Source organism: Pongo pygmaeus, chromosome 2, assembly GCF_028885625.2.
Source record: "Pongo pygmaeus isolate AG05252 chromosome 2, NHGRI_mPonPyg2-v2.0_pri, whole genome shotgun sequence".
NCBI classification, from domain to species: Eukaryota; Metazoa; Chordata; class Mammalia; order Primates; family Hominidae; genus Pongo; species Pongo pygmaeus.
This window is the reverse complement of record NC_085930.1, coordinates 69174985-69318734: the sequence shown is the minus strand read 5'-3', so window position 1 is coordinate 69318734 and position 143750 is coordinate 69174985. Positions and strand designations below refer to the sequence as shown.

Genomic DNA, 143750 nt, shown 5'->3' with positions numbered 1-143750 from the left:
CAAATGTGCAATAAATACAACAATGCGTGTGCAATACAGCAAACACATGTACAGTTGCTGCTAAGATGTGAGCCCTAAAGGAAGGACACGGGATCTCACCTGAATAAAGGGCAAGGGAAACCTCCCCAGGGAAAGGATATGAGAGCTGAGACGAGCTGAAGGATGAATAGAGGAGCACCGGCAGGGAAGCTACGTCTCTCCTATAAGCAGCCACTACACTGCAGGAGGACCGGATCACCAGCCCTCAGGAGAGGCCTGGGACCAGCAGCCAAGCACTGACCCATCAAAGAGCTCAATTCAGGGAGAACAAGGACTGTTTCAGGTACTCAGCACCTCCTCATGCTGAGCTCTGCATGCCTGATCTCTTTTCATCTCTTCAACCCATCCTGCAAAGCAAGTGCTACCATCCCCATCTCACAGATGAGGAAACTGAGGCTTAGACAGAGTAAATGAATTGCTCAACATCTCAGAACTCAAAATGATGAGGACCAGAATTTGAACCCGAGTATGCCTGATTCCCAAACCCATACTCTTTCCACAACCCCAGATCACTCTATGCAAACAAAAAGCAGAGAAAATGGAAATCTGAATGTAAACCAACAGGATCCGAGCTGCTGTATCTAGCAGGTGCCTTCCTGCTGAGAAACATAACCCCACTTGGGCTGTTTGCCCTGACTGAAAAAACAGTTCTTTCATCATTCTCCATTTAAAGGTCTGCCTGTGAACTAGAAATTTAAGTCGACCATGTTACAACAAGGTGATCACATGCTGAGGGCCAGGGAATTGGGAACCACGAGAATGACAGGGGCCTGGAAGGAAGGGGAAGAAAACCAGACGGGAGAGAGAAGTCCTTCCTGCTTTCAAGGCAGTGACCCTCCCAACTGGAAAACACACACACACACACCCCATATACACACACACCACACAAACTCACACACTTATACCCATGCACACACACGTTTCAGGACCACATGCCTCCCCTGAGCCCTGCAGGAAGGAAGCCCAAGGTCAGTCCAAATTTGTATTTGTAATAACCAGACCACAGAGGCATAGCAGCCCTACAACCCCAACAAGTACGGGGAAGGGAGATGCAAGGCTCAGCAGGGAAAGGACCCAGCCCCAATTGCTCCTCTTTGGCATAAGATGTCATTTGGGATAAAGCACACAGAAAACGCCAGTCCACTTTTTGTGCCTCTCTAGTGTACAGGCGATGTTTCTGCCTGCAGAGCTTCCAGTCCCCTTTCAGATTTGGCCCAGGCTGACAGACCTTACCTTGGGGGAGGGTGTGGTCATGTGACCTAGGTTGAGCAATGCGGTCACTGCATTCCCTGGCCAGTGACTGGGCGTGTGACCTAGACCAAGCCACTGAGAGCCTTCCCTGAGAATTTCTGTGGAAGTTAATCAGCAAGTAAGCTCATAGCATTTTCTTTCCTGGATTCACTGAGTTCATAGGATGAAATGCTAAAGCTGTTAGTAGCTGTCTCACTACCAAGGCAGGGAAAGCCTGCCTGAGAACAAAAACAAAAGAGAGAAATGCTTATAGGACAAGGAGAAGATAGGAGGCAGGGGAGAGCCTGTTGGAATAAAATGATTCAAATCCCTGAGTCCTGCTATACCTGAAACTGGTAAACTTGATTAAGGTGAAAGAATTCATCGATGACCTTTTTCCTGTTTAAATCCATTTGAGTTTCTGTCATTTGTAAACACCACCACCAACTTAAGTCTTATGCCTTCTCATTCGGTACAGCTGCCCGACTCTCATGTTGAGTCTTTCACTTTCTTCTGTTTACATATAATGCTTCCTATTATCCTGTAGACTTAGAAAAGAGAGCTCAGATCTCTGCAAAACCCTCACTGAGCCCAGCAGGGTTCTGGCCACCTAGCAGAGACCCAGTGATTGTTCCTGACTGGTGAAGATTAGAGCTCAGGTTCCCCTTTGACAGAGCAATAAAGAAAAGGCAAACCACATGGGTCTAACATTATTCTAAAACAAAACTGAATCAGGCTCAGAGCCACAGTCTATGGTGGCCAGTTTCAGGATTAGAAGTGTCCTTATGTTCTATTCTCTACTCTTAATGACTTCAACTGAATCTAGGGCTATACACTAACAGCCAAATCAGCCCTACGATAACAAAGAGAGGCAGAAATAGCAAATTAAGTCACATCCTGGCTTCAGTGAATGTCATAAAAACAGATGACACGGCAAGGGAAAACATGCAGCAGTCATCAAATGGCCAGCAGACCCGCTCTCCGTCAGAAGTAAGGATGCTGTGGCTCGTGGCTCACTGCTGCTTTCTTTCACTTGCTGCCTAATAGGAACAGTGGTCCTTTGGGCCCATGTTATTGCAGCTAGCATTTTCTTTTTGGGTTCACAAGCCAACGGTGCGTCTGGGCTATTGAGCCTCAGCCTTAACATACACAATGCTTCCTTTTTATCCTAAAATAAAATTCATAGGCTGGGCATGGTGGCTCACACCTGTAATCCTAGTACTTTGAGAGGCTGAGTCAGGAGGATCACTTGAGCCCAGGGGTTCAAAATCAGCTAGGCAACATGGTGAAACCCCATCTCTGCCAAAAAAGTACAAAAATTTGCCAGACACAGTGGCATGCGCCTGTAGTCCCGGCTATTCGGGATGCTGAAGTAGGAGGACTGCTTGAGCCCAAGACGTGGAGCCTGCAGTGAGCTGTGAGGGAGCCACTGCACTCCAGCCTGGATGACAGAGGCAGACTCTGTCTCCAAAAAAAAAAAAAAAAAAAAAAACATATATATATATATCCCACTTACATAACAGAGGTTTTTAAAAAAGCAATTTAATGCCCAGATTATAAATATATATATAGGAGCAATAAAATATAGTGGAGTAATTGGAAGAAGATCATTTTTACATACATGTGTTTCAATTTGTAAATGCTCAAGCACAACCACGTGGGGAACCACAATGCAGTCATCAATTTTGCCCACTTAGAACACACATTTGGACTTAAGAAAAGTAAGATGATCCGAAGTCATTTCAAACAAGACATATAGGAAAAAACAAAAAACACAGGTGAGCACTAAATAAGAATAAGCATTACATTAAGTACTATCTGATAGGACTTTTGTGTATAACTGACATTCTGCAGGAAGGTCAGTGGGTTATGTGCAAGTCGGGTGAGATGCAGAACAGCGTTGCTGGACATGTGGCCCTTCCTGACTCTGTGCACCTAGTGCCAGTGGTGTTGCTTCCAATCATTGCAACAACCAAAAGCTGTCCCCCCAGTTTGTATCATGCGCCTGACAGGCAGACGCCTCCCCTTTCAGGACCACACAGGTAGGCCATGGGGGGTGGGAGGGCATGGCCTCCCTTGTTAAACCAGAGCAGGGGCCTCCCAGACTTCAGCGCAACGGAGGAAGATGAAGTGAGGTCTTCCTTGGGGAATGCTTCCTCTTTCCCCTGCCACCACCAGGTTCTGTCCCTGCGACCAGCTGCTGCCCGTGCCGCAGTGCACCCTGATCCAAGGGGACACCTCATCCAGCCCTTGGCCTCCCTGACATACTGAGCTATGGAGTGAGCAGGAGCTGAAATCTGAGCCTGGAAGGTTTGCTGGGCCCTGGCTTCTCCAAGCCTCCAGGTTCATCTCCCTTTGCTTCTCTGTCCAGTTCCCCTTGGGCTTCTGTGTGGTCCCAAGGGAGCTAGAACCCCCCTAACCCCTGTTGTTCCTGCACGAGGCTAGCCACCACGCCGTTAGCCAGGACCCGCCCGTGTGTGGGGTTCATGTGGTTCAGGCAAACTTGGGAAACAGCCACATGCAAACAGGATGCAGGAAAATCAGGGTTCGGCAGTAGCAGGTGAGGATGAGAGTGCTCATTTCCATATCATTCATCAGTGATGCCCTGGGGGATGGCCTCAGTCTCCCCAGCCTCCCCCAACTAGGCCTGTTAAGTCCACATCCCAGTGAGGAGATTTGGGGATCAAGAGAGGGCACCAATGGCCCTCTGAGGGGCTGCTGCCTGAGGCCACTCCTTGCTGTAGCAATCCCATTCTGGGTGTGGGGCAGGCATCCTGAGATGACGGAGGGTCTCTGGTTACCCACAACCAGATGCACAGAGATCTGCCTAGCCCAGCACCACCTCTCCAAAGCTGACTCGGCATTAGGACTGCAGGGCATCCCCTCCGGCACCACCCCCCACCCAGCCTTACACCACCAGGTGGGAGCTCCTGCCTGTGATGGGTGCACAGAGCATCAAGTTCATATCTTATTCAGTGAGCAGGCTCTAAGGTCAGCCTGTGATGTAAAAAACTGTATCTATTCGAAAACACTCTCTAAATTCCTTACATAGACACCACACTAGAGATTGGCAAGCAGACTCTAGGTCCATCCAACACAGCTGGTTTGTTCTCCAGCTGTGAAACAGATCTCTATTTCTTCAGTTGGGATGTGCAAGAGGGGCACACACTCTCAGAGCTGCCATCTTGTGAGGAAGCTCTTGCTGCATGGAGAGGCCACGTATATGTGCTCCACCTGACAGCTTCCCTACTGGGGTCCTAACCACCAGCCACCATCAACCACCAAATATCTGAGTGAACCAGCTTTCAGATGATTTCAGGCCCCACCCTTGAGCAGCCCCAGGCTTCAAATCTTCCAGGTGAGGCCCCAGACATGACAGAGCAGAGATAAATCATCCACACTGTGGCTGTGTCTGAATTCCTGATCCACAGCATGGGCAGTAACATATTGCACTTTATGCCTAAGTGCACTATTTATTGTGCATTAGGGCCAGATATTTGTGTGTATCCTTGAACATTTCAGTAACACTCAGATTGTCAAGAGGCTCCCACTAGAAGAAGCACACCAGAACCAAGACCGACAAAGGGAAAAAGCAAAATCAAATCACACGCATCATCGGGGCATTAACTTGGAGACCAGAGGCAAAGACCTTGCCATTTAAATTATTTTTCTCATTTGTTCTACAGGAATGTGTGTAGCTGAATTATTGTAGGCTAAACATATGAGTGATAGATTCCACCAGAGGAGCTGCATAAGCAGTTGGAACTTGATAGATGATAAGCTGGTTTTTCTGGAAGGACATGCCAGGGTTTGTATGTGATTGTCCAATGCAGCCAACAGTGAACACACTCAGAGAGTGTCGGTCATCCTCCTTGGCAAACGTGAATGGCAGGCTCTGGGGACAGCTATGCTATGTCACACGATGGTACAGCCACAGCAATACCTCTCAGGATAGTCCACTGCATACACCTGGTGGTCAGTGCCATAGATATAGTAGACATAAGTCTTTCCTTGGTACCAATAGTGAACTTCTGTGAGGGGGATCAGCTCAATGGTCTGGCGCTAAGGAAACAAATAGCCAAGGAAAATGTCAGTGTTCTGTTCAAGTCACTCACCTGCTCAAGAACTTCAGTAGCTCCCTACTGAGTGTGGTATGAAGGACCTGCTCTGGAGTTGACATTCAATATGGTTTGGCTCTGTGTCCCCACCCAAGTCTCACCTTGAATTATAATAATCTTCTTGTGTCATGAGAGGACCTAGTGGGAGGTAACTGAATCGTGGGGGTGGGTTTTTCCCATACCATTCTCATGATAGTGAATAAGTCTCACGAGATCTGATGCTTTTATAAAAGGCAGTTCTCCTGCACATGCTCTCTGCTTGCTTTGCCTGCTGCCATGTAAGATGTGCCTTTGCCCTTCCTCTGCCTCCCGCCATGATTGTGAGGGCTCCCCAGCCATGTGGAACTGTGAGTCCACTAAAACTCTTTCCTGTATAAATTACCCAGTCTCAGACATGTCTTTATTAGCAGCATGAGAACAGACTAACACAGCATTCTAAACCCTGCTACAATCTGTCTTCAATCTGCCTTTCTAGATGTATCTCCTACTGTGCCTCTTCACACACCCTAAGCTCTGGCCAAAACTGACTTCTCATCTTTAGCTACTATTTGATTCTAGGTTTCACCAAGTGGGCACAGGCATCCCCAGGGGAGTTCCAGGGTGTATGGAAAGTCATCAGACAAGTAGGACAACTTCCAGAAGCATTAATTTTTAGATGGAGTGCTGGGGGAAATTGGAGGATAAAGTCAGTTTAAACATATGTATATTAAAACAACCACAGAGGTATTAGGAAGTGGTTTACAACATTTGAATCAAATTTTAGGATAAAACATTGACGCTGAAGACATTTGAAAGTTTAGTTGGCTGTGCCAGGCTGTTTTCAGGATGGGGACCTCATTCCCTCCCACAGGGTGGTGCTAAGTCCTTCATTCTCCAACCCCTTCTCTGAGCAGTTACTCAATAACTTTCTGCAATGATGAGGCCCTGAACGGAAAACAGCAGCTCCACCTTGGGAGCAAACATTAGGCTCCCATCTCCATTGGCTTCTGGTGCTGTTTTGTTATTGGCAACTACACTACATAGTTGACATAAGAATGTTGCTCCTAATCATCTAAGCCAAGCTTTCTTGTGGACTTACTGTGGGCCAGGGTCTGTGCAAAAACCCCTAAGTTCTTCTGCACAACATGTTCCCATGTCCCAGACTCAGATGTGGGGACCCAAACCCAGGGACAGGTGGCATGATTGGCCCAGGGTCAGGCCCTCTTTACTTGCAGGGAATTTTTCCTGTTGGGAAAAGAGCCCCAAGTCCTCTTGCTGTAGTTGATGGCTTGAAGACCCTAGGGAAGAGGTAAACCAGGCTGAGTGGGGGGCTGAGGCTGAAGCCATCTGGCTGCTTCAACTTCTCTCTCCATTTCAGAAAAACTGCCCTGGCCATCCCTGGAGATCTGGGCAGTGGGGGTGTAGTTTGAGAGGCAGGCGCCTGTTCTGTCAGAGGAGAGGCCAGGGGGCAGCATGACATTGCAGAAGGAAGAGGGGAATCAGAGTCAGGGCACGAAATTTCCACACAGCTTTCTGTGTGATCTTGTGCTCCGGTTCTCTAGACCTCAGTTTCCTCATCTGTGCAATGGGAATAAAAACTCTTATTTCACAGAGTTGTTGAGACAACCAAATAAGACCCCAGTGACTGAGTTTTCTTCATATGCCAGAAACTGGAATCCAAATGACAATTTTGGAAATAAAAGTTGGAAGATGCCTCTTGAAATTTCAGTGCAAAGGACCCCAAATAGGGACTAAAGGGCACAAGGAGATGGGAGTCAATGTCAGTGCTCAGAAGGCCTGGACACTGAAGTCAGGACCACTCTTGTTTCCAGATTTTTCTATTAAGACCCAACGGAGAGCATGGCAATACCACCCCCCCAACCCCCGCAACCCCCCTGCCTCTATCTGCTTCTGGCTCAAAAAGTCTCCAAGTTTGAGGCCACAAATTGCTCAAGACATCAATTGCCATCAAGTGGTCATCATGTAATTGGCTGTTTATCTGTCTGTACAGCTCAGCCCCTGCAATAAGGAGATTCCAGGTCTCAGAGTCATGGCCATGGCCGGGAGATGGAATTTAGCCAGCTAAGTCCTCATGGCTGGATTTTGGCTCTAACTTCTCCATCTTGAGTAAAATATTAGCACGAATCTTTGTCTATAGCTCTAGGACCAAAGGCAGAATTAGAAAAAAGATTCAGAGAAGTGACCTCCACTCCCATTATACTCCTTTTTAAAGAAAAATGTGTATTTGCCCCCTGGTTTACCCTTCCTGGCTCCAGGAATGGCTGTATTGGCAGAGGCAGGGCCTCAGGAAACCTGAGTTCTAGTCCTGGACCTGCCACCAACATACTGTGTGACTTAGGACAGGTAACTTCCCCTCCTTGGGCCTCAGTTTCCCCAGCTGCCAAAATATTGAAAAATTACAAGTTTTCATCTAAAAATCTAGACTTCAGACAGTCTGGAAACACTGGGTCTTGTGCCTACAGAAAGCTGAGTGTTGACAGGCCCCTTTGAATGATGCCCTGTCACCCTCCTTACTGCCTGGCCCTGGTAGGCATGTAAGTTTGCAGTGTCTGAACTGCATGATTTCTCAGTCCCCTTCCAGCTCCAAGATGGTCCGTATTCATGTAGATAAAATGCATCTTCTCTCTCCTACAAATCAGGGAGATGTGCAGAGAGAGAGAGAGAGAATGGGAAATGCTCATTGCAGAGGACAGAAAGGGACATTTTGAGCACCAGGTGCCAAACACATTAAGAGGGTTTTGCTGCAAAACCCTCTGAGGTGCTTTAGTGTCTTTTTTCACAGGTGAGAGACTGGCTTTGAAGGAGGGAAGTGGCTGGCCCAGGATCATGTTGGGATGCAGGAAATGCAGGATCTCAGCCCAGTCTGCAAGGTTCCTGTCCCAGCTGCTGAGTCCCACTTCATGCAGCTCCAGCAAAGCACATTACCAGGCCAAACTCCCACCTTAGGGTCCCCTGGCTGGCTGCAGCAGCAGCAGAAGGGGCTGCTCAGGGCTGCTCCTGAGGATGTAGCAGCCACCACCGCCACCTTGTGGCCATCAGGATACAGCGGCCAAAACCCCAGAGGCTGGGAGAAGACAGGGCTGGGGCCTGGGAAGGGCCAGGGGCCTCAGGGGCAAGACACTGGGCTCCAGCCCGGCCTGTGACGTTGAATCTCCACCTTTTTCTTCCCCTATCTGAACACCAGGGAGTCAGAATCAAAAATCCCATGACACCACATTCGTGCTTGAAACCCTGCAATCGCTTCTGGGAATAAATGCAAACTTCTGTGACCCACGGTCCTTCCTGCCTCTGCATCTTGCTTGCCCTGCTCCATGCCCTGGGGCCTTAGGTCAGGCCCTAGCCCTTCCCACGCTCCTCCCCCTGGGACCTCCCTCACCGCCACATCCTCATCCTTCCACTCTGACATTCTCAGGAAAGAGGGCTCAGCAGCCCAGGAAGAGACTTCAGAGACAGATGGCCCCTCAGCCCTGGCTCACCTGCTGCAGGACGCGGGCACGGGAGGCCAAGGCAGCGCTGTGCTCTGCAATGCCCCTCTGAGAGGCCAGAGAGATGTCTCGCAGGGGGAAGTCCACAATGGGGTACACCTGGGGGAAAGAGCGAGAGCGAGACACAGACCACCTGGCTGCCGCACCTGGAGACTTGGAAGTCACTGGGGCTGACTAGAGCCAGAGCCAGAGCCAGATAGAGAAGGGGGCTGAGCGAAGGACCCACGTTGCGGTCTCAGGACTTTCAAAAACAGGAAAACAGGGGGCCTGCAGTCAGAGAGAGAACGCTATCACCTGCAGCCCACTGGATCCCCCAGCTGCATGCCTCCTGTGTGCCGGGCACCGCGCTAGGTGCAGGACAAGGCAGTGACCATGGCACATGGCAAGTGTGGTCCCCATCAGTGTGGACTCCTGGGGTCTGTACACGTGTAGCAGGAAATGAACTCAGATCCATTTCTCATTTACACAGTCAAACCGCCCACTAAGGGTCAGGCACTGTCTGTGAGCTGCGGATACAAAATGAACCACAAATAAGCCCAGGTGCTTGCACTCAACCTACAGAAAGTCCGGGCACTGGGGCATCTCCTCGGTCCCCAAAGCCCCCAAATCCCCTTCTGCCAGGCTTGAAAGCCTTCCACATATTAAGGGCAAGCATAGCCCTCCCCTGGGACTCCCTGTTCTGCCCCTTATTGTGGAACTGTGGCTCCTCCCTCCACCCTCCTCCTAAGTGTCCACCTGGGCCCAGTGCTGCTATGGACGCTGAGGGTGAGACAGTGGTCAGAGCTCAGCACCAGGCAGGGTCAGCTCACAGAGCCGCCAGCAGCCTGTGACGCCTAGGAATGGTCCTCAGTCTCAGCTGAGCCCAAGGGGAGACCCCTAACTCAAATGGAAGAGCGGGGTGCAGGGCTTCTGGTGGGGGGATGCCTGAGGTGAGCTTTTAAAAAGCCAAATTACTGGAGCAAAGAAATGAGGCTGACACCCCTCCCTATAGTATGAGGACCCCACTCAGAAGTCCCATTGAAGCCAATCTCTCTGCCAAGGCCAACAGCAGAGTGAGAAAACCTTTTCTGCTAACTACCAAATAGTAAATATTTCAGGCTTTCAGACTATGTAGTCTGTCATTATCCAGCTCTGTCTCACCATCAGGAAAGCGGCCATAGACAACCTGTCAGAAAATGGGTGGGGCTGTGTTCCAATAAAGCTTTATTGACAAAGGCAGGCAGTGGGCTGGGTATGCCAACCCCTGGCCCACAGGACCCTCTCCTCTGGCTGAAGGCACCTCTCACTTCTGAGCTTCTAGCTCTGCCCTGCTCACTGCCCTCTGCCAGTCCTCAAGGCCTCTGCCCCACTGTCCCCTTGCTCCCACGCCACAAGGTCCACTCCCCAACTGCCCTGCATCCAGGTCTGTGCCCAAGGTCACTTCCACAAAGAGGCTTTCCCACCTCCAGCTGGAATGACACTGCCACCCCTCCCTGCCCCTTACCCTGCTTGAGTGTTTCTCAGTGCCCCTTCACCATCTGACATTGCTATAAAAGTGTCCATCATAGTCCCCTCACCAGACTGTAAGCTCTATGAGGGCAGGGTCCTTGTTTTATTTGCCGTGGTCTACCCAGGGCCAAGAATAGTGCCTGATATAGGAAGAGGGTCTCAAGATTTGTGGAAGGAAGGAGGGGATGAGGAAGAAAGGGAAGGAGGGGATGAGGAAGGAAGGAAGAAAGGAGGGAGGGAAAGAGAAAAAGAGTATTAGGAAGGAAGACTGGCATGGTGGGTGGGAAAGGACAGAGGGCTGAGTATGTAAAAGTCAAAAGGAAACTGACAGCCCCCAGGCTCCCCACAGCCTCATCCATGTCTGGGGAGCTCTGCTCCTATCCCACCTGTCCTTCCAAGGAATGCAGCCTGCACACACAGCCAGCAGCCCCAGGCCCACGAGAGTGGAGGAGGAACCCAGCTTCCTTTGTTCCCATCTACAATGCCCACTTACCACCGAGTTTTCATCCTTAAAGAGGTTTTCTCCTTTGGCTTTAGCAAGGAGCTCCCTGGGGCAATTGAGCCGGTGCTCAGACACAAACTCAAACAAGCTGTTCTTCCTGGAGGGAAGGAGGATGAGGGATGAAAGCACACAGTGTGGCAGGTTAAAAGCACGGCCTTTGCAATCAGACAGACCTGGGGTTGAGGGCTTGAATTGCTACTGGAGGGACCTTGCAACAGTTCTGTAGCCTCTCTGAGCCTCAGTCTCCTCATCTGTAAAATGAAGCTAGTAAGGATGGTGACAGTTCAGCTCCATTGTCTCATTTCATCTTTGCCTACAAAGCGCTTAGCAAGGTGCCTGACACAGGAGAAACCTTTAATGCATGGAAGCCCTGACTGACTTAGGGACATAGCAGGATGCTATGGCTCTATTCCTACGGGAAGGGCTCAGTTGTCGAGCGGCTGCTGCACTGGAAAGTGGTGATGGCAGAATTTGAACTGAGGTCTGTCTGTTCTAAAGGCAGTTGGCATCCCACAACCTCACACTGCGTCTTCCAAGGGAATTCTTCCCCTTCTAAGTCCTGGCAGGTTCTTGCACTGTGAAAGCCCCAAACAACCACAGTTTCTCTGCAGAAACCAGTCCAGGGCTAAGTCCCTCAGCCACCCCCACATGCCACAGCATTGAGACACTGCCACATACCACATGATGACCAGCTGGATGAAGTGCAACAGCTTCTTCTCCCCCTTGCAGGTGGCGCAGGTCTTGTTCCCTCTTCCTGAGCAGGTGCTGCATCTGAGAAGGGCACAGAGTCCATACCCCCAGATCAGTTGCAGGTCCTGGTGGCTTCCAGAGGCTCCCACCTGCACCCTCTTCCTCCTGGAGGTAGACTATGGTGGGCCTGCATTGTTTGTACCTGCCCACCACCTAGTCCTCCTTCTGCTGGCAGTGCCCCAATATCTCTATGGGGATCACCCTTCCCCCACCCAGCCCACATGGCTCTAGGGCCTGCCCCACCCCTTTTGTGACCAGCTTGGGACCTGGGACTGGCCAATCATCTTATTCCGTGTTCCAGGTCTCAGTGGCTGATACAAAAATGAGCACATGACCCAGGTGAATGCAATGAGATCTGTCCCAGGATGTTTGTTGGGACTATCGGGGAAGGGACATCTTTTCTCCTGGGATTAGTAAGCTTGGAGCTACTGGTGATCTCCTCTGCCACTACAAGGAACCCGCTGCCTGAGAATGAAGCCCACACAAAGGAAAGCAGAGTGAGAGGTGGATACAGATTCCTGGTGGCGTTGTTTAAGCACCTGGATCCAGCTGGGCCTGAAGCCATCCCTGAAATATACCCCTGGACTTCATTCTTACCTAGGCCTGTAAATCGACTTTTTTTGCCAAAGCCAATTTGAACTGGATTCCTTTCACTTGCAAATGAAAGAAAAATAAGTGTCTTTTTCCCAGTCAAAGACTGTCTCTACCAACCACGATGGAAGGTGCACCAAAGCTTCTCCAACTGGCTTGTCAGAAAGATGGCCTGGGCTTTGATGAGGCAAAAGTATCATTAATCAACCCAACCTTGAGTATTTTTACTTCTCACTGTTTCCTGTTTCCCTTAAAAATTTATAAATACATTAAAGGATAGGATTTACAAAATGCAATGGCCCAGTGTTTGCAAAGCTGTGAGCAGTGATGAAATTTTGTTTATTGTTTAGTCAGTCAACTAACTTTCCTTGAGTTCTCCTCCATTCAGACCCCAAAATGAGTTATAAATAGGGGCTTGCCCAGGACCTGATCCTCAGAGAGTTAAAAATCTGGCCTTTAGGTGGTTTTTGATATTCACTTCCCAACCCGTGGGCGGGAGAGGTCTCCTTTCCTGGTAACCCCGTCCCTGTGTTTCCTCCCTGCAGTGCCTCTTTCTTCACACCCTTTCCACACATATTGCACGACGAGTTCCAGCCTTGTCCAGAAATGCCAGGCCTTGAGAAAAGCTCACCTACTCTTCAAATAACCACAGAGCACCTACTACTTGCAGAGCTCTGGGGACACAGCAGTGACGAGACAGACGGGTTCCTGTTTGCCTTCCAGATGGGCAGGCAATGACAAGCCAGAAAGCCAGAAAGCAAGAGCACTTCATCGCAGTGCTGGGAGACGCCCCTACCTCCGCCTGCCGGACCCCGCGCACAGCTGACACCTCCGGGACTGCTTGGCTTTGCGCTTGGCTCCGCAGCAGGACGGGCACCGCACCTGCTGACACACCACTGCCTCAGCCCCCGCTGGCCTCCCAGGAAGCAGGGCCAACGGCATCCCAAGACCTGGTTCAAATCCCAGCCTGGTGACCTTCCTCCCCCTGGGCCTCAGCCCCTTCATCTGTAAAATGGTGTGGGGTGGACATGGGGTACCTTTGGATCCTTCCAGTTGTAGCTTTCAAAGCCTCCACTCCCTAAGATCCCTGTTTCTTCTGAGACATCAGCCTCTCCTGCTTCTTCTCTGATCTCCACAACCCCTGAGACCTGACCCCAACCAAGTGTGGAGAGGAAGCTGGGACACAGGCGCTGGTCAGGGGCCTGGCACTGGAGACAGAGGGGCTTCTTTTGAGAAATGGCCCCCAGAAAAGGCCTAAGCTGTGCTCCCACAGTTGGCTCATGGTGGGCTCCAGAAACATTCCAGGGAAGACCACCGCTGGGACCCACAAGCAGTGCAGGAGTGAGCAGGGGATGCAAACCCAGCAGGCGAGGGGTGAAAGGGCTGGTGGAGAAGACAGTTCACGGTAGCCAGGGTCAGAGCATGAGGTCAAAGGATGAGGCTCAAATCGGACACCAAAGAACACGAGGAGTTTGGTTTTACCCCCGGGATGGTTAATAGGCCTGAAGGTTTCTGAAAAGACAACTAATGCCATGACTAATGCCACTGAGGGGCCTGTGCTGGCTTGAATAGTGGCCCTTCCAAGTTCAAGTTTACTGGAATCCCAGAGTGGGACCTCATTTAGTGATAGTCTTTGCAAATGCATTTAGTTAACATGAGGTCATATGACCAGGTAGGGCCTAAATCCAATGACGTGTAATTATTATAAGCACATGTGAAGACAAAAAGATATGCAGGGAGAAGGCTGGGTGACAAGGGAAGTGGGGACTGAAGTGACACAGTCACAAGCCAAGGAACACCAAGGATGGCCCGCAGCTGCCAGAAGCCGGGGGAGATGAAGGGGATGGCTTCCCTCTCAGTGCCTCCAGAAGAACCAGCCCAGCCCACACCTTGATTTTGGACTTCTGGCCTCCAGAACTTTGAGATAATAAGTGTCTGTTTTTGTTGTTGTTGCTGTTTTTGTTTGTTTTTTGTTTTTTTGAGATGGAGTCTTGCTCTGTCACCCAGGTTGGAGTGCAGTGGCACGTTCTTGGTTCACTACAAGCTCCGCCTCCTGGGTTCACGCCATTCTCTTGCCTCAGCCTCCCGAGTAGCTGGGACTACAGGCGCCCGCCACCACGCCCAGCTAATTTTTTGTATTTTTTTTTAGTAGAGATGGGGTTTCACCATGTTGGCCCAGATGGTCTCGATCTCTTGACCTCGTGATCTGCCCACCTTGGCCTCCCAAAGTGCTGGGATTACAGGCGTGAGCCACCGCACCCAGCCATGTCTGTTGTTTTAAGCCATCCATTGGTGGTCATGGCTTACAGCAGCCAAAGGTAACTAAGTCAAGTGTCCTGTCTACTTTGTCTCTCCAAGCCTTCCAAACTTCACCTGTTCAGCACCCACCGCCCTGTACGACAAATGGAGTCACTTGTTGGTTTCCCTGGCTGGCAGGGACTCCCTGATAAGAAGAACCCCAGGCCTTGGCCCTCTTACAGGACCTAGAGGCCAGAGCCAAGCAGGTATTCGGTGTATGTTGGTAGATGGATGAGAAAATAAGAGAAAAATTAAAATCGAACTGTCAAAGTGAAAGTGTAGAGACCACACAACCCCACTTTTTCATTTTATAGACGGGAAAATGGAGGCCCAGAAAGGGAGGATGACTTGCCTGAGATGACACAGTTACTGCAGGGAGCCCCAGGCCATCAGCCCAGCCCACTGTCCCCAGGATCCACCTGCCACCACACCCTCACTGACTCACCAATGGTTCACAGATGACTCACCGTGCCCGCCCCATGGCAGCCGCTGCACTTGTACCGCCCACGCCCGTGGCATTTGTGGCATTCCTGAAAGTGCAACGCTTTCTTGGGATCTAGTTTCCCAAGGGCCACTTTTCCCACACCCATAACATCACCATCTAAGTCGAAGGTACAGCGGCTCAGCACCAGGATAGGAAGATGGCAAAGGAAAGAAATGGCCCTTCCTATTTGACTAAAATTCCAGAAGGCTCTTGACTGCATCAGCAGATCATGTCACCATTTCCTCTGAGCCCTAGCCCAATCTGGATGCCATCAAGGGGAGACATGTTCTGGGAGCCCCATATCCTAGCTCACGCTCTACAGTTTCCTACTAGGCTGAACCACAAAGGCTGATGGCATTTGCCCATAAGGTAGCTAATGTGGTCTTTGGGAACAGAAGCCATTAAAAAGTGGACAGGATTTTTATGAAAGGCAATGAGCTAGCTACTAGTATTTAATCACTAATTTAAAATAGCCTTGCCCCGCCTAGAGAAAGGAATAGAACACTTTCTTGACCTCTCAAAGTCCTCTTTATCTTAGAACTCTATAAAAACTCATAGAGCAAAATTGCACCCTTAAATCCAGTCCAAAAGTGTCAAGCAGGCAGTAATCAGAAAAGAACACAATATGAGCTATCTCAGCCATGTTTTTGTAATCCACTGGGCTCCTCTCCCTTCAAGCCATGATTATATGTCCATAAAGCAGGATGGAAGTCAGATTCCGTTTCCTTACTGACTCTCATGGAAAATCCCAGCAGGGTTTTAAGTTTTTATTTTATATCAATTTCATTCAGCCCTCCAGCTGTTTAAGCTAAAATAAATTTTTTAAAAAGATGAAAACTACACTCAACCAATCCAGGAATGTCACTGCTCACTAAAGCTGGTGATGATTTGTAAATCAGATGATCTGTTTGCTAGCTGAACACTCCCAGATTTGCTCGGATTTTTATTTGGGACTACATTCCATATACTAAGTTTTATTAAATTATGTTGATTTATAACCAACAAATGAAGCACCGGCCTGAATTTTGGGTTTCCCTTCAGAGGATGAGTTTGAGGAAACATGCAGTGCCCGGAAAGCCTCTCAGGGAGAAGGGCAAGTATTCCAGTAATCGTGTTAATCGTGTTACCTTGACCAATGACGAGTGAGGGACCTGGAACTTCCTGGTATCTTCCTGAAACATCGGAGGAACCTGAACCTTGATGTCCCATAGCCTGGGGGAGGCGCCTCTTTGCGGCCCATCCACAGAGTGGTCTGACACAGAAAGGGGTCATTGACAAAGGGCAGCAGGGATAAACTTTCATTTATCCAGCAAACACCACGGAGCCTTCAGTTGGTGCCAGACATGAGTCTAGATCCTGGGGCTACGGGGATGGATAGTACAAGGCCCCCCTTGGAGGCAGTGACTAAGCAACCAAGATTTAGAGAGAGACAGATCTGGGTTTGACTCCTGGCTCTTTTATGTCCTAGCTGTTTGACTTTAGAGAAGTTTCTTACCCTCTCTGAGCTTCCATTGTCTCATCTCTAAAATGGGGATAATCATGGCACCTACCATACAAGATGGTAGTGAAAATTAAATGGAAGAATGTGTATAAAATTCTTAGCACCAGGGCTGGCACATACTGAGGGGCTGACAAACAAGAACTGTCGTCATTATCATCACCATCCCCTTCACCATCCCATCTTCTTCTTCCTCTTGCTCTGTTCAAGGAGACAGATAGCACACCATCACAATAAGATGTGATAGGATGTGATACATGCTTTGGACAAGAGTTGCACAAAGGGCTCTGAAAACTCAGAAGACTGGCCCATCCTGCTGGGAGGGGAGCAGCAGGAGGAGAAATCCTGAAAAGCTTCTTAAAAGAAGTGTCATATGAGCTGAGTCTTGAAGAATGGACCAGAGTGGTCTGGTAGAGAAAACAGGTAGAACATATGTCTTCCCAAATAGAGAAACTCAGGCTTCCAGTGAGGGCTCAGCAGAAGGTGGGATGGCAAGGCGAATGGGGAGCACAGGGGCCTAGAGGCTTAGGAAAAATTAGGGGTGGCATGAGGGGGTAGGTGAATGCTTAGACACACGTGCTGCTTTACAACCTGGCCCCATGTGGCAGCACCAGACTGTAGCAAAAGCAAACGCTTGGCTTTTTCAGGACCTCCTGCTTCCTGGGCAGGAAGCATTTACTAAGATAAGCACTGGAAAGTCTCTGAGATGAAAGTCCGCCCTCTCATTTTGCAGGGGTTGAGGAAGCCAAGGCTCCAAGCAGAAGACCATCTTATTTAAGATGAGTGCCTGAGCCAAGTCCTGATATTTTCCACCAGCACCCTGACTTATTTGCCCCCAGTTAAACTAATTTCAGACAATTCACTTACTAGTAAAGGGTTGAAATGTCCACTCGCTTATCCTGGATTCACTAAAGGTCTCCAGACGGTACTAAAAGGAAAAAAAAAAAACAGCATGTTCACACTCGTGCCCCTTATGAAGACAGAGCATTATGCAAAAAGATGAAGCTCTTACCCTCCCAGGGCTCAGTGGGGAAACTGAGAGGTCCACGCACAACACCCTCGGCTGCTGGAACTGGCTAACAGCAATTTCTGTTCCATGTGCCCCCATGTCTACAGGGAAGTCAGCCAGCCCCAGGAAATCTCTCCTGACAGGCTTAACCTGGAGCTAATTCAATTCATGAATTATGTATAAATTCATGAATTTATACAAAGATTCTATGAGAAAAGCTTCAAAACAGTAGCTGTCTTTGATAGATGGAGGTCCCTGGCGTCTATGGCTTTGAGATTTCCCTTATGGAGGAATTTATCTCCCTGATATCAAGATCTTCCTTCTCGATCTTCATCCATAGAGTGACAGAATGGCAAGAGGTCTTGGACATCACTTGCCCTCTCCTTTTACATGTGAGGAAATGGAGGCTCAGAGAGGTCAGCTGACTTGCCCAAGGTCACACAGCCACACAGTGGCCTCTTCTTTCAGATTCCTGCTCTAACCACTGCCTGCAAGACTTGTCTGATTTCTGTGTGATTATGTGCTCCTCAGAGGATGGCTGGATCAGCAACACTAGAAAATGTGAATGTAAAAGCTGCCCCTCTGCTCTGTCAATACAGGAGACAGAAGTGCCTGTCAGAGGTAGGACTTCCCTGCAGCAATGAATAAATAATTTCTTGTCACAGTTATGATCTGGGGGAAGCAGAGGGAGCTGAAGTCTAGTGGCAGGTAGATGAACCTTTCTCAGCCCATGCCTTGTGGAAGCATGGAGTGAGGCCATAGGCTTTGAGGCTACCAAATCTGAGTTTGAATCTCACCTCTGTTACTTCTAGTTGCATCTTCTTGGGCAAATCACTTTGCCTCTTTAAATTTCCGATTTCTCATCTGTAAACCAGTGACAGCGATGCTACCGTATAGGGCAGCCATGAGGATTTGACGAGGCGTGTGTGTAGCATGCACTCTATGATGCCTGGCATGTTCGAGCTTGTCAGTGGTGTTTGATGACACCTTTTTTTTTTTTTTTTTTGAGTTGGAGTTTCGTTCTTGTTTCCCAGGCTGGAGTGCAATGGCACCGTCTCAGCTCACCACAACCTCCGCCTCCCAGTTTCAAGCAATTGTCCTACCTCAGCCTCCCGAGTAGCTGGAAATACAGGCACCCACCACCACGCCCGGCTAATTTTTGTATTTTTAGTAGAGATGGGGTTTCACCATGTTAGTCAGGCTGGTCTAACCTGACTGACCTCAGGTGATCCTGACCTTAGGTGATCCACCCACCTCTGCCTTCCAAAGTGCTGGGATTACAGGCATGAGCCACCGCACCTGGCCTGACACTTGTTCTTTTTATTATTACTCACAGCCACAGACAAGTCAAGTTGCAGATGGGATTCAACATCACCACCGCTCACACTCAAACACACTGCTCCCAGGACTCCTTTCCCCTGGCTACATCACACAAACAGCCCTCCACTGTCCCAAAGCCCCCAGTACCCCCAACCCCTTGGCCAAGACCCCCCACTGGCCCTGGCCTCTTACTCGGCAGAGGGTCTGCTGCTTCAGCTCCCGGATGACGAGGTCTCCAGCCACTGTGCTGCTGTAGCAGCATTTAGAGTTCACAAAGCTGAGGAGGGCTTCCCGGGCCACCTCCTCCGTCATCACAGGGACTCTGCAGGGGACCGAACAGAGAGGCAGGGGCTTCTAGGAAGGGCCTCTGGACTCATGCAGGCCAGCCAGCCTCCTCAATGTGCAGGTGAGAAACTGAGGCTGCAGTAGTGGTAAAGCCCTCAGAAGGCCAACTGAGGAGGGTATCTCCTGCAAAGACGACCACGTGAACAGGTGCCCAGGGTAAGAATGGGGCAGGTTTTCCTAGAGAACAGCCAAAAACACTTTAGTTGAAATGTGGAGCTTAGGAGAAGAGCTGATAGAATCCTGCAACTGAAGAAACAAAACCTTAGAGAGGAATTGTACCATTTTATAGATAAGAAAAACAGAGGTCCAGAGAGGATGTCACACAGTTAAAAGGAGGCAGAGACAGGCTAAAAAAGGCTCCTGCCCTTGGGTACCTTGACCTTGGCCAGAGGAGCTGTTAGCAACATGATGGGAAGACCCCAGCCAGGCACTGGCCCAGGGCTGATGGCAGCACCCATGGAGACTCACCCTGAGGACCGTGGGTGGGACGACAGACAGGGACCCTAACCTCGGCCCTCTTTCTGCATGCCTCCCCCTCCTCCTGGAAGTCCCTTCCCTGAGGCCATGCCACCCCCTTACTGAAGTCTTTCTGGCCCCAACACCTCCAAGAGGAAAGAATCCTCCTTCCTCCCCTTGCATCTTCATGCATTTCTCCATGGCAGCCCTGAGAGCCATTAATCCACAATCCTGCACACTTGTGTCTCCAGCATCCATCAGCCCTGGCACACAGAGGGGCCCATCTGTCTTCAGATTCATGGATGGCAGCACAAGAGACACTGTGGGCTGGAGGGTCCAGAGATGACTCCACAGAGGAAGCAGGGTTCTTCCTAAGCATGGAAAGTGGGTGTCCATGGAGGAGAAGGGGGTTGCTTCTGGCACCAGCAGGGCCAGAAGCCCCCGGAGAAGCCTCTCATGCTGCCCAGGTGAGAGGCTGGATTGAAATGGGGGGCAGCTCCACCTTCTCTCTGCGCAAAGCTGGCTGGAAACCCTGAGCTCGGCCCTGAGTCCTCTCAAAACAAGGTGGATATGGGCCTTTCCGTGGATCTAGACCAGGGTCAGCAACTTCTGCAAAGGGCCACATAGTGATATTTGAGGTTTCATGGCCCACATAGTCTCTGTCTCAATTACTCAACTCTGGAGTAAAAGCTGCCAGAGACAATACACAGCCAGTTGAGCGTAACTGTGTTCCAATAAAACTTTACTCCAGAAATGTGTAGTGGACTGGATTTGGCCCACAGACAGAAGTTTGCAACCCTGATCTAGACTATGGTTTTCAATGCTGGCTTTGTTGCCAAACCACATGAAGAGCTTGGTAAAATGTAAATCCCTAAGCCCCATCCCTGGAGGATCTGGTGCAGTAGGTCTGGGGTGCAGACGGCCCTCTCCAGGGATCCTGATGCACTGCCAGGACTGAGATCCTCAAGGAGGGTTCCTGTGGGGCAATAGTGACATAGGAAATGCACACAGTCACAGAGTACAACCTGAAACTCACCTGTGTTCCAGGAACGAGAGCCAGGACCTTTGCTCCTGGGGCCTCCCTGGGGCCTCCAAAGGCGGGAAGAATATCTGTCCTCCTGGAGAAGGGAAGAGTCAGGGGCTGGACAGCCCAGGCCAAAGGAACAAATATTTGTGTGGTGGAAGAAGGAAAGACTGATTGAATGTGAAAAAGAACAGATGAAGAAAAAGTGATGCATTTAATGCATCTAATGCAAAAAGAATGGGGACTCCAAGACCAGCACCATCTAGGTCTTAGTGGGACCTGTCGCGGTCGTGGACTGTTCATAGACAGAAGGCCTATGCCCCATTGCTTCCTCTTTCCACCTACCCATGATGAGGGGCTTCCCAGGGCCCCCCCAGGGAAAGGGGAGCTATCTCAGCACCACCTTTTTCCCGAAACATCCCCCCAGCCAGCATGAGCCCTAGGTAGAAGCCCAAAGAACCAAGCCCCCTTGGACTTACTGCCCCCTTGAAGAAGCCAGTCATAGCTGGGCAGTCTCTCCAGGAGCTCTGTGGGGGGCGCCAGAGGACTCTCGGCCTCAAAACTGAGGTCCACCACACCTGCAGAAAGACAAGCATTCCTAAGCCTTGGGCAGGGAGGGGAGGGCTGATGAGGGCTTCACAGGAAGTTGAGAAATGAGGGCAGGTACATTATAAAAAGCTTCACATTTAAGCCAGCCTCACTCTGGCATCCTTAGGACACAGAATACATCTGCAGGGCAGGCGGTAGTAGCAGCAGTAATAATAGTGATGGGAAACATCAAGAATGCCAGCTCCTATTTGCTGGGTACCTACTCTGTGAATATGCATTATTGCATTCATGAGTCTGTAATTCACTGTGGAATTACAGATGGCCACATATTCTTTGATGCTTCCCTTCCATGGAACCTGGGAAGATATGTGACTGCCTCAACCAAGAGAATACAGTGGAAGCATTAAAAGACTGCAGCTTCTTCTGCCTCATGGAGCATTTGTCTTGGAACCCTGAGCTCTAAGTCAGGCTATTATGCTGGAGGGACCATGAGGAGACCCTAAGACTACATGGAAGGAGGTCCAGTTGAGTCCAGCCTTCCAGCTATCCCCGCCAAACCAGCAAAGCCATCCTGGACCCTCCAAGCCATATCAGCCACCTGCTGAATGCCACTGGATGACCCTAATCAACACCACGTGGAGCAGAAGAATCTCCTGCCTGAGCCCTACCCTAATTCCTGACCCACAAAATCATGAGATATAATAACTGTTGTTCTAAGGCACCGAGATGTGGGGTCATTTGTTATGCAGCTTCCTCCAGTGGACAATATTTGCTCTGGGATTCCCAGCAGACCTGACCAAGACTTTCTTGGAGCCATATGGAGTCTGAGACTCCTCCTACTTAGTCTCCTTCCTTCCCTCTCTCCCTTCACAAATGTCAGACCTGCATTGCAGTCTGAAGACATTCTCTCCTCTTTTCTCTTCACAGGTGTCTTCAAGAAACCCCTTGCACATCTAATGCCACCTTGGTGTCTGCTTCCTGGGTGACCCAAACTGGTACACTAACGCCTTCCCTCATTCTACCAATGAGGAAACTGAGGCTCAGAAAGATTGTGACTTGCCCAAGATCATACAACCAGCAAGTGGTGGGTGGGGCTGGATTCAAACCTAGACTCGTCTGACTCCAAAGTTCATGTTCTTTCCAAGTATAGACAGTCTCCAACTTAGGATATTTGGACTCATTGATTTTTCTACTTTATGATGGTGCAAAGCCGTATGCATTCATTATAAACCAAACATCATATTTTGAATTTGGGTCTTTTTCTAGGCTAGCAATGGACAATATGATACACTCTCGTGATGCCAGGCAACGGCAGTGAACCACAGCTCCCACTCCACCACTGCCTGGTGTATTAAATATCTTCTTGACTTCTGATATTTTCAACTTATGATGGGTGTATTGGGACATAACCCCACTGTAGGTGGAGTAGTATCTGTACTTTTCATGAGGCAAAACTATGAAAAAAATCATTCACTACATATCTGTTTTCAAAACCTCATCCTATCCTGTCAGGTGTGACATATATACAGGTGGCCCTGAGATGCCAAGGAGGAAAGCATAATATAAGAACTGGCCCCTGAAGCACTGGATGGTTAATGAAACACCTTCCCACACGTGTTGCCTCATCCCACACTCCCACCTGCGGGTGTGGAAGGCAGCACTTCTGACCCCACTTGACATGAGGCACATGAGGCTCAGAGAGATTACTCCAGTAAACCTAGATCACACAGCTGTGGAGTTAGAGCAGGACAGAGGTCCCAGAGGCCTCTGGAACAAGAGGTCTAGTTCCAGCCCACTGGGCCACCCCTTTAAAACTGTTCCTACAACCCCTCACACTGGGAGACAAGAATCCCTTGGCTCTGTTTGTCTAGTGGCCAAGTCAGTCACAGGAGTTGACTTCAAATGGTGCCTGTGAAATGGTCATGGAAGGGGACACTGTCTGTCTCAGTCACTGAAGCAAACTCAGATCAGACTTCCACCTGAACTGCCCCGTCTCCTAGAGCCTTTTTTTTTTTTTTTTTTTTTTTTGGTGGGAGGAACCTATTTAAAGCCTGTAATAGCTCTCTCCCTTCACAAAAGTAAAAATAATATGCCCTGTCCCTTCAAGTTTAATAAAAACAAAAACCAGACAATAGCAGGTTTTGTTCTAAATGAGACCAACCTAGGCTGACCTGGAAGTGGAGCTGTCAGCCGGTGAGGAAGGAGGAAATCTTGAAACACATGGCTGAGAATGATATAGGGAGTGAAGTGTCATTAAGACAAATGAACACTCCCCTTTGCCACCTTCCAAATTAGGAATGTCCCTGACCTCTGAGAATAAGAACTATTATCTGCATCTCTAAGGTTTTTTCTCCTTGCAGAAAACCTACAAGGAAAGTGGGTAGAAGAAGGTTTGTGATGTAGAGAGTACCTTTCTAAGCAGGAAAACCCACCTTTGTAAGCAAATGGTTCTGCCAGGAAACAGGGGAGAGATCTGAGATAGATGTGGCTGGGATGCAAGGTGACATCATCCCAAAGCTTCAAACTGATGCCTGCCAATGTGCATTGAAATCTCCAGTGTGATAATTCATCTGGAATTACTATTAATACCTTGGTTCTCAATATTGCTTTGCTTCTAATTAGTTTAGTAGCATTTGAAGCTATGTTAGCCACCAGGGACCCAAGGGTTAGAAACAATTTTCTGTAAAGAGCCATGTGGTAAATATTTTAGACTTTGCAGGCCATACAATCTCTGTCTCAGTTATTCAAGTTGGCTGTTGTAGTGTGAAGCAGCCATATGTCATACACAATTGTCAATACACAATTGAATAAGTGAGTGTGGCTTCATTCCAAGAAAACTTTATTTGTGAAAATAGGTGGTGGGTCTGATTTGGCCCTCTGAGTCATGTTTGGCCCATCCCTGACTTAGACACTCACCTGTGTGTCTACTTAGACATTCTCCTGGGAATGGGCTTGAGGGGATCAGAAAGGTAGAGGCTGAAACCTGAGCCTTTCTGAGGCAAAGGCCCATGCATGTCCACTGTAGTTTCTGTCAGCTCCATTATCAGAATTAAAGATCAAGGTCAGGGCTGAACTGTAGCCCTGAAATACATGGCCCAAGCAGTGGAGGAAGGAGGGGATGCCTTTAAGACAAATGAACACCCCCTCTCTACCACCTCCCAAATTGGGAATGTCCTTGTCCTCTGACAATAAGAAATACTATCTGCCTCTCTAAGGTTTTTTCCTCCTGGCAGAAAACCTACAAGGAAGGTAAATAGAAAAAAGTTTCATAGACGTATAGTGCCTTTGTAAGCAAGAAAACACATCTTTGTGAGCCAATGGTCCTGCTACATTTTGACTGGAGTCAGAAACCCAAAGGCAACATGGTTAGAAACATGGGTTCTGACCTGTCACCTTGGGGCCAGGCTCTCTGCATGATGTGACACCACGTAAGCCACACATCCCTGTAGAACTCAACTCCCTCCTATGCAAAACAGAGCAGTTGATATTAATACCCAAGCAATGAGACAATGTATGCATAGTCCTTACTCCTGTGCCTGGCCTATAACAAAACCCAGTCACTGCCTCGAACCTAAGAAGGGTGGGTCTTCCCCTTTCTTTGTGCTCATTTAAGCCGGGAGACAACATTGAAAATATGAAGCATAGAAAGACTGTCACAGCCCTGTCCCCTGGGATGCCCCCCCCACCCACCCAGAAGTCTTGGGTCTGCCGGGGCATCAATACTCCTCTTGACGAGAAGACAGGGAAATACCATTCAGCTGCAATGTCCTGCTGGAAACCAAACAAAAGGGGCAGGAAAAGGGGAAGAATGAGAGGTGGGAAACTCAGACTCCATTCCTCAACCAGGAGCCACCCTGACCTCTCAGAGCAGCTACAGTTCATCAGAGCTAAATTAATCTCGCCATTCTGTTATGTACAAAAATAAAGGACTCCAGACTGAACTAAGGAGGATGTGTCATTTCCTGTACAGATCTTGACGGGCTCAGCAGGGAATGTGGACGTCACGGGGCATTGTGTGACACCCAGCACGGGGCACTCAGAAGGAGCCCCAACCACATTGCTGTTCCCATGGTGTTGCAGCTGAGTTTCAGGCAGTCGTCCAGCTGGACCACCCCACCCTAACACACACATTGTGTCCCGGGGCTCCCAAAGGGTCATGGTAGGCATGATCTCCTTTGTGCTTCACGATAACCAGTTTTCCCTATTTCAGAGAAGAATGAAATGAGACTCAAAGATGTGGTTTGGGGCAACTTGCTCACACACGCATGGCAGAGATAGAAATAGCACTTAGAGCTCAGATCCTGTCTCCAAGCCCAATGACCTTTTTACTTAGCTGAACACCCTATGGCTCCATGCAAACAGCATCAAGTGAATGTTGAGAAGACTTGGCAAAGAGAGTCGCCAAGGTAGTGTTTCAGCTCACCAGCCACAAGATATTTTTCTTTTGTATAGAAAGGAATTTTCCTTGTGGAGAAAGGCATTATTAATGGGTAACCTCTTTAACTATCTTTTTTTAAAATGCCATTCCCTTGACTTCAGATGAGAAAGGAAATCAATGTCCTTTGCCCCTAATTCCACATTAATCATTTTAAAAGCACTGAAGCGTGCTCAAAGGGCTTCCCATCACCATCTTACTTGAGTTTGTTTCATACATTGTCTCCTTTGACAGGTGTGAAGGCCCCTTTTGGACAGGGGCCCCTCTCTCTTGTATAAGAAAGGAATGGCATTCAACACTTAAACAAAGAGTGGGAATACAACAGGCACACGTAAGTGTTAGGGGAACAACAAACCTACCACGATGGGCGTATTGTCGATATGAACAAATGCCTCGTGATTTGAATTATACTTGAGATGGTGCCAAAAAGATTCAGGTGGTCAAACTCAGACACATAAAGTAGAGTGATGGTTAACAGAGGCTGTGGGGAGAAGGGAATAAGGAATTATTTAATAGAGACAGAATTTCAGATTTACAAGGAGAAAGGAGTTCCAGAGAAGGATGGTCATGGCTGCACAACAATGTGAATGAACAATACTACTGAACTGTGCACTTACAAATGGCTAAGATGGCAAATTTTATGTCAGGTATATTTTATCACAAATAAAAACAACTTGAGAAAGAGAGGTGATCATAACAGAAAGAAAAGAAAGAACTTCTGTTTTGCCACAAAGAACAAACAAATAATTGGTCACACTAGTTCAAGTACTTCCTAGCAAGACCAGAAAACTTGATCATATCACCCCCTCACCTAACTCCTGCAGTGACTCACTATTACCCACAGCTAAATCCAAGCTCCTGAATTTGGCAGGCAAGGTCCCTACATTAGATGCCCTTACCCACAAGAGAGGAAGAAAGGATTCTCATCTGCCCACATGCCAAGGAAAAGCCTCCTACATGTGCAGACCAGGGTGAGAGAAGGTAAGGCAGCTAACTGTGGAAGGGGGCAACAGTAGGGAAAAAGAACAGAGAGAAAAAAGGAAGGAAAGAGACAAGGAGAACAGAAAGAAAGAAGGAAGGAGAAAGGCAAGCCTGCTGGAGAGAGAAGCATGAATAGTTGGTTTGGGGGCCATTGAAAAAATATTTGGGGGAGCAAATGTTCACCATGCCGTGAGACCAACATCAAGAGAAATGGGTGAAGAGTTGGGAGAAGATTTGCTTTAAGTTATGTAGGCCACCCTGGGTTGTCAAGCAAGAATGCAGCAAATATTGCAATTTTTGTTTTCAATTATTTGAGATTGTTATTTGTCAATATTTTTCAATTATTTGAAATGTGAAATTAATGCTTCTTAGAAAGTGTTGTCATGCCAAGACAGGGCCACACAGGGACTGGGCTTCCCAGAGGTGCCCTGTGGCTTCATGATACAGACATTTGTACTCACCCTCACACACTGTGTGCCATTTCCCCAGCCCTGGCTGGGGCTGGTCCTGCCCGTGGTACCCCTGGGCACCCCCTCCAGCCTGACTTACCTTAGACTTCCCCGTCTCCAAAGCCTGCCTGAGTGCGGCTCCCTGTCCTGTGCCCCTTAGCACTCCATTCCACTTCTCCACTGTTGTTTTGCCAAATGGCTTCTTAAGAATCCTTTGTAAAAAGTCCATGTGGGGTCTGTGTCCCCCACCAGACTTGGAGTACCCCAAAGGTAGATCAATGTTTTATTCATCATCATTTTCCCAGCAACAACCACAGCACAAAATACCTAACCCACTACGCAGTCTTTGGGGAGAAAAAAAATCACTCAATTTTTTAGGGCCTTGATTTCCTTTCCCTAAAAACAGGGCTCAGGGAGTAGGGTCACTGAGAGGAGCAAATGAGACAACGGATGAAAGGGGACTCTGGAAACTGATTCAGGAGAGCCCTGGGGATCCTGTCTAAGCTGTAACAATTTCACTAAAGCTTTTTATTTCTTACTCACTCCCCAAAGTAGATGCTGTATCTTCCTATTAGGGGCTACCAGAACCGCTATCCCCCTCCCAAAGTGTGCAGCCTGTGGGAAAGACCAGATGGGCCACTAGAGGCCAGGGCTGACCTAGCTGGGAAAGCTGCATTCCGGTGGCTGTGCCTCCATCCACGGGATGTGTGAAAAACACTGAGATCCCCCATCAGTCACCACAGCTAATGGCAGCTTGGCCCTTGCCAAGAAGTCCAGCACCCTTTCTCACCGAGATACACTGAGAGCCTGAAAGCTAGTATCAATTTTCCATCCCTAGTCGTAGAGGGTAGGGGCATTCTATGAACAAGCCTTCTGGGAGCAGAGCTGGCCTGGGTACCAAGGGAGAGTCCTAGCTGCTCAGCACTGGGTCAGGGGTGGTGACGGCGACGTGGCCTCAGACCAGGGCTCTCACTCGTGATCTCAACCCTACCCCCGTCCACAGGGACCCATGCCCAGGAGTAAAAAGGTACAACCCGTGTCTTATAGTCCTAGACCAGAAAAGCTGCCTCCTAAAATCACCAGAGGCTGTATTTATAGTCCATCTTACTTGAAGAGGCTTTTGCTCACCATTTCTGGAAGAGATTTCAGTCTGCAATCAAAGAAGTAAGTTCTATCACAAAAGACATGGTATATAGAATAAGGGAGGGGATTTTTTTCTCTTCTGCTCTGTGCTAGGACACTACACTTTAAGAAAAGAGTGATTACCTCTGGGATTGTTGAAGAAACAGGATCTGGTTAGGCTAGAAAAGAAAAGAAAAGGCTAGAAAAGAAAAGACTTACAGGGCTCTTATTTTAAACAGGGAACAGACATTCTGAGTAGACTTGCGGCCTGGAATCAAGACCAAAGAGTAGAAGCTCCAGGGAGAGAGAGAGCGATTCAATGTAAGAAAGAATTTTGGACAGTCTCAGCTATAGAAATAGAACTAGCCCATCACTGGAAGTGTTCCAGCCAAAGTGGGAGATGCTGCCCTAGTCAGGGATGCCGTCATAGACAGCCAGCACCTGAAGGTGATGGTCAAAGGCCTCCTTGAGGAGATTTGCACATGGGTGCCACATCCCAGAATGTTCCTATCCATGCACTTTTGTCCCAAAACGTATCACTGGAGAAAGGTTTCCTCCCCCTGAAGTCACTCATATTATAGACCTGAAAAGTGATGGCACAACACTTTAGTGCCTGGAACGTTAACTCTATTGGATAAAATGGGCAATCACCTCTCCCCTAAACAGGCACATTTAAATTGTGTAAGGCCTGTAGCAGGCTCCCTTTCTGACACTTGGGGGAAAAAAAATCTACCTAGTTTCTGATTTCATTAACTTTTTCTAAAAGTTTCCCTGGGTGCCCCTATACCTTGCACTGAACCCCAAGTGCTCACCTGAGTTCCATCACATCTGAGACCAGCACTCAGGACAACCCTATGAAAGACTCAGTGTTCCTAGACTTGTAATGGGCCCAAAGACTTCACCTTTCTCTCACCTTGCTCACCAAAAGGCATGAGGTCAAAACAGGAACTTCACAGGAGATAATATTTCCCATTAATAGCAGTTTACTTTTAAAGTTCTGGGGACCTGATCATTTCATAGAGTCAATATTGACTCCATGTCTACTCTGGGCTGGTGATGTATTAGGCACTTTGTAGCCAATGAATCTTTGATCAATCCTGCAAGATGACACCATCCCTTTAAAAAAAATTATGGGAAATGAAGTTCAGAAAGGTTAAGTGACTTGAGCAAAGTCACCCAGAAACTAGGAGGCAGAGCATAGGTTTGAGTCCAGATCTGACCTAGTCCATTGCTACTATGAGAAACTCTAATCCTAAATAGAAAGACTGCTAATAAACAGTGTTTTGAAGAAAAAAGATTGCATTAGAATGTTATTTGAAGCTTATTAGAACAAGGGTATGGATATACAATTTCCAATATATTAGAGGTCAGATTAAGCCCTTCTCCAATACATGCTAAAATATCTCCAGGCAGTCTTTCACTTCAATATGAAAAAAGATTCCAACAAAATTTAAATTGAGCTCTCTAAGTTTAGTATAGGTTAATTTCATATTCTACTTCAGGTCTAAAACTTAAAGCTTTAAGATATCAACATTAAAGACAAGAAAGAGTGTTATGCCTGCAAAGAAGCTCCAGTGTCATCAAGTCTGGTGACTACGAAGGTGTGTTAGTGTCATGGGTCTCTCTGGATTCAAATGAAAGCTATAGACCTCTCTCTATATCCCCCACAAAGCACGTTCAAAAAACATTTTGCCCACACCCTCATGGTCCTCAGATTGAGACCTCCTAAACCAATCTCATTTTATAGATGAGAATATTGCAGCTCAGAGAGGTTAAGTGATTTGCCCAAGATCACACAGCCAATTCAGAGCAGAGCCAGGACTTGAACCCTGGCCTCCCACTTCTCAGTCTCATGCTCTTCCCCTCCCCACTCCCCGCCACCCCCAACCACCACCCCTTGGCACTGCCTGTTTCAAATTCAGATTCAAAAGTTTCCCTTTTTAAAACATAGCACATTTCTTCCTGAAATACCATTTCCTTCATGTTTTTAAATAGCCCTGAGAATCCATTGTATTTCTGTCCTGGTAGTGACAGGATGGGTCACCTGGGCTATGTTTCATAAGCGATAATGAACGAACTGGCTGTTTGCTAGAGAAAGATCATGAGTGAAGCCTTTTCCCAACCTTTCTGTAGAGTTAACATCATCTAAGAACTGAGTCCAATTGTGATTGAAATAAGAATCCTGAAAATCTCACTTACATTTGGCTGGGAGTAGGAGATACTGTCAACTAGAGAAAAGAAGAAAAGGGAAAAAGAATATAAGGTTTGCATGGTGTCACTGTGATAGAGAGAAAAGTTCTCAACTTCGTCTTTCACCTTCCTTCTCCACTGTCCAAAGGCTCATAACGGAAGAAGAGATTGCAAGCTACAGGTAGGCTTTACACATGAGAGGAAGGAAGGAAGGGGTGCTCTCGGCAATCCAGATGCAGACCCAGGACCGCATTTAGGGCAGATGGAAGAGTTCACACAGTGCTAGCTACAGAGCTTATTAGAAAAGACTATGAATACACAACTTCCAACATATTAGAGGTCAGATTAGGTCCTCTTCAAATGCAGGCTGAAATACCTCCACACAGTCTTCTGTGCCATCTTTGAGGCTCTACTTACTGTCATCTTCATTCAGATCCCTGTCCATGTTCCAGACGTCCTGCCAAAGAGATGTCTGCCCTTCTAGTGTGCTTGGACCGATGTGCTCTGATGGACCACCCTCAGGCCCCTCCCAGAACAGCAGGCCCATTGTTACCCAGTTTGAATACAACAAAGGGAAACATCTATACCGTTCATCATAGCAGCTGCTCTGCACCCAATCCACCAGGTTCTGGGCGCTCCTCTTCCACAAGAGCCTTCTACTGACCAAGCTCTTGTGGGTGCTTCTAGTTACTCATGTCCTCACTGCACCCCTTTAAGAGGGGCACTGGTATCATGCCCATTTTTCTGAGCAGGATGATAGATTCAAACCTTCATCAGTCTGACTCTCTAGTCAGAGTGCCTGACAACTGAGCTACATCGCCCAGCTGTAGGAGGCAGACTCCTAAGTATTGTAGGGGGCATGCAGAAGAAAGGTCATAACCACAAGGCAGTTACCTCCTCAAGGGGGTTATTATATACAGATACTCAGGCTGGGCAGGGCCTCTGAGGTCTTGAGCATCACCAGCCTCATCTCCCTGGGGAAGAAACAAAGCTGGGATTGTGAGGCCACACTGCAAAGCCACACGGCACCTCATGGGCAGAGCTGGCTCCCAACCCAGCCACGTGGGCCACTACTGTCGCCACACCAGCCTCGCCCACTGTGAAACATCTTTGGATTTGTAAGAGGTCTTTTCCTAAACCTTTTCCATTGGAGTTTGACACCCCTTCAACCTCAGTCCTTGGAAGATCATCCTCCTCTGCATGAGTCTAAACACAGAACTGGTGAGCTGGTCCCTGAGGCTCTACGGGTCTCACCCCCTCCACTGCATCCTTGGCAATCACTCCTCTGCAGCTGAACCTGGAGTTCTCTGTCCAGGGCGATGAAACTGCCCTATGCCTTGACTTCGCCATCCCAGCAATGCACGTGGGATGTGCCATGATATTCCTCAATGACAACCTGGGATTGCCTTCACCAGGGGAAGCATCAGGACTATTTTGTCAGTGTCCCAAATGTCGGCCTGTCTGGGATGGCCGCACTGCACATGGAGATGGCTCCCAGCTGCTCCATAAAGAGCGTGTCTTTATTCTCTCTACTGCCTTCACCCTCGTCACTGACTGCCCATCGCCGACAGCATGCAAGTGCAATCTTCAGCAGTATTCACAATTTCTCAAACGCTTCTCAGGTGACTCAGTCCTCACAAATAGATTTTTATGGCTGGTAGGAGCACTGGATTTCTGATACTTGAGAGTCATATAAGTTTCATTACTGTGTATACACAAGGAAGACCATGATCCTGAGGAACAAATGTGGTCTTTTGATGCCTCTATACATGAAGCAATGATTTTAAGCCCTTATAGAATTGTCCCCATGGTAAATGGGGTTATCATGAATTTGTATGCCTTTCTCTGTGTGTTAGCATGTGTGTGAGCATCCATTGCTGTATCTGTTTATGTGTGTGTTTGCGTGTGTGTATGTATTTGAGCCAAAACATGATAAAAGATAGATTAATGACAGAATACTTGCAACTTAACTAAAACAATATACCACTATTACATCTGGAGTACTTTTTAAGCAGCAATATATGCTTACCTAAAACCCTCCTCAGCATTTAAAAGGAACAACCACAGAAAATTCTTTAAATGTCAAATTGAACAAAATGTTAAAGAGAATTAAGCATTACAAGGACCCGAAATCTTGAGGCTGCAAAAATGCAGACAACCCTGAGCTGTATCTTCGTAACCAGGAAGTGCTGATCAGCAGAAATGACAGTCCTTTTCTGCACACTACTTAGATCACATAATAGTAAGTTAATAAAAAGCTCTTAAAACGCATGGAAGATAAACCAACAGCTAGACCTTTCTAATCTTGCTTCGGCATCAGTACGGAAGTGCTATTTGCAACAGTGTGCTTGAGTGACTCGGGGCAAATAATGTATCCATCAACACCTAACATTTGTGGCATCAGCAGGAACAAGCAGCATTAGCTCTAGGACCCATGACAGTGTGAGGCTAGTACTGGTCCCTGCCTCTTACTATTATAGAATCAAAGGAGTTTGGGATCAGGGAAGAGAGGTACCCACTATGTGCCTGACATCTGACAGTCATTCTTCCTCCCTGCTGTTGATGGAAATGAGTGGGCTCTGAGAGCTCCTCCTGAACTGGCCCTCGTGTCCTGCATGTGCTAAGTGCTCAAGAAACATTTGTGAAATTAGCACAGCTGTCCAGGAGCTGACTCTATCCATTGATTGCTGTCTGAGAACCTTGTTTGTTCCTGGAAATAAAATCTATGTAATCTCACAGGTGGGTGTCTGTCTTGGGATATGTCATGGCTGCAGGAAGAATTAGGGTAGGGCAGAGCTTTAGAAGGGAATCAAGGAACCACATGGTCGGACTGCAATTGAACATGATAGTGAGGGAAAAGCCTAGAAGCAAGGCTCAACAACAGTCTTCAAGTATTTAAAGGGGCATGTGGGAAGGCAGCAGCAGAACAGAATCTCAGGACACCTGTCCTATCCATGCGCAGGCATGTGGAGAGCTGGTCTGGAATGGAGGTCATTTTCAGCTGAACAAAGAAAGTTTCTAGTGAGAAGAGTTTCTTACCTTTGGACTGAGCCCATCGGAAGAATATTAAAGCAGAATCTTGGTGATTAAACAAAGTGGGGTGTGAGCAATAGTAGAACATCACAGTCTATGGCTTCAGAGTCAGGGTAGACTGAGTTCAAAGTCCTAAAGTGGACACGGCAGCACTGCAGCCCCTTTCCAGAACATCCCTGAAGGACCGTGGTGAGGAGAAGCACTCCCAGGGGGCAGAATCTTGAACAGTGCCGGTCTGGTTATTTCTTTTTGTCTCAGAGAAGCCGGCTATTGCTCAGCTCCTGCTGGACGAAGGTCTCACCCCACCATCTACAGAGCCCTCACTCTCATTCATCCAGTGAATGCTCCCTGCACATCCACCAGGAACCAGGCCCTGCCTCAGGCCCTCTCAACCCAACCGAAACCAGAGCCACCCAGAACCCCCACAGGAGCCAAGACTGCCAACAAAGGAGTTCTGCCCCAAAGGGCCTGGCAGCCATGATAACATTGTTGTTGGCTTATCTGCAGGCTGGGTGGATGGAGACCAGTGGTGCCCATGGTGGGAATCAAGTATGGAGTGGAGGAGAATGGGCTTGACACAAATAAGAAACTTGTCCAAGTAGGAGGTTCTCAAAACACCATGCCCAAGCACCCTCCTCTCTCTGGGAGCCAGGGAAACTGGCACATCCCTCCAGGCCCAAGCCGTGGACTTCTAACTGCACAGACAGAAAACAGGGACTGAGATCTTCTTGATGCCCCCCAAATACCACAAAGGAAGAGAGATGTTTTCACAGATGCTTTCTCATTTAAACCTTCACAACAACTCCATAAGATAGATATTGTTCTCCTTATAGATGAGAAAACAAGGGCTTAGAGAGGTTGAGTGACTTACCCAAGGCCACACAGCTCTGGTGTGGCAGAACAGGAATGAGAGCAAGTTGGCACCAAGGCCCTGATGTAGATGACAAACAATTCTGTGCATTGTTATGTGTCATTGTAAGAAGCTGGGGGAAGGAGTGTGGCATGGTTTTCACTGACCTGGCTACTTAGTGGCTTGGCCCGTCTAAGTCTGGCTACCCAATCAGCTGAACAGAAAGCAATGGAGGAAAGCTGAGAAACTACGATGCCTGCAGGCCAGAGGCCTTCAGGAAGGTCACCCTCCACCTTTCCTTTTCCTAACCAAGCCTGAACCTTTGTCTCCTCAACAACAGCAAAGTCACACTTTAGCCGGTGTCCCCCATCCTGAAGTCTTGCCAGAAGCTTCCAATGAGTGCTCACCGAAGCACTACTCCCCTCTGTGACTCTGGTCTGCTGCTGCCGTGGGCTTCCCTCTGTCACATCCTCCAGGCCCCAGCGCCCCTTCCCTCATCCCCTTGATGTAGCTGAGGCCCCTCTTGGAAGCCTCCCAAAACACAGGTGGGGAAATGATTAAACAAAACACAAAACTTAACCTTGACCCTGGATACATTGCAGCTCCAGGATTCTACCAATCCTGATGCTCCAGGAACCCAACTCATCAACTTTCTTAACAGACTCTGGCCTGCCCCCACCGTCTAATGGTGGCCTGGTCACCTTCCCCTAGGTGCTTTAGTGAGTGCTGGGCTGCCCTCCCAGGTCCCCTCAGGATGAGAACCTCATCTCCAGTGCCCAGCCAAGCCCTTCTCTGACTCACCCTGGGCCTTCATTCGGGGCAGCTCTGAAGGGCTGCCCTACTTCTGAGCCCCTACCCTCCAACAATGGGCAAGACCTTCGCCCTGACTGCAGCGCAACTCAACTCCTCCCTCTGTGAAATCCTGCTGCCTTTGCTTCCTCACAGGACTTGATCCCAAGAATAACTTCCCCCAGCTAACTTCCCATACACAAAGTTCCTCCTCCTCAAAGTCTTCTTCCCAAGAATGCTGCCTGCAACAGGAACTTTCACCACATCTCACCACATCCAGGGCCCCAAGGCTCCCGCAGTTCATGAAGATGGCAGGAATTGCATTTCTCCTCATTCCCAGAGCAGGTCCCAGGAGCGGGCAAGGTCGGATGGTGGCTCCTCTCCCCTGATCTCTAAATATCAGAGTGTCTGGACTCATTGTGTGCCCATCCATCCGTGCTCACTCCCTTGGTGACCTCCTTCAGTGTCATGGTCATCCACGTACCCATGATTCCCAATTTCTGCCTCAGCTTTGACCTCTCCTCTGAACTCCTGACTCCTCTATCTGGCTGGGACATCTCCCCTCAGTTGTCTAACAGACACCCCAAGCTCTCTCTGTGTGTTCAGCACGGAACCTCTGGTCTCCACCCGCTTTCACTCCCCCTTTTCCTCATACCCCCATTCAATGTCAGCAAGTCATATCTGCCTGGGTCCCCTCCCAGTCTGCTTCCTTGCTCCCACTCGTGCCTGAGCCCCCTGCCCCCCCACCTGGATTGCTGCAGTCACTTCCTCATGGGCCTCCTAGCTGTTGCCCTTGCCCTGACAAAGCCCACGCTCAATTCAGAACTCAGACTGATCCCTCTACACCTGTAAGTCAGGAGACAGCCCTCCTCTGCTCAACACCCTTCCTGGCTGCAAAATCACTTGGACTAAAAGCCGAGTCCTTGCCGTGCTCTGCGAGCGACACCCTGCACCCTCCCTACCAATATGGCCTCTGCCTGCTTCCTTTCAACCCTTTCCTCCAGCCCCACCAGCCTCCTCATCGTTCCTGGGTCACACCAAGCACATTCCCACCTCAGGGCCTTTGCACTGGCTGTGCTGGTGACCTGGAATTCTCCTACAGATCTCCACACAAACTGTTCCCTCACCACCTTCAGGCCTTTGCCAAATGTCACTGTCCCAGGGAGGCTGTCCCTGGCCCCTATTTAAAATTGAACACCCTGCCGCCACCACCAAATCTCCAGTCGCAGATCCTCTTTCCTGCTTTTGTTTTTCTTCATGGCACTTGCTTCTATCCAACACATTAACTAACTTACTATGGTTTTGTTCAACACCTGTCATAATCTGGATATAGGCTACCAAGATAAAAATCCCAAAAAGCATATTTGTGTCTGTTTAGTTTCCTGCTGTATACTTAGCACTGTGAACAGGGCCTGGATAATAATAGATGCTCTATAGACATGTGATGAATGAATAAATAAATAAATATATTATTATGCAGGGACTTTATCTTCCCACTGTCCTGGACTTCTAAACAGTTTTCTCCAAAGGTAAGCTTTGTTCCAACTGTGGGGAAACTGACAGAAGAAAAAAAAAAGGCCACTAGTAATTTTTAAATACCAGTTTGTCCCTGTTTCTAGACATTTACTTCTTCAAAAACAGGGATCCAGTCTGAGTGCCGAATTACAGGAACAGCAGGAAGGAGTTCAGTTTGACCCTGTGGCTCAAAGGCTTAATGAATGATGCTTCCCTGGAAGCTGGGACTACAGGAAGCTCCATCCCCGTGGTTGGAAAACTGACCGGTGACAGCTCCTGCTCCATCCGTGGCCTTGACTCTGAAAGACATTTCCCAGGGAGCTCTTTTGTGGGTCAATGCAGATGCCCAGCCTGGGGGCTTCAGATTAAACCAACTAAAACCAGTTTCTATGGTTCCGGCTGCTGTCCTCACTGGGCTAGAAAATGGAAGTGGTTTCAAATCGTGGCTCCTGGCAGGCAAGGAGAACAGAGTGGCTCATTTCCAGCAAAAGGCAGAGATGCTAATCTCATAAGGCAGAAGGCTGCCTGCCAGCAATTGCACGCATTTTGCACGGTCCCTCCGTTTCTCCCTTCCTTCCTACTAATCTGATCCATTTATCTACAAAACCAATTTAGAATTTTAAAAGGCCAGTCTGTTTGGTCACTGAAATTTTCAAACACAAATTCAATTTGCTTTGCAAGGCACCACCAGCCTTCCCAGGTCACAGGACAACACTAACTTCCCGTCCTTGTGTTTACAGAGGGTGTTTCTGTCATAAATGCTTCGAGATCCAGCCCATTGCATCTCTCTGCTGTCTCAGCAAGGTGGCAGGCAAGTAAGGGAAGCCATCATTGCTGATGATGAGCACTTGTTGGGATCTCAGAATTCTTTTTGTTCTACTTCTTCACTGTGCAGATGGGGAAACCGAGGCCAAGAGAAAGGAAAGGACTTGTTCAGGCTCACATAGCAGTGAGTAGCGGTCCATAGCCCAGGATTTCTTCCGTGACAAATACATTTTGCATGTTGCCCTGAGGTCCCCAGAGGTGAAGTGACTCCTGGGGCCACACAGAAAATTGGGAGCAGGAGCAGAGTGAGGAATCGTGTATTCTTTTCACATGTTATTAAAGAGCTTTGATTCCTTGCAGAGACCTTGATGGGTACCAGAGCGATAAGTAACATCAGACATAGCCCCATTACAGAGTCTCCCATGAAGCCAAAAGTGGCAGAAATGATTTTTTCCTCCATCCCCTGATGTTAGGCCTCCCATCTAATGTCAACTGGAGAGACAGCCCTCAGCAAGGATGGATGTGTTCCCATGGCTCCAGCCTAATTCTCTTTTTCCCCATGCCAGCTCCTCCCCTCCTCTGCCTCTTCACCATCACACCCAGCCACACATACAGGAAACCCCTAATTATCCTCAACTGCTGTCTCTTCGCTTCCCACATACACACACCTCCTGCCAATCTCTCCTCCCTCCATCTCCGTGGCGACTGCCTCAGTCAGGCTTTCACTCACCCCTCCATCCGGGGGTCTCTGACTCCCCTCCACACCTGCTTAGCAGTGCCAGCCAGTGTGAGCTGTTCTACAGCATGTCCCGCATGCACAGTGATGACCAGGAAACGGTGGAGGTCAACCATCCATCCCCAGAAGGAAAATCAAATGATCACATGATCAGGATGGCACCCAGTGTCCAAAGTGTGACAGAACTCTCCCACCTTCCCTGTTGAGTCCCTGATCCAAGCACACAGAGCCCTCCTCAGGATCTCTCTGATCTCCCTCCCTCTGCACCTGTACCACAATCTCCCCCAGTCCCAGGGTCTCAGGTGCTCTGTGATCAGGAGTAGCCTGATAGACCAGTAACAAAAATGGCTTTACCAGCTCCAGATTTTTCCCAATAAGACATCCACAAGGCAAGCAAACCTTTGTGTCACTAATAGTAGCTGCCTTCCCTGGCATAACCTCAATGCTTATCATGTCTACCCAGACTGTCTTCTATTCCTGCTGCTCAGAGTCCCCCTCCCAAGAAGGGAGGATAAGAGAGAGGAAAGAAAGGGGAAGGGTGGAAAGCTTTTCCTGCCTACTTAGATCTGATTAAGTGTCTTGCTTCAAATCTTTTATGGCTCCTTATTACCCTAGGATAAAGTCCAAATATTCAATCGGCCTCCAAACAGCCTTTCCAGTCTTAGTCCTCACATGATTTCCCCTGATATACATATATCAAGTTTTGTGCATACAGTTTCCCCTGTTTGAAACATTCTCCTCCTACCATTTTCTCCCTGGCAAACTTCTACTCATGTTCCAAGGACCATCTCAGATGCACCCTCCTCTAGGAAGCCTTTCATGATTTCCCTGACCAGAAACAACTGTTCTCTCCTCTGTGTCTTCAGGCCACTCTCCACAGGGCTATTATTTATGAATATAAGCATGTGACTGACTCCCCCTTTCCCTCAGGCCATCTCCCTGGGAGTGGGGAGGAGACTGGGCTCCTCTTTGTCCTGGGGATTGGCCACCTAAATGGCCTGAGGCTCCGCCATTGTACCTGGCTTCCAGAGCCAGCTCCACATCCACTTGGAGAAAGAGAATCCACAACCAAAAACCCAAATGATAGCCGCAAGAATGGACACCTTTTTGGATCTAAATTAAGAATCACATGGAGATTTAGTGTCGTCCAACTCAAACCTGGTCATCCATCTGGCTGGACATGAAGAAGGTCAATGTTAATCACAGACGTCAGAGCAAGAGGCAGGGACCGCAGACGTCATCTGCTCCAAACTCTCTTTCGTTGTCCTCTTTTATTTACCTTCACTATTATTTTTTATACTTATAAAAGAAATATCCTAATCCTTAAAAAATCAAAGATTCAAAAGATTAAAAGCTAAAAACCAATGGTCACCCCACCTCCAATGTCCATATGTCAATTTACATGTAAATCTGCTTATAAGTGGCATACACTTAGAATTTTTAAAAAGCATAAAGGAAATCATGCTGTAAATATTGCTCAGCCTTTTTGTTAAAAAAAAAAACACAAAATACAATATGGATATCTTTCTGTGTCAACAGCATACACAGTTTTACCTTGTTCATTTTATTGTTGTTGCCTTAGCAAATTTTACATTTAACACACAATCTGGTTTAAATTCAGGCACTGGGCTAAATACGAATAATACAGAAATAACTAAAATATTGTTCAAAATACTTTTGTTTTTACTGATAATTTTTGAATGAGATTATTTTTCTTTGTGTACATTTTACTGAATTATAACACACATCATTTAAAAAGCACAAATCTTAAGCACACAACTGGATGCATTTTGACAAAGTAAATCTATCCATGTGACCAAAACTCAGATCAGGAACAGAACATGACCAGATTCTGAAGCCACTTCAGGCCACTGTCTGGTACTCACTCTCCACCTCCCGACCCTCCCATCCCACCCAATGGGAACCATTCCCCTGCCTGTAACACCATGGCTCAGTTTTGCCTGTTGAACTTGATACACTTGGACTCAAACAGCAGGCACTTGTATTAGTCAGTTCAGGCTGCCGTGACCACAGACCGGTGGTTTAAACAACAGAAATGTATTTTCTCGCCATTCGGATGGCTGGAATTCCAAGATCAGGGTGCCAGCATGGTTGGGTTCTGGTGAGGGCTCTCATCCTAGCTTGTAGATGGCTGCCTTCTTGCTATGCCCTCATGTGGAGAGGAGAAAGAGAGAGAGCAAGCTCTCTTCTGTCTCTTACAAAGGCACTAATTCCATCCTGGGGACCCCACCCTCACGACCTCATCTAAACCTAATTACGTCCTAAAGACCCCATCCAAATACTATCACGTTGTGGGGTAGGGCTTCAACAAATGAATTTTTAACAAAAGAATCTGGCTTCTTTCACTCAACATCATGTTTGTAGAATCACCCACGTCATCTCAGCTTCCTTTATTTCTAACACTTCGTAGTTTCCCATTGTAGGAATGTATCATGATGTATTTAACATTCTTCTCTAAATAGACACCCAAATTGTCTCCTATTTCACTGGAGTTACACTGCTGTGGTTTAAAGATAGCCTTGTACTTATGCCTACACATGTGTATGTGTTTCCATAGGGTAAATTAGTGGGAATAGAACCGTAGCACCTTACTTTACAGATAGATGCCGGAGCTCCAGGGAAAATATAAATATCTCAATGTCTCAGTGGGTGTCCTCCCCAGGGTCTCAGTGTGCGGCCACTCCAAGATCACAGTGTGTGGCATTATCCCCAAGGTCTCAGTGTGTGGCCTACCCAAAATCACAGTATGTGGTCTTCTCCCACAGATCTCAGTGTGTGGCCTCCCCAAGATCACAGTGGGTGGCCCCCCCAGATCTCAGTGTGTGGCCTCCTCCAGATCTCAGCGTGTGGCCTCCCCAAGCTCACAGTTGGTGGCCCCTCCCAGATCTCAGTGGGTGGCCTCCCCAAGATCAGAGTGGGTGGCCTCTTCCCCCGGGTCTCAGCGTGTGGCCTCCCCAAGATCACAGTGGGTGGCGTCCCAAGGTCTCAGTGGGCCATTCCTGCCCCCATTAGTCCCCACAACCTCTATCTATTTCATCCCTTTGAAAATATTGACTTGGAATTCGTTACACACACAAACTAGTCGGAATCCCAAACATGCCTCGAATCAATTTTCTGATTGACACCAATGAGCTGACAGCATGGAGAGAAAGCACCATTCCTTTGTTCAGAGCCAATCAGAAAACTGATAACATAGCCTCTCGCTCTTCTGTTTTTGTCAGAAGAATGATTGAAGATAGAGCAGAAGACTTGGGAGGCAAACACACAGGCCAGGATTTCAAAACCCGTTCTGTTCTATCTTAAGTTCAGAACGCTGGGGAATGTTTCAGATATCTCCACTTTTTTTTTCTTCTCCTCCTACCACTGTGGAACAGGGGAAATTGAACTTCAAAAGAATATTATTCTAACTAAATATAAGCCTGTGTTGCTATGAAAACAAAGTTTCTAGTTGTTGGGTGGTTTGTTCTGTTTTTTAATAATTTGTGTCCCACTTCAACAATAACCAAGGAAATAAGATTTTATGAAAGAGAGAGAGACAAAGAGAGAAAGAGAGAGACCAGGTCTGTGCAAATCTCAAACAGAACACACAACTGAAAAGCCTTCATGTTTAGGTTTGAAATTGAGAAAATTAAACCTCTGGCAATATATACTCTCCCTCTTTTCCATGTTCTGCTAAAAGCAGCTAATTTTCCCATAAACAAGTCTGGCAAGAAAAGGAACAAAGGTTTGGTCCAGGACACATTTTACTATTTATTCTTCTAACATACAGGAAATTAGACCTCCTGGAACCTTGCTGCTGCCCGCTCCTGGCCGCCTCTGCCCTGTTTTGTGTTCCCAACCTGGCACAAAACCTGCTTATGGATTGAGCATTCCAATTCTTGGACTCTCAGCTCCTCTTGACAGCACCAAGCAGTCGCTGACTGTGACCCAGGGACGGAGCAACAGCCATTCCACAAACAGTCCTCATGCCCCACCATGTGCCCTAGGCTGGGGACACCACAGGGAGTGAGGAAGACACAACCCCTGCCCATGTGGAGCCAACATGATGGAAAGGACGAAAAGGCCACATCACCTCATTCAGTCCTCACTACAACCCTGTGAGTTGAGAATTGTTATTAGCCTCAGTTTATAAATGAGAAAACTGAGGCACAGGGAGGAAGTGACTTGACCAAGCTCCTACAGGTGGGAAGTGGTAGAGCCAGGATTTGAATGTGGGTTTTTCTGGCTCCCACGATGAGTCTGCCTCCTCTTCCATGGGATTTACCACTCTGTTTCATTTTTTGGTTTGTTTGTTTGTTTGTTTGTTTGTTTGAGACGGAGTCTCACTTACTCTGTCACCCAGGCTGCGAGTGCAGTAGCACAGTCTCAGCTCACTTCAACCTCCACCTCCCAGGTTCAAGCAATTCTCCTGCCTCAGCCTCCTGAGTAGCTGGGACTACAGGCACGCACCATCACACGCGGCTAATTTTTGTATTTTTAGTAGAGAGAGGGTTTCGCCATGTTGGCCAAGCTGGTCTGGACCTCTTGACCTCAAGTGATCCTACCACCTCGGCCTCCCAAAGTGCTGGGATTACAGGCATGCGCCACTGTGCCTGGCCCACCACCCTGTTTTATAATTACCTCCTTTCTTAGCTCTCTTTCCTGATTGACTCTAGACTTCAGGAGAGCATCTCAGGCATCTTCACGTAACTGACACTGCACTTGATGAGTATTTGTTGAATAGGTGGGTGAATGAATAATCAATCCAAAGCGTGGTACAAGTCATGGAAGGTTAGGAGGCAGAGGAGTAATACAAAGTGGCATGAAGAAGCCCAAGACTCAGCCCCTACCCTCAAGCAGCTTTCAACCCAGGTGGGAAGGCACAACATGGACACGTGGAAGTTCTCTAGCACTGACAGGCCACCCTCCATGAGGTGTTCCATGCTCACAGACAGTGGGTACGACAGGAGGTCAGATGAGTCCACTCTTTTCTGGGAAGGGGGTGATCAGGAAAGGCTGCCTGGAGGAGGCGAGGCTGACACTGGGCACTGAAGGATGAAAAGAGTCAGGTACATGGAGAAGAGGAGGGAACAAAGCCTGACTACCAAAACTGTGCTCTTTCTGCTACATCCTACCAAGAGGTGAGTATAGAAGGAAGGGAAGGAGGGAGGGAGAAAGGAAGAAAAGCCTTCACTATGGTAACACATGGAGGATTCAGTTCTATAGACTCTGACACCCTGGCCTCCATCTTGCTCATCAGAGAACCAGGCATGGTGCCACCCTCGCTCTCCAGTATGTGTGCATATCTGCTGGTATCAGCAGGCAGTGGGGCTGTCGCAATCTCTTCCCAGCCTCTACGCCTTCATAGCCCTGCATGGGCAGGACCACAGGCACCCTTCTCCCCATGATGACTCCGAGGCTGGCTCCTCCCTGTTCTTCCCATGTGTGGGGGGACAGTGAGGGAGGTGAGAAGAGCATCCACTCTGCAGTGAATGGGCCTGGGGTCAAACTGCATCCTAGCTGGGTAACCCTGGGCAGGTCACTTAACCTCTCTGAGCCTCAGCTTCTACATCAGAAAACTGGGAGTGTCCCTCATGGAGATATTTATTACAGGCTAAGACGACGACGTGTGTAAGCAGTTAGCGCAGTGCCTGTGGCTAGCAGAATCTCAGTAAGTGGAAGGCATTGCTATGAGTAGCATTGCTGTTATTCATATCGAATTAGGAGGTAAAACTAAACCTTTATTGCTCCTTGCCTGACCACTTCAGAAACTCTCTCAGTGAGAGTTTCTGGTCTAGTCTCTGGCTAGAGGAGAAAGAGGGGGCGATCTGGGTCTTTCTGGAACACCTGGTTTCCTTGCCAGGGCAGCTGGTCCCCAAGGGGCAGGGCTGTTTGCTTTCCACTTGCTTGCCCGAGACAAGCCTCCATTGGCGACTGGCTTGGGCCGCCAGGCTGGGTGGGGCAGATGTGTAAACTCTGTGATGCATTCTTGGGCTCCCCAAGGTAAAAATAGTTTTGCTTTGTTCGGCTGAGTGGTTTACACACTCGTTGGCCTGGCAACCTGCCTGCTGGAAAGGCAAAGGCCAGACTATTTCTGGCTGCAAAAACAAGCCCCTGCCAGGCCCCAGCGTCAAGCTTCCAGATAGCAGTATTAATATTCTGCTATCTCATTCTTTCAGGCCACAAAAAAAAAAAAGAGAAGAAAAAAAGCCTTGTGCCTGCATGACTTCTCCTTCTATTACCCACAATCACAGCTGCCACAGCTACTGCAGACAATGCCCAGGACTCTCAAATGCCACAGCTACTGTAGACAATGCCCAGGACTCTCAAATGCCACATTCCCCCAAACAAAACAAAACAAAACAAAACAAAACAAAACACATAAAGGCTATAGTAGTCATAGTATTAACAATAACATCAACAAAGTACTTACCATACACAAAGCACTATGATAGGCATGTTACTTCCATGTTATCCTTCGTTCACAGCAGCCCTAAGAGGTACATATTACAAGGCCCATTTTCTAGAAAAGGAAACTATAGTTCAGAGAGGTAAAGTCACCTGCCCAGAGTCACACAGTGAAAAATCAGCAAGGCTTAAATTCGAGCCCAGGTCTGCCTGACTCCGAAATCCATGCTGTTTCCTGGCGCCACTTCTCCTTACACCTTACTGAAGAAAGCATGGCTGTCTCATTGTCTTTCTTTGTGGTTGCTTTTTTGTAAAAGTAACAAACCCCACTGGGGCATTTTCAGTGGTTTTCTGGTGTCATTTTTCCCACCTTAATTGCCTCCTCTCTTCTTTTCTTGACAAAATCTCCAAGCTTTACTTGTCTCCTGTCTTCCCTTTGGCCCATCAGATTCCCAGGCCTTTGTTCCCTCCGCCTCTCCATCCACATAACTTTTCCCATCCTTCAGTGCCCCACTCCAGCCTCACCTCCTCCAGGCAGCCTTCCCTGATCTCCCCCTGCCCAGAGCAGAGTGAGCTCCCTTCTTCCCGACCTCTGGTCATGCACACTGTCTGTGAACATGGGACACCTCAGCAGAGGGGGCCCTTTCAGAGTTAGAGAATTTCCACGTCCATATCATGTCTTTCCAGCTGGGTTGCAAGAATCTGCTGGAGGCCGGGAGCTGCCTGTGCTTCCGTGGGTCTGCTCACATCAGTCCCCTGACCCAAACCCTCAATGGGCATGGGATCAAGTATTCATCCATCTACCATGCATCATCCATCTGTCCATCCATCCATATATGTATTCATTCATTCAATGGGCATTTATTGTGTGCAGTGTAGGAGATATGGAGATTCATCAGATACCTGCAGTCAGAAGACAGAGAGATAGAGAAGGAGGCAATTAGAACACAGTCAATAAATGCTATGGAAAGTGGCATGGGTTCATGGGAATCTTTCCAGAGAAGAAGACATCTGAGTTGCATCTTAAAGGGAGAATGGAGTTCATTAGGTGAAACTAGGAAACCATTCTTCAGACAGGCTCCTAACACATGTCCTCTAGGGTTTGACCTAACGTTCTTCCCATCTCATCCCCATCAGACACTGTACCACTTGGGTCCCAACAGGGAAGCTAGTCTGCTCCAGTCAGATCCCAGGAGGCGTGTTAGTTTCCACAGGGACTACACAATCCCTAACAGGCGGGGTTGGGGACCACACAGGAGAGTGTGGTTACCTGGCTAGTTGTAATGGAGCCATTACCACTTGAAAAGGTGAGAGGAAGGAATTTATAGAAATCCAAAAGGAGAGAGCTGGTTAGAGACCCCCTTGAGGGCACAGTGACTTTCCATCAAAGGACAAGAGCAGCCCAAGGCAACCTTGCAGGCCAGGAGCCAAGATCAACACCCTGACCTCACTCGCCTCTCATCCACTTGAGGCAGAAACTTAAAATAAATATGCATTCATTCACTCCAAGAAAAGTAACAGGCAAGGCAAGGGTTAAAAAGAAAAGAACAAGTTTTCCTCTGTCTAGCAAGCTCACTTCAAGGACAGTTATAAGATAACACTGTTTGAGAAGCCAAGGCCAAAGGAATGGGCTCCAGACAACCCCCTGCCAGAGCAAGGTTGAAGGGAAAAAAAGGGAGAAAGACAAATTCCTTTACTGTTACTCCTCCTTTCCCTGGCTTCTTAAGTACAGCTATGTTTTACAAGTGTCTGTATTTAGCCAGTTCTTGTTTTTCTTTCAATGCAGCTACAAGGCCAACAGCTATGCAGGACCACAAGTTATGTTATGCTATAGATTATGTGACCTATCATATGATTAGCTGCTTTTGTTTTGCTTCTGTAAGTCAACCTATAAAAACTGTGCTCAGTCTTTGTTCAATGCTCAGCTTTTTGGATATGAATCCACTGAGCTGGTGAGTACCTAAAATAAACAATCCTCCTATTCTCCATATCAGTCTCTCCTCAGTTTCCTGCAACACACTCATCTCTCACTGGCACCTCCCATTGGCCAACCCAGACAGAGCAAGGGGCCAGGCTGCCAGGACAGTGAGCAGGATGTGAAGGGTAAAGGGTGACTCTGGAAGGATGGATGAAGCTGTCCAGCCCAGCTGGCCATGCATTTCTGGCTCTCATGCTCTTGGACTTACTGTCTGACTCCGAAGTCCATGCTGTTTCTTCTAGCCACTGCTCCTTACACCTTACTAAAGAAATATTTTACAGTTGTAAGTAACCAGGCACTGTCCCCTGAATCCACTCTTGGCCTTCACACGCACCTCTGTGCTTTCACTCACTCTGTTCCTTCTGCCTAGAACTCCCTTGCCCAGCTTCCTAATCCACCAAAATCTCATTCCTCTTTCAAGCCATGCCCAACAACTGCCTTTTCCTTAACTACTCTGAAAGTATTCACTGTTTAACTTGTATGTCATTCTCTCACGTATCCTTTTCCCTCTACACCCATTAGTCTTTGAGCAGTTTAAGAGTGGATGCTATGGCTGATTCATCATTAAAATCCTAAACTTCTGCCTCCTCTAAGTCATGAACCTGGAAGCTGTCAGGAACTGTGAAGGCGATGAGATTTTACCCTACCTGCAAGCCAACAAGTCAGCCTGCCTGTTTCATGGATGCTGACAGAAGACGTGAGAGACTCCTGAATCCGAGACAAAGGACTCTATTATCACAGCAACAGCAATAGCCAGACAATCAAGGTTTTTGCACCAGTGCCCTCAGCCTCAGTTTCCACAGGACCACACGAAGAGGGCCAGGTAATACTGTATATGCAGTGGGTTGCATTACAGAACACCAATGCTGAGCTTGGGGAACCTTTTGTAAGTAAGCATACTGATATGGTTTGGCTGTCGCCCCACGCAAATCTCATCTTCAATTGTAGCTCCCATAATTCCCATGTGTTGTGGGAGGGACCCAGTGGGAGATAATTGAATCATGGGGATGGTTTCCCCTCATACTGTTCTTGTGGTAGTGAATAAGTCTCATGAAATCTGATGTTTCCCCTTTTGCTTGGCTCTCATTCTCTCTTGTCTGCTTCCATGTAAAACATGCCTTCTGCCATGATTGTGAGGCTGCCCCAGCCACGTGGAACTGTGGGTCCATTAAACCTTCTTTTCTTTATAAATTACCCAGTCTCAGGTATGTCTTTATCAGCAGTGTGAAAGTGCACTAATACACATGCCCACCTTTGTTCCAATGGGAGATACTCTCTCTGTCTCCCAAGAATGTTTGTTATGCAAAGATAACACAGAACAAAAGGCAGACAGTGCCTCTGCTTGCAAGACATGCAGAAATGAGAAACGGCCATGGGGAATTGTCCTCTAACAAAACCTGTGTCCCCTAACAGAAGCCAAGTGTGAAATGCACACCTTTGGTCTCACTCTGCCCTCCTGATACCAAACATCAGTACTGAGTGTCCAGTCAGAGCCCTGACCTGGTCCCTCCTGAGGTCTCCCTCCCAGCGAATGGCAGGACCCAGAGTGGCACTACTCACCCCACCTGTGAAGGGGGCATAATGACAGGAACTAGCTCACAAGGTTGTTGAGAAGATGAACTGAGTTTTTCCTGTGAAGTACTGAGGCAAGTATACAGCGAGTGCTATGTGTGTTAGCAAAATCAAGGAAGGAATGAAAGAGGAGGAGGAACAAGGACAGATATACAGAAGTAGAAGAAGACTGAGCACCTAGACCAGAAAAGCCTGGCCCTACTCAGGAACAAGGAACAGAGTTACAGCTGTGAAACATCAGAGACCATCATTACCTACACAGCCCTGCTTTCCCCAGGCTCTAACAGGGCCACTTAGGCAGATGTAATTTCCTACCCCATTGACTCTGGTCTTCATACCAAATCTGCACTCGCAGACAGGGATGTGATGACACCCACATGGCTGAAGATGGCTCCAGGCTCCAGTGGTACTGACTTGGGATGAATTACCCACTAAAAACCTGAGATGAATGAATCATTTTGGAATTTTTCCAAATGCAAAATAAGTACCAAGGCCACATCGATGCTGCTATTCCTACTATCGCGTAGAGATTGATTTGCTCTCTTCAGCAGGCATCTCCTGGATCAAATCATTGGAAGATCACGGTGGCATTAATAAAAACAGCCACTGCCATGAGCTGAGCCTGATAATTAATGTGCCAGGCTGAGCCGGGCTTTGCATGCCTGCTCCCATTTGATCTCCACCATAAATCCAGGGACAGCTATTATCATTGTTATCCCCATTTTACAGCTCATAAAGCTAAAGTTCGTGGCACTAAGGCAACTTTCCTCAAGTACTAAGCTCAGATGTAAACTGACATCTCAGATGTTTGACCGACCCCAAAGCCCAAGCTCTACCACACTGCATTATTCTGCTACAAGGAGCCTTGGAATTCACCTGCCGTCTCACGTCTGACATACAGAGAACAGCAATGCATGGGCTGAGCCCAAGGAAGTGCCTGGAACTAAAACTCTTTACTCTGGATTCAGACCCCTGTCTCTCGCCCTTTGTTCCCTGATAGTTTCATCAGGGCTTTGTGAGAAACAAACACAAAGCGACATAAAAACACAGAGAAAATTAAGAAGGTGTGGTTGGCAGTCGGGGTCAGGTGGGGGCCACAGCAGTGGGGTGGGGTGTGTGGTGTCTGGCTGGGTATGATATCTCCAGCCCAGGCAAAGTCCAAGAATTCCAAGGTCAGTTAGAGCAGCAATGTCCACCAGGGGGTGCTAGGAATGTGTTAACTGATTAACTAAGCCTCCCCCATCCAAAGCTATTGGGACACCCTAGTCCATAGACGCTCTTACCTTAACAAGGATTTCCCAACAACTGGTTTCCATAGGTACCACAGGGGACACACAGGTAACTGTAGAAGGCACACAGATAAATTTACAGGAAAAATTCTTAGTAATGATGCATGTCCTAAGAAAATTTTGTTTTCTTCTAGCTGCACTGCACAAAGGAGGGATTTGCTTTCTGAGTAAGATAAAAATATTTTCCTTGGTTAGAAAGTGAAGGATTCTTTGGCTTGTTAACTTACACAATATAGCTTCTAAGGGAAGCACTGGGAGACCCAGGTTATTTCTCTCCTGGCCCATGTCAACAGGAGGCTTCTGCTGACCCAGGTGCCCTACCAAGGCCTCTTAACAGGTCCTGGACCCCCATGGCTGCTGCAAACCCAGAAAGCGTGCACAGACCTGTGTTTCTGTAGGGGGAGAGGAAGATGGGGAGCCCAAGTGGATTGTTTTGAAGCTCCTAGAAAACGACCCTTGATAGAAGGATACAGGGGATGTTACATCTTTCAAGAGCCTCGTGTTCTTCTCAGCAACTTCAGGTCATTGAATCCTTGTCCATTGGGATCAGGCAGCCATCTGCCACAGATCCATGGGGCAGGATTGCCATCGCCATCTTCATGAAGCATGTCCGCCTTTCCCTTGGAGCTGTGTATAGCACAGCCCCACAGCCCACACAGTCACGCTTGGAGGCCCCGATTCGGAGCATTCATTTATCCATCTGCTCTTTCAACAAAATTTCTGAGCAATTATTTTTTACCACATTTATGCCTTTAAAAAGCATTTATCCAAAAGTGTAGGGAGGCACAAAACAGCTTTGAACCAGGAAAATGCACCCCATTTTGAGAAACTCAACCATCTCGTTTCATGGATGAGGAAAAGATCTTCAGAAGCTATGTACACACTGAAGATTACAAACCTGGAGGACAGCAGAGCTGGGTCTAAGGCCCAGATCTGGCTCCTGGCTCGGTGCGCTGACATCCTCACCATGCTGCCTTCCAATGGGCCCTTGGCCCTCACAATATCTCTCATCTATGGAAAGGAATCACAATCCTTGCTCCCACTTAACAAAAAAGCAAATTAAGACGTACAGAAGACAACCTAAACAGGTCATTAAGATCAGCACCAACCCAGCTCAAACGTTTCTCAAGAAAGGCATCTCCTGATTCCTGCAAGTCATTTCCGGATTTGAATCCTCATCCAAGGCATGGAGATTTAATTCTCTCTGGCATCTGGCCCCTGCAGACCCCTCCCTTACAAATGCCTTCCTTAAGAATCACCCTTACACAAGAACAATCCCTGCTGTCTACACCCACTTCTTTTCCACCAGATTTTCTGCTTCGTGTTCAACTGCAGGAGTCCTTTTGTGTCAATGTGGTAGAATATTTATTATCAAAAAGGTGAGATGTTGACTGCAATTATTTTGGGATGGGTATATTTCAGTTGCCATGAAAGAAAGAAGAAAAAGAGAAAAGGAAGAAAAAAAAGGAAAGTGGATGAAAGAAATGAATTGGAAGAGAAGGAAGATAAAGAAGAAAAGAGGGTAGAAGGGGAAGAGAGAAGAAAGGAGAAGCAAGGAAGGAGGTAGAGAGGGAGAATGTCCAGCTAAGGAGGACCCTGGGTCATCTTTTAATTTTTCCAGATCATCCAAAGACAACCATGTTAATTAGCATAGTCTGTTGACACAGGGAGAGGTTCATTTTGCAGTCTCTGTCCCTCAGTGTTTGGACCTGAAACTCAAAATTTAATGCAACTTCCACAACATCCTTATTTGGAAGAAAAGGCAGTCTGACTCAGACTCAAGTCTTAGTTAAGAAAAAATAAGTAAATCTTGTTATCAATGAATGTCATTGCAGGGAAAGACCACAGAGGTCACTAAGGGAGCCCTCAAAACCTTCTGCAACCCAAAGTCCCCCCCGTTCATCAACCCAAAAGCCAAACACACAAAACATGCCTTTCATGTCACTTCAAATGTCTTAACAAATTAAATATCATTACTCAAAATAAAGCAAGGCTGTGGCAATGTTAGATGAAAATAGTTCATTTTCCCTAAAAATAGAATCTTTATTTTAGTCACAAGGTCTCAATCTGCTTGTCTGCCCTGGTTCCTCTTTCCTGGTCAAAGTGGCCATTAGAACATAACGAAGATCATTTTCAACATCAAAGTTGTTGCCAGCTTTTTTTAACGTTGATAAAAATGAGAAATGATGTTCAATAAATGTTTGCTTGTGTTCAGAGGATCAAGGAGATAATTTACTCCCCAAAATCTTGAAAGCCAACTTGATTAAGTTGTCTTAGACTCAAGCTTGAGCTCCCAAAACACTTCTGAGAGATCTGGCAAAGACTGAACTGTGAGAAAGGGGTTCCTTTTGGAGTTTCAAATGTGCTTTTCAGACAAAATATCAGAAAAATATGGATTTCTTACATTCACTCTGCAGACATATTAGACGAAACTGCTTTTTGCTTTTTTTCTCCTTAAGAGCAAGACCACCAAATCTAAACACTAAAAAGAAACGTTTAGCACTAATATATTTTTAGATAAATGTGGGCTATAATTTCTTGACATAAGCAATACTGAGAAACAAGATGGATATTTATTTCTTGAAGTTTCACAATCAATATATTCAAAAGTTCAAATATATCTGCTAAGTACACCAAGTATCTTAGGCTGGGCTCCTGAGATGCAGACCCTCAGGGAAGACGCAGCCACAAGGGGTTTATGAAGGAGAAACCTGTAAGGTGTGAGGGAAGAAGAACAAGGAAGGGGGAAGAGCCCAGCCAGGGGACCATTTCTGGAAGGTGCGTGTGTTGGGAAAAACTCTCCCAAACCATGTTTTTCCTCTGCTCTCATACCACCGCAACAATCATCAACACAGAAGACAACATCTGTGACCAAATGTAGGCAGGGGGCAGGGGTTTCCCCACCACCAAGCAGCGGATGCTAGCTCCATGTCCTCCAATTCAATTCCAACACAATTTACCCGAACATCACATCAGATCCCACAGGTTGAATACTCAGTCCCCAAGACCACCCCACTCTGGTCACCAGTTGCAAGTCCAGGCCTCTGGAACTCCTGACCAACCTGCTTCAAGTTGGGTTCCCAAAAGCCCCTCTTTGGGTTCGACTAACTTGCTGGAGCAGCCCAAAGAACTCAGGGAACCACATTTACCAGTTTACTGCAAAGGACACTACAGATGATACTGATGAAGAGACTTGTAGAGTGCAGAGCTTCCACGCCCTCCCATGTCACAGGGTGAATCCCAAAATTGGAGTTCAGGCTGGGAGTCCACGCACATTCTCTGCTTCACACAGAAATTCAAGAGCAAGATGACGCAGTAAAGTGAAAGCAAGTTTTTTAAGAAAGTAAAGGGATAAAGGGGTGGCTACTCCATCAGCAGGGCAGCAGCATGGGCTGCTGGACTGAATAGACTTATGGTTATTTCTTGATTATATAACAAACAAGGAGTGGATTGTTCATGAGTTTTCCAGGAAAGGGGCAGCATATTCCTGGAAATGAGGGTTCCCCCCATTTTAGACCATATAGGTAACTTCTGGACATTGCCATGCCATTCATAAACTGTCATGGTGCTGGTGGGCATGTCTTTTAGCATGCTAATGCATTATAATTAGCATATAATGAACAATGAGGACAATCAGAGGTCACTTTTGTCACCATCTTGGTTCAAAGACATCATCAACTCAAGGAGTGCTCTCCAGGGCTTAGGAACAGTTTCTTTTTCACTGCAGCATGCATAAACAAGCAGTGAGTACAATTTTCCTTTATTAGGGATGAATTAACCTTAGTCATCTTTTCAGCCTTTCACTGAAAAATCAGACAAATCAATATTCTGGAATTTATTTGTAATTTTCTCCCCAAGTGAAGTTTGGGCAGCACTCAAGTTCAGGGATTTCATGAGTCTCTTTAACAATATGAAGTTCTTGTTATTCTTTGTGATTGAAAAAAAATAAACAGTTTCACATGTTATTCATGTTATTTTCACAACCTAGGTAGATTCCTGATTCTACATTTTAGGACCATTCAGCCTCATATGCCAAAGAGAATTGTGCATACAGAGAGAGAAAGAGAGCGGGAGGGAGGGAGGGAAGGAAAAGGAGGAAGGAAAGGAAGAAGGAAGAGAGGAAAGAAGAAAGGGAAAAAGGAAGGGAGGGAGGGAGGGAAGGAGGGAGAAAGGAAGGAAGGAAGGAAATCTTTTAAAGATTTGTTTATGTACCCCGAATGAATCTCACTTGCTCCTTGGCTAGTCTCAGCATACTCTCTCATTCAAATGAAACAATAAAATAAAAAGCAGTAGACAACAATTTTAATTATTTGTACTCTGTTGTATTTTTTAAACTATAAAAGTAATACATCATGTCAAAAGGACACAGGAGCCAACCTAAAACAGCTCCCAGTGGCCAAAGTTGGAACAAAACTGAGCAACAAAATAAGTAACAAAAATATTTTTTGTAACACAAAGAATAAAATAAACAACCATAACTCAATACTAATATAAAAAGTGATTGAATAAATAACAAGTAAGGGAGAACAGAAGAATTCCAGTTAACAAATAGAGACAGAATAAGGAAAGTAGACAAATTTTATTAGAGCAGTACAGCAATAATTGCTGCAAGATTCACCAAAGAATACTATAATTAGTGGACAAAGTTTGACAAGCTATAGGATATTAAGAAGAAAAGAGATAAGAAGAAAGAACTTTCCCCAAAATATGTATTATTTACAAAAGGGGAAATAGCAACTTTGAGTGGGGAAAGCAGACACCATCCAATCACATGATCAAGGCTAACATCACCAGTGACAGATGTGCCAATAGCACGTATCCCCAGTATTTTGAGCAGAGAAGAGCACATCACCACCATGGCATTCTTCCCCAAGATCCATAACCTCAATCTATCAAAGCATGAGAAAACATGACAAACCCAAACTAAGGGACATTCTATCAAATGCCTGACCTGTACTCTTCAAGACTGTCAGGGTCATAAAAGGACAAGCACAGGTTGAGGAACTGTCACAGATTGGAGGAGAACAGGGGGACACGGGACTCACCATAATGTGGGATTTGGGGAAAGAATAAGGACATGAGTGGAAAAACTGGTGAGATCTGAACACATTCTGTAGTTTACTGAATAGTGTTGTCCTGGCATTAATTTCTTGGTTTTGATGCCCTCCCCTTACCAGGGAAAGAGGCTCCACACTCTTGAGCCCACAGTGCTTGCACCTCCACAAGACAAGAATATCCCTAGTCCCCCCAGAGTAGACAAAAGAGGAGTTGAAGACTTGGGAGAAACCCCTCCCTTGGCAGCTCATTTATGACTCAAAATGGGGATACAACTGCCCCTGAGAGAGCAGCGGTATCCTGGGATAGATGAGGATGGTCACGTGGTGGAGAGGTGTGTTTTTGTGTACCAGCCCTTCACCTCTGCCGACCTTCTCCACTGGAAAAACAATACCCCGTCCTATACCAAAAAGCCACAAGCTCTAATTGATTGGCTCCAAACTGTTATCCAGACCCACAACGCCACCTGGGCTGATTGCCACCAGTTGCTCATGTTCCTCTGTAACAGAGATGAAAGGCGGAGAGTGCCCCAAGCAGCAACTAAGTGGCTAGAGGAACATGCACCAGCTGATTATCAAAACCCCCAAGAGTATGTAAGGACCCAGTTACCTGAAACCGACCCCCAGTGGGACCCACATGAAAGGATATGCAAAGGCTAAACCGAGACAGGGAAGCACTCTCGGAAGGATTAAAGAGGGGAGCTCAGAAGGCCACAACCGTTAACAAGGTCTCTGAGGTCATTCAGGGAAAAGAAGAAAGTCCAGCACAATTCTACCAGAGACTGTGTGAGGCCTGTCGTATGTATACTCCCTTTGATCCCGATAGCCCTGAAAATCAGCACATGATTAACATGGCTTTAGTCAGTCAAAGCGCAGAAGACATGAGAAGGAAACTGCAGAAACACGCTGGGCTTGCAGGGATGAATTCATCACAATTATTAGAAATAGCTAACCAGGTGTTTGTAAACAGGGATGCAGTAAGACATAAGGAAAACCGCAAAGAGAATGAATGTCAGGCCCAGTGACAAACCAACCTGTTTGTTAGATGCAGCAATGAGAGGGGTCCCCCCAAAGAGGCAAGGGAAGGGGGGCCCTGGGAAAGAAATTCAGCTTGGCTGTCAGAGTTTGCAGCGTAACCAGTGTGCTTATTGTAAAGAAATAGGACATTGGAAGAACCAGTGCCCTCAGCTAAAAAGAAAACAAGGTGACTCAGAGCAGGAGGCCCCAGACAAGGAGGAAGGGGCCCAGCTCAACCTGGCAGAAGGGTTATTGGACTGAGGGAGCCTGGGCTCAAGTGTCCCCAAAGAGCCTCTGGTCAGAATGACAGTCAGGGGTAGAGACATTGATTTTCTTCTAGATACCGGTGCTGAACACTCGGTAGTAACCGCCGCGGTCACTCCCTTATCCAAAAAGACTATTGACATAATCGGAGCCACGGGGGTTTCAGCCAAGCAAGCTTTCTGCTTGCCTTGGACTTGTACTGTAGGAGGACATAAAGTGATTCATCAGTTTTTGTACATGCCTGACAGTCCCTTGTCCTTGTTGGGAAGGGACTTGCTTAGCACACTGAGAGCCACTATCTCTTTTACAGAGCATGGCTCTTTGCTGCTAAAGTTCCCCAGAATGGGAATCATTATGACCCTTATGGTCCTCCAAGAGGAGGAATGGAGACTTTTCATAACTGAGCCAGGCCAAGAGATAAGACCAGCTCTGGCTAAGCAGTGGCCAAGAGTATGCGCAGAAGACAACCCCCCAGGGTTGGCAGTCAACCAAGCCCCCTTACTCATAGAAGTTAAGCCTGGGGCCCAGCCGCTTAGGTGAAAACAGGACCCGGTCCCCAGAGAAGCTCTTCAAGGTATCCAGGTCCATCTCAAGCACCTAAGAACTTTTGGAATTACAGTTCCTTGTCAGTCTCCATGGAACACTCTCCTCCTGCCTGTTCCCAAGCCACGGACCAAGGACTACAGGCTGGTACAGGATTTGCGCTTGCTTAATCAAGCTACAGTGACTTTACATACAACAGTACCTAACCCGTCCACATTGTTGGGGTTGCTGCCAGCTGAGGACAGCTGGTTCACCTGCTTGGACCTGAAAGATGCTTTCTTTCCTATCAGATTAGCCCCTGAGAACCAGAAGCTGTTTGCCTTTCAGTGAGATGATCCAGAGTCAGGTGTCACTACTCAGTACACTTGGACTGGGCTTCCCCAAGGGTTCAGGAACTCCCCCACCATCTTTGGGGAGGCGTTTGCTTGAGACCTCCAGGAGTTTCCCACCAGAGACCTAGGCTGCATGTTGCTACAGTAGGTTCATGACTTTTTGCTGGGACACCCCACAGTAGTTGGGTGCGCCAAAGGAACAGATGCCCTACACCGGCACCTGGAGGACTGTGGGTATAAAGTGTCCAAGAAAAAAGCTCAGATCTGCCGACAGCAGGTACGTTACGTGGGATTTGCCATTCCACAGGGGGAACGCAGCCTGGGATCAGAAAGAAAGCAGGCCATTTGCAATCCACCAGAGGCTAAGAGCAGAAGGCAGGTGAGAGAATTCTTAGGAGCTGTGGGGTTTTGTAGACTGTGGATCCCAAACTTCGCAGTGTTAACCAAGCCTTTGTATGAGGTCACAAAGAGTGCGGGGCCCGGGAATCTTTTGAATGGGGATCCCAGCAACAGCAAGCCTTTCACAAGTTAAAGGAAAAGCTTATGTCAGCCCCAGCCCTGGGGCTACCCGATCTGACAAAGCCTTTTACATTGTATGTGTCAGAGAGAGAAAAGATGGCAGTCGGAGTTTTCACCCAAACTGTGGGGCCCTGGCCGAGGCCAGTGGCCTACCTCTCTAAACAACTAGACGGGGTTTCTAAAGGATGGACCCCATGTTTGAGGGCCTTGGCAGCAACTGCCCTGCTAGTACAAGAAGCAAATAATCTGACTCTTGGGCAAAACCTGAACATAAAGGCCCCCAATGCTGTGGTGACTTTAATGAATACTAAAGGACATCATTGGCTAACGAATGCTAGACTCACCAAGTACCAACGTTTGCTCTGTGAAAATCCCCGTATAACCATGGAAGTTTGTAACACCCTAAACCCTGCCACCTTGCTCCCAGTATCACAGAGCCCTGTCGAGCATGATTGTGTAGAAGTGCTGGACTCAGTTGACTCTAGCAGACCTGACCTCCGGGACCAGCCTTGGGCATCAGTAGACTGGGAACTATATGAGGACGGGAGACTCCAGGTAGACTTCACAGAGATGCCAAAATGTGGAGGTAACAAGTATTTACTAGTTCTTGGGTGTACCTACTCTGAGTGGGTGGAGGCTTGTCCAATACGAACTGAGAAAGCTCGTGAAGTAACCCGTGTGCTTCTTCAAGATCTGATTCCTAGATTTGAACTGCCCTTACAGATCGGCTCAGGTAACAGGCCTGCACTTGTGGCTGATTTCGTACAGAAGACAGTAAAGGTATTGGGGATCACACGGAAACTGCATGCGGCCTACCGGCCTCAGAGTTCCGGAAAGGTGGATCGGATGAATTGGACTATCAAAAATAGTATTATTGTCTTCCCCGCTGGATATTAAAAACAACACCAGAAGGCACGTCAAACCACCTGCTAATTTGACAGAATGTTATCCTCTCCCCCCCGAACCCCGTGCCCCTGGATATTAGAGACAATAACACAGGGGTAATGTACACCCACTGCTTTATTGGGAGTAATATCATCCTCTCCCTTCTTGTATATTAGGAACAATATCACACTGTGCGTGTATGCCTGTCACGAATTCAATGAAATGTCATCCTGTGCCTCCCTGGATATGATGAACAATATCACGGGGGATGTACAACTTCTGAGATATTGGGAGTGATGTCATCCTCTCCCCTCTGGAAGTTAGGGACAATATCACAGGGGTAGTGTACACCCTCTATGATGTTGGGACTAATATCATCCTCCCGCCCCCTGGATATTAAAAACCATATCACAAGGGGCGTGTACACACACTTCGATATTGGTATTAATACCATCCTCCCCCTCTTTGGATATTTGGTGCAATATTTCAGGTGGGGTATACACCACCTGCAATATTGGAAGTAATATTATTTTCTCCCCCCTTGGATATTAAAAACAATATCACAGGGGGTGTGAACAACCCCTGCGATATTTGGAGTAATATCATTGTCTCCCCTCACGAATATTAAGAACAATATCGTAGGGGGGTGGTGTACACCCACTTTGATATTTGATATCATCCTCTTCTCCCATGGATATTAGGAACAATATCAGGAAGGGATGTACAGACCCTGCGACATTTGCGGTCATATAATTGTCTCCCCTAGATATTAGGAAAAATGTAACTGGGGATGTGAACACCCCTGCGATATTGGGAGTATATCATCCTCTCCCCCCCTTGCATATGAGGAACAATATCACAGGTGGTGTATACTGTCTCTGCGATATTGGGAGTACAGTTATCCTCTCTTCCCCTGGATATTAGGGAGGGTATCAGAGGGGGAGGGTGTACATTCCCTGTGATAGTCAATGTAATCTTATCCTCTCCCTCCCAGGGTATTATGAACAATATTACAGGAGGGGTGTACACCCCCTGCGATATTGAGGGTCATATCATCCTCTTTCGCTCTGGATATTAGGAACAATATCACAGGGTTGCGTACACCCCCTGCGATATTGGGAGTAATATCATCCTCTCTCCCTGTGGATATTAGGAAGAGTATCACAGGGCTGTGTAAACCCCCTGCGGTATTGGGAGTAATACCATCCTCTCTCCCTCTGGATATTAGGAAGATTTTCACAGGGGTGTGTACACCCCTTGCGATATTGGGAGTAATATCATCTTCTCCATCCAGGAAATTACTAACAAGGTCACGGGGGGGTGCACTCCCCCTGCGATATTGGGAGTAATGTTGTCCTCCCCAAACCTGGATGTTAGCAACAAGATCACAGAGGGGGTGTACACACCCTGCGACATTGGAAGTAGTATGATCATCTCCCCACCTGGATATTGGGAAAAATATCATAGCACGGGTATACATTTCCTACGCTGTTGGGAGTAATAGCATTATTTTCCTTTCTGGATATTAGGAACAATATCACAGGCGTGCTGTACATTTACTTCGATATTAGGAGTAATATCATCCTCTCCCCTTTGGGACATTAGGAACAATATCCCAGGGGGATGTCCACACTCTGCGATATTGGGAGTAATATCATCCTCTATTTCCCTGAATATTGGGCACAATATCACAAAAGGTGTACAACCCGTGCGATATTGGGAGTAATATCATACTCTCCTTCCCTAGATATTAGAAAACAATATCATCAGGGCTGAACATCCCTGTGATAATGGGAGTAATATTTTCTCTTTCACAGGCCATTAGGAACAATATCACAGGGGGTGTTTACACATCCTGCGATATTGAAGGTTATATCATCCTCTGCCCCCCGGAATACTACCAACAATATCAAACAGGGGTGGTGTACACCCCCTGTGATATTGGGAGTCATATCATTCTCTCCACCTCCAGATATTAAGAACAATATCCCGGCAGGGTGTGGTACATACACCCCCAGTGATATTGGGAATAATGTGGTCCTCTCCTTCCCTAGATGCTAGGAACAATATCACAGGGGGGTGTACACCTTCTGTGATATTGGAAGCAGTATCATCCTCTCCTCTGCTGGATATTAGAAAAAATATCACACCTGCTGTACACCCACTATGATATTAGGAAGAATATTACAGGGTGTACATCCACTGTGACTTTAGGAGAAATAGCTCCCTAAAATGTCACAAATGATATCAGAGGGTATACAGTAATAACTCCCTAGGATATTACAAATACTATCACAGGGTATACACCCACTGTGATAACAGGAGTAATACATCCCAAGGATATTACCAGTAATATCACAAGGCTGTACACCCACTATGACATAAGGAGTGATATCTCCCTAGGATATTACGAATAACATCACAGAGTGTACACACATGGTATACACCCACTGTGGCACTAGGACTAATAACTTTCTAAGACATTACGAATAGCATCACAGAATGTAAATACATGGTGTACACCCACTGTAACATTAGGCGTCATTTCTCCCTAGGATATTACGAGTAACATCTCAGTGTGTACACACATGGTGTACACCCACTGTGACATTAAGGGTAATATCCCCCTAGGATATTACGCATAACATCACAGGGTGTTCACCCATGGTGTACACGCACTGTAATATTAGGAACAATATCTCCCTAGGATATTATGAATAATATCACAAGGTGTACAGAAACTGTGATAATAGAGGTAACATCTCTCTAGGATATTATGAATAATATCACATGGTGTACACCCACTGTGATACTGGGAGCAATATCTCTCTAGGATAGTATGAATAATGTCACAGAGTGTACACCCACTGTGATATGAGGAGAAATATCTCTCTGGGATATTACAAATTATATCACAGAGTGTACACACATGGTGTACATCCACTTTGCTATTAGGAGTAATATCTTCCTAGGACATTACAAATAACATTACAGAGTGTACACCCACTGTAATGTTAGGAATCGTATCTCCCTAGGTGATTACAAATAATATCACATAGAGTACACCCTCTGTGATATTAGGAGTAATATCTTCCTAGGGTGTTATGAATAATTTCACAGTGTGTACACACATGTGTACACTCACTGTGATGTTAGGAGTAATATCTTCCTAGTGTATAACAAATAACATCACAGGGTGTACACCCACTTTGATATTAGCTATAATATTTTTCTACTTTGTTACAAATAATATCACAGGGTGTACAAAAATGGTGTACACTCACTGTGATATCAGGAGTCGTATCTCCGTAATATATTATGAATAATATCACAGGATGTACACACACTGTATTATTAGGAGTGATATCGCTGTAGGATATTACAGTGAATATCACAGGGTGTACAGCCACTGTGATATTAGGAGCAATATCTTTCTAGGATATTACAAATAATATCACAGGGTGTATGCCCACTCTGATGTCAGGAGCAATATCTCCCTAGGATATCAAAACTAATATCACAGGGTGTACAATCTCTGCCTTCCAGGTTCTAAGGGATTCTCCTGCTTCAGCCTCCTGAGTAGCTATGGTTACCCGCCACCACACCCAGCTCATTTTTTTTTAATTTCACTAGAGATGGGGTTTCACCACGTTGGCTAGGCTGGGCTGGAACTCCTGACCTCAGGTGATCCATCAGCCTCGGCCTCCCAAAGTGTTGGGATTACAGGTGTGAGCAATCATGCTTGGACAAGAGTTATATAGTCAATTAATTTGGAAACACAGCTCCCATATTTGAGTGTGCATGTACTTTTATGAAGAAATGATGTCAGAAAACCTAAGGATGATAATAAATATGAAAAGTAAATGGCATGTTAAAAGATCTTCTGATTAAGAACTATAAGGTTTGATTTCCTTTTTAGATAATGCGGTCCTAGCTCTTGTATCGTCCTTTTAAATATTCTATATCAAAGGAATTTGTAGCACGGTGTCAGAATAAAATAGAGTGTATTCCACTGCTTCTTAATTTCTTTCAATTAGACTGAGATATTTTTCTTAAAGACAGAAGAACATTTTTATTGCATCTTATTTTCTCTGAAAAGAGTAGGCCATATTTTACTGAGATCACAGATTTGTTATATATTATGTTTTGGTCTTCCAACATTCTTCAGTGGATTTTCTCTAAAGTAGTATGTACAGAAATAGCTGAATAGCAAAAAAGTAAATCATGTAATAATTCTGAGATTTTTGGGTTTGCCACAACTGAGAAATATTGCTGATGGTGTATGGTCCTCAAGTGTGAAAATATTCCTTGTGAATTGCTTGCATCCAAAATATACACACAGCATTAAGGGCTGGTTTTTATCTTTTATTTTTCCAATCCTCTTTTCTTCTCAAGGTGTCCAAGTCACACAGAGCCACAAAATCTCACGGGTGTCTGAGAATTCCTCCTTCTGGGACTCTCAGAGGATCCAGAACTGCAGCCCATCCTCACTGGTCTGTCCCTGTCCATGTACCTGGTCATGGTGCTGAGGAACCTGCTCATCGTCCTGGCTGTCAGCTCTGACTCCCACCTCCACACCTCCATGTACTTCTTCCTCTCCAACCTGTGCTGGGCTGACATCGGTTTCACTTCGGCCATGGTTCCCAAGATGATTGTGGACATGCAGTTGCATAGCAGAGTCATCTCTCATGCGGGCTGCCTGACACAGATGTCTTTCTTGGTCCTTTTTGCATGTATAGAAGACATGCTCCTGACTGTGATGGCCTATGACTGATTTGTGGCCATCTGTCACCCCCTGCACTACCCAGTCATCGTGAATCCTCACCTCTGTGTCTTCTTAGTTTTGGTGTCCTTTTTCCTTAGCCTGTTGGATTCCCAGCTGCACAGTTGGATTGTGTTACAATTCACCTTCTTCAAGAATGTGGAAATCTCTAATTTTGTCTGTGACCCATCTCAACTTCTCAACCTTGCCTGTTCTGACAGCGTCACCAATAGCATATTCATATATTTAGATAGTACTATGTTTGGTTTTCTTCCATTTCAGGGATCCTTTCATCTTACTATAAAATTGTCCCCTCCATTCTAAGAATTTCATCGTCAGATGGGAAGTATAAAGCCTTCTCCACCTGTGGCTCTCACCTGGCAGTTGTTTGCTTATTTTATGGAACAGGCATTGGCGTGTACCTGACTTCAGCTGTGTCACCACCCCCCAGCAATGGTGTGGTGGTGTCAGTGATGTACACTGTGGTCACCCCCATGCTGAACCCTTTCATCTACAGCCTGAGAAACAGGGACATTCAAAGCGTCCTGTGGAGGCTGTGCACCACAACAGTCGAATCTCATGATCTGTTCCATCCTTTTTCTTGTGTGGGTAAGAAAGGGCAACCACATTAAATCTCTACATCTGCAAATCCTGCCCCTTAGTCACATTATTTTTGTTGCTTGATGGCTTTTATTCCTTTCCACATTTCCTATGTGAATATTGCTTTCTTCGTTATGCCTTTAACTGGAATGGGTGAGTATTCTGGGATCCTTTGTTTAGCAGAAACCTCATGACTGAATCCTCTATACCTAGGCAGCCTCCTTTAGTTTCTGAGCAATAACCCTGTCATTCAGGTGGAATCACAATGATTATTTATATACACGAAGTCCTCACTTCACTTTGGAATTCCCTGAAAACTGACTTTATGGAAACAATGTACAGCACGTCCTCCAACACCATTGGTGTGTTCAAAGTTGTCTCGTTGTAATGTTGATGAGGAATAAGTGGTTTCACTATCCATAATTTTGCTTAAAGGTGAAGATTCCAAGAGACTTTCAAAGATGTTAAGTGAGGACATACTGTACATCAAATTCATATCCTCTTCCAGAGTTCATGTGGAATTTCTTTATAAACTGCTTCTAGAGAATCTATTTAGGCAGGTTATGTGTAGAGATCCATGTCACCCGTCCTCAATCTTAGCTTTGAGTCAAATCACCTGGGGAGCTTACAAATGATGAGGCCTGGGTCTCATTACCTGAGATTCTGATTTACTTGCACCTGTGTGAGTATGTGGCTTTTTTTTTTTTAAAAGCACCAGAGGTGGTTCCAATGACAAAGTTTCTAGAAGCATCAAGTTCCAATGAATAAGAACAGAAGTTAATTGCAATATGATTTCTTCAAATATTATCTTCAAATACATTGTCCATCAACACCATACAAATTTTTATTATGCTGTTTTTTCTTACCATTTAGCATTTTCCTTTTTTTTCTTTTTTTTTGAGACAGAGTTTCACTCTTGTTGCCCAGGCTGGAGTGCAATGACACAATCTCGGCTCACTGCAACCTCTGCCTTCCATATTCAAGCGATTCGATTCTCCTGTCTCAGCCTTCCAAGTAGCTGGGATTACAGGCATGCATTACCATGCCCCACTGAATTTTTTTTTTTTTTTTTTGTATTTTTAGTAGAGACACTGTTTCTCTATATTGGTCAGGCTGGTCTTGAACTCCCAATCTCAGGTGATCCACCTGCTTCAGCCTCCCAAAGTGCTGGGATTACAGGCGTGAGCGACCGCGCCCAGCCACCACTTAGCATTTTCATTTTACATTTGTTGAAGTTATAGATTTATGCACACATTGATTGCTGCTTTGTTATACACTTGCATATACATAAGATGGGAAATAGAAAAGAATAAAATGGGCACAGTATCCCTAAAGTTTCACATTCCGAGACATTTCAAAAATATTTGCTTTTTAGAAATTTGTTCAATTAAGAAACTGTGGTATACACACACAATGAAGTATTATTCAGCCTAAAAAGGAATAAAATCCTCTCCACTGCAGACAAAATGGATGAGATTGCAGGTCTGTGTATTAAGTGAAATAAGCCAGGCACAGAATGACAAATCTTAACACGTCCTCACTTATATGTAGGAACAAGAAAGACAATCTTGGCCAGGTGTGGTGGCTCAGGCCTGTAATCCCAGCACTTTGGGAGGCCAAATCGCATGGATCACTTGGGTCCAGGAGTTCAAGACCTGCCTGGCCAACATGGTGAAACCCCATCTCTACTGAAAACACAAAAGATTAGCCGGGTGTGGTGACGCGTGCCTGTAGTCTCAGCTACTCGGAGGGCTGAGGCCCAAGAAGTGCTTGAACTTGGGAGGCGGAGGTTGCAGTGAGCCCGGATTGTGCCTGTATACTCCAACCTGGGCAACAGAAAGAGACTCCATCACACACCTACACACAAAAGGAATCTCAGGAAGATGGAAAGTATAAAGGTGGTTAGCAGATGCTAGGAAGAAAAGGGGTGGGATGGGGAATGAAGAGAAGTGGATAATTGGGTCCCAAAATACAGAAAGATGGAATAAGTGAGTTCTAGTGTTTGATAGCACAGTATGAAAATTTTAGCTCACAAGAATTTCTTGCATATTTCCAGATGCTTTGGTAAGAAGCTTCCTACCTTTCTCATTATGCTGGTTTTTAAGCTATTCTCTTTCTGCTGTTGAAATCATGCTGGTTTTTTGTTTCTGATTTTTTGTTTTGAGATGGAGTTTTACTCTTGTTGCCCAGGCTGGAGTGTAATGGTGCCATCTTGGCTCACCGCAACCTCTGCCTCCTGGGTTCAAGCGATTCTCCTGCCTCCACCTCCCGGGCAGCTGGGATTACAGGCATGCCCCAGCATGCCCACCTAATGTTGTATTTGTAGTAGAGATGGTGGTTTCTCCCTGTCGGTCAGGCAAGTCTTGAACTCCTGACCTCAGGTGATCCACCTGCCTCAGCCTCCCAAAGTGCTGGGATTACAGGCATGAGCAACCGCATCCAGGCCATATTATATCCTTATCTGTTGTCTGTTGTTGTTTGTTTGTTTTTGAGCCCAGAAATAACTTCTCACCTATATGTTCAAATGATTTTTAACATGAGTGCTAGGAAAGTTCATTGGTGGAAAAGCAGCCTTTTCAAGAAATAGTGTTGGAGAAACCTGATTTCCACATGCAGAAGAATGAAGGTGGACCCTATGTCACACCAGGTGCAAAACTTGACACAAACTGGATCAAAGACCTAACCCCAAGTGCTAAAAGGGTAATATGCCTAAAAGAAAACATTGGCCACACTTTCATGATATCAGATAGGGCAGTGCTTTCTGGGATATGACACCAAAAGCATAGGCAACAAAAGAAAATTAGATTCCTTGGATTACATCTAAATGACAGACACTTTTGTGCATCAAAAAACACTGTGAACTGAGTGAAAAGATAACCCAGGGATGAGGAAAAATATTTGCAAATCATATATCTGAAAAGAGGCTGATATCCATCATACATAAAGAATAGCTAGAACTAAACAACAAGAAACTCAAAGCATCCCATTAACAATGGTCAGAAGACTTGAGTAGACGTGTCCCTAAAGAAGATATAGCAATGGCCAATAAGCATCTAAAATGATGTTCAAAATCACTAATCATACGGAAGCACAAATCAAACCAAGAATGTGATACCACACATTAGGATGGATATGATAAACAAACAAGCATTGGTGAAACTAGAGGGAAGTAGGAATGCTCGAATATGATTGGAGGGAATGTAAAACCGTGAAGAAACAGGCAAAATAGTATGGTGTGTACTGGAAAAATTAGAAACAGAATTATCAGATGTTCCCGCAGTTGCACTTGTGGGTACCTACCAAAAAGAATTACAAGCCAGGAGTGGAACAGACATTTGTACACCCATGTTCATAGCGGCATTATTCACAACAGCCAAAATGTGGAAGCAACCCAAGAGTTCATGGACAGATGAATTAAAAAGCACACTGCAGTTCATTCACACAATGGAAGACTATTCAGCCTTCAAAAGGCAGGCACTTCTGGCCGGTGCGGTGGCTCACAGCTGTAATCCCAGCATCTTGGAAGACTGAGGTGGGCGGATCACCTGGGGTCAGGAATTCAAAACCAGCCTGGCCATCTCGGTGAAACCCTGTCTCTACTGAGAATGCAAAACATTAGACAAGCGTGGTGGCGTGTGCCTATAGTCCCAGCTACTCGGGAGGCTGAGGCACAAGAACCGCTTGAACCCTGGAGGCAAAGGTGGCAGTAAGCCCAGATTGTGCCACTGCACTCCAGCCTGTGCGACAGAGTGAGACTCCATGTAAACACAAAACAAAACAAAACCAAAAAAAAAAAAACCCCCAAAAAAACCAGACAGGCACTTCTGACACAGGCTGCAACATGAATGAACCTTGAAGACATTATTGTTTGTGAAATAAATAAATCCCAAAAGGATAAACACGACCAGGCTCAGTGGCTTGCACCTGTAACCCCAGCACTTTGGGAGGCTGAGGCAGATGGATCACTTAAGGTCAGGAGTTCGAGACCAGCCTGGCCAATACGGTGAAAGCTCATCTCTATTAAAAATACAAAAATTAGCTGGGCGTGGTGGCACACGCCTATAATCCCAGCTACTCAGGAGACTGAGACACAAGAATCGCTTGAACCCACGATGTGGAGGTTGCGGTGAGCCGAGACCATGCCACTGCACTCCAGCCTGGGTGACAGAGAAAGACTGTCTCCAAAACAAAACCAAAAAAAAAAAAAAAATTAAACACGGTAGGATTCCACTTAGATCAAGTGTCTAGAGTAGTTAAACTCATAGAGTTGCAAAATAGAATGGTGGGCCCCAGGGGTGGGTGAGAGAGAGGAATGGAGGGTTTGGTCAATGGGTGCAATTTCCATTTTGAAACATAAAACTGTTCTGGAGATGATGGCGGTGATGGTTGCTAAACAATGTGAATGTACTTAATGTGATTAAACTGCAACTGAAAAATAGTGGAAATTGTAAATGTTTACACTGGCCATTCCATATGAAATAATATATATTTGTAATTTTTAATATTTATACGTGGTATATTTTCGCATAATAAAAGATGAAAATTAAAGCAGTTGGATCTTTCAAAAGAAAAGAAAGAAGCGGATAGTACACACAAGCTTTCTCCTGATTAGAGGAAGAGCCCCAAAGCTTCTGTGGACACTCACTTTTCTCTTCTTGCATTATTATGAGGAAATCCTTAGAGGCTGGGGAACTTGGGCAACTTTGGCTAATGAGGAGCTTCTGTGCCTTGAGCCCCCCAGGCCATAGAATAGTAAATACTCAGTCTGTGCCTCCAGCCCTGCAGTGTGAGGTTCCAGTGCTGTGGGCTCCATACCCATCACCAGTATCAGGAGGCTCATGTCTCACCCTGTCTTCTTGCCAGCCTTGAGGACAGAGTCTGAGGCTCCAACATGCACCATGCAGGGAGGACAGTGGACCTGTTCTCCGTGGTCATGGCCCAGCAGAGGGGAAGGGCAGTTCAGTGAGTGCTGAGGCATGGTCGGCCGGGAGCCTTGTTTTGTTTCCTCATCCTCAGGGCAAACAGGAGAGTGCGGTGGGCAGATGGGAGGAGACCAATGTGCAAACTGTCAGCTCAGCAGACTGTGGAGTTTCTGTTCTTGGTTGTGGTGCGAGGGGAGGTCTCAGAAATCTTATTCATAATTTTGCTTTCCTCCCCCACTGGTTGTCCTTTTCATAGACATCTCACCCATGATAGCAGGGAATGAGTCCCTCTAAACTATTCCCTCAGAACAACAAAAAGATTATGAAGGTGATGATGAGGATAAAGAGGATGATGACAGACACCATGGCATCATGAACCCTTACTGAGGGCTTCCTAAAGGCCAGGCTCTGAGCTCTGTGGTCTATGCAGCTTGTTTCATTTCATCTGCGTAGTCTCCCAGTTACTAGTGCACATTTCATTATTATTTTACAGACTAGAAAAGGAGCAACGCATTCTCATATAACTTGTACCAGATCATAAAGTCAAAAAGGGTGAAGTCCAATTTGAACCAGGCAGCCTAAGTCCAGACACATGGCATTTGGCCAGTCCTCTCCCTGCATCCAACCTGCCCTCTCAAATCCTTGTCACTCAGGCCGATGCCCCTGCTCACTGTGCCCTTCCCTTTGGGGGTTCCTTGTAGAGCACAGCTAGACCAGTGGGGGCCACAATCACTGTGTCAAGTATAGAAAGGGCAGCTGAGATCACATCAAAGAGTCCAGAAAGAATTGGCACAGGATCATTTGGGATGCATCTCTCCCTTTCCCCTGTTCCTGGCTTTCCTTACAGCTCTCGACTTCCTCAAAGGAGTCATAAATTCAGAGTTTGGCTTCCACTCCTATTGAGGAAGCTGGAAACCATTTCAAAAATGCTCCTCAGATGTGCCTGTGGTTAAGACCTCTGAGCTCTGCTTAAAACTTTTTGAAGCTGGGCACGGTGGCTCATGCCTGTAATCCCAGCACTTTGGGAGTGTGGGGCAGGTGAATCACAAGGTCAGGTGTTCGAGACCAGCCTGGCCAACATGGTGAAACCCCCGTCTCTATTAAAAATAGAAACAAATTAGCCGGGCATAGTGGCGGGCACCTGTAATCTCAGATCTACTCGGCAGGCTGAGGCAAGGGAATAGCTTGAACCTGGGATGCGGAGGTTGCTGTGAGCCGAGATCACTCCACTGCACCCCAGCCTGGGCAACAGAATGAGACTCCGTCTCAAAAAAACAAAAACAGAAACAGAAAAAACCCACAACTTTTTGAGAGTTGGAAGAACATCAAGTATAATACCCAGGACTTAGAGTCTGGCCATTAATTTTCAATACCACCCTTTCTACTTGTCTGTATGGCAAGGGGTGAGATGTCCATCCTCTGAGACTCAGCACTCTCATCTGAGTTGATTTCTAGTTGATCCAATGGAAGTGAGCGATGATTAAACCGACCGTGGGTGCCCGCTTCGTGATCTCTACGTGATGGATGCATAAAGTAAAGGCAATGTGAATTTTAGATACATTCATTAATATTTTAGGCTTAAACTGCATACAATTCAACGGAAATATCCCCTGACCTAGAGTTCTGGTTTCCCTGCATTCCAGACAGGACATTTTATTTTGTCCTTATCTCAGTAAGTGCTGAGTATTGTGAGAGGAACAAGTGAGTCTCTTTTGTTTCTGATTCCCCAGAGGCTATATCTTGCTTCGCATGTAGGAGATAGCAAAAGTAAAAATCTATGTTAATTATTGAATTGACACTTCCTTGGTTCACAAAAATTGGCTGTCATCAGCGTGACTTCGACTTACTTGATTCTTTTTGTTTTTTGATTTTTGAGACGGAGTTTTGCTCTCGTTGCCCAGGCTGGAGTGCAGTGGTGTGATCTCGGCTCACTGTAGCCTCTGCCTCCCAGGTTCAAGCCATTCTCCTGCCTCAGCCTCCCGAGTAGCTGGGACTACAGGCACGCGCCACCATACCGGGTGAAGTTTTTGTATTTTTAGTAGAGGCGGGGTATCACCATGTTGGCCAGGATGGTCTTGATCTCCTGACCTCGTGATCTGCCCTCCTCGGCCTCCCAAAGTGCTGGGATTACAGGTGTGAGCCACCACGTCTGGACAAACTTTCTGATGAAAACTCTAAGTCCACCTAAGCTAAGGACAGGAGTGATAGATTACATGAATTTTAAAACAAGACCCACCAATTTGAGTAAGCAATTACTCTCTTGAAGGAGAAAACTCAGAAAACATAATGATGAAATCACTAGGACCTAACTGGCATGTGGAACTATTTTCTGCTTATGAACTATCAACTTTAATTTCATTTCCAGGTGACATGGTCTCAGCTGTTATACAGTGTTTATCAATGTTCTCAATCAAGGGAATTTGTATAAATCTATTCAAATAAAATAAAATATTTGAGTTCTTAATTTCCTTTAATTAGGATAACCTTTCTCTTAAAGTGGAGAGAATGGTTTTATTACATATTTTTCTTCGGAAAAGATAGGCTGTATTTTCTAGCAATTATCAATTTGTTATATATGATGATCTGGTTCTTGGAACGTTCTTGAATCTAGTGTCTCTAAGGCAGGTGTGTACAGCAAGAAGCGAATAACACAGAAATCAATGATTAAAGCATTAGAAGACAATTGAGTTTTTCAGAACTGCAAAATATTGCTGAGCGTGGATTGCTCTGGCATCTGAAAACATTACTTGTGAATTGCTTCTATCCAAAATGCAGACACAATGCTGGGTGTCAGTTTACTTGTTTCTGATTTTTCAACCCTCTTTTCTAGGCAAAAGGTGTCCAAATTCTACAGACCCACAGAATCTAACAGATGTCTCTATATTCCTCCTCCTAGAACCTCAAAGGATCCAGAACTGCAGCCGGTCCTCGCTGGGCTGTTCCTGTGCATGTGCCTGGTCACGGTGCTGGGGAACCTGCTCATCATCCTGGCCATCAGCCGAGACTCCCACCTCCACACCCCCATGTACTTCTTCCTCTCCAACATGTCCTTGCCTGACATCGGTTTCATCTCCACCACGGTCCCCAAGATCATTGTGGACATCCAGTCTCACAGCAGAGTCATCTCCTATGCAGGCTGCCTGACTCAGATGTCTCTCTTTGCCATTTTTGGAGGCATGGAAGAGAGACATGCTCCTGAGTGTGATGGCCTATGACCGGTTCGTAGCCATCTGTCACCCTCTATATCATTCAGTCGTCATGAACCGTGTTTCTGTGGCTTCCTGGTTTTGTTGTCTTTTTTTTTTTTTCTCAGTCTTTTAGATGCCCAGCTGCACAACTTGATTGCCTTACAAATGACCTGCTTCAAGGATGTGGAAATTCCTAATTTCTTCTGTGACCCTTCTCAACTCCCCCATCTCGCATGTTGTGACACCTTCACCAATCACACAATCATGTATTTCCCTGCTGCCATATTTGGTTTCCTTCCCATCTCGGGGACCCTTTTCTCTTACTAAAAAATTGTTTCCTCCATTCTGAGGGTTTCATCATCAGGTAGGAGGTATAAAGCCTTCTCCACCTGTGAGTCTCACCTGTCAGTTGTTTGCTTATTTTATGGAACAGGCGTTGGAGGGTCCCTCAGTTCAGATGTGTCATCTTCCCCGAGAAAGGCTGCAGTGGCCTCAGTGATGTACACGGTGGTCACCCCCATGCTGAACCCCTTCATCTACAGCCTGAGAAACAGGGATATTAAAAGTGTCCTGTGGCAGCCGCACGGCAGCACAGTCTAATCTCAATATCTTCTTATCTGTTGCATTCCTTTAGTAGTGTGGGTTAAAAAAGGCGGCAAGGTCAAATAAGAATGATATCACAGGGTGAACACCCACTGTGATATTAGGAGTAATACCTCCCTAGGATATAAAATATACTGTCACAGAGTCTACACACATGGGGTACACCCACTGTGATATCAGAAGCAATATCTCCCTGAAATATGATGAAAAATATCACAGAGTGTGCACACTGTGTGATATTAGGAGTAATATTTACCCTGGATATTACGACTAACATCAAGGGTGTACACACACGGGGTACACGCACTGTGAAATCAGGAGTTGTATCTCCCTAAGATATTATGAATAATATCACAGGGTATACACTATGTGTGTACATCCACTGTGATATTTGAAGTCATATCTCTCTATGAGATTACAAATAATATCAAAGGGTGTACACCCCTCTGACATATTAGGAGTAACATCCTTCTAGGGTATTACAGATAACGTCACAAAGTGTACAACTCCTGTGACATTTTGTACACTCTTTGTGACATTAAAAGAAACATCCCCCCAGATATCCTAGGGGCATATGAATGATAACCAAGGCAGTGTACACACATGGTGTACACGGCCTGTGTCATCAGGAGTGACATTCCCCTAGGATATTACGAATAATATCACAGCAGGTGTACACACATGGTGTACACCCCATGTGACATTAGGAAGACCATGCCCCTAGAATATTAGGAATAGTATCACAGGCGTTGAATATGCATGATATACACCCCCGGTGACATTAAAAATAACATCCCCCTTGGATATTACGAATAATATGACAGGGAGTACACCCCGTGTGACATTAGGAGTAACATCCCCCGAGGACATAATGAATAACATCAGAGTTTGTACCTGCATTGTGACCCTAGTAGTAACAACTCTTCAGGATATTACAAATAATATCACAGGGTGTACATGCATTGTGACATTAGTAGTAACATCCCGCTGGAATATGATGAGTCATATCACAGGGTGTACACCCCCTGTGACAATAGTAGCAACATTTCCCTAGAATATTATGAATAATATCACAGGAGGTGCAGCCCCTGTGATTTACAAGTAACATTTCTATAGAATATCCCAAGTCATATCGCTGTGTGACTCTGTATACACCCCGTGTGACATTAGGAGTAACATCCCACAAAACTATGATGAATAATATCACAGGGTGAACACACCCTGTGACCTGAGGAATAACATAGTTTTAGGATATTATGAATGATGTGACAAGGTGTACACACCCTGTGACGTTAGGAGCAATATCCGCCTAGGATATTAGGAATAATATCACAGGGAACACACCCCCGTGACATTAGGATATTACGAATCATATCACAAAGTGTACAAGCATTGTGACTTTAGTACTAATATCCCTCTGGTATACTATGAATAATATCACAGGGTGTACATCCCTCTGACATTAGGAGTAACATCCCCCTAGAATAGGATGAATAATATCACAGGGGGTACACACCCTGTGACTTTAGGAGTATCACCGCCCTGGATTATGAGGAATACTGTCCCAGGGTGTTAACCCCCTGTGACATGAGGAGTAACATCCCGCTGGAATATTATGAATAATATCACAGTGTGTACAGCAACTGTGATATTAGGAGTCCTATTAATTTTTAGGATATTAGCTATACTACACAAATAGTGTGTACACCTACTGTGATATTAAAAGTTATATCTCCCTAGGGTATTGCGAATAACATCACAGTGGGTGTACACCCACTGTGATATTTGAAGTAATATCTCCCTAAGATATGACAAAAAATATCAAAGCATGGACCCCATCTGTGACAACAAAGGTAACATCTCTGTGGATATTCTGAATAATATCACAGGGTGTACACAGCCTGTGACATTAGGAGTAGCATCCCCATAAGATATTCCGAGTAATATCACAGGGTATACACCCCATGTGACATTAAGAGTAACATCTTCTTAGGATGTTACAAACGACATCACAGGGTGTACAGCCCCTGTGACTTTTCAAGTAACATCCCCCTAGAATATTACAAATAATATCATGGGTGTACACCACGTGTGACATTAGGAGTAACATCTCCCTAGGATATTACGAAGAATATCACTGGGTGTACACCCTCTGCCATATTAGGAGTAACATCCTTCTAGGACATTATGAATAATATCACAAGGTGTACACATACTGTGATATTCGGAGAGATATCTCCCTAGGATATAAGATGTACACCCACTGTGATGTTAGAAGCAATATCTAACTATGATAGTATGAGACATATCAAAGGGAGTACGCTCTCTGTGATAATAGATGTAATGTTTACCGTGGATATTACAAATAATATCACAGGTTGTACACACATGAGGTATACCCACTGTGGTATTATTTGTACTGTCTTAGAGAGATATAACTCTCTAACGTAACAGAGAGAGTGATAACTCTGTAATATCCCTGAGATATTACAAATAATATCACAGTGAGTGTACACCCACTGTGAGATTTACAGTAATATGTCCCTATAAGACTACAAATAGTATCGAAGGGTGTACACCCCCTGTGACCTTAGGAGTAACATCCTTCTGGATAGCGAGAATAATATCATAAGGCATACCGACGCTGCGACATTTTGTACACCCTTTGTAACATTAAAAGTCACATCCCCCTAGTATATTATGAATAATATCAAAGGTGGTTGACGCACACGGTGTGCACACCCTGTTGTATTAGGCATAGTCTTTTTCTGTGATTTACGAATAATATCACAGAAGGTGTACACACATGGTGGACACTCCAGGTGACATTAGGAGCAACATCACCCCAAGATTTTAGAAATAATATTACCAGGGTTGCATACATATGGTGTACTCTCCCTGTGACATTAGCAGCACATTCCCCTAGAATATTACAAATAACATCGGAGGGAGAGTACACAGATGATGTACGCACCTTGTAAAATTAGGAGTAGCATCTCCCTACGATGTTATGAATAATTGAATAATATCACAGAACGTGTACACACATGTCATATACCCCATGTGATGTTAAGAGTTACATCCTTCTAGTATGTTAGGAATAATACCACAAAGGTGTTCGCACATGGTTAACATGATATGGAATATTAGGATTAACATCCCTTCAGAATATTACAAACAACATCACAGGGGCTGTGCACACATGGTGCACATGCCCTGTGGCATTAGGAGTATATTTCCCTGACACATTACGAGTAATATCACAGAGAGTACACCTTCTGTGACATTTGGAGTAACGTCCCCTAGGATAGTACAAGTAATATCACAGGGTGTACATCCCTTGTGACCTGAGGAGTAACATCTTTCTAAGATATTGTGAATAATATCACAAGACGCATGGCCCCTGTGACACGAGGAGTAACATCCACCTAGGATATTATGAATAATATCACAGGGAGTACACCTCGTGTGACAGTAGGAGTAACCTCGCCTGAGGATATAAGGAACAAATACAGAGGATGCACACGTGTTGTGACATTAGCAGTAACATCCATTTAGGATATTACGAATATTATTACAATGTGAATATCCCCTGTGATATTACGAGTAACATCCCCCTACAATATTGGGAACCATATCATATGGTGTACACCCCCTCTGACCTTAGAGGTAACATTTCCTTAGGATATTATGAATAATATTACAAGGTGTACAGCCCCTGTGATATTAGGAGTAACATTTCCATAAAATATTAGGAATAATATCACTATCTTTACACCACGGGTGACATTAGGAGTAGTGGACCCCAAAACTATTATGAATAACTTCATAGGGTGTACACCCTCTGTGACATGAGGAGTAACATCTTTCTAAAATATTACAAATAATATCACAAAATGTACACCCCCTGTGACATTAGAAGTCACATCGCCCGAGGATATAAGAAATAATATCAGATTGTGTACCTGCCTTGTGACATCCGTAGTAACATCCCTTTAGGGTATTACGAATATTATCAGAGTGTGAACACCTTCCGTGACATTAGGAGTAACATCACCCTACAATATTGGGAAAAATACCACACGGTGTACACCGCCCGTGACACTAGTGGTAACATGTCTTTAGGATATTATGAATAATATGACAGGGCGCACAGACCCTGTGATATTGGCAGTAACATATCCAAAAAAACTTTTCAAATAATATCACCGTTTGTACACCACCTGTGACATTAGGAGTAACATCCCCCGAAACGATTATGAATAACTTCACAGATTGTACACCGTCTGTGATATTAGGAGTTAACATCTTTCTAGACAGTGAAGAATAACATCACAGGATGTACAGCCCCGTGACATGAGGAGTAACATCACTCTAGGATATTACAAATAATATAACAAAGTGCACACAATTTGTGTGGTAGGAGTACCATCCCCCTGGGATACTACGAATCATAGCACCGAAAGCACACTCCCTGTGACAATAGGAGTAACATCCCCTTAGGATATTACCAATAATATCACAAGGTGTACACACATTGGGACATTAGTAACAATATCCAGCTAGTAGATTGTGAATAATATCACAGCGTGCACACATTTGCGACATTAGGAGTAACATCTCCCTAGAATATTACGAATAATATCACAGGGTGTACACACCATGCGACTTTACGGTAATCATCCCCCAGGATGACTAGAAATAATTTCACAGGATGTTAAACCGCTGTGACAATAGGAATAATATACTTCTACAATATGATGAATAATATCACAGTGTGTACACCCACTGTGATATTAAAAGTTATACCTCCCTCAGATATTCTGAATAATATCACAGGGTGTACACCATGTGTGCACACCCACTGTGATTTTTAAAGTCATGTCTCCTTAGAATATTATGAATAATATCAAGGGGTGTACACATCCTGTGACATTAAGATAACATCCCTTTAGGATATTCGAAATAATATCCCAGGGTGTACACCCCATGTGACATTACGAGTAACACCTTCCTAGGATATTATGAATAAATTCCCAGGCTTGACACCCCCTGTGATTTTAAAAGTAAAATCCCCCTAGAATAGTACTAATAATAACACAGGGTGTACACCCCTGTGACGTTAGGAGTAACATCCTCCCAGGATAATACCAATAATATCAGAAGGTGTACACACACGGTGACATTAGTAGTAATATCCCGCTAGTATATTGTGAATACTATCACAGGGTATACAAACCTGTGACTTTAGGAGTACCACCCCCCTGGAATATTCCGAATAATATCACAGGGCGTACACCTCCTGTGACTTTAGGTGTATCATCCCGCTAAAGTATTACGAATAATGCCCCAGGGGGTTAGCCTGTGTAATATCACAGGGTGTACACCCCCTGTGACATTAGGAGTAACATCTTTCTAGAACATCACGAGTAATGTCACAATGTGTACACCCTTTGTGACATTAAAAGTAAAATCCCTCTAAGGTATTCCAAATAATATCACAGGGAGTATACCCCGTGTGACATAGGAGGAATCACCCAAGAGGATATAACGAATAATATCAGAGGGTGTACACGTATTGTGACATTAGTAGTAACATCCCGGTGGGACATCATGAATAATATCACAAGGTGTACACGCCGGGTGACCTAAATTTATGTCACATTCCCCTAGAATATGACCCATAACATTACAGGGTGTAGAACACCTGTGACTTATGAGTAACATTTCTATAGAATATTACAAGTAATATCCTTCGGTGTGCACCCTGTGTAACATTAGGAGTAACATCCCACGAAACTGTGATGAATAATTTCAAAAGGTGTACACCCTCTGTGACATTAAAAGTAACATCTCACTAGGATATTACAAATAATGTCACAGGGTATACATCCCCTGTGACATGAGGAGTAATGTCTTTTTAGGATATCACAGATAATATAACAAGATGTACACACCCTGTGACATTAGGTGTCACATCCGTCTAGGAGACTACGAATACTATCGTAGCGAACACAACCCGTGTGACAATAGGAGTAACACCCCCCTAGGATATTATGGATAATATCACAAGGTGTACACACATTGTGACTTCAGTGCTAATATCCCTCTCATATACTGTGAATAATATCACAGGGTGTACACCCCTGTGATATTACATTAGGAGTAACATCTCCCTAGAGTATTACGAATAATATCATAGGGGGTACACAGGCCTTTGGTTTAGGAGTAATATTCCCCTAGGATATTACTAATAATATCACAGTGTGTACACTCACTGTGACATTAGGAGTCCCATTTTCCAAGGATATTATGAATAATATCGCAGTAGGTGTTCACACATAATGTGTACACCATGTGTGTACACCCAATGTGATAGTTGAAGTAATATGTCCCTGGGATCTTATGAATAATATCAAACGGTGTACCCCCCATGTGACATAAAGAGTAACATCCCTTTTGGAGATTCCGAATGTTATCACAGGGTATGATATTAGGAGTGTGATATGAGGAGTAACCTCTTCCTAGGATAACCCATGTGGTATTAGGAGTAACGTCTTCCTAGGATATTACGAATAATATCACAGGGTGTACACCCCTGTGACTTTAAAAGTAACACCCACCTAGAATATTATGCATAATATAACAGGGTGTACACCCCCTGTGACATTAGGAGTAACATCTCCCTAGGATATTAAAAATAATGTCACTGGGGGCACACCCTCTGTGATATTAGCAGCAACGTCTTTCTAAGATATTATGAATGATATCACAGGGTGTAAACTCACTGTGATATTAGAAGGAATAGCTCCCTAGGATATAAGCTATCATATCACAGAGTGTACACACAAGGTGTACACCCACTGTGTTATTAGCAGCAATATCTCCCTATGATATTATGAAAAATATCACAGGGTGTACCCTCTGGTGGGTTACTAGAAGTAATGTTTACCATGGATATTACAAAGAATGTCACAGGGTGTACACACATGGGGTACACCCTCTGTGATATTAGGTGTTATATCTCTCGAAGATATTACAAATAATACCCCAGTGGGTGCACCCCATGTGTATACATCCACTGTGATATTTAAAGTAACATCTCCATATCAGATTGCAAATAATATCGAAGGGTGTACACCCCCTGTGACATTAGGAGAAACATCCCCCTACAATATTGGGAACAATATCACACAGTGTACACCCCTGTAGTGTTAGAAGTGAAAACCCCCTGAATATTACAAATAATATCACAAGGTGTACACCCATTGTGACATTAGTAGTAATTTCCTGCTGGCATATTTTGAAGAATATCACAGAAGGAACACACCTGTGACATTAGGAGTAACATCCCCCTAGAATAGTAAGAATAATATCACGGGGTGTACACACCCTGTGAAATTAGAAGTATCATCTCGCTGGAATATTACAAATAATGTCACAGGGTGTTATCTTCTGTGACAATAGAAGTATAGACTCCTGGGAAATTATGAATACTATCACAGGGTGTACACCCCTGTGACATTAGGAGTAACATCTTTCTAGAATATCACGAATAATATCACTATGTGTACACCCCCTGTGTCATTAAAAGTAAAATTGCCCTAGGATATTATGAAATAGAACACAGAGAGTACACCCCGTGTGACATTAGAAGTAACATCCGAGGGGATATAACAAATAATATCAGAGAATGCGCCTGCCTTGGACATCAGTAGTAACATCTCTTCAGGATAATATGAATAATATCAAAGGGTGTACATGCATTGTGAAATTAGTAGTGAACTGCCGCTAGGATATTACGAATCTTATGAGAGGGTCTACATGCCCTGTGACATTAGTAGGAACGTTTTCCTAGAATATTATGAAGAATATTAAAGGATGTACAGGACCCGTGATTTACGAGTAACATTTCGATAGAATATTGCACGTAGTATCACTGTGTGTACACCCCATGTGACATTAGGGGTAACATCCCTCAAAACTATAACGAATACTTTCCCAAGGTGTACACCCTCTGTGACATAAAAAGTAACATTTCCGTAGAATATGCCGATAATATCACAGAGTGTACACCCTCTGTGATACGAGAAGTGACATCTGATAAGGATCATGCGAGGAATTTGACAAGGTGTACAAACCCTGTGACATAAGGAGTGACATCCCTCTAGGATATTATGAATAATATCTAAAGGAACATAACCCGTGTGACAATAAAAGTAACTTCCCCTTAAGAGTTAAGAATAACACCACAAGTTGCACACACATTGTGACATACTTAATAATGTCCCGCTAGGCTCCTGGGAATACTATCACAGTGTGTAGAGTCCTGTGACATCAGGATGAACATTCCCCTACAATATTACGAATATCACAGGGTGTATACCCCCTCTGACTTTAGTACTGGCATCTTGGTAGAATATGGAAAACAGTGTCCCAGGGTGCTAACCAAGTGTGGCAGTAGAGAAAAGATCGCAGGAGTAATAGAGTAATATCTCCAACCCTCTCCCCCCCGGATATTACGATCCACATCGCAGGGGGGCGGGCGCCCCTCGCGATGCGAGGAGTAATATCCCCGCCCCTCTCCCCCCCTGGATATTACGATCCACGGTGGTCACCCAGCGTGTTTATGTTATTGTCAGTAATATCTTCTCCGCCTCTGGAAATTACCATCTATATCACAGTCGGGTGTACATCCTCTGCACTATTTGCAGTAATAGCATCCTCTTCCCCTGGATATTAAGAACGATATTACAGGAGCGTTTCTACCCCCAACGGCATTGAGTGGAGTATCATCCTCTCCCAGGTTGAAATTAGGAGCAATATCACTGGGGGCGTGTCCACCCCATGCCATATTGAAAGTAACATCATCGGCTTCTCTCCTGGATCGTGTGAACAACATGACCGAGGTGGTGTACACTTTCTGCGGTATTGGGAGTAATATCATCCTCTCCACCTTGGAATATTAAGGACAATATCACAGAGGGGCTCTACACACTCGGCGTTATTAAGAGGAATATTATCCTCTCCCGCCGTGCTTATTAGGAAAAGAATCAGAGAGTGGGTGTACACCTCCTGCGAAATGGGTGGTAATATCACCTTCTCTTCTTCTGGACAGTAGCGACAATATCACACGGGTTTGTACACTTTCTGTGATATTGGGAGTAATATCAACCTCTCCGCCTTTGAATATTAAGAATAATGTCACAGAATGGATGTACACCCCCTGCGATATTGGGAGTAATATCAGCCTCTCCTCTCCATGGGCATTAGGAATAATATCCCAGGGTGGGTGTACACCTCCTGCTGTATGGGGAGTCATATCGTCCTCTCCCTTCCTGGCTATTAGGAACAATATCACAGGGTGGGTGTACACAGCCTGCAATATTGGGAGTAATATCACCCTCTCCCCCTCCGGATATTAGGAACAGTATCACAGAAGGGGTGTACACTTCCTGCGATACTGGGGGTAATAGCATTCTCTTCTTCCGTGAATATTAGGAGCAATATCACCGGGTGGATGTACACCCACTGCTATACTGGGTGTAACGTCATACTTCACCCCCCGGATGTTATATTCGGATCAATATCACCGCGTGGGTGTACACCTACTGCGATATTGAACGTCATATCATACTCTCTCACTCCCTGGACATTAGGAACAATATCACAGGTGGGTGTACACCCACTGAGGTATTAGGCGTAGTATTAATATTCATTATTACTCATTTATTATTAACATGAATATGAATTACCCATATTAATATTAAATAATTGCTAATAAAAAGTTTTCAGATTAATATTAATATTAATTATTAGAAGCTAATATTACTGTTTTCTAATGAATAAGATCAGTATCAGTTATTAATATCAGGCATTATTAATCATTAATTGTTATCATTAGTATAACTAATATTAATTATCATTATTTTGGTATTGATTTTTAAAATTATATTATCAGTTATGATTATTGATAATTATTAGTATCAATTAATAATTGATATTATTAATTGCAATCAGTAATATTGCGCCATTCCTCACAATATGGCAGAAAATGTACACCTCCCTGTGATGTTCTTCCTGATAGCCAGGGGTAGACGGTGACATTACTCCATCCATCACGACCCTTTCAGGTGGAACCCCTTAGAGTTGTAAGCCCTTAAAGGGGCCAGGAACTGTCTTCCTTAGGGGAGCTAGGCTCTTAAGACGCGAGTCTGCCGACGCTCCCTGCCGAATAAAAAAACCTCTCCCTTGTTTAATCCGCTGTCTGAGAGGTTTTGTCTGCGGCTTGTCGTGTTCTATTTCTTGGTTGCCTGGCCGGGAATTGAACGCGGGGAGCGGCGGTGAGAGCACCAAATCCTAACTACTAGACCAGCAGGGGAACTTACAACCTTGTCAGAAATAGATTGCCCTCCATCAGAAGTGGGTTGGCCATCAGAAGGAAGCCTGGACAGGTCTGTTTCTAAGGTGTGGCACAAGGTAACTGGTAAAGGATACCTAGAGCAGTTCCCATACATAGACACTTGGTGACAGCTGGTGCTAGACCTCCGCCAGTGGCTAAGAGGGCAGGCAGCAGCAATACTAGTGGCAAAGGGACAGACAGCTAAGGAAGGATCCCGCTCCGCGCGCCCAAGGAAATCAACTCCTGAAGTTCTGTTCGACCCAACATCAGAAGATCCATTGCAGGAGATGGCATCAGAGATCCAAGTGCATCATGTTAACATCAGGGGAAATTGACTGTAAGGTTTATGAGAAGTCTCTGTGCAACTCACCTGTAAGTCTACAATTATTTCAAAATTTAAAAAGTAATATATCCTTTTGTAACAAGTCAAAGCTCAAAGCCTACAGGAGGTATAAAAAACTTCACTCTCTCTTCCCCACCCCAGGCCATCCCTTGAAGTGACCAGTTGTTGTTAACCTTAGGGTTCTTTTTCCTTGTAAAGATGCTACAAGAGCACTTTTTTTTTTCTGATGGAGTTTCACTCTTATTGCCCAGGCTGGAGTGCAAAGGCGTGATCTCAGCTCACTGCAACCTCCACCTCCTGGGTTCAAGCGATTCTCCTGCCTCAGCCTCCTGAGTAGTTGGGATTACAGGCATGCACCACCATGCCCAGCTAGTTTTTATATTTTTAGTAGATACAGGGTTTCGCTATGTTGGCCAAGCTGGTCTCAAACTCCTGACCTCAGGTGATCCACCTGCCTCAGCCTCCCAAAGTGCTGGGATTTCAGGCGTGAGCCACCGCGCCCAGCCTGGCACACATTTTTATATATACACATTGATTGGGTTCTTCATTTTGGTTTTTGTTTACTTGATTGTTTTAAAAAATGTGTCATCATGAAAAGCAAAGGTAAATATTTACTGATTAAGCCTTTAGAGAAGTCTCTTTAAAAAGCTCTAAAAGGGGATTCCAGGATCCTATAGAGGAGGATTGGAGGATGCCCACAGAAACATGCTGGAACCCTCTTCACCCCCAATTTTTGAGGCTCTCAAAGTCTCTGCTGAAGACCCTCTCCTCTATATCTCCATGATATCCCTTACCTCGCAGGGATTTCCTTCCCCGTTTATTCATCAGAACACACCCCCAGCACTCTAAATACTCTGTTTATTCCATTCATCTGTGACTGCTTCCCTAGCCTTAAATCTTCTCAGCTCCTGCAAATGCTCCAGTCCACGTCGTAGCAGGAGCTTCACCATCAGAGTCCAAAGAAAGTAATAAAGGATCCTTCAAGGTGTCAGGGAAGCTGGGAATATGCCAGTATCTTTGTTCTTGCCACACTTTATTTGACTCAACTTTCTTTCAAGTCAAGAGGGCTGTGTGGTGGCATTGGTCAGCATTTTTAGACATAACCCATCCCAAAGAAATTATATCCCATTCTTTGCAATAAACACGGGTCCAAAATTGATGTGAACCTTGGAGACTTAAGGGAAGGGGGTATTTGCTGCCATAGTCAGCAAACAGCATCCCAAGAGAAGAAGGGAGGCCACAGCAGTGACGAGAGGTCAAGTTGCACTCTCAGGGTGATGAACAGTGTCACTGATGGCCTTGGAGGCAGCAGTCCCCAGAATCCAGTCATTCTTAGGACCAATGAATCACAACTCTTGTTTATCTCCCTAGACACAGGCAGTGTCAACCTATGAACTGATGTCTCCCACAGCTCAAGTGAACCTAAAGGCAGATCTGTGCGCCCTTATTCTGATTTCTCTTTGGCAAAGATTCAAGAACAAGTACCTTATATGAAAAGCGCAAAGAAAACTGGCAGGGGTTAGGAACTGGTACAGGAAAAAGAAGGTGCCAATAAAGGCTGATCAAACCAGCTGCCATTGTGGGTGACTGGCATGTGATCCTGCTGGGGCCCTCTAGGAGGCAGTGTCGGGCACTCATGGGAGAGGTCAAAAAGATGTCCTCAAGATAATTGCTTTTGATACTTGGTCATAGCAACCACAAAAAAAATTAAACTCAATTTCACAAAAGTCAGTCCCCATCTTACATGGTTGCTGTGAGAGTTAAAGAGCTAATGTATACAAAGTGCCTAAATTAGAGTTCAGCATTTAAAATACCCTCCACCCTACAGAAATAAATTACACTAACCATTTATTGAAATATATATATAATCTAACAAGGTCATTTATATGAAAGTGCTTACTCACCCAAGGCTGCTAGAAAAAAAAGTTGATGCCACACGCATAACGGAGCCTCTCAGAGCTACCGCAGGTGCCAAGCAGTGGCTGTGGAAAGTGACGATGGGGCTGGATTGTTCTGAGGATACACCTGGAGCAATTTTCCAAAGACAGAATATGTGCTGGATTCTACTTTCCATTTGAAAGCCATCTCAGTGGGTGGAATGAGAATCCCTTCTTTAAGAAACTAATAAAGGGGGAAAAAAATTACATATTTTGAATAAGTGTTGGAAAGGGGAAATCACATATTTTGAATAAGTAATCTATTGCACTCATACCTACAGGCCGTTTACTTTCATGGAATTAGTGGGAGCAGGCGAAATTAACGGGTTCTACCAATGATGAAACCAGGCCCAGAATTGAAAGGGAAGTGCTGTTTATCGAGTTCCGTCACAAGCACAGCATTTGGATTGTCTGAATGAATCCTCAAAGCGACACTTTGAAATAAATACCTGTACTGTGATTTTCCGCAGAATTCAACTCAGAAAGGTATAATGCATACAAAGTGCTTAACCAAGTGTTAGCACACAGTGACCATGCAACATGTTGTAATTATACTTAGGATTACTCACCAAGGTGTCACAGCTAGTGGGGGGCAGATCTAGGGTGTTTTGAGCACACGCATCAGGCACCCAATGCCATGTGCTTCTCAGTACTGCAGAGACCAGTCTTCCTCATTCCTCTGTCCCCACATTTACCTGATAAATATTTTTGGAGCATCTACTTCATGCTCATCCCCAGTGCACCTCATTATTTGCAAAGTCCTCTCAAGCTAGCCATCTCCTTTGCTTCTTAATCTTGTATGGTAAGCAGAGTAGAAATTGCTCTCTACACTTTACAAATGAGGAAACTGAGGCTCCAGAAAGTTCTGGGAGGTGCTCAGAATTCTTAGATACCTTTCCCTCAGCACTCACATGCCCACCACACACCACGCACACACACATCCCAATCGCCTGAGGTTAGGGTCATTCATTTTTTTCTTCAATTGTAGAAATACTATATATTATCCTATAAAACTAGAAAATTGTTAAGGCTATGATAAAGAAAAATTAGATTTTCCAGTAAGCACACTTCCCAGAGGCAGCTAGTGTCAACATCTTTGTGTATTTCAAAGACAGTAGATTGGTAGACCAAAGGCCAAAGCCAAACCACATAATTTTTATTTGGCCAATACAGTGCTTTTAAAAGTGTAAACTATTACCAATATTTAGGGAATTTCACATAAATATCAGGATTTCTAACCTCCATTAAGAAACTTGAAGAGCTAGCAATATGCAGCAAAAGTTGGCCGGGAGTCTTTTTTTCAGAGGGTATGTTCTCTCCAATTTGTCTCAGTCTCCAACATTCCCTATTGTATTACAACTGGTCCAAGTCACTAACCACTGGCTCCTATAGTCATCAAAGGGGTTATAATGACTGAGTATATCTTTCCTGTCCTTTGTCTATACAAGTAACTTTTCACATGTGACATCATCTTATATTAACAATTTTCACTTCACTTTATATCATCAGCTGTTTCCTACAATATCAGAAATTCTTTTAAAATAGTATGATTATTGTTTGGCATTCTATTACAGATATATGTACACCTTAATTTCTAATTTTTGCCATTATAAATAACTATGATGATCTTTTTTAGATAATTTAAATTTGGATTTTTTTAGCACATGTGAGCCTCAGATGATTGGAAGATCTCTCTTTTAAAGTCCCTGGCCCTAGAGTTAATCACATTGGTCCCCTTTCAATTCAACTCATGATCTATGGCTTCAGCTACAGTGGCTATTACTTCTTAGTAATCCACCACCAAGTGCCAGCTGTCTAAGTCCAAGGCTTGAAGTGAGACTCCATGGAGTCAAGGTTTTTAACTGTTTGCAAACATGAAAGGAGAAATCACCTGGGCCTGGTGATGCATGGAAGAGAGTCTGGATCAGCCTTCAGGGACATGCATCTCCTGCCCATCACACTGCCCCTGAACACAGGGCAACCTGCAATGACCCATTTCATCTACCATTACTTCCACCCTCAGAGCCATGCTTTTCACACTTCCCCTCCTATGGTCAAATGTCAAAACTGATGTGGGAATTTCATCCTTCATTACTCAGCATGTAGAAAAAAGCCAAAAAAAAGGCTTTGAAAAAGTCAGTTATTGTCATCACCCAGCGCAATCACCAAAGCCTTCATTCATAGCCGTAACTCACATTTGAGACAAAATTTTAACAAGGTTAGTTATCTGATATTCCAAATCACAGCAGATTAGATATAACGAATTAAGAGGGGACAGAAGTTTTGGAGGCAGATGATAGTAACAAGAAGTGGCGGTTAACAATGAGAAAAGAAAGGAAAATGCTACATAAAGCATCTAAAAGATTCTAAACCACAGCAAGCTGAGGCCAGTTCTAACAGAGGCATCATCTTCAAGAGGACAAGACAGAAAGAAATGACGAAATGGTTGAAGGCCACAAGTGATCCTCTGCACAACTTCATCTAGCTCAAGACTGAGCCGGATCTCGACTGCCCAAGCCTCTGAGGGGTGAGATGACCTGCCCCTGAGGTCACACAACAAAGTAACATAGAGGCAGGATGAGGAACACATCTCTAAGTCCCCAGCCACTGATCCTTTTCCCACCTCCTCTGCTTCATAAGTTCAGAGGTGCCAAAGGCCTGGGGCAGTCCCAGAGGAGCATCTGGGAGCTCGAGTTGACCAATCAGAGGGAAGGGCATGTGAGAACTCAAGCTGACCAACCAGACACCCCTGTGGCCTGGAGCTCAGACAGGAGTGACTGGGCAATATGAAGGACTCTGGCTCCTCAGCCAGTCTTGGACTCTACCCGCATCCTAATTTGGATGAGCTTCTTAACCCCCTAAACCCCAGTCCACTCAGCCTCCAAGTAAGGATTAGAGTCCCTATCTTACCTGCCTCATGGGCAGTCTCAATGGTTACATTTGTTAAACGTCAGGGAGTTTTAGAAACTGTTATTGTTGTGTGGGCAGTTGAGCACAACAGAGGGGAAAAGACTAGACTCGCTGGCTCACAAAAACAAGACAATGCTCCATATTGCACGTAATCATCGAGCCCACCCGCGGGACTATCCAGGAAGATTGCTCAGTGACAAATCGATGCTGGAGCAGCTTTTGTTCTAAAACAGAGCAAAAGGAAAACTTGGCTACAAAACAGACACTGGCAGGTTACTCTATCACAATAGAGAGTCTGCAGTTATATTTTTTGCTGAGCAATTTTTACAATATGATATATTCGTTTTACAGTTTAGATTTTATTTTTCAGAGAGATGTAGTCCTTGTAAACACTGGGTGCGATTTTCACTTGGCTTATGTTAAATCCAGTGTGACCCATTGGGGTGAGTTTTACCTTGATCCTAGCAGAGGTCACTCATGAATGTCGCCCCGTCTCTGTTTCAGTGCATCATCTGAAGACTGGTTGGATGAGAAAACTGAGGTCCGAAGCGGGTATGGAACTGGCTAACCAAGGCAACTGAATGGCAAAGATTAGATTTAGATCAAACCTTCTTTACTTCAAAGACTTTGTGGGTGTGATGGTGGCTCTAAGGAGGGAAAGAAGGCTCAGAGCAGGGAGGCCAGGGCTGAAGACTTGGGCATTTTAATTGACACTGTCCATTTGAGGAGGTTGGACATTTCATCCTCTTCACAAGGAACCTTTTTAAAATTTCTTTGAGAAAAAAACTGTATTACTCTAGCACAGATTAAACTTATGGTTCAGGGTTTTAGTCACCCAGTGATGTTCCAGGTGGGTCCTCTCTGGGCTGCTGGAAGTTTCTGGGAGGAGTCCCTGAGTGCATATTGAGATGATGCTTGTAGTGATCTGGGACCGGAGCCTTGCCTTGGTGTCAGAAGAACTGTAAGCTAAGACCTGACAGGCCATTTTTCCTGCTGCATAGAGTTAGCCTGTTGGCAGCAGGAAGAAATGGAGCCCTTTGGAGATTAGCAGACAACTAGGGCGATGGGGAGTGAAACAGAGAGCATCCTGGTACCACCAAGCCCCTGCTCTGGTCTCTGGGGCCTTGGTTCCTGCAAGCTATTCCCCATCCGTTCCTGGGCATATGAGCTCACAAAGTCCCTTGCTTCTGATGCAAACTAAAGCTATAGGAGTTATAAAGTTGCCAGTAACCAATGACTACAATGGTTGTGTTCTGTGAGTTGCTCTTGGAATATTGACATCAAAGTCATCACGTAAAATGTGGGGTGGAAGCTTGCACTAACACTCCCGTTCAGATTGCCTTTCTTAGCCTCCCTGAAACTGTCTGACTCAGTGGACTCCTTGACCAAATAGGCAGTCATGAGTAGAGACAGTCAGCTTTACCTGGATCCCAGGGAACCCAAAAGATACCCAGGGGTGTAGGGGGGTGTCCCAAAAGGTAGTAAAGGAAGTTAGATCTCAACAGTCATTTCTTTTGCAGTGACCGATGGCAGCAACAGAGCTTGCTATTTATTTGTGGGATGCCTGTTTGGATTCATCCCCAGCTAGAGTTAGAAGAAAAGAGAAGAAAAGGGAAACTCAGGGCATAGGAGGGGAGAATGCCAAACTGCACAGTTGACACTGCACTTAAGACATCAGGCACTCAGAAATGCACCCCTGTCCAGACTGCCAATTCTTTTCATTGCAAATTAAACTTCCAATACTCCAAGTGCTCAGCCTCTGGCAATGCTGTGAGTTTATCAAGCATCATAAGTTGGGGGTACGCAGAATTATGTGATTACAGCTCTTGGTTTAAAAACTAGGTTGAGCTGAGGGAAGAATATTACGACAAATAAGCAAACAAACCCATCAAAGAGCTAATATCTACATAAAGAGCTTATCCAAACAATCATAATGTTAAGACAATATGCGAAAGACAGGAGGTGAAAATTTCCCCAGGAGGGAATAAAAATAAGAAAATAACAGAAAAAAATGTTTGGCATCACTAAGTACTAAAGAAATGCAAGAGACGTGACACATAATAGCTATTAAATTAGCAAAACCAATGAATAACAATAATGCCCAATGCTGGCAAGGTTGCAGAGAAGCTGGTAGGTTCAAATAATGCTAGTGGCAGGGTATTTTGGAAAGTAATTTTCTTGAACCATAAAATGACTGATACCCTATAACGCAACAACGGTCACACTCCAAAGTATTTCTTCTAAAAGACTTTAATAGCTAAATGCCCAAAGACATTGGCACTGCAAGATAATTTGACGGCACCAAAAAAAGTTACAAAAACAATCTAAATGTCCACAGTATGAAAATAGTTCAACAAATTATATGTCCACCTAATGAAATATTTGAGAGCCATCTAAAATGGTAATTTTGAAGATTATGTAGCATCTTAGAGAATGTTTTTAATATGCTTAGTGCAAAAAAGAAAAGCCTATAGAGGTTGGGATTATAATTATGGAAAATTTATATATGCAGGATTGCAACAATAAAAGGAGCTCAGGATAATGAAAAGTGCTGTACCTTGCTAGGCTAATGGAGAGTGGGTAATTTTCAGCCTCAGTTTCTGCATAAAGCAATCTGGAGCAGTGTGTTATCCCTCTCCTCTCTCCCCTCTCCCCTCTCCTTTCTCCCCTCTCTCCTTTTCCTGCAATCTGGGTTATGAATGAGGTAATATATGGGAAGAATGCTGCACAGTGCCACGTTATGCCCTTCTTTGCTCCTCGCTTCAGCTCAGGGTTCCTAGAGGGTGCGACCTGCAGGGTCAGGGCAGCTGCCCAAGGAGCCTGAGGTCAGGTGTGGAGGGAGGCTTCTGGCCCATGCCCAGCATGCCTCTCACTGTCTTCAAACCCAGTTTCCCAACAGGCCCTGCACCCCACACCCAACTCCTTTGTTCGTCAACAGAAGACCCAGGCTTTCAGCACCCAGAGATTGTGCAGAGGAAGAGAGAGAGAGACACCACTGGAGCACCCACCTTGGGAAGTGCCTAAAGGTCATGCGGTAACCCCTACCCCCACCCCCAGATTTATGGTTTATAAAGGACCTCCATGTCTTCGATCTCCCCTGAGACTCACAAGAGTCCTGGGAAAAGGTAAAATGAAGACTCATTTGAGAAAGAAAATTAGGCCCAGAGAGGTAAACCACCCTCCCCAGTGCTTGAACAGGCTATAAGAGGCAGACAGCAAGACCAAAATCCAGGCAGGATGACTCCAAAGCCCATGCTCTGTTGGCTGAATAGGAAGAAGTAGAGCTGCCTCCCACAAAGCCCAACTCCCCTTGAAACTTTCTTAACAAGAAGACGTTTTGATTCGCCAGAAATCTCCCAAGAGAAAGCATACTTGCTGTCTAGACCAAAGCTTCTCAAGTTTGAGCATCAGTCAGAATCCCCTGCAGGACATTAAAACAGATGCCGGGCTCCATTGCAGAGCTCCCAAGTCAGTAGGTCTGGGGTGAGGCCTGAGAATGTGCATGTCTGACCGGCTTCCAGGAGATACTCATGCCGCTGGTCTGGGGACCACACTTTGAGAAGGCGTGGTTGGAAAGTCTTGATAAATGCTTGATGTTAAAGTTGTACTTGGGGCAGAAGGCAAGAACTGATTCCACATGGAAACCAAGGAGGAAATGCATCCTTCTGCTCCCCAAAGGGAAGTAAAATGAGAAAAGAGGATCGAGCAGATGGGAGGAAGACATGGGTTTGGCGAAGTAACCCCTTCAGCGACTCCACCAACAACTTCCATGACAGTAATTAGGGTGATAAGTACTCAGTGCTAGTGGGTTGGTGGTGTGGAAATTGAGGTGACAGATTGGGTGTCATGTGGGAATAGGCTGGGACACACAGCCCACAATGGCCAGATGAGTGGGCTGGCCATCTGGATTTCAGCCAGAAATTAGCAGAAGGGCTTTGGATGTGTTGGCTATGGTGTCAGGGGACTGAGGACGTGTCATGCACCTCCTGTGGGCAGGGAGGCCCATGAACCGAGGAAGCAGGTGGCCATCTGTGGCAGCTGTCACGGCCCAGCATAAAGCTAAGCACTTCTACTTATTATATCATTCAAAAGCTGCTTCAGCCTGCTACGTGGGAGAGGGGCCTGGGGCGCGGAGGTGAGGTTGCTGAACTTCCGCCAGCTCCCTGAACCACAGTGGCTGTCGTGCCACCACCAGAGATGAATTCTAGGGAAGGCTTTGGAGTCTTTCAGGATCCTCTGTTCAAATGTCCTTCATAAGTCCATTTACCCGTTAGTTCCACAAATATTTACAGAGCCTCTACCAGGGGCCAGGTGATGTCACACCTTTAGATGGTCATGAGCTAATGCTTTAGAAGGTTTAAATTGGCAATTGGCCTGTCTCTTTTAATTTAGAATGATCAACAGAGTAAAGAAGCAGGGAGCTGAATTACAGATCTGGTAAGCTGGGACTTTAATGCTATTTGTTAGCAGCTGGTGTTGTTATTACTGTTAGGAGGGCTTGTCACAGAAGACAGCATGGTTCAGAGTTGTCTGTAGGATCTGAGACTCTGGAAAGCCAGAGTCCTTTTGTCAAGAGTCAAGTCTAAGGATGGAGGGTGTGAGTATCAGGGGTGTGAGAATAGGGGGCTAGGCAGCAGAGGGCACAGGAAAGATGGGGGCTCGGGTGGCCTGGGTGCTCCAGGCTTCTGAAAATTCTCACTCTGACAAGAGTTCCAGAGAAGTGTGTGCAGGACAAATCCCTGCTCATCCTTGTTCTAGGACTCTAAAGGAATAGTTCCTCTGGAAACCTATCCAAGGAATTCATTCCCAGATCCCCAGAGACCTCCATCCTAAGGAAAGCACATTACAGTCTGTTTGGAAGTAGTTCTGTTCTCTATGTCTGATTGTGCTTGAAAGTTTTCAAAAGTCCACATGGTGGGGGAAGTAGGTGAGAAAGAGATGTTTAACATATAACCCTGGGGAGAAGAGCAGTGGATTTTGAGTCATCAGCCCAAGTTAGAATTTGGCCTCTGCCACTTAGGACCTATGTAAACTCAGCAAAATTATTTCCCCTCTTAAGCCTCATTTTCCTCTCTTGTGAGAGAGATGCTAACACCTACATTCCAGCCTCTGAGAGGCTATAGGGAGCAGTGATTGGAGGCCTGACTGCTGGGATTCAGATCCTCACTCTGCCATGTGCAAGCTGTGTGACTTTTGCAAGTTACCTAACCTCTCTGAGCCTCAGTTTCCTCATCTATAAAATAAGGTTAATAATCATAGCTATCAGACAGGAGTACTATGAGGATTAAATAAGATGTAAAGCACCTAGAACAACTTTTGGCATTTAGCAAGTGCTATGTAAGTGCTTATTTATTTAAAAGATAGTCGAATGGGATACTTAACTGTCAAACCCATCACCTGCCATTACCTCTGTAAGGGAAGGCTAGAGATTTTTGGAGGGAATTTGCTCCAGTAGCAAGTACCGCAGCATTTCCCTATGGGTGCGAGAAGATGGGGTCGTTCCTCTGCCTCCCAAGCCAAGTGGGGGGAAGCCCAGGAAAACTATTTGGGTAGGCTGGCGGGGAGGGCTTGCATGATGAGGACGTAGCCATCCTCTCCCTTGCCGGATTTCTACTGAGCTGCAGATTCCCAAAGGCCACCCTAAGTGTCAACAAAGTTCATGGAGTTCTTGATGGTGCCTAATATGAGTGTCCAGGAATTGGGGGGCGTGGGTGGGGCACGGGGTCATGCAAGGTCAGCCTAAGGCTGGTGGCTGGCAGGAGCCGCCTACAACAGCAGAGCCAGGAGAGCAGCCTGCTAGTGTGGCGGGCCCAATGCTAGGGGCTAAATTGCGTCTCCCCCAAATTCTTATGTTGAAGCCCTAACTCTCAATGTGACTGTGTTTGAATTAAAGCCACAAAATTGGGAATCTGATCCAATAGAATTCATGTCTTTATAAGAGGCACCTGAGAGCTCGCTTGCTCTCCCTGCCACCTGAGGATACAATGAGAAGTTAGCTGTTTGCAAGCCAGGAATGGAGCCCTCACCTTAAATCACCTGGCCAGCTCCTGGATAATCTTGGCCCTCCAGCCTCCAGCACAGTGAGAAATAGAATTTCTGTTGTTTAAGCCCATGCATTCTAGGGTATTTTGTTAGGGCAGCCTGAGCAGACTAAGACACCCAGGGTATGTGCCTATTCCCAGGCACCAGTACTCTGGAGAGGGCAGCCTGCCAGACTCTGGGAGTCCCAGGGGTGTGTAGCCTGGGCCAGGACCAACGATCAGACCAAGAGTGCATTTGGGGAGGGTTGGACAGAGGTCCCTATAGAGCATTCTCCAAGGGGAGCTTGGGTTGGGGTGTCAGCCATTTGTCCACCCACAAAGAGCAGTCCCAGACAGCACTAGCTGTGTGAAAAGGCCTTTCAGCCTCTTCCAGGACGCAGTGGCAGAAAAAAAAAAAAAAAAGAAGCTGCAACTTGAATGATGAGACCACAGCCCTCCCCGCTCCAGTCCCCAGCAGGGGCACCCTCACCTGAGGAGAGGAGATATGATTGGTGCTGAAAATGAAATTAAATTAAAGTTGTAATGGGCTGGGCTTTCTTTCCTTTTTTTTTTTAATTGAAGTGTGACACTTTGCTGTCCAAAGCGTGATCCAAAATTGAGCATCGCCAGCGAGCCTGGCAGAAATGCAGTCTCAGACCCTACTGTCTGCATTTTAACAAGAACCTCTGGTGAGTCACAAGCCCACGAATGTCTGAGAAGTGCTGGTATAACACATGAACAGCTGCAGAAATGCCCACACACGGACACACCCAAACAGCCAGCACCCAGATATTTACCATACCTCCACCTCCCCAGGCGGCCCCTGGGGGCCCTTCCTGCTGGATGCCGTACGGTGGGTTTTGTTAATTAAGCCTGAAATTGAGTCTGTTCCAGTTCTCCAAAGAGAACCGAAGGCTGGAGGCTCAGCCCAGAAGGTCAACAAGGGGTGGAGAGGAGCTTGAAGGCAGTGGTGGGAAAGAAAACAAAGCCAAATCAGAGCCCAGCTCCTGCAGAAACCACTGTCTCTCCTCTCTAGCTCTACGGGCTTTCACTGTACCCCCTCCCTTCTGGCCTGTTGTCCAGGTTGATCTTCACAGCCACTTTAACTCCAGATTCATAAAAATGCAAATAGTGGAGCCTCCCACAGTAGCCAAGTCTGGGGCTGGTGGTGGCTGCTACAGCCACAGCTGCTCCATCAGGCAGCTTCCGTTTTTCCATTGCGGATGAAAATGCGCTATTTCCTTTACATAACTTGTAATGTCTTGAGTTTGCCACTCACACCTGTACAATCAGGCAGCTAAGACTTACCTGGTTGTGGTGCTACTTCTCTGAGATTCCTCCCAGCTGATTCCTTAGCACCTCAAAGATGCTGGCACATTCTCAGCAAGAAATGGGTCTCCTCCATCCCCAGCTACCTCACTGGGTGCCATTGGGTGAGTCTCCAGGGCTGCTTCTGTTGTTGATGGTCTGTCCTGGAGCATGGGACTCCCAAGAATCAGGCCAGGGCTACAGGCTTCCATCGTCTAAAACAGGGTTTCTCCATTTCTGCACCACTGACTGTGGGGCTGGATAATCCTTTGTAGTGGGGGGCTGTCTTGTGCAGAATAGGATGTCCAGCAGCATCCCAGCCTCTATTTACCAGATATCAGGAGCACCTCTATGACAATCAAGTGTCTCCAGCCTTTGCCAAATGTCCCCAGATTGCTCCTGGTTGAGATCCACTGTTCTAATGCATGGCCAATGCCCTGTGTGCTGGGCTGCCAGAGGGAACTGGGATGGCCTGGTGGCAGGGTTGCCCAGGAAGAAATAATCCAAGTTCCCAAGTCAACAGTGAGGATATGTTCCAACAGGTCTACTGTCACAAAGAGGGGACAAAAGTACCAACGGAGCATTTAAAGGGGAATCAGTGGCCAGGTCTTAGAATAGAGAGTTTCTTAATTTGGGTATCCCAGGAGGAGATCTTCAGACAAGGGTTCCAGAAAAAGTAGCTTATATGAAAGGGGCAAGGAAGACTGACAGGGGGTAGGGAACTGATACAGGAAAAGGAAGGTGTCGATAAAGGCTGATCAAGCTAACAGCCCCTGGAGGCGACTGGCCTGTGATCCTGCTGGGGGCCTCTAGGCGGCAGTGTCAAGCACATGCCTCAGACTCATCTCCCCAGGCTTCCAAGGGAGAGGGAGCTCGGGTGTATATATCTATAATACACCAATTCCCAACAGTCAGTGGTTGCTGGCTTCTCCCACAGGGCAGTAATTCCCCAAAGCAGGCTCCAGGGCCCAAGGAACGCCCTCGGCAGGGAAACATTGAGTATCAGGCACAGGGAATCAGGCCATCGGGTCACCCGGACATGGTAAGGGTGAGGGGATAGGGGCAAGGCACCCACAGTTCCTGCTATCCCCCCAAGATGCTCCCCTCCCTCAGCCCACCCTCAGTCCCGGGCACTGTTACCGAACTTCTCAGTCTTCCCAGAGAAGCACTGCCCAACATCGAACCCATGCCTCTCTGAGAGGGAGCCACATCCACTCCTATCCTCGCCCACCTTCGGAGAAGGAGGGTGGAAGACGCAGACCCACAGCCTCCTGGCTGCAGATTTCAGCTCCCAAACCCTGTTGAAGCCCAGGGTGCCTTCCTGAAGAAGCAATTCAGATCACAACAGCATTTTGCATTTTAATCCTGCATCTGCATTCGTGTCCCTACCGCTCTACCCTGCCCCTCTATCCTTCTTAGATCTGCATATTACTCTGAGCCTACAATCCTGCTGAATGGATTAATGGCCAATTCAAAAGATGGAAAACATGTGGTGCTTGAATTAATGAGCAAGTTCTTCCACTGTCTACCAGATCAACCTTGAGCAGGTTGCTACAATTCTCTGGGCCTTTATTTCTTGATCTGTGAAATGGGGAAAAGATACCTACCATGTTTCTCTGCTACTGCCTGGTTTTGCTGAATGCCGGCCCTCCCTCCACCAGGACCTGCATCCCAATTTCCAGGACTCCCCCGAGGGAATCTCACCTGGGTTCAAAAATATCTCACCATCAACCAACACCTGAGGGCTTCAGGGGTTGATGTTTTTTATGATTGTTTTAAATTTGACCCCAGACACTGGTGGTCACTGCTGCTGCTTCCACCACTGTGCCCTCTTGCCGGCCCTAGTCCCACACATGGCAGCTTTGATGCCCTGGGCTCCTTTGATGCTCTGCCTCCTGGGCTCTTGACCACATTGGTTTCAGCTCTGCCCACCTGGCCCTCACTCAAGCAACTTTCCTCCTGGCTGCAGCTCCAAGGGCTGCCCCTTCTCCACCAGGAGGAACTGACTTACCAAGGTGACAGTCTAGAGACTGCTTGCCCAATTAGAGCCATGATCCCCAATCTCACACTCCAAGTGAGGCCCCTCCACCCAAGAGGAATCCAGCACATGGATCTCCACTCCCACAGGCTGATCCCTACTCCCTACCCAAAGGTCGTCTCAGTTGTAAACCACAGGTCATCCTGATCCCTTTCAGAACCACCCTGAGGCCTAAGGAAAAGCCTTGGCCTCACTGCAATCAAATTCCAGCACCACTGCTTAACAGCTGTGTTCCAGCAGGCACAGTACTGCACCTCTCTGAACCTCAGTAGCACCCACCTTCTTCTGAGAGTCATGGTGGAGATCCAGTGACAGCAGATACAATGTGTTTAGCACAATGCCTGGTGTCTAATCCTCAGAGCCCGTGCATTCAACAAACATATAACTGACAAATGTTACCTCTCCCTCCGTTTAAAAAAACATTGATACCATTGATTAAGAACAATGGTAGCTGGGATCGGTAGCTCACGTCTGTGATCCCAGCACTTTGGGAGGCTGAGGCGAGAAGACTGCTTGAGCCCAGGAGTTCAAGACCAGTGTCAGTGAGCAACATAGTGAGACCGTCTACAAAAAAAAAAAAAAAAAAAAATTTAATTAGACAGGCATGTTAGTGTATGCCTACTTAGGAGCTACTTAGGAGGTTGAAGTGGGAGTATTGCTTCAACCCAGGAGGCAGAGGCTGCAGTGAGCCAATATCATGCTACTGTATTCCAGCCTGAGCAACAGAGAGAGACTCTGTCTCAAAAAAAAAAAAAAAAAAAAACAAAAACAGAACAGCAATACTCATATTGTTTGAATCTCTGTCCCCACCCAAATCTCACACAGAAATGTAATCCCATTGCAATGTTGGAGGTAGGGCCTGGTGGGAGGTTGATTGGATCATGGGGGCAGATTTTCCCCTTGGTGCTGTGTTGAGATAGTGAGTGAGTTCTCGTGATATCTGCTTGTTAAAAAGTGTGTGGCACCTCCCCTTCTTCTCTCTCTTCCTCCTGCTCCTGCCATGTAAGACGTCTGCTCCCCCTTTGCCTTCCATCACGATTGTAAATTCCCTGAGGCCTCCCCAGAAGCTGCTGCTGCTATGCTTCCTGTACAGCCTGCAGAACCATGGGCCAATTAAACCTCTTTTCTTTATAAATTACCCAGTCTCAGGTATTTCTTTATAGCAGTGCAAGAACCAACTAATACCAATAGTAACTAATACCTGGACTCCTCGCCACTGTTATAAGTACTTTACATTCGTTAACTCATGGGGTTACTCCCTTAATCCTGTGACTTGGGAGACATAATCACCCCATTTTACAGAGAAGGAAACTGACACATGGTAAGATTAAGTAACTTGCCTGAAGTCACACTGAGTAAGTAAAAGCTAGGAAGAATACAAATTTATCCGACCCAATATATACCTTGTCTTTTCAAAACCACAAATCTCAAGATTTTCTGTGTTTAATGTAAATATGATGGCCTTAAATATCAATTCAAAAGTATTCAGAATCCAGCTGAAAGCTGCTGGGACTTCTTGACTCACCTGTGACATGAGTCATTACATATGCATAGAAATAGCCATCCCTAACAGCTTTGGAAGAACCAAGAGGCAGCACATGCAAAGCGGATTGGCTGTCAGCCACCTCCCTGCTCTTGGAGCAGACATTCACCTTGATTGGAGCCAGACCCACATTCACAATCCTTGTCTTCTTCTCTCCATGGGAAACAAATGCAGAGATGCCAGGGGGTCAAACCTGAATAGCTCCCATGAACACATACAACAAGGCACAATTTTTTCCAACATTCTTCATTCACAGAATTTCTCAGATGAGCACTTCTGCTCTAATTTTCTTTCCAGATACGAATCAGTGTGAAATTATCTTCATTTATTCACTGCATATATGAATCAGTGTGACCTTACCTTCACGTAGTCATTCAACAAGTATCTATAGAGTCTCTACTGGGTGCCAGGCCCTGTTCCAAAAGCTAAATTCACAACAACTTATTCTTAATTCTTATTCATTTCCTAGGAACCAGTGTCTTCCAGAAGTTCCTTTTGGTCTCTGGAGGGGTTGGTACAGTGAAATCCTCAGAACATATGGTCAGAAACCTTGAAAATTCCATGGGCCCCATTATTCCCAGTTAACCTAGCTCTATTAAAGAAAAGATTGTCCTGTACCAACCCATTAGTTAAATCCATGGCACTCCAGCAAGCCTGCCTGGGGCGGGTTATGAGGCTTTGCTTCTCCCTCCATGTTGCTTCCTTTATTCTGGCTCTACCTTCCTCGCTCAGTTTGCAAGCTTTCTTCCATTTCCATTGGTCTCCATTGCACCAACCGCAGAGCCACTTTCTCCTCCGCACTTCTGCAGAGCCAGACGCCTAATTCCGCTTCTTTTCCCCAACCCTACCACCTCCTTCCCCAGCCCCCTTGGCTGCAGGAAACCACAGAGCAGGACCACTCTACCTGGTCCACTAAACAAAGATAAAATTAAGGTCTATTAAAATGACATTGCAGCCAGGCACAGTGGCTCCCATCTGTAATCCCAGCACATTGGGAGGCCAAGGCAGGAAGATCACTTGAGCCCAGGGGTTCAAGACCAACCTGGGCAACATGGCAAGACCTCCTCTCTACAAAAAGATTTAAAAAAAGAGAAAGAAAAAAAAAGAAATTAGCTGAGTGTGGTGGTATGCACCCATGGTCCCAACTGCTTGGGAGGCTGGGGTGGGAGGATCATGCAAGCCCAGGAGGTCAAGGCCACACAGAGCCGTGATTGCACCACTGCACTCCAGCCTGGGCGACAGAGCAAGACCCTGTCTCAAAAAAAAAAAAAAATGACATTGCATTTTCCCTAATAAAATGAATGCCTCCTACATTACCACATACAAATAAACAATGGAGGTAAATATGCAAGCTGACAAAAATTAAAACTTCTCTTAAACCCCACACCAGCCCTACAGCATGTTGAATTGAAATATTACAGGGAGAGCCTCACATATCTGAGCAAAACAAAATAAAGACCAATAGCAAACCACAAAAGTTTTGTTTCCATGAGAGTAATTTTTATTTACCTGGCAGAGGTGCCAAGTTCATCAGATACATGCGACCTAATAAGTCATTCTCCTTCACTGCCTCTGTTTAATGATCCAATTGAATGTCTCACAGCTTTTCCTTGAGGTGACCAAGATCCCATTTGTTTAAACATTCTATTAAACTTCTGACAGTCATTTTCTACATGTGCCATTATCTTCATCTCCTTTGAGGCAGGGTTGAACTTTAAGCTAGAGTCGACCAAGCTGGAAGTGGTTGAGGCATTTTATTTCATTTCGGGTCCTGGGCAGCTAACCCTGCACATTTGCTCCTAACGTCAGTCGCTTACTCTGTAACTCCCAAAGGCTCTGTCTTTCTAATTTCCAATCCATCAGGATTCAGTGTGGCATTGCAAGCCCCACACTGTGTAGATGCAAATTCTGTAACTTTTCTTGCCTGGATTTTGAAAAAGGTTGTGTTTTTCCCCATGAAAGACCCACCACAACTAGGCAATGCCACAAGAATATCAGCCTTCTCCTCCCCCTGAAGCAGCCGCTCTTCTTACTCACAGTAGCTGTTCCAGCCTCCCTCCCCCATCATTTGATGGTAAACTCAGCCCCTTTTCCAGAATCCAATGACAACAGGCACGTTGAACTTATGAAGCTTTTATGAAGATGGTGAGGAGTCACACTGCAGGGGAGACAGATGGTGCTCCACCCCCAAATCCCACCACCAACTCCTCCTCTCCCTCAGTCTCTCTCCCTGGCCCAACCACCTGGGAGCCCCATGGTCTGACCACCTCCTCCCCACTGCCAGACAGTGGTTCTAAAACTAGGAAATCACTGGAGGGGAGCTTTAAAAAGTACAGGTGCCCGGGTTGTAACCCAGACCTTCTGCTATCACTAGTCTGGGGTGTGGCCTGGGCACTGAAATTCTTTAAAGCCCATAAGGTCACAGCCCCAGACTGCAGGTCCCCTCTTAGGCTGGGCCATTCTGCCCCATCCCTGGGTTTGCAACCCCCACTGCTCTCAGAGTGAGCTGGGCATGTGATCTCCGATTTTCCACAGTCCCCACTTCTCCTTATTGTCTCCCCACACTGAGGCTAGGCATCCCTGAATTTTTTTTTTTTTTTTTTTGAAACGGAGTCTTGCTCTGTCACCCAGGCTGGAGTGCAGTGGCACAATCTCAGCTCACTGCAACCTCCGTCTCCCAGGTTCAAGCAATTCTCCTGCCTCAGCCTCCAAGTAGCTGGGACTACAGGCATGCGCCACCATGCCCGGCTAAGTTTTGTATTTTTAGTAGAGATGGGGTTTCACCATATTGGCCAGGCTGGCCTCAAACTCCTGATCTCAGGTGATCCACCTGCCTCTGCCTCCCAAAGTGCTAGGATTACAGGTGTGAGCCACCGTGCCCAGCCCCTGATTCTTATGGTAATGATTGCCCTGTCAGTTTTCCTATAGCTCAAAAGAAAGAGGTATGTTTCTCATCCCCATGTCTATCAAAAAAGAGATGATCAATGAGGCTGTGGGTATCTTCCGCCTGGCCTGCTTCATTCATTTACCTTGAGGGCATTTCATTTTGTGACCCTGACATGGTCCTCACATCATCCTATTATTATCATTCCTATTTTACAGGCAAGTAAACTGAGGCTCAAGGTCATACACCTTATGACTAGCAGATTCTCTCAGGTCAATTGAATCAAAAGCCCAAGCTCTTAAGATCTACAGGATCCTGCCTTCTTCAAGTGAGCTACACTAGGACCCTACCCTGCACTATTCCCAGAGAGCACTGGCAGTTGGAAATTCCTCCTTAAATAAAGCCCCCAATCTGCTTTTCAGCTGCAAACGTGACACACACATAGAAAGAGAGGGAGGGAAAGTGAGTTTGGGTGCCAGGTGCATGTTGGCTGACCAGCAGGTTCTGCTCAGCTGGGGACCAGCAGCGTCTTCACTATCTGGATGGACAGCCCTACAGGTGGGGCCCCAGGATTTCCACAGAGCCGGTGGCTGTGGGCTGGAAAGGAATCGAGGAACTCACAGCCAACAGGCAAGAAGCACAGTAACCCCTGGTTGACCAAAAGTGTGGGATTGAGGGGGAACAGGAAAGGCAGAGAGGAGGCGAGAACCTGGATCACAGCTCCTGATTTGGAGCAGAGGCTGAAAGGATGCCCTTTGGAGATGGAAGAAGGTACACACGTGACCTCTGAAAGCTAGAAAAGGTAAGGCCGTAGATTCTCCCCTAGGACCTCCAGAAGGAATGCAGCCCTGCTGATGCCTTCATTTGAGGACTCATGACCTGTAGAACTGTAAGATAATAGATCTGCGTTATTTTAAGATACGTTTATGGTTATTACAGGAGCAGTAGGAAACGAATACCGTTAGAAGTTTGGGTCCTTCTAGCATGTATTAGTTTGCTAGGGTTGCCATGACCACCGACTCGGGGCTTACATAGCAGAAATGTATTGTCCCACAGTTCTGGAGGCTAGACATCCGAGATCAAGGGGGACAATCATGCTGCCTCTGAAGGCGCCAGGGTAGGCTCTGTTCTAGGCCTCTCTCTGAGCTGCTGGTAGTTCCCTGGCTTGTGGCAGCAGAACTCCAATCTTCACATTGTGTTTTGTGTGTGTGTGTGTGTGTGTGTGTGTATATATATATATATATTCAAATTTCCCCATTTTATAAGAATATTATATTGGCTGGAATCTAATATTACCAGTCATATTGGATTCCAGCCCACCTCAGTGACTTAATAGCTTCATCTTAACTCTGATCATCTGCAGAGATCCTATTTCCAAATAAGGTCCTAGTCACAGGTACTGGAGGTCAGGACTTCTACATCTTTTGAGGGAATACAGTTCAACCCCTAACACACTATTATTCCTAAAAGTTGCCCTCCTCTACAATTCGCAGGGAAGGAGGGCAATAATTATTTCCCTGCAAGAAAATGACCCTCCAACTTCCTCTGTCTGTTCCCCAAGCTCCCTCTCTCTGTTCCCCAGAGGCCAACACCCAGTGCTCTGGGGCAGTGTTCACCTCCCCCACCGACTTACTGGAACTTCGGCACATGCTGCAGGGATCTGGGGGTGCTCAAGGGCCTCCCTCATTCCCTAGGAGACTGGGAAATCCTCCCAGGCAGGAGCCATGTCCGTCCGTGATCCTAGGGCTTCCTCCCAGTGTTTGCCACCTGCCTACCCCAGCAGGCAGCGTGCCAGGCCCTCTGTTCATCATTATTTTTTCTTGTCTGCCTCCCCAGCAGAACTGTGTAATCTACCAGGTCAGGGTTCAAGTCTTCTTCACTGTTTTATCCTCAGCATCTGCTACGTGCTGCACACCCAGTAAGCGTTTGTTGAAATCATGCATTATTCATCTTTGTTTCCCATCCACTGAGCCTAGGAAAAACACCAGCGTGAAGTCACTAAGTGTTGAATGAAAATATGGCCCCAGGAAAGCTTCCCTAAATGCAGAAGAGTTGAGTTCAACCTGTTTTCAAAAAAGGCAGTGTGGGGTATGAGGTGGGGCATGCTCTGAATCTCTAGGGCAGCATGTGTGGCTCACACCTGAGGCCAGATGAAATTGAAGCCAGCTCTTTTTGACTCAGAAACCAAGATCCTCTGGGAGGCTAAGTAGACAGAGACAAGGAGGAGTGATGACCTCTCTCATCCTCATCCCTCATGAATTCTGCAGAATGATGTTGCAGACAGAACCAAGGGCTCATCTTCAGGGCACCCAGTCTCTGGAACATCCATTGGGTCTGGAGTATACATCACAGAGCTCGAAGAGACAGGCAGAAACCCCAGCCCAGAGAGCCCCGCCCAAGTGTCAGGACTCTGTGAATTCATAAAGACGTTCGGAATGCCAAAGCACCTGATATTCTCAGAGACTGAGGCCCACTCTGGGCCTTGCTGAAAGAAAACAGCAAACTCTGTTACCACCCACAAGAATACATGCCCCTTCCCTGGAGCCTGCTCCAGCATGATCTCTGAACAGGGAGTTTTCACTGTTGGTCCTGGAGGCTGGAAAATTTTCCATCTCTTTTATTTCACCTGGGAAGCAAAGCAGGTTCTGAGTATGGCAAGGGCCAGTCTCCCCTGTCCTGGCATCTGCCCTTGGAGGGGAGTATGGCAACTTGGGGTTCACTTACTCATTCTCATTCTCTGATGGAAAATCAAGTCAGGGTGGAAGGAATCCCAGTTAGATGTGGGACTCAAGTCAGAGCTATTTCCCTCTAGGTGGGGGAAGTAGGTAAGGAGAGCGAGTCTGTATTGGCTCGAATGTGAAACCGAGGCTGTCCAGACATGGCTCGGGACAGCACCAGCCCAAGATGGCTCTGATAACTCAGGACTCTAAACAGGATCTGCAAATTACATACAGCCCATGAGCCAAAATCGTGTTTTTATGATCTGGCTGCCACTTTTTTTTGTAAATAAAGTTTTACTGAGACACAACCATAGCCCCTTTGTTTACGCATTTTCTATGGCTGCTTTTGAGCTGCAAGGGCAGAGGTGAGTAGTCGCGACAGAGTCCATATGGCCCATGGAATCTGAAACCAGGGCAGTGCAACCCATAGGGCCCCATGCTTGGGAGACGCCACAGCTTGATATCACCATGTTGAAATTTTTAATCATTTTTTAACAAGAGCTGAATTTTTGTTTTTCTCTGGACCCCTCAACTTATGTAGCCAGTCTTGCCTGAAAGATTTACTATATGGCCCTACAGTTTGCCCTGTTCCTCTCCTTTTTTAGTCCTTGGTTCCCTTTCACTCCTCTACCTTAATGTTTCTGGAGCCAGGAAGCCAGCCCCTTTCTGAAGCAGTCTATTACATCTCTGGGAAACTTTGAGGCAGTCCTTTCTGGTACCCTTACTAAGAACTATATCAGCTATCATTGTCAGTGGGGCCAACTATGACCCAGGCCCTGGGTTGAGTCAAGCCAAAGTCTGCCACTTACTCACCAGTCCTTGGGACCTCCCAGAATAAATCTCATCCCTTACGCCTTCAGAGATTTGAGGAAAGTTCTTCCGTCCCTCTCTCTGAGTCTTCTCTTTAGAACCCAAAATTGTCTGTTTCTCACAGACATGTTTCAAGCTCTTTCTTAAAGGAGCTTCCTTCCTCTATAGAGATAATCTAGTTTCCCAACACCCCTCTTCAAGCATGGAGCCCCACTAGACCTCCAAGTGTAGTCTAACCAGTGCACAGTTGAGTAGGACAGTCACCTCCATTATTCTAGAGTGTTTATCTCTATTGATGCATCCTGAGATCACTCTGTCTATTTTGAAACCCATTCCAAAAATCTCCCGGATCCCTGATGGTAGGAAAAGATGGTCTGTTATGCTCATTATATAGGTGAGTAAACCGAAGTTTGGAAGGGAGTGGCCTGCTCATGGGCATATAGCAGTTCTTCTGTCTCCAAATCCCAAGCTCTCCCATCCACCAACTGAGATTTTTGGGCCCTTGGTTTCTTCATCTGTAAAATGGAAAAGCTGGGTCTCTTCCAGCTCGAGCATACTGTGATTTATTTTCTAAATGCAGACCCCAAAAGCCAAGTCATGAAGAAAATAGAAGCTCTCAGCCCAGACTCAAAACTTGTAGGAAAAAACAAAAAATGCTTCCTTTCCTGCTGATCATTCTAGACTTACTAGCCTTGGAAACATTTGCATGAGTGATAAATCTTGCTTGTTAACAGTAGCCCTAGACTTGTTAGCTCACTGAGTTTTCAGTCCATGGTACCATCACTTTCTTAGTGAGTCAGCTCATGTAATCTTTCCCTTTCCCATTACTTCCCCTTTTCACATTCCACATTTTCAAAATTCTTTTCTCTCTCTTTTCTCTGGCAAGCCAAATAACAATAACACAACAAAAATCCTTTAAAATAAGAACGCAGCGTCCTCTATAAAACCCCAGACACAAAATGGGCTCCAGAAAGCCACTCTCTCTCCTTAATTGCTTTCTCTTGTTAGCTGCATCACCCCAGGGTTGACTTGAAAGTCTCATCTGTCAGTACGTTCTCTTTGTAACATTTTTTCTGTGAGTACACAGGCCCTCTGGTGCCCCATTAGGTTTTCCCACTGAGTGTGGGAGCACAGACTCATGCGTAGGGAATACAGGCGGGTTCTACCATCCAAATTTGACAAGTAAGGAACCCAAGCCTCAGAGAGGGGGCTCAGAGTTGCTTCACGATAGGGCCAAGAAACAACTAATGGTTCCCTGCTTCAGTGCTCTTTTCACCAGCAAGGTTTTTGGAAGTAAAATTGTCATAAGAAAGTGAGAGATGACTCTTTCTCTGCCTGTGGCATCTGGCCCTTTCCTCTCTGCCTCTCTGAGTCCACTCATCCTTCTGGCCCAGCTGAAGTACACTTCCTTCCTGTGAAATCCACAACGTGTATTAGTTGCTCCACTCCCTTGGCCCTCAGCACTGATCACCAGCTAGGGGCAGTGACCCTTTCAGATAACAAATGAGCCTCCTTACACACACCAAGGGTGCCTTAGAAGGAAGCCAAGCACATAATGAATCTCAACAAACAGTAGTTGCTACTGCCATTAGTGCTCATTGATCCAGTGACTGTGGCTGTGAAACAAGCTACCCCAAAATCTAGTGACATAAAAAAATGATTATGATCATGAACTCTGTGGTTTAGATGTTCAAACAGGACACAGAGAAGACAGTTTCTCTGTTTCATGGTGTCTGAGGCTTCAGCTGGAAGACAGGAAGGTTGGGGATGACTTGAAGACTGGGGACTGGGAACATCCAAAACTTTGTTCACCCTCATGCCTGATGCTGATGTTGGTTGACAGCTGGAGCCTCAGCTCCTCTCTATGTGGTTTCCCCACATAGGCTGGTGTGGGCTTCCTCCCAGCATGATGACTGAGGTCCAAGGGCAAGAATCCTGAGAGGAGAGAGCCAGGAAGCCAGCCAGGGAGGGAACATAGACCCTCTCTCTTGGTGGAAGGAGTGTCGAGTGTCAATCTCATCATCTTTGGAAAAGACAGCCCTCCATAATCATTATTACTATGTCGTTATTATTACTTCCCCTTTAGGATGATGAGTTCTTCTAGGTGGCTCTTCCACCCCTTGCAACAAGACTGCCATTAGCTGGCCCACCTTTCACCAGACTTATCTGGTTCTATAGTGCACAAAGCTTAAGCTCAGGCTTAGATCCCTGCCACATCCCTCGTGAATACAAGCAGCAATATTCTTTTTTTGTTACAATCTCTTTGCAGAATATTCATGTACCTGGGACCAGGGGGACCTGGCGACCCAGGCAAGGGAATGGAAAAGCAACAAAAAAAGTTACCTCTTAATCCTAAGAGACTTAGGGACAGTTTTCTGGTTGCCCACCATTTATCCCTAGTAACACTGTGGGGGCTGAAAATGTGCTCAGCTAAAAAATCTACAGTTCCATCATTGTTTGACAAGACAGGAGTGACCAATGAGATATAAACAGAAGTAGTTGGGTTGGACTTCTAACAAAGCTTTCTAACAGAGCCGACTCAGTTCACAGATGTTGTTTCTTGTCCCTGCCCCTTCCTCTTTCTTCTTATCCAGACTCAGAGATGATGGTTGGAGGAGCAGTAGCCATCTTGTGCCTACGAGGTGGCTTTAGGGCTAGCAGAACAGAAGGATGAGAGTCCAGATGTCTGATGATACCATGGAGCCACTATAATATTTCTGAACTACTTGTGTTAAGTGAGAAAAAAAGTTCCTACCTTATTCAAGTCACTATTACTTTTGCATCCTTTGTATTAGTAGCCAGGTGTAATTATTGATAAAGCCTTAATCACCTCTGGTTTTCCCCCTCCTACCTCAAACTTCACCTAGCTCCAATCCACTCTCCACCTGGCCACCAGGGAGCTTCCTCACACACAAATCTGATACTGACCCTGTCCTGTTTTGAAGCCTTCAATGGCTTTCCAGCACCCCTAGACAAAATCCACATTCTTTAGTATGACATTTGGGATGCTGCACACCCAGGCCTGAGCTGAGCTGTATCTCCTGCCTCAACCCCAGACACCCTGTGCTCCAGCCACTCCAAACTTTTCAACATTCCTGTCTATACCACTCCTCAATATCCATAATCCTGTAACTTGAAGTGTTCTAGGTGGTGAGCTCCTGCTTGTCATTCAATACCTATCTGCAAAGCCACCTCCCACAGGAAGTCCTCCCTGATGTCCTCAGAGTAAGTTACTGACTCCTATGGACTTCTAAGACCAGCTCTTTGTAAAATATCTCTGATTTGTGGCACTTACCACACAGTATTATAATCACTTATTGTTCTAATTAGTCTCCCCACCTTGACTGGGAGCACTTCAAGGCAGACAGAGCCTTGTTGGTCTGTTTATTCCCAGTTATTAGCAAATCCTGAATGAAGGAGTGAATAGACAGGTAAATGGAAGCACAGACCCTGACCTCTGAGGATTCAGAGTTGCCATCCTTCATGCTCCTGGGGCCCAGGGGAAGGCTGAGTTAGAAGAGGGCACAGAAAAACCGAGCAGGTCTCTAAGAGAGGTGCACCCCACTGATGCATGTGGAGTGTCTGGGGCCCAAGAAAATCCTGGAAGCTGTCACTAGGGCAGGGTGAAGGGTAGCACGAACATGGACTTCATGTTCCCCCCACCGGGCATATCCCAGTGCAGGCTCCGGATGGCAGATGAGGGGCAGCCCCACAGCAGCTTCCTCTCCCTGTTTCATCCCCAGCCTGGCCCCACACCACAGTCCATCAACTCCTGCTCCAGGTGGAAACCTCAGAAACCCACAAAGCTCAGACCTGCTCCAGGTCACCAAGAAGTAGGGCCAGGCACTGGCAATCCAACGAGAAGCCCCACTACATCGCATTCCAGCTCCTGAAGCCATTCCCAGGGTAGGAAAGCCCTGATTGTTATTATCTTGTCCCCATTTTACAGATGGGGACAGAGTGGCCTAGAGAGGTGAAGTGTGCCAAAGGTGACACAACCAGCCAGAGGCAGAGGAGGGACTAACCCCACTTCCCTCCATGGGCAGTGCACCCCAAAGGAGCCAAAATGCTGACGGCAGTGGGGCAAATTCCAGGGGCCCCGGAGCTACAGCCGAGTGGGCCACAGCCACACGATGCATAGGAAATGCCAGGCCCTCTGCACCCTCTCCTGAGGCCCAGTGCCCTGAGGCAGCCCCCTTTAAGGAGTGATCGGCCTTCCAGAAGAGCTCCAGTCTTAATTTTAGCTTGGAGGCCTGCCACAGGAGGCTTTAGCGAGAGGCAGGCTGAAGTTATGTGGGACAGCTGTCAGCCGGCATGCTGGGTGGGGCCTATTTAGCTGGCAGGGACGTAAGTCTGGGGACACTGAATTGGTCTCTCTGCCCCAAGTATTTTCAGCCCCAGCCGGCCACACAGCTCAGATCTCCTCCTGTGGATCCCCCCAGCTCCGCGATGATGGCAGAAGAGCACACAGACCTCGAGGCCCAGATCATCAAGGATATCCACTGCAAGGAGATTGACCTGGTGAACCGAGACCCCAAGAACATTAATGAAGACATAGTCAAGGTAGGCTCTGCGGGCCTGCCTCGGCGGGCGGAGGGTGTCAGGTTTGCAAGAGGTGGGCGCTTGGCAGGGGAGGGTATCTGCTGCAGACACAGTTTCCCTGAAAAGAGACTTGTTGCTCTGTTTTCTCTGTATCACCCCCCCAACCCCACCCCACCCCCCAAAAAAGGCTTGTAAATTACCGAAGGACCTTTAGCAAAATCAAGAGCAAAAGGTTAGCCTCATCTCCATGACCCAAGTGCTAATCAGGGCGGGAGAAGCGAGTCACAAAGAAAATCCCTCCTTACTATTGTGACGCTCCTGCCACTCACTCCTGGCCCTGGTCCTGGGAGGAACAGGAACGGTCGGCCAAGTTGGGCTCGTTTCTGTGCCAGGGGGCATTTCTGCAGTCTCTCCAGTGGGTGCAGGGTTAATCCCCAGAGGGCAGCTTCCAGCAGGGCCGGCAGCCCCTCGAGGTACACTCACTCCCCCAGAGCACTGCCCAATATCTGTCCCCAAGGCTGGGGGCCATGCCCAGCCCTCCCCCAGCTCCCCCTCACCCCAGGTCTAGTGACCAGGACAGGGCAGAGGGCACCCGGGACCCTCGAAGAGAATGCTCGGGGTTGTCTAGCCTTCAGGGAGTCTCTCAGCGTCTGAAGTTGGGCCTCTTCCCTCGCCTCCTGGTGACACTAGCAGCCCTCCTGCCTCCAGGCCCAAACCTTCAATCCAACTTCCACCCAGTATCCAGGGGGATCTTTCTTTTTTCTTTTTGAGACAGTCTCGCTCTGTGCCCCAGGCTGGAGTGCAGTCGCACACTCACGCCTCACTGCAGCCTCAACCTCCCAGGCTCAAGCGATTCTCCCTTCTCCGCCTCCTGATTAGCTGGGACCACAGGCGAGTGCCACCATGCCCAGCTAATTTTTGTATTTTTAGTAGAGACGGGGTTTCATTATGTTGACCAAGCTGGTATCAAACTCTTGGGCTCAAGTGATCCTCCTGACTCCCAAAGTGCTGGGATTACAGGTGCAAGCCTCTGCAACCGGCTCAGAGGGAACTTTCTAAAGCAGAATTCCTCCAAGAAGGGTCCCCAGCCACCAGCATCAGAGTCACTGGAGGGGCTGTTAAGAGGCCAGTGTCGGGCCTCTCAGATCCTACTGAAAGCATTGGAATCTCAGGCCAGTGCTGTCCAATAGGGATACTGTTACCACAAGGAATTTAAAATTTTCTAGCAGCCACATTTTAAAATGCAAAAGCAAACAGGTGAAATTAATGTTCCTGATATTTCTTACTTAACCCTATATATCTAAAATAGTATTATTTCAACATGTAAGCAATATAAAACAATTATCAATGAGCTATTGTACAGTCTTCAAGTTTGAAAACCAGTGTGCTTCCTATACCTACAGTATATTTCAGTTCAGACTCCATATTTTCATCCAAAATGCTTGTTCTGCATTTAGATTTCATAAAATGTACATGTGAAAATTGATTCACATGCCTGTACTGTTTCAAATATTCTGTAAAAGTTTTTCAATAATGAAATCGGGGTTTACATTTTAATTAAAGTTAAACAAAATCTAGAATTCTGCAGTTTCACTAGCCACATTTCAAGCGCTCAAAGCTCCTGGCCACTGGATCAGACTGTGTGGCTGAGGACTTGTTCTAAAGCACAGGCCTGTATTGCGGTCTTTCAATGGGGCACCTCCCATGCTGGAGAAGCCTAGCCTCTCCATGTGGCTGTCCAAACCCAACACAATCTGGCCCCAACCTGCTTCTTCTGCCTGGCTTGCTCCTACCTGCCAGCCCACCCACCAGAGTACATTCCTGTGCCATTGCCAGAAGTGCATGTCCCCTCTTCTCCAGGTGGTGAATGCCTCACTCAGCCTTCAAGGCCTAACTCAAATGCAACTTCCTCCAGGAAGCCTTCCCTGTCTCCTCCAGGCAATTAGTTTCTCCTACTTCTATCCCCCTGCTTCACTCAGGGCATTCTTCCACAACAGCTCTTATTATACCGGATACTATATTTCTATACATCATTAGTGATGGATATAGAGTATATAGTATAGCACAGTGTGAAAGCTGCAATGAGGAAAATTAGGAAACAAATTTCACAAACTGTAAAGCACTATATACATGTTAATAAAATTGTACATGTAAAATATTATTAGTTATGGTTTCCATCAGTGTCATCTAGCAGGAATAGTCCTGGACTTGACTTTAATAGACTTGATTTTAAATCCAGTCCACTTTACCTAAAAATGATAACACTGGACAAGCCAACTAGGTTTTCTGAGACTCAGTTTCCCCTGTAAAGTGGGAATAATATCATTTCCCAATTTACCTCCACCAGGTAAACGAATCTCAAAGCAGCACTGTGCGTTAGAAATATAACATGAGGATTGAATGAGATGAAGGGTTTGAAAGTGTCTATCGCGGTCCCTGGCACCCAGCAAGGATGTGACAGTGTGAGTCAAAGAAGGGTCTCAAAGAGCTTGCAGTCTTGAGGGCAAGACAGCTAAGCCAGGAGCCTGTGTCATGCCCAGGTAACCATCTGGTACACCCTGGTGGGCAGCAAGGGGATGGGAAAGAGGATCCCACTGGAGAACATGGTTTCTAAAGGACACCCACAATGGGTGGTAAGTACAGAGGGAGCCCTTGGATCCCTCTGAGCCAGGAAGGAGCCAGCTCCAAGCCACAGGCCTGGATTATGACGCAGAGGGAGCAGCGGGGGCGGTGGCACAGGTGCAGCGGGTTTACGCAGCCCTCCTGGGGCTAAGAGCTGTCCTCTCCTGGAGGCCCTGAGCCCTAGAAAACATAGCAAAGGCTAAGAAAGGGTGCTGCAAATAATTTTGTCCAGAGGAGGTGGTTATTTGGTATGTTTTGGACATTCTCTGCTTTAGGGATTTATTTGACTTTTTCTTTCTTTTATTTTTAGTGAGTGAGAAATGAAAAAAGTTTACTGCAGAACAAGGATCATAAAGCAGACTCAGATATATATCACATACAGGTTTGGGTAGATTTCAGGTCTCTGTTACAATCTGTTAAAGAATAAAGAAAAGAAAGGAGAGAGGGGACTGTGGCTACGAGGGATGAAGCCAGACTGTTCAGCCTCTCAATTGCCTGGGTTCTGCCATCGATGGAGGAAAAGAGAGATGGGAAGGAAAAGGGAATGAGGGAGACAGAGAGAGATGGAGAAACTGGACAGAGGCTGAGAGGAAGGTGCAGGAGGCCCTGGCAGTGCCCCAGGTGGCAGGTGGCAGAGTGGCCTCAGAGGTGGTAGCAGGTTTCTCATGGGCAAGGATGAGTGACACGGAAAGAATGCTGGAATAGGACCTGGCTACAGACTCAAGTTCTGGTCCAAGACCTGACAGTAACTTGCTGTGTGACTCTGAGGAAATCCTTTGCCCTCTCTAGTCCCAAGTCCCTGGTGCCACCAGCCACAGCCGTTTCACATTTTAAAAAGCCAAGGATGAAGAGTAGGAGATAGATATACTACATCCATGGATTTGACCCCCAGTAGAAGGGAGGCACCCCTTTTTGGCCCTGCCCTGAAACCCAGGCAGTCAAGAACAGAGGAAGAGCCCTGTATACTCCAACAGACTTCAACTGTGGTCTCCAAGGCTCGGGACTGGGCCCAGGGCAGTGTGGAAGGTCATGGAGATTGGAGCTGAGGAACTGGGGGGAGCACACCCCCATTCCTGTTGCCACTTGCCCTCCTCACCAACACTGATTCCACAAATAGCAACTGAATACCTGTTCAGCACAGGCACTGTGCTGTCCCAGAGGACATAGTGATGAGCAGGACAGGCTCACTGCTTGCAAACCCTCCAGGCTGCAGGGGTGGGAATGTCTGCCAAAGGTCCCCAGGGCTCTCAGCTCACCAGCAGGTACACCCAAGGACGCCTCAACCTTCAGACCCAGGTTGGAAAGGTCCTAGCCCCCCTACAGGTATACCTCAGCACCTCAGAGCCACCCCACAGTGCCTCCAAGTTATTTCCGAGAGGGCTTAGAGCCATCTCACTGACAGCGTGCTCTCTCTCTCTCTCTCTCCTCTCTCTTCTATCTCTCTCTCCCCTCTGTCTTCTCTCTCTCTCTTTCTCTCCTCTCTCTCTCTATCTCCCTTTCTTGACTCGCATATAGGCCCCCAGGGCTCTAAAGCAGTGATGCTTGAACCTGAGAGTTATGCAGGTCCCCCAGCTTCTGCAGTCAACTCCTCCCTCTTGAGCTTCTCCCAAGTTGCCCTTCAAGCCGGGGAAGGAGATAGATAGGATCCCAGCCCCTCCATGATACTACTCCCCAACCCCCTCCACCCACATCTGCCACAGAACTCCTGCCTTCTTCAGAAAAACAAACACCCATTTGCCCCTCGGCTCAGGCTACACAACACCCAGAGGAACCAGATGCCCACCAGCCCTACAAACACTTGTTCCGGGTTTGTGCTCATCAGGGACACCCTATTGCACAAAGATGAAACTGACCTGGTACTTCCCCTGGAGGGGAATTCATTCCTGGGGAAAAGATGAGATGAGAACAATGAGAACATACAGGAGAAGGAGCTGAACACATAAATGAGTGCCAAGTTAGGTGTCATGGGAGGTTAGGAGAGGAAGAATTACTTTCATCCGGAAAAATCAGAAGCCAGCTTTATGGAGAGGTGGTATCCATGGTGCATCATAAAAATGAGAAAAATTAAAAATGTGAAATGGCAGAGCAAAGCTTTCCAAGAAGAAATGGAATAAGCAAAGGCTTTCCCAACACTGGGAAGAATGTTGGGCAGAGTTGGCAAATGTAAGAGGCTGTCATTACCACTGCCCCTTCCAGTGTTCATGGCAGACATGACAATGGATCACAGCACTGCTCCATGACTAATGGATCACAGCACTGCTCCATGGAAGCCATGCACCATCAGCTAGTCATAGTGGGTACAACAGATAACACCTCTCTGCTGCTCTGTCTGCAGAAGAATAATGAACTATCAAAGAGGATTAGGACAGAGGATCTGAAAGGGAATTTGTGGGAGAGAAGGCAGGAAGGGCAGGTTGAAACTAAATAATGGAGGGTCATCCAATCCACCTGTCATTCCATATTGGCCATTCCTTCCTTTTGGAAATGTCTTGCCGTCTGTCAATGACCTCTAAGAAGGGCTGCATCAGACTAATTCACACTGAGGTATTACAACTTAGTGTCATGAGGACTCCTGGGTATTAACTGATCTAGAGTTTTTCAAAATGCAGTCCACTTTCCCAGGGTCCAGTGGTGGGGGCACTTATTAAACTGCAGATTCCTTGGCCTTGCCCCCAGAAGTTCTTATTCAGCTGAGCTGGTGAATGTTTACACTTTAATGTTTGAGCATAAAAGTTTCATGCTTAGGCCAGGCACGGTGGCTCACGCCTTGTAATCCCAGCACTTTAGGAGGGATTACAAAAGCAGGTAGATCACCTGAGGTCAGGAGTTCAAAACCTGACCTGGCCAACATGATGAAAATCTGTCTCTACTAAAAATACAAAAAAAAAAAAAAGCCAGGTGTAGTGGTAGATGCCTATAATCCCAGCTACTCAGGAGGCTGAGGCAGGAGAATTGCTTGAACCCAGGAGGCAGAGGTTGCCATGAGCTGAGATCGCACCACTGCATTCCAGCCTGGATAACAAGAGCAAAACTCCTTCTCAAAAAAAAAAAAAAGAAGAAGAGTTTCATGCTCAAACTTGTCAGCTTGTCAGCAACCAAGTCCCATTCATCTTATAGAAGACACCTGGAGCCCAGAGTTATCCCTTGTTTTCCCTAAAGACAGACTGTATCAGTTATCAATTGCTGAGTAACAAATCATTCCAAAACTTAATGGCTTAAGGAAACAACCATTTTTTTATTTCTCACAGTTCTGTGGGTAGGCAGGGCTCAGCTTGGCAGTCCTGCTGGTCTCACTGGGGGCCTCTCATGCAGCTACAGTCAGATGGTGGCTGAGGCTGCAATCACCTGGGGGCTCCACCAAGCTAGAACATCCAAGATGGTTCACTCATAGCCCTGGAGTACTGGCAGAGATGGCTGGGAGGCACAGCTCAGCTGTGGTGCTGGGGTGGCTGGCCCTCTATCTCCATGTAGTTTCAGGCCTCCTTATTCACATGGCATCTCCATTAGTCTCTCGAGCAGCATTCAGCTGTGCATTTCTAATTCTGCCAGTCTCCAGAGCAGAGTATAAAAGTGGACTTCTAACATGGGGGCTCAATGCTCCTAAAAGCAAAAGCTGCTAGGCTTTCTGAAGGCTTAGTTCTAGAACTGGCACAACATCCTTTCTGCCATATTCTTGTGGTTAAAGTGAGTCACAGGGCAAGCCCAGACTCAAGATGGAATGAGACTACCTGAGGACAAACACCAAGAAGCATGACTAATGGAGGGTCATGTTTGGAGACCAGCAAACCACCCACTGAAAGCTCGTGCACAGCCAAGCCTAGAGCTCCACCCAGGGTACTTCTATTGCTCCCTATTCCAATATGCACCAAATTTCTTGAAGGCAGAGACTGAGAGAGCAGAAAAGTGGATGGGAAGGGACAGGCAGTGAGGTAAAGATCAGGGCTTAGTGGATTGCTGAGGAGCTTCTTCTGGCAGGTTCTTCTCTCCCTCTCTCTCTCCTTGCAGCCCTCTGTTATCTCAGTCTCTTCCCAGCTCCTTTACATAAAACCAAGTCCTGTTATGCCCCAGCCCAAGTGCCCTAGGTCCCTTAAGGTAGACCTGGAGCTGAAAAGAGAGGCTGGAGGGCACTAGGATGGGGGTAGGTATATGGTCCTACCTAGGATGCTGTTAACTCCAAGAGCATCCTCTTGAAGGATGAGTCACAGATGTTCTCAACTCCAAGCTCCAGATGATGCCTGGCCACCTCCTCCTCCCATCAGAGCCAGCCTATGCTGTGTTCTGGCCTCAGGCCCTGCTGGGGTATCTGGCCCCTTCAATCACCCTGCTGTCAGGCTGACCTGAGCATCACTCTGCCAGTCCCTTACGTGCCATGTGAAATAACACATGTAAGATACATGGCCCCAAACTGACATGCATAAAGGGCCAAATACATTGTGGGTGTTACCATGGTTATCCCAGATTGTACAGAATTCTGTTATTTTGTTGCTACCATTTATAACAAAAGATGCAGAGCTTTGTCATTTTTACAGTTTTTGCAGCTATCACCTCATTTTACTTCCTATTTTATGGGCCAGTGCCTCTAAAACTGAGTGAAGGACCAGTTTTAATATTATTATTCTAATCCATTGTACAGCTATACTTTTGCAAAATACAACAGAAATTAATCACTGGAAAAAAGAAATGAAAACAGCCATGCAGTTATAAGCACCAATTTTTATTGTTAGATTCAATCAACACAAAATTACTGCATCAAATTTCTATGAATATTTCTAAGCACTCTCAACTTATATGATTACTTTGTTGGGAGACAGGACACACTGATTGTGAACTGCCTTTTAAGTAGCAAGGTAATAGGGGAGGAAGCTGGGATCCGGCAAAAGTTAAACCTCTCACTTGGGTTTGCTGACTCTGAAGCTAACTCCGTGTCATTACGGATCTTGGCCCAATCGTCTCTGCGTAGAGTTGAGAAAAGAAAACAAACAAACAAAAAACCTAGGATCTCAGAGAGGGAAAGTACCATGCCCCAAATCATACAGTAACTCAATGGCCAGTGGATACTGGGACCATATACCTACCCCCCTGCTAAGAGCTATTTCCCCACCCACAGATATCCTGTTTGAATTGTCCAAGGCCCTGGATGCCTACGGACTGAGTCACGCAGGACTCTGGGGGAGGTATTTTTGACCGTGGGTGACTGCTGTCCTCCTCCGCATCCTCAAGCAATCCCCCGCCCTGCTATCCTGCACCTTTCCCGCCCTCTCAGAGACTGCGTGGACTGTGCTGGCTGGTTTCAATTAATCAACTGGGTCTCTTGCTGTTCCAAAAATAAATATGCCAGAGAAGGGGACACCGACAGAACATGCACCGTTGTTCCCCCTATCTCACCCTCCAGCCCCTCTCTCCAACTGCACACAGTGTCCTGAGCCTCAGCCTGCAGATGCAGGCTTTCAGCCCACCACCCTCCAAGAAAAAGCCATCTCCTCTCTTCTGGAAAGGAATTAAGAAATGAAGTCACTGTGTGCTTGTGCTACACTGGTACGGCTGCCTAGAGCTACCTGAGCCGGGCCTTATAAATATCTCCCCAAACTAGCATGCTGTGGCCAAAGCTCTCTCAATGCTCAAATCTGAGCTAGAGGAACAGCTGCCTCCTCCAAGCCCAGCCCAGCCCTCTGAGAGCATGTTTTCTGAGATTCACAGAAAATAGAGCACTTGCCCCACACACAGCACCCAAAGGCAATCCCTGGAAATAATTCAAATGTTAGCACCAATGGCTTCTGCAAACACCAAAAAAAAAAAAAGAAGAAGAAGAAAGATAATTAAAAGACACATACAGAAGCCATTGGCGGTAGGATTATTACTGTAAGTACTGTAATTACTACTGTAAGGAAAGGAGGACTCCATCCGTCTTATCAGCACAGACTGAGACACATGCAGACTCATTATAACTAAGTAGGCTGGAGAATAATCCGGGATGTCAAAAGAATTTCTGAGATGTATTTTCGAGGAATCTTCAGAGCACCTGAAGGAATAATTACCATCATTGAGCAATATTACCATCACAATAGCCAGGTATTGTGCTAAGCACTGCTTAAGAGGTAGTGTGCCTGGGCAAAGTGGGTAATCAATCAGTATTTATTTGGATGTGTGGGTGGGTGGATGGATGGATGGATGAACGGATGGATGGATAGATGGATGATAGATGAGCAGGCAGATAGGTGGATAGATGGATAGATGAATGAGTGGATGGATAGATGGTGGGTGTCAGTCTGTTTTTCATTGCTATAAAGGAATACCTGAGACTGGGTAACTTATAAAGAAAAGAGATTTATTTTGGTTCATGGTTCTGCAGGCTGTATAAGAAGCATGGTGCAGGCATCTGCATCTGGTGAGGCCTAAGGAAGCTTCCAATCATAGCAGAAGGCAAAGTGGGAGCTGGCATATCACATGGCGAGACAGGGAGCAAGAGAGGTGCCGGGCTCTTTTAAACAACCAGGTCTCATGTGAACTAATGGAGCAAGAACTCACTCATGACCACAGGGAGGGCACCAAGCCATGGTGAAGGGTCCGCCCCCATGACCCAAACACCTCCCATCAGGCCCCACCTTCAACACTGGGGATCACATTTCAACATGAGATTTGGAGGGGACAAACATCCAAACCATCTCAGTGGGGCATGGATGTATGGATGAATACATGGAAGAAAAATGATCTCAGTCAGCAGGATCCAGGCCCTGGGGGTTTGACTAGAACCTCCATAAACATGGGGAGTGAATATGACTTTTCCATCCCTGTTCCAATCCCGAAGTCCCCCAAATTCCCAGCCAGCCACCCCCTCCTGGAAGCCCTCCAAGAAGAAGTGACATCCTTCCTGAGAAGATGAGGCCCATTTTCTTCCTCTCCTCCCATCCACAGGGTTGCATAAGAGATTAAGTCATCTCTGATGAAACCTGCAGCAGAGAAAGCTGGGAGCCAAGATTATACAAGGAAGGTCCTGGGAGGTCAGCTTTTCCATATCTCCTGCAGCCCAGAGTCTCACCCTGTAAACTGTGCTGCCTGCTAACACACCACCCTGAGTGAGGCCTCATCCTCAGGGATCCCCAGCCTCAGAGCACAGGGGGATCAGGGACCTGAGGTGGGGTGCAGAAGCTCAGAAGCTGAAGTCACATGAGGAAAGAGGGCCCAACACTATCTGAGCAACATGGTTCTAGTCACTTCTTTCCCCAGAAAATATTGTGCTGGAAAGAAATGCACCAAAACAATCATATCTTTAGCATTAGAGAAATACAAACCCAAGACTCTTTTCTTTTTTCTATTCTGTTAATTCTCTGTGATATGGCCATGTTTTTTTATAATGAAAGTAATTTTAATATTGGCGATGCAATAGAGGAGAGGATCCCCTTCCCATAACCAAAGTGGGAAAGGGACTAACTAACCAGGAAGATTGAAGTTGAAGCCTCAGCCCTGCAGGCTGCAACACAGGGCCCTCCTGTTGATCTGATTAGTCTGTACCTCCATTCACCCCCTTTTTATTTGAATGGCCCAGGAGCACTGCTAGAAAAAAAATGTCTCAGAACAGTTTCAGGCATTAGCAAACAGCTCTGCAACCTCCCACTTGGCAGGATGTACTGGTAACAACCATGAGGAGACCAGTCATTAAGCAGCTAATTTGGTTCACTGCTGTTTAACTGACCAGTGGATTTTTTTTATTTTTTGAGATGGAGTCTCGCTCTGTCACCCAGGCTGGAGTGCAGTGGCACAATCTCGGCTCACTGCAAGCTCCGCCTCCCGGGTTTATGCCATTCTCCTTCCTCAGCCTCCCAAGTAGCTGGGACTCCAGGCACCCGCTGCCATACCCGGCTAATTTTTTTTTTTTTTTTTTTTGTATTTTTAGTAGAGATGGGGTTTCACCGTGGACCAGTGGATTTTATAGCCTCCTATCCTTTCACCCTCATGATATCACTGGAAGATGGTCATTGACTCCATCTTACAGACAAGACAGCTGACGATTAGTGATGCTAACTGATATCACCCATGTGTAGGCAGCTAGGAAGGTGCTTCATGCATAGCAGTGTTCGAGAGAGGTTAGGTAAGTGATGTGAGGAAACTCTGCCTGTTCACCATCCAATCCACAGGTGCTCAGTAAATCGCTGTAGGATGCATACAACTGTCCAACACCCTTCAGATCATAAAACAATAGAATTCGAGAGCTGCAGCTGTAGCACTGCCACTAAGTCACTGTTGGCTTTAAGCAAGTCACTCACCTTAAGGAGGTTGAACGAGCATGTTGTGTTGGTCAGCGGTGCCTAGGAACAACAGCAGCTTGGGCTCAACAGGGAGCTTGTTAGAAATACAGAGCCTTAGGCCCCATTCAAGACTTGGGGAGTAGGAATCCCTGGGGTGATGGTGTGGTCTGGATCTGTGTCCCCTCTAAACCTCATGTTGAAACATAATCTCCAATATTGGAGGTGGGGCAGAGTGGGAGGTGATTGGATCACAGAGGCAGATCCCTCGTGGCTTAGTGCTGTCCTCACAATAGTGAGAGAGTTCTCATAAGATCTGGTTGTTGTAAAGTGCGGCACTCCACCCCCTGCCCAGCTCTCTCTCTTGCTCCCACTCTCACCATGGGAGACGCCTGCTCTCCCTTCTCTTGCCATGATTGAAAGCTCCCTGAGGCCTCACCAGAAGCCAAGCAGATGCCAGCACCATGCTTCCTGCACAGATCACAGACCTATGGGCCAATTAAACCTCCTTTCTTTATCAATTACCCAGCCTCAGGTATGTCTTTAGAGCAATGCAAGAATAGCCTAATACAGGTAGGGTCCAGCTGCCAAGGTTAACCTGACCTCTAGGGGATTCTGACACATGCACGCACACACCCAAAAGCTTGAGAAGCAGGTGGCTTCTGTGAGTTGAGGCTTCCCCTTGCCGCCCCTGCAGGTGGATTTCGAAGACGTGATCGCAGAGCCCGTGGGCACCTACAGCTTTGACGGCGTGTGGAAGGTGAGCTACACCACCTTCACCGTCTCCAAGTACTGGTGCTACCGCCTGTTGTCCACACTGCTGGGCATCCCACTGGCCCTGTTTTGGGGCTTCCTGTTCGCCTGCATCTCCTTCTGCCACATCTGGGCGGTGGTGCCGTGCATTAAGAGCTACCTGATCGAGATCCAGTGCATCAGCCACATCTACTCACTCTGCATCCGCACCTTCTGCAACCCACTCTTCGCGGCCCTGGGCCAAGTCTGCAGCAGCATCAAGGTGGTGCTGCGGAAGGAGGTCTAAAGCCAGGTGGGGCAACGGGAGTGGCAGGGCAGGGGGCGTTGGGCCAGGCTGGTCCCCCGGGGACTTCTTCACAGGGGCTGCTGGCGAGCTCTTTCTCTTTAGGGACTGCTCCACACCCCATGACGGAGCACACAGATTAGGGAAGCCAGAAAGAAAAGACAGCCTAGCCACGGAAGCACAGTGGCCCTTCGCTGTCCCCCAGCCCCACCACAATGCCCCCATGCCTGGGCGTGAGGGAAGATCATTTGCTAAGAGGCAGCTACTGCAAGTCTTTGCGTTCACTTGTACTGTAAGAACATAAACCAGCACGCGGTTCCCACCCAGGGCCAACCTGCCGACTCAGGAAAGTGACCAGTGACCATTGGCGTTAGGAGGGTGGCTCCAATAAAGGGTTTTGGCTGCATTTGGGGAATGCTGCATTTTGTTCGTGCCTGTAAGATTGGTTTGTGTCCTGACCAGCTCCAAAAATATACTTCACTGCACTGAAAAACAGACACAGGGAAAGTTGGTTGTCTCTTCACCTGGCCAAATTCGAGTGAAGAACAGTCTTTCTCTTCTTCGGATTCTATTGTTTGCTGGAATTGTACATGTTCCTTGGGAGATCGAGTTTAAGTGACTCCTGTTGCCTGAGCCCAATAATGGGCACCAATGGAGGAAAATGACCCTTGGGCTGGCAGGGGCAGTGACCCTCCCAGGGTACCACTGAGGGAAGGGCCTGGGTTCAAGCCTCCCTGAACCTCCCTTTTGACTAACCGAGCCCCTGAAATGCCCAGCACTGCCATTTGACAAGAGGGTACCTTCGGCCTCAGGAGATGTGACGAAGGAACAAGGTCTAATTTGTGCATGTGTGGACTCACTATGGAAACAAAATGCAATGGAAAGAGCATGTATCACTTCCTCTGTCCTCAAACACACATACTCGCTAATTGATCTCTAATGTGCAATTTGGCTTCAAAATTTTACCCAATTTTGGTTTTCTCCTAACATTTTATGTAAATTTCAAACACAGAGAAAAGTTGAACAGCTACATACCCATCTTGGCTCTACCATTAACATTTTTCTACCCCAGCATTCTTACATCCCTATCCATCTATCCACCCCTCTATCCATCCCACCAATCTCATCTTTATGCATGTTTAAATACGTTGTAGAGATCAGTACATTTTACCCCTAAACACTTCATCATTCATCCCTTGTTTCTGCAGATGAGAAAGTTACAGTCCAGAGAAGTCAACAACCTTGCCAAAAGGCACCCACCTAGCCAGCATTATCACTGTGGCTCCAGCCTGCCGCCTGTGCTCTCCCTTGGGGCTCTTCCACATTGTCCAGGGGCTCAGCAGGCCCAGGCTCCTCCCCGCTGAAAAGGATTAAGGCTGATGTTACTTATGTCCTCCTCAAAGGGCCTGCCCTTTCAAACGTCTCTTGAAATCACGAGGCCATCTGTTTCAAACTTGGAATCTTGGATTATGTAGAGAATTTGCCATCTTGGTATTTGCTATAACTGGATTTGACAATGACTCCAATTTTTCAAGCTCACTCTCTTTCTCTAAGGGCAGACTATGGTCGGTGCTTAATTACCCACAAAGTTCACAGAACTGGAGACAGGACACACATCGGAGATGCATGGGTGTCCAAGGAATTCTTCTCCCTCCAGGAATCCCCTTGAGAAGTATCAGGCAGAAAATCACATTGGGGGTATGATGAGAATGGGCCTGAGGCAGGAGGATGGAGTTCCGTTCCCCCTCATAAGATACATAGGGACCACCAGGGACTCCTGTTTGAAATGCGGGTTCCAAGGCTCTAGCTCCAAAGTTTGATTCAGTAGTGGGGCCCAGGAATCTGCGTTTTAACATAAACTCATTTGTGATGCTGCAGATGGCTCCCAAATCCACTTTTAAGAAATATCTGTTAGGGTTCTTTCAAGGTAACAGTCTAGAATCCTATCATCCCCAGAGATCAACTGTGGTTCAAAGCAGGTTCGGGGACTTCATACATAATGTTTGTTCCTGAGTCTTAGAGCATCTTCCCACAGAACTCTGATAAGTGAGTGCACCTGTGATTCCAGAGAATGGGACCAGGACCTCCTCCACACCCTGCCACAGCCCATGCACCTGTTTCATAATCAGGCCAATAGTTCTGAAGCCATGCACGGATCTGGGGTCTACAAGCCACCAGTTCCAGTCACCATTCTTGGGAGGAAGAACGGGGGCAAAGCAATGTATGGAAACAAATGTTTACCTAGTGCAGTCTCTATCAAGCAGCTAATGACGCAGACACCTTATGATCAGCCATGCCATTCACCAACTGGCACAGTTACAGAGGGGTGCCAGAGCAGGTCACCACAGTAGAACAAAATCAAGGCATTCACATTTTGCCTTAAGTGGCGTTTCATCGCTATTGAATACAAAAAGAGTTAAACACTTTGAAACCAGGATTTTCTTAAAAGACAGCCTGCATTGTCCCCTTACACTTCCTGAAGTGGCAACACATAGACTCAACCCAAAAGGAGACCAAAGTATGTGTCAGATTTTTTTTTTCAGCGCTTAAAGAAATAAGGCTCAGTTTCCACGTTCGCTTTTGATGATCAGAGCCATGAAACATTGCAGAAGACAATCTGCAGCTCCCACTTCCTGGCAACCCCAGCCATGCATATGGTTGTAAACAAGTCTGAAACTGTAGGGAAAGGTGGTTGGCAGACCTCAGGCATGGGGTCTGGGGAGGAGGCCAGAAATAACTGAGCCCGAGGTAGCGTTCTGAACCCCTGCGCTCATTCTTCTAGGCTCTAGTTCGGGAACGACTAAGAAATGGTGAAAATGCTCTCAAGGAGATGGGTGGGGGTAGGGGTGTATATCCAGTGGGGCTATTGAAATTGAATGTCACTTATTTGCCATAAAACAGACTCCTGTGCCATAATAAGACCCGACGTACCTGCCAGAGCTTTCACATGAAGAGAGTCACAAAGCATACCACTTGGTTCTGATGCCCAAGAATCATTAACTCCAGGGTTCCCAGGAAGGCTGTGCTCCTGGTCAGAAAATCTACTGTGAGTTGCTGTCCCTTTGATCCCTAGTGGCCTCTGTTGGCTCCTAGGATGGCAACTTCCCTGGGAACAGCAGAGACCTGGGGCATCTCTGGCTGGTGGGCAGCGAGGCATGAATGCTAACAGACCCCGCTACTGCCGCATTCACACCCAGAGCACACCAGTGTTCCAGTACATGTGCACAGAGGCCCCAGAACAGCATCCTGTTAGCTTCCCAAAGAGCAAGGACTGGCTGGTGTTGACCCTCTTCGTGCATGTCCCAGCAACACTGAGCAACGTCTTGCAGTCCAAAGATGATGCTATCTTCAGTCTCCAGGTAATACTGAAGACCTTGTGCTAAATCCTTAGACTATGAACATGGACATTTCAGTGCAAGCGTCTCTTCTCCCAGAACCTCTAGACAATGCTAGCTCATTCTATTGTGTGTGTATGCACGTGTGTGTGGCTATGTGGCTACTGCAGCATGGAGGAAGAAGAAAGTGTGTTATAAAGAGAGAGAGTGGATCTGTGGCCTTTGAGAGTGCTCCGGCTGTATCTCAGTAAGTACAAAAATGTGTCTGGAAACTTAAAAGGTGCCCCACCATGCACTGAGCTGGCCAGTCCCTGACAGTAAACCTCTGATCTATAGTGTCCTGTATTTAGTGACTAAAGGTATTTCTTAGACGTGGTCATGTCCTAACCTCAAGGCTGAGAGGACATTTGAGAACACGTTCACTAGGAAAGAAAAACCTCTGACACTCCTATTTTAAATAAAACGTAACAACCTGCAGCTACAAGGCATCATTTGTGCCTTTACAAAGTAGGGATATATTTTCACTGCTGTTACTTTTTGCCAAATAGAGACATTATCTCTTGCAGTAAAACCAAATAAGAAAATCATGAGATCCCTTCAAGCAGTGAGCCACATAGAGAAACAAAAGCTCTGAGAGGCAAGAGATTCCAAGGAATTCATCCATCAAGCTGGCCTTCTCTGAATTCATCTGTTGAAATTTTTTTGTTTATTTTTATTTTTTAAAGTTCATTGGTTTTTAGTACATTCTCAAAATCATGCACAATCACCACTAATTTCAGAACATTTTCATCACCCAAAAAAGAAACCCCAAACCCTTAGTAGTCACGCCTCATCTCCCACAGCCTCCAGGCCCTGGCAAACACTAATCTATATTCACTCTACATAGATTCGTCCACTTTAGACATTGCATTTCAATGCAATCAGACCGTATGTGGTCTTTTGCACCTGGCTTCTTTCACTTAGCATGTTTTCAAGGTTCATCCATGTTGTGGCATGTGTCAGTACTTCATTTCTTTTTAGAGTCTAATAATGTTCCATTGTGTGGATAGACCACATTTTATTTCCCATTCATCAGTTGATAGACATTTGGGTTGTTTCCACTTTCTGGCTATTACAAATAATGTTGCTATGAACATTGGTGTACAAGTTGTTGTGTGTATGTACGTTTTCATTTCTCTTGGGTAAATACCTAGGAGTGGCATTCCTGGGTCATATGGTCACTGTACGTTTAACTTTTTGAGGTACTGCCAAACTGTTTTCCAAAGCAGTTGCACCATTTACCTTCCTACCAACAATTTAAATTTCTACCAGTTTCTCTACATCCTTACCGACAATTGTTGTTGTCCATCTTTTTATTGTAGCCATCCTGGTGATTGTAAACTGGAATCTCATTGTGGTTTCGACTTGCATTTCCCTAATGAATAATAATGTTGAGTATTTTTTCATGTGCTTATTAGCCATTTGCATATCTTCTTTGGAGAAATGTCTATTCAAACCATTAGCCCATTTTTTAAATTGATTTATTTTTCTCCTTATTGTTGTGTTATAAGAGCTATTTATATATTCCAAATACAAGTCCCTTATCATATATATGACTTGCAAATATTTTCTCCCATTCTGCAGGTTATCTTTTCACTTTCTTGATAGGGTCTTTTGAATCACAAAAGCTTCAAATCTTGATTAAGTCCAATTTACCTATTTTTCCATTGGTTGCTTGTATCTTTGGTGTCATATCTAAGAAACCACTGCCTAATTCAAGGTTACAAAGATCTATGCCTATGTTTCTTTCTAAGATTTTGTAGTTTCAGCTCTTATATTTAGATCTTGGATGCGTTTTGAGTTGATTTTTGCACATAGTGTGAATAAAGGTCCAACCTCATTCTTTTGCACATGCATATCATTGTCTCAGTGCCATTTGTTGAAGAGACTCTCCTTTCTCTATTGAATTGTCTTGGGAACCTTGTCAAAAATCAATTGACCATAAGTATAAGTGTTCATATCCATACTCTTTATTCTACTCCGTATGTCTATCCTTAAACCAGTAACACACTGAGCTGATTACTCTACCTTTATCGTAAATTATGAAATCAGGAAGTGTGAATCCAACAACTTTGTTCTTTTTCAAGGCTTATTTGGGTACTCTGGGTCCCTTGCATTTCTTTATGAATTTTGGGACTAGCTTATCAATTTCTGTAAAGAAGCCAGCTATGATTTTCATAAGGATTGCACTGAATCTGTATGTCAGTTAGGATAGTATTGCCATCTCAACAATACTAAGTCTGATCCATGAACACAGGATGTCTTTCCATTTATTTAAGCCTTCTTTAATTTCTTTCAAATTTTGTAGTTTTCAGTCTTGCACTTGTTTTGTTAAGTTGATTCCTATTTTATTCTCTCTGATGGTATTATAAATGGAAGTATTTAACTTCGTTTTCATATTGTTTGTTGCTAGTATAAAGAAATACAATTCATTTTTGTATATTGATCTTGTATCTTGAAACCTTGCAGAACTTGCTTATTAGTTCTAATAGCTGTGTGTGTGTGTGTGTGTGTGTGTGTGTGTGTGTGTGTGTGTGTATTCCTTAGGATTTTCTATATACAAAACGGTGTCATCTGCAAATAGTTTTACTTCTTCTTTTCCAATCCGGATGCATTTATTTCTTTTTCTTTCCCAAATGCTTCTTAAACATTAGCTTCTTAAACATTTTTAACCCAAGTTCTAATAGGTCCGCTGTGCCAGATGGTCTTACAAGGTAATCCCCTTCTCTTAGGGCTACCCTCTGACAAGCTGGTCCCCAAGGACCCCAGCATTTGTTCGCTTAAAGGCAAATACACTTTGAGGTCAGGAGGATCTTAGCACCACCCTCCCCATCTGAGGTCCCAACCCCACTCCTTACCCCAAGTCCAGAACACTGGACTTCCTGACCCAATTGGTCACCAATCCTATATTTACCACTTTTCACAATAGCCCAGAATAAAGAAGTAAGAAGATACTGGAGTGAAATTACAAGTCCAGGAGAAAAAACAAGCCACTCACTGCCCAGGGTGGCAGTGGGTTCAGGGTGGTAGAAGTACGTGTAGGAGGCCAGGGGTTTGTCTGATGGCTGAGTCCCCTATCATCTTCCATCATGGAGGCCACTCTCCACCCCACTGAAGCCACCCCAAGGAGTGGAGGGATACAAACTGATAGGTACCTTATACACAAACATACGCCATCACCTAGGGGCAGAGCACTTACGCCAGCACAGCCCAAGCCTCAGGCTGCAGCCCTGGCCCTAGCTGGTGGGTCATGCCATGGATGGCTGGGAGCCGCTCCTCTGGCTGGAGCTGCGATGGCTCAGGACAAAGGAGGACGAGTTGCTCTTTTTGCTGGCACTCATCTCTCCCAGGCGGTTGCCCTTCAGGTAGCTGGCGGAGCAGCACAGGAAGCGCTGCACGAGTTCATGGAAGAGGTGACCCGTGAACAGCATGTAGATCCAGGGGTTGCAGCAGCTGTTGAGGCTGGCCAGGAGCATGACAATGATGAAGGCCGAGGCTGAGGGGGTGGGGGCAGGAGAAAGGAGAAAAGGGCATTAATTAACACTGGAGCCACTTCCAGACCTATCTGACTTAAACACCATTTCCTGAGCGACAGCCTTGTCCAAGTACTATATCTTGAATCACAAGATGAGGTAGTAAAGAGGCAAAGTTTGTCTTCCTTCTCCCTCCTTGTCCTGGACATGCCCTCAGGCTGTCCTCCAAACCCTCCCCACCAGGCTTAGCTCAGGCTTGGAACTGTCTCTGCCTTTCTCTCACCAGCAGCTTTCCCACTGCCTACCTCCCTCAGCAGAAGCTGAATCCATCACAGCCACCTTTTCACGCATCACTCACCCAACGAGTGTTGAGTGCCTACAACTTCGAGTGTCTACAAGCACAGTACCCAGAAGCTGCCACACCTAGTTTGCATGCTAGCCTCACCAGCGCCTAGTTACTTGAAGTCCCTAGGAAGCTTCGGTTTCCTAATCTTTAAATGGGCATAAGGAGAGTGCCCAAACCTCTGGAGACTGCTGCAAGAATTAAAGAGTGCCTGGTACACAGTGGGTGCCCAATAAATGATGGCTGCTATCACGACAATGTGCCGGGCAAATCAATCAAATAAAATGAGAAACACCACGATGCAGACATCTTATGGGTTAGGTAGGCACCGGAAGGGAGTGCCACTCTGAGAGTCATGGCCAGCCCCACAAACGGGGCATGTGAGCTGATTCCCAAAGATGCCTATGGTTTGTCCAGGCAGAGCAGGGAAGAAATGTGCTCCAAGCAGAAGGAATGGCACCAGCAAAGGCATGGCGGCAAGAAAGTGTGTGACATCTTCATGGCTGATCAACTGAAAGCATCTCCATGAAGCTGTGCCTAAGAGCACTGCTTCAGCATGACAATAAGACTCATGCAGGAAAAAGAAAGTGACATGGAAATTATCTGAAGCACTCTGTAAAGGCTATTATACTGAGGACTCATGGAGTTGCAGGCAAAATTAATGATCAGAAATCAGCTTCAAGACATTGCCTGTCACAAGCTGAAACTTCAAGGGGGAAGAAAAAAATCCTAATTCTAGCTACTTCCAAGCACGGGGATAAAAATCTGGCTTCTTTCAGTGGCCTTAAATCTGAACAACCAGACATCTCCCGATGACAGACAAGGCCAGGCAACATCTCCAGAAACCCACAAGGAAAACAACTAAGAATTGTGTTCAGCCACCTCCTTGTGTGTGAAGGCAACTGCAAGAAGGCTGGGAAAATCCACTAGTCTTCTTTCTGTCTGCTCTGCAAAATTTTTCGACAAATAACTCTAGAGTTCAGAGCTAAATCCAGGGAAGGACTCTTCACTGGGGATGCTCAAGAGGTGCAAAATCTAGATGTGGCCACTGATGAAGAGAACAGAGATGTTTGTCAGCAAAGTCTTCAAGCACCAAGGGAAGAAAGGCAGTTGGTTGTTGGTAAGTCTACATGAGTGGCTCTCAAAGTGGGCACCCCCCTCAGAGCGACACATCACATGGGAACTTGCTGGAAATGCACATTCTCAGGCCCCACCCCAGAATTACCCTCTGGAGGTAGGGCTCAGGAATGTTGTAATTCTAATGCACCCTCAAGGTTAAGAACCACTGGTCTAATTAATTTGTGCACCTGTTGGAACAAGAGCAAGCTACGACAGACAGAAAACAAAATTCTTGCAAAAGAGAGTTTTTAGAAAGCAAAGAATGGAAATTTAACTCTTAGTACTAAAATAATAAAGAACAGAAAGGAGGAAAAGTGAAAGAAAAATGATCAATATTACTAAATTCACTGGTTTTAACAAAAAATATTTTGTTAAGAAATTTGCTTTGATTTGGATGGATAAGAAGATGAATTTAAGTTTAGAAACTCTGATGGAATATTTCACCAACAAAATTGAAATTCACCCACAAGACTAAAAACAGAATGTCTTAGAAATAATGAAAGAGGCAAAAATCAACATGCAAAAGTCAACATTTACAAACTACCAGCCACAAAGGGAAGGACATAGGTGTATAAAGCTTTGCAATGAGGTAGAAGGAAACATCAGGGATGAAGTTCACAGAAAGACACTGTGTTTTGCCTAGTTGGACAGTTATTTGGCACAATCTTATCTGTTCATTTAAGCTATTGGTCTCACTCTTTGCCCTTTGGATCTTTCAACTTTTTTATCCTATTTTTTAAAAAACTACAGAAACATCAACAACAAAGAAGAAAATAGTTAATGAATTCCTAAGTAGCCACCAATCCTTCTGCCTCCAAGAGGCTGGTCTGGGTGGGAGAAGTCTGGCCAGCATCTCTGATCCCACCTGGCGGCCACAGACACGAGTGACCTCAAGTGGGTCCTCAGGGGATGAAGGGCCCTCTCTAAGCTGAACCTGCTCGTGTCAAGTTACTAACACTAAGGGCACATTTGGCTGTTCTTAATTTGTCAATATCCTAGTCACCCAAAGTCCTTAAGTTTCCAGGAACAGCACTTCAAAGCACTACCATCAGGGGGAGATCTATTTGGAACACAAAGCAGGGACTATGGAGCATATTTCAAAGGGCTGAGGCAGCAGGAATAAAGGCCCATGGTTGAGAACAGCCAAGATCATTCAGGGACTTCCCGGGAGGCAAGAAGGGAAAAGGGGAGTTTCACAAGAGAAGAGGTTGGAAAGACGGTTTAGAACCAGACAGGAGGATCTTAAATCCAGGCAGAGTCTGCCCACTTTACTGTATGGGCAATAGGGAGCCACTGATGGTTACTGAGCAGGTGAGCGACTACGGATTCCACTTCAACCTGCTTTCTGCACTTATTGTATCTTGTATAGGCCATAGCATTCCCCTTTCTGATGGCTAGAAAGGCTTCACAGGATTACAGAGGACTTGGAACGGAACAAAGCATGGAAAATATTGTCCTTACATTTCACAATGTTATTTCCATGTGAGGATGTGACAATGTTGACCATCATAATCACTGCTCAAGCCTGCCCAGAAGAGTACAGTTTTCAAAGTAGCCTTACCCTCATTTTATAGATGAGGAAAATGAAACTCAGAGAAGGGCACACAGCAAGTCACCCTGTGTTCATACATAAAAGTAATGAAGACTGATTCCTTTTAAAAAGAGGTTAGCATCCTCACAGGTCAGGTTGGTTCCAATTAGTGAATCCTGTCAGTCCCAAAGCCAAGACAGAAGCTGGTTAGGCAGTTTGCCTAATGTTATGATCTGAGGGACAGAGAGCAACTTCCCTGTTCCCAAAACAAATGTGGTCCACCACTGAGAGTAAGCAGTGCCCATTCCCCATTTTTGATGCTGTGGATGCTGTGGTGGCCCCTGGGTACCCATTCCTCTAGCTGCCCAAGAGCTGCCTGCCAAATGCTCACAGCTGAGCTCCTCTCTGGGCATTGCCTTTGGCCAAAAGGAGCTGCCACACCCAATGACTGCTTAGTGCAAATGTGCAAAGGCCAGGCCCCATGCCTTTATCCGGGCTTCTCTGAAGGGCCATGGCCATTCCCAAGCTCCCGGTGAGACTGGCCTCCCTCCCCATTTCCACACAATGCAGCCACAATGATGTCAGCACAGAGAGGAGGACCTACAAGTCCTCATGGGCCTGACCTGGAAAGGTCTGCTATGCAGCGAGCACCTTCTCCAGGTCCCTCAGGAAAGGAAGCTGTTCACAGTGGGAGCCCCCTGGCCCACAGAAATACTGGCTGAGAGGCAGGGAGGAGAACCCAGGAACTCAGGATCCAGACACAAAGCCCTGGGGCCTGGATCCCCCTCCCACCTAATCACTCTCTGAACTACATCTGAGTGAACTAGTGCCTGAGCCTCAGTTTCCTTATGTGTAGCATGGAGGCGGCACTCATAAGGCTATTGGGAAAATGAAAAAAAAAAATTAAAGATAGTGTAAAAGGGCTTTGTGACTGGCAAAGTGTTTATTCAAATAATTATTATTAATATTAGTATTAATGCATGTGAAGTATGACCAACTATAGCAATTCTTTAAAATCCAAGTTTGAAGACTCCCAATCCCAGAACAATTAAAGAAATTATCCTTAGCCCATTTTCCCAACACTTCTCAAAAGTTAAAAAAAAAAAAAAAAAATCAAACCCCGGAGTCCTCAGATTGAATTACCTGATAAGAAAGGAACTCTAGACAGTCCATTTTGGAAAAACTTATTCTGCCAGTGACCAAGAAATCCAAAAGGGAAGGTTGCTGCAACCGTGGGCAGGAGCAGGATCTTAGGGTCTTCGCTGGAAAAGCCAGTTCTAATCATGTCTCTCCCACTTGCCTGCCATAAAAATCACATCTTGCCCCATGATCGAGTCCTGAGTGTGTACCAGACTGCAAACTTACTCTCTCCCATCTTGAAGAGGAGGTGCTGTCCACCAGACTCCGCGGGAGCTGCTGGCCTCACACTTATGGCATTTCTTGGAGGAGGAAGAGGTCAGACATCCATCCTTTCATTCTGCCTCCACTCCATGCCATGCACTGAGTAGGTGCTGGGATCTAAGTGGAGTCCCTGCCCTCAAGTGATTTCCAGACTCAGGATGAAAAAGAGAGACTTCAAAGACCAGCAGAATATTGAACAGGGGGTAAAGCATTTGGGAAGGGGCTGCTGGGCACAAGACTGGGGACTAGGGGTGGTTTTCAAGTGCAGCCTCTTATGTGCCAAGCAGGGGACATGAGCAGAAACAGCCACACACCAAACGCCAACATCCCCTGCTGGGCAATTCTGCCTCTGGGAGAATCAACTCTGCATTTCTACTTGGCACCATGATTTGTGGAGGGGTGGGAGGCGGAGGTCCATGTTCCATCCTTCCCAGCCTGGCTTTCCTCAAGCCCCAAGAACTCCCCTGTTAGGATTTCCCGGCACTCTCTCCACCCCAGCACTGAAACTCCAAATTAGCCCAGAACAGCTGACGGGCAGCTGGCCACGGCCTTTCTGGGCTGTGCTGTTCCTGAGGCTACTGGCACGTTTCACATGACTCAAAGACACATGGCCAAGATCGGCTGGGTCAAAGCAAGCCCATCAACTTTACAAAAGGCCCGCACTTGAGAAACCAATCATTTGCCACGAGGCCTCCCCAGAGTACCAGGAATTCAGATGTAAGTCCCTTGTTCCTACAGGACTGTGCAGGCATCTGGGAACAAAACTATGGAAGGCCCTTTCTTAAGAAAATGATTTTTGAATGTACGCTTATAAAAAGATTGAGTCTTAATATATACTATAGGGTGCCTTCCTAAAAAAGACCACTATTTTACAACTGTGATTTTTCTAAAAATCACAGATGTGTGATCACCCCGTGTAGTGCAAGGTCTGGGTGAAGAGCCAAACGGGCGGGCCACAGAGTCGAAAATGGGTTTCTCTGACAGCACTGCTCTGATCTGGTAGGTGTGCTGGACTCACTGGGCTGGGCCTGAGAATAACCACATTCTGGAAGAAGACAAGCCAGGGTCTTCCTGCAAACGACCAGCCCTTCACTACCCTTTAAGGAATGACAAGGCCCTCCAGCCAATCTGGGCCACACGTGTAAAGGCAAACAGTGAGTGCTGGTAAAAGATAATATATTAAAGCTTTGCTGCTCAAAGTGTAGCCAATGGCTGATAGGCATCACCTGTTTCCTTGTCAAAACTACAAGCTCTTGGGGCCCCACTCCAGACCTACTGAATCAGAATCTGCATTTTAACAAAATACACATTAAAATTTGAGCAGCTTCCTTCCAACTGGCTCAAATCGTATAGATAGGAAAGAAGAAATGAATAAAGTAACTGTCCACCGTTCTTGATCTCAGTGTGGAATGTGCATCTGCTTCTTTGCATAGTAAGCTCCTACTCATCCCTCAAAAACCCTTTTCAAATGATACTTCCCCTCTGAAACCCTCCTGATTTCTCCCCAGGGAGACAGATCAACTAATGCCTTCTCAGGGCATTTGCAGTATTTGGTAAATAAATAGCTCTATAACAGCATCACCCCATCATATTGTCATTATTTTTTGATACTCTTTGGCTGGGGCTGTGTCTTATTGGTGGCTCTGTCCTTAGGCTGCTAACAGGTACTGGAAAATAGGAAGAGTTCAATAAGGAGCTGAATTGAACTGAAGCATGAAATTAGCAGGCAAGAGGTCCTGATAAATCGGCCACCGCTGTCAGTATGTTGGAAGGGCTACAAATAATTTCCCTGCTCAACCACAGGATATGGCCTCCCAATAAGGTGACTGGACTCAAATGCAATTCCCTCTGGGAAAATTAAGTTCGCCCTCAGATATGGTCAGATGGAGAGAAAGGGAGAGAAACAGAATGTGCAAGAGTGCTATTGGGGTGGGAGGTATGGGCCAGGAGGGCAGAAGCCCACAGTCTCAAAGCATCTGACTAAAGGGCAAGAAGCCTTAGCTCCCGGCTGAGCACAAAATGAGATACTGGCAGAGGCTGCCCCTCAGTGCAGAAATCAGCAGTAAGGATTTGGGCCTTGGGGCTGGGACACTGGACACCACCTGGTTACACCTCCCTCCCACCCATACCTTAGACAAGACCCAGCCTAGGGTGCCTCTAAACCAGAGCTAGAACCTTCCAGCTGGCCTCCTGCCCCCTCCAGGTGAGACAGTTGTTTCTCTTTCAATACTCTTGTTCCCAGCATCCTTGGACTTGCCACCATGTGCCAAATGAAACTGCAGCCCCTTTGCTGAAATGCTAGGCCTGTACCCAAAATGACTCCCACTCCATCAGCTATGCTGACTTGCACCAGCAGGATGTTCCACTCTCTCTACAACCTAAGCCCTATTCTGAACTTCAGAAACCTGAGATTCTGAACCCCAGAAACCTGAGTTGTGGGCAGGCTCAGCCCCACACCTGAAGTCAGCACTGCCACTCCACCTGACACTAACCCAGCAGAAACTGGGGGTGTCCCTCCCAGAGGTCTGTGGGTGTACCCAGAACTCTGTGATCAACCTTGACCACACTGTCCCACATTTATGCATGTCAGCAGCTGGCCGCAGGAGGACGAGGGCTTGGGAAGGCCCCTTTCCAACTCTCTTCACTTGGGGGTTGACAGATGAAAGCAGAGGTTGTGTGGACAGGAGCCTGCAGAGGCATCAGTAACTGTTTTTTTGGAGTGAATGAGTTAGCATTCAGAGGAAGAAGCCCCGCAAACTGGGAAAACAGGGATGGTGTCCTGAAAGGGGCACTGGATGAGGCTGCCATGCTCAGCTTTTCAAGCTGTGCACCACAAAGCTCCTAGGAACACCCTGTTCATAGACCATGAGGTAAAAGGCATCCCCTGGAGTTGTGCCACAAAGCAGCCCACACAATGGACTTGGGCTTCAAAGGATGGGAATCCATGGAAGAAACTGAGGTAGGTGTTCCCATTGGCAGGAAAGGTATTAGCATAGGTGCAAAGACAGCAAGGCCACAGGAACTTGTGGAAAGCGGCAAATCATCGGGCCTGGCTGGTGGTACACAAGGCAGGCTGACCAGAGACCAGGGCAACAAGAGAGTACTCACTTGTTGGGTATTAGTTTAAAAAGCAGAACAGGGGGTCTAAGCCAGCAGTTCTTAACCAGGGATGACTTTGCCCCTTAGTGAACTTTTGGCAATGTCTGGAGACAGTTTTGGTGGCCGCAGTTGGCAGAGAGGTTGCTAATGGCACATAGCATGTAGAGGACAGGAATGCTGCTAAATATCCTACCATGCACAGAACAGCTCCTCCCCGAAACACATACACACACGCCCAAGATTATCCAGCCTAAAATGCCAATAGTGCTAAAGTTGAAAAATCATGCTCTAAACCAAGAAAGTGATAATGGAAAGAGAAAGCAAAGTGCCAACATGAGGCATGTGGTGCAGCTAAGATGATGAATTGGTGGACACAGGGAGGATGCGAGGGGCATGGCACTGAACCCAGAGTGCTGGGAGGGCAGTGCCATCAGCAGATGTGTACCTAGGTGGGTGTGTGTGTAAGTGTTGCAGGAAGAGCCCAAGATGACAGGACCTTGGGGCCAGATAGTGGGGGAGGGCTCGGCTTCCATGGATCTGAGGCAGGTCCAGGGATCTAACAAGTGCCCAGGAGATCCCCAAGCTGAAGGGGTAGATCATCAGGAAAACTGCTGGCCTGGGGTGGCAGGGGTTGGGGTAGCCATGCAGTGCATCAGTCTCTAGTGTAAGACGGCTGGGTTCCAATCCCAGCTCCATCACTTACTCAGCAGTGAGCGTGGGCAGGTCACACCTCTCTAAGCCTCAGTTTCTTCATCTGTAGAAAAGCCATGATGGGCCCCTGCCTTGCTGCATTAGGGTGAGGAGCAGAAATGGCCTGGGCACAGGCCTTGCTCACAGTAGGGACTCAGCCAGTGGTGGCTGCTGTTACCAAGTGATCCCACTCCTCCCTTCACCAAAGCTGAGGCCCAGAGAGGGTGTCTAATTCCATTATGAGCTGTTATCCCCATTGCTCAGATGGGAATGGCAGAGATCCAGAGGCCATCAAGAGACATTGCCCCAAATGACACAGCGGGCAACAAGACCAGGTCCCAGAAGGGGACTGGCTACTTCCCAGTACTGTCTCCTGGGGCTGGGGGCTCTGGCAGGTGGGGTCTGGTGTACAGGGTCTGGCTTCAGGCCCTGGGAGGGAGTCCTGTGGGGTTGCCTTTGCTTCCAAAAGTTGCCGGGGCAAGGTGGTAAGGTCAGCAGGTGGGCCAGTGCCTCAGGTCACACTCAGACATGCCAGCCCCAGGCCACAGACCTGATCCAGCCTCCACAGACAGCATGATGCAGCCAGGGCACCTGCTAATCTCCTCCTGATCTGAGGCCCTCCACAGCCCCTCTTCCCCTGCTCACCCCTCCCGAAACCCACACAGACAGCCATCAAATGGAAAAATGATGTAGCAGGGCCTCACCCAAGATGCTGGTTTAGGGAATGTTTTTCTTTGAGTTTTTGTTTTTTGCTTTTTGTCTTTTTAGCTGTTATTTATCAAACCTCTGGGGGGAAAAGAAGTGAAATCACCTCAGGGCAGAAACCCTAAGGGAAAGCATTAATATTAGCTAAGAACATAAAAGAACACACAATTACTTAATCATATAAGAGTCTGAAGTTAACTGTCCATCTAATTGTGATTTGTACCCAGAAGGGCCGAGCTTGTGCACTCTTCATGGCCCAGAATGAATATCCTGTCCAAGCTTCTCCTGTCAACCCATCATGCTCTCCACATAACTGAGTCACCTCAAGAACAAGCCCCTCCAAGGGGCCTGGTCCCCCACACCTCGGGCACAGCATTCATGGAAAGGAAAGGTGTATGGGACATGCCCGAGGGTCCTCAGTCCCACAGAAACAGGGAGGGGCTGGGAAGTTCATTCTACAGATGGGGAAACGATTCAAACCGGGCCTCCTGTTCTTGTCAGCCTTCCTCCCAGTCCAATGCTCCTGACAGACGTTCGGTTGCCCCAGTGACGGGGCGCTCCTTTCTTTCCCAGGTTGCCAATTCTGTTTTGGAGGGCTACTTAGAAAGTTCCTATTCCTCCTGAGTCCAGCTCTTCATGCCCATCCCTGCCCCATCTCACTCACCTCCCTGCTCCCATTTTCCACATGTTTGGCAAGCACTGGTTGAGCTATCAATGACTGTGCAGCCTTGTGCCAGGCATCCCCTGGAGTAAAAGGCATCCCCTGGAGTTGTGCCACAAAACAGCCCACATATTGGACTTGGGCTTAACAAGCAGGGAACAGGACAAGCAGCGTCCCTGCTGTGATAGGGCTCACAGTCCACCTCTCCAGCCTTAACAAGCTTCTCTCCCACCTCCCAGCCTCCCTGAACACACCGCCTGCTGTCCACTCCCATTCCCTCCACCCAGGCTCAAGACAAGAATCCCCACCTTGTCCATCAGGAAGGGGCCATAAGTCACACCATTTAATCCTCACAACAACCCCACGCAGTGAGCTGTGCTATCCTTATTACATGAAGGAGGAGGCGGAGGCTCAGAGCGGGTAAAACAACTGGCTTAAGGACACTGGAATGGGCATTTTACCAGGGAGATGCTGGAAGGAGAAGACTAGAGACAGAGACCCCAAATCCTGTCCATCGCACCCAACCAACATCAACCAACCCTAGAAATGCAAACAACCCCACTCTACCAAACTCCCTCCTCATCCTCATCTCCTCCCTCAGAACTGCCCCAGGGGCAAAGTCCCTGCAACCAGCATAGAAAATGCCACTGGGTTCAAGGGAAAAGGCTGGTGCCAAATCTTTGGCTTTGGAATTTAATTCTGAAAGATATATAAAGGGCTTGTCAAACCCTGCATGGGGCATCTGGTCTCACCAGCCTCACCAAGTCAGCACCTGACAGTATCCGGCTGCTTGGGAAAACAGATCTCATTAAATTACTCAGATGCTTCCATTGGCTCTTTCTTCTGAATCATGGAAATATTTAAACTCAAAGTTTTCCTCTTTGGTTCTTATAATGAGTAACCACGTGTAGAGCTTGTCTATACACAGAGAGACTATTATTATTAATAGTATTATTACTATTATTGTAATAGTTTTATTTTCCTTTTCTTCTCCCTACTGCCTGCTTTATCCCAGTTTCCTTATATCTATTTTATCTTGTTGAGGTACCTAAATTTTTGTCCACCACTGCACATTACTTTTGGAACAAGGTGACCTTTAAACCCATAAAGGCAGCCCTTGGTATTTGTGAAGGCGTATGAGGGAATGAAGTTGCTCAAGGGAGAGATGGAAAAGAGAGAGCAAATGCTGAAGCAGAGAGGGACTTTGGGTCCCTGGGCCACCACATCTGCAGCCACCAGAAGCATGACATTCCACCCACTCTGGCAGCCTTGATGGGTGGCCATTGGTTAAGCTTCCCTATCCCCTGGGGTTTTCATGATAAAGCAGGAACAGACCCATGTGTGCCCCACCTCTCTTGCCTCCCTGTGAGCCTGCTCCACCCGCAAGCATCCGTGGATGGTGTCATACTGTTAGCCACAGGCTTCAGTACTGGCTCCTCAGGCGATGAGTGGAGAGCCCTGGTCTAGATATTTCTGCATCTAAATTCTGTCCTCTTGGAGAGGAAAGTGGGGCTGTGCATTAATTCCACTCTTCTGATAACAACCTCTCGAGGTAGCTCGAGTGTGGTTCTCTTTTATTCCTTCCTTAACCCTTGCTGGTGGCCTCTGGATTGAGAGGTATCTCCAAAGTGATGCAGATACCATTTCCACCTGCTACTTGCAATTATCCAAATTAAGGCCAAGTGGACACACGGCTGGTGTTCTAACTGAGCTTGCAGCCACTCTGACCCCTGCATCCCCAAGGCCTAGGCATGATGTGGCCAGGCTGCTGGTGGCCAGAGTCCACGTCATCACCTCTGTGTTTGATGAGGCGCTCACATCTGGACCAGGCTCCTGCTCCTGACTGTGTGCTTGGGGCAGAGGGGAGGTCCCAGCTGCAGCAGCGTCATGAATCCCTGCCGGTCTGTGTTTGGATTCTTCCCAGCACCCGAGACAGAATGCCGAGGAGGACCAAGAGAAGCCCTGGGTTTTTCATGCAACACCCACCCTTCCCTGTAAATTCCTAAAGAAGCAAAGGGAAGTAGGACCTGAAATTCTTAAAGTCCTCTTCTTTCCCTGCCCCTTGGGCTTAAGCAGGAGCCCATCTCTACTGAGGGTCTCGTCCCCAGGAAAATCCTCAGAGGCCCACAAACACTCAAGAGGCCTGGTACCTCCACTCTGGCCAGGATGTGTGTGCGTCTGTTTTTTTCTCTCTCTTTTGCTTCTAAGACAAAGAAATCAATTGTTGACATGCTTTTAAAGTGTAGAAAAGATCTAAACTTCACTTCATGGTACGTGTGATGTGTTAACCACACACTCTCCTTCTTTAGGGAGGACACACAGTGAGAAGAGGAGTGCAGGTGAGGGGGCTGAACAGCAGGAAGCCGTAGAGGAGGGAGCTGGGAGGAGAGGGAAGGAGAAAAATCACCAGATACTCAAGACATGAATGGGAGAGGCAAGGGGACCCCAAGGAGAGAGGAGCGGAATGTCTGTTGAATAAATTAACTGAATGCTGAAATGTCCTCATTCTAAAAGCAAGACACTAAGGCTCAAGGGGAACAAAGGGATCTCTCATCTAATATCCCAAAGCTAGTAAGGGCTGGAGGAGGACTAGACCCCACATCTCTCCAGTATCTACTCCAAGGGGTGCTGGTTTCACTTCCTTGATAGTTGGTGTTCAAGCTCCTCAAGACCTGGATCTGGTTTCTTCAGATCTGCCCAGGAAACAGATATGGCCTAAGGCCTTACTTAAAGACTTCCACTACTGGCTTTTGCCCAATCCCACTCCCTCATCACATGTCCTTCATAGGAACCCTGGCACAGGAAACATCAGCTCTGCCTCTGACTTGCTGTGTGACCTGGTGCAAGTGCCTTCTTCTCTCTGGGCCCTAGAACCCTCTCTGTAAGGTGTTACCAGGGGCCACAGGCATTCAGTAAATATTGAATAACCAGTGTCTTGGCCACTAAAGCAAACACTGAGCTAACCGGGAGGGTTCCGTAAAGCCTGGAGCCTGTGATTTTCAGAAAGGACCAAAGCAAAGTTACCAAACTGAATGAAAGCAGCTGGCACTGAGATTTCAGCTTCCCAGGATGCATGTATTTGAGACTATTGGGAGCAGTAGTAACTGCACACAGAAATGGGACATTTGCAGTGTCTGGAGTGCAGAAAGGGTGAAAGCAAATCCTTTGGTCTTTCTTTACAAACATTTGAAGTCCCCAGCAACCAGTATGCGTTATGGGATTACCTTCAAACAAAAACTTATAAATCATTCACCACCAGCAATCACCCCTCCTGCTCTTTCCAAATGAGCTACTGGAAAGGGGTTGGGGGGCAGGGAGTGACAGGAAGCTGCCTGGTGCTCTGTGCCTTGGGGACAGCCACCCAGCACCAGCCACAAACCCCAGAGCCCTAGGGTGCCTCTGTTCCTCCAAGCTTTCTCCCTAGGTCGCCCTCTTCTATGCCCTCCTCTTAGCTTTCTGGCACAGGTCAGGAATGGACAATTGCCCCACCCTCAGCCTTGTCCTCAGCAGTCCTCCAACCTGGAAGGCAAATTCCCTGCCTACAGAAATCACCCAGCCTCCCCCTCAAACTTGAATGTGCCCCTCAAGGCTTTCTTCTCTTTCCTCCAAGTGGAAGTGAAGTCTCAGTCCTGGGCACTCTCCTCCCTAAGCCTGCCCACCGCTCCTTGCAGTACTCACCTCTCTGCTTGGAGACTCATCACCTCCACTTGATGAGGGGTTCAGGGATTTGTCTTCACCTCTCCCTTGGACTCCTCTGCCCCCCAACACCCCCTTCAACTACTAGGTGCTTGGTTGGACAAATCGCCCACCCCTGCAAGGCTGTCCTTGTCCAAACCAGACTTCTTGGCTTCAAGTGGATTTCTTGAACTTAAAGTGGAAGTTCATCTTAACGTGAACTTGAAGTTGAAGGAGCTGGAGCTTGGCCAGGGGTTCCAAACTTACCTCCACCACCTCCTCCTAAGCACGTGGGAAAGCAGATGGAGTCCCTTGAACCTGTTTCCACCACCACAGTAAACCCTACAGCCCATATGCAGCCCAAGGACTGTACTAAGGACTTTAACTGCATTTTCTCATGGCATTCCCCTATGCCTGGTGACAGTTAGTACTTTTATCCTTATTGCCACCTTAGAGAAGAGAAAGTGGAGGCTCAGGGAGGTTAATTGCCCTAAGTCACTTGGCCAAGGGATGATAGAGCAGTGACTCTGTGGGATTTCAAACCCGCGTATCCCCTAGGAAGTCCACAGACCCCTGGACATTCTGAGGCAGCAAGATAAGGGCCTGCCCCCGCCACCAGGCTCCCTCCTCCTGGGTCTCACAGCCCTGGCTACCTTCCTTGGGCGCGTTGGCATCCCAGACGCTCCACATCTGCACGAAGAAGAAAGGCGTCCAGCACACGATGAAGGCCAGCACGATGATGAAAGTCATCTTGACCGTGCGGATCTTGGCCTTGGAGATGAGCTTGACGCTGCTGACACGCGCCAGGGCCACGCGCCCCCCATCGCCAGCCGCCGCGCCCTCTGGCGCCTCGGCCGCCGCCGCTGCAGCGGTCTTGAGCCTCAAGTTCTGCCAGATCTTGAAGCTGATAAGGCCGTAGCAGGCAGCGAGCACGATGACCGGCACGATGTAGACAGCTAGCGTGATCCACGTGATGTAGGCCTTGGGTCCCCAGGGCTGGATGAAGACTGCCCAGCAGTCGAAGACGCCGTCAGCCACCTCGCGCAGAGAGAAGATGTGCACCTGCGGCGCGCTGGCCACCAGGCAGCCGAGCCACGTGGCGAGCACTGCCAGGCGGTCGGTGCGGCGGCGCAGCGAGCGCAGCGGCTGGCAGATGGCCAGGCAGCGGTCCAGCGACATGAGCAGCAGCAGGTAGGTGGAAGCGAACATGCCCACCACCTGCAAGTACTTGACCAGGCGGCACAGCAGGTCGGGCCCGTAGAAGCGGAAGGTGATGTCCCACAGCAACTGCGGCAGCACCTGGAACACTGCCACCACCAGGTCGGCGATGCTCAGGTGCTTCATGAAGAAGAAGAGGCGCGAGTGCTTGTGGCGCGTGGTGCGCAGCGCCAGCAGCACACACGCATTCCCGCTCAACGCCAGGAACAGGATGAGACACAGCACCGCCACCTCCACGCGCGCCAGGGCCTCGTTGCGCCGCGGGGGTCCGGCGGTGCGGTTGCCCTCGGCCCCCGGCGGCGCGGCGCTGGCGTTGACTGCCTCGGCGCTCCAGTTGGCTGCGAGCGCGCCCTCCATGACCTTGGCGGCCGCGGTGCGCCCCGGCCTTCGAGCCCTTTACGGCTTGGCGCGGCGGGGCCGGATCCGGCGTGTCGGAGGGTGTAGGGGCGCCTGGGGCTCCACTCCTGGAGACTCCACAGACGGATCTGCTGGGTCCACCCTGAAACAAACCGGGAAGGCCGTGAGGAGACCGCTGCGTTTCTCTTCCGACGCGGGTAGGGCGTGCTTGTCCCATTCCCAGGAACCCAAGTCATCTGAAACACGGGGCACAACCGCTGGCCTCGGGTTGCTCAGCCGCCACCCCAGAAATCCCCGTTGGAGGTACCTCCTCTGAGCCACTGCAAATGAGCGGGAATCCTCTACCAGCCACAAGCCCAGAGCCCCCAGCGTGCCAATTCCTTGGGATGTCCAGCGGCTTCCACTGGGGGAGAAGGGAGGGTCAAAATCAGCAACTTTCCTCCAGGAGTGGGAATCTAAAACCAAATCACCTCCCCGAGGGATCTCCAAACTACCTACTCGCCCCACGCTCTGACCCTCAGCATATCCACCTCCCGCGGGACCCCCAAACCAGCCCCTCTCCTAGTAAACGTTAATTCAAGTACTTCCTCCGGAAATCCCCAAATAGCCACTTGCCTGGGAAACCCCGGCTCTAGTCCTTCCCCGTCTAACCCCCTTTTCTAAGACGGTCAGCCGTCACTCCCTGAACTTCCACAGCACCTGCTTCGGTGGAAACCCGGTTCTGCAGTCCCTCCTGGGGGAACCCCTACCTCAAAGCCCAGG

The 143750-nt window shown here is 46.7% G+C and overlaps 4 protein-coding genes, 1 long non-coding RNA gene and 1 pseudogene across 7 annotated transcripts; 3 read left to right on the top strand and 3 right to left on the bottom strand.

Moving 5' to 3' along the window:
* Positions 1-4702: 4702 nt before the first annotated feature.
* SSUH2 (ssu-2 homolog) lies at positions 4703-30863 on the bottom strand. Its single transcript, XM_054481570.1, has 12 exons — positions 30781-30863; positions 21117-21215; positions 20650-20731; positions 19005-19134; positions 17351-17411; positions 16113-16237; positions 14969-15031; positions 13000-13085; positions 11541-11633; positions 10854-10959; positions 8864-8971; positions 4703-5331 (listed from the first exon to the last, which is right to left on the bottom strand). The coding sequence occupies exons 1-12, from the start codon at positions 30806-30808 to the stop codon at positions 5185-5187; spliced, it is 1128 nt and encodes a 375-aa protein (XP_054337545.1). The 5' UTR covers positions 30809-30863; the 3' UTR covers positions 4703-5184.
* Positions 30864-56683: 25820 nt separating this feature from the next.
* On the top strand, positions 56684-71988 carry LOC129033295 (olfactory receptor 7E24-like). Of its 2 annotated transcripts, XM_054481574.2 has the most exons (3): positions 56684-56785; positions 57455-57613; positions 71093-71449. In XM_054481574.2, the coding sequence occupies exons 2-3, from the start codon at positions 57606-57608 to the stop codon at positions 71409-71411; spliced, it is 327 nt and encodes a 108-aa protein (XP_054337549.1). In that variant the 5' UTR covers positions 56684-56785; positions 57455-57605; the 3' UTR covers positions 71412-71449. The 2 variants fall into 2 exon arrangements, with proteins under 2 accessions (XP_054337549.1, XP_054337548.1); XM_054481573.1 differs by lacking the exon at positions 56684-56785 and having other exon boundaries at positions 56993-57613; positions 71093-71988.
* LOC129011646 (olfactory receptor 7E24-like) lies at positions 62220-63336 on the top strand (annotated as a pseudogene).
* Positions 71989-102025: 30037 nt separating the features above from the next.
* LOC129033296 (uncharacterized) lies at positions 102026-103729 on the bottom strand. The gene is made up of 3 exons (XR_008501568.2): positions 103436-103729; positions 103006-103344; positions 102026-102259 (listed from the first exon to the last, which is right to left on the bottom strand). It is a non-coding gene; the product is annotated as an uncharacterized LOC129033296 (long non-coding RNA).
* Positions 103730-107619: 3890 nt separating this feature from the next.
* CAV3 (caveolin 3) lies at positions 107620-122228 on the top strand. Of its 2 annotated transcripts, XM_054481571.1 has the most exons (4): positions 107620-107637; positions 108646-108808; positions 109289-109465; positions 121004-121828. In XM_054481571.1, exons 3-4 carry the CDS (start codon positions 109352-109354, stop codon positions 121343-121345), a joined length of 456 nt encoding a protein of 151 aa, XP_054337546.1. In that variant the 5' UTR covers positions 107620-107637; positions 108646-108808; positions 109289-109351; the 3' UTR covers positions 121346-121828. The 2 variants fall into 2 exon arrangements, with proteins under 2 accessions (XP_054337546.1, XP_054337547.1); XM_054481572.1 differs by lacking the exons at positions 107620-107637; positions 108646-108808 and having other exon boundaries at positions 109277-109465; positions 121004-121351; positions 121448-122228.
* Positions 122229-125360: 3132 nt separating this feature from the next.
* On the bottom strand, positions 125361-143130 carry OXTR (oxytocin receptor). The gene is made up of 2 exons (XM_054483510.2): positions 142067-143130; positions 125361-128212 (listed from the first exon to the last, which is right to left on the bottom strand). Exons 1-2 carry the CDS (start codon positions 142986-142988, stop codon positions 127965-127967), a joined length of 1170 nt encoding a protein of 389 aa, XP_054339485.1. The 5' UTR covers positions 142989-143130; the 3' UTR covers positions 125361-127964.
* Between the last annotated feature and the right edge of the window lie 620 nt (positions 143131-143750).

What these genes read in the sequence shown, in the direction of transcription:
- SSUH2 (XM_054481570.1), bottom strand. Translation starts at nt 30,808, where the DNA reads ATGGACAGGGATCTGAATGAAGATGACA. An exon ending in CTCACTCGTCATTGGTCAAG is followed by an intron (nt 15,032 to 16,112) that starts GTAACACGATTA and finishes TTGCACTTTCAG; the next exon opens with GAATGCCACAAATGCCACGG. An exon ending in ATCCAGCTGGTCATCATGTG is followed by an intron (nt 10,960 to 11,540) that starts GTATGTGGCAGT and finishes CCTTCCCTCCAG; the next exon opens with GAAGAACAGCTTGTTTGAGT.
- CAV3 (XM_054481572.1), top strand. Translation starts at nt 109,352, where the DNA reads ATGATGGCAGAAGAGCACACAGACCTCGAGGCCCAGATCATCAAGGAT. An exon ending in TTAATGAAGACATAGTCAAG is followed by an intron (nt 109,466 to 121,003) that starts GTAGGCTCTGCG and finishes CCGCCCCTGCAG; the next exon opens with GTGGATTTCGAAGACGTGAT.
- OXTR (XM_054483510.2), bottom strand. Translation starts at nt 142,988, where the DNA reads ATGGAGGGCGCGCTCGCAGCCAACTGGAGCGCCGAGGCAGTCAACGCC. An exon ending in TGCCAACGCGCCCAAGGAAG is followed by an intron (nt 128,213 to 142,066) that starts GTAGCCAGGGCT and finishes CCACCCCCTCAG; the next exon opens with CCTCGGCCTTCATCATTGTC.